At 47.9% G+C, this 144,179-nt stretch overlaps 2 protein-coding genes across 2 annotated transcripts; both read right to left on the bottom strand.

The window, feature by feature from the left end:
* Window positions 1-14,874: 14,874 nt before the first annotated feature.
* LOC149345001 (steroid 17-alpha-hydroxylase/17,20 lyase-like) lies at window positions 14,875-17,243 on the bottom strand. The gene is made up of 2 exons (XM_089542711.1): window positions 17,117-17,243; window positions 14,875-15,561 (listed from the first exon to the last, which is right to left on the bottom strand). The coding sequence occupies exons 1-2, from the start codon at window positions 17,187-17,189 to the stop codon at window positions 15,209-15,211; spliced, it is 426 nt and encodes a 141-aa protein (XP_089398837.1). The 5' UTR covers window positions 17,190-17,243; the 3' UTR covers window positions 14,875-15,208.
* A 5,477-nt stretch (window positions 17,244-22,720) lies between these two features.
* On the bottom strand, window positions 22,721-97,314 carry LOC149345002 (cytochrome P450 2B4-like). Its single transcript, XM_089546421.1, has 10 exons — window positions 97,160-97,314; window positions 96,823-96,990; window positions 77,506-77,685; window positions 66,513-66,606; window positions 64,096-64,261; window positions 58,031-58,232; window positions 46,372-46,497; window positions 43,335-43,439; window positions 25,028-25,159; window positions 22,721-23,410 (listed from the first exon to the last, which is right to left on the bottom strand). The coding sequence occupies exons 2-10, from the start codon at window positions 96,980-96,982 to the stop codon at window positions 23,058-23,060; spliced, it is 1,518 nt and encodes a 505-aa protein (XP_089402547.1). The 5' UTR covers window positions 96,983-96,990; window positions 97,160-97,314; the 3' UTR covers window positions 22,721-23,057.
* Between the last annotated feature and the right edge of the window lie 46,865 nt (window positions 97,315-144,179).

Below are 144,179 nucleotides of genomic sequence, written 5' to 3' on the forward strand. Positions count from 1 at the left end.
GTAGTGCCGCATCCAGCGACAGTGATTCTGAGTCCCATATGGAGTGACTTATAGATCAGTTTTCATGTTCCCTTTCTCGGCGCAATAGAACAAGAAGTTCGTTTCACAAATATGGTATTTATACTTCCATATTCGCATGAAGTGCAAATCATTATTTATCTTCTCGGTGCAATAGAACCAGAAGTTCGTTTCACAATATGACATCTATAACTGCATATTCGACTGAACTTCGATGCATTATTACTGATTGTTGTGCTATTGCAAATAAATCTGTTTTTGTCATGTTTTGCAAAATTTCCAATTTTTCATGAAAAAAACCCTGAAAAAAAAACGGTTTTTTTCATGCCATTCAAATTTTCCTGAAATTTTACATCTCTAGTATACATCTGCCTGCCAAAGGGGGAAACGTCATGAGCTGAACGCCCAGCGGCCGGTCTTTTACATGCGTGAGTGTGGGACCGCGGCGCCATCCTTGGGGACGGCGCGGAAGCAGTTTTTCCGCCCAAAGCCCTTCTGGCCCTGGAGCTCCCCGCTTGCTCTAAGGGGCCCTCTCTCTTAAGGTCTCGTTAAATCTTGTACGGTGGCCGGATTCTCTCGTTTCAGCTCCCGGATGTGTAGAATTCAGTGCCCGGATGAGTGGAATTCAGTGCCCGGATGTTGGCTGTCGGTCTCGGCGTGACGTCACCACACTGCCGACAACGGGAGCTAAAAGCATTTCATGCTTAATACAGCGGCGGACGTTCAGAGTGGCGCGTCCACTAAAGGTGGAGATGGCACCTTAATGCCAAACATATCAGTGGTGTTTTCAGCGCTATTTGTTTCGGGCAAGTGCGGTACGAAATGGGTTTATTGCTTACAGGTGTGCAAACCTATGCTTCTACAAGGAGAACGTTGGATGACTCAAGCGCTAAGTTTTGATCATAAAAATAGCCTATGGAAATGCGCTTCTAATGAAGAGTGGCTGGCTGAGCAATGAAGACCCGCAGATGATCGCAAAGAAGAGCCAACCACGCTGAGCCGCTGCCGACAAACACAGCGCGCTATGATCAGTGCTCAAAGTCAGGGACTTAGGCCCTCGGAGGTACTTAGGCCCTCTAGCAATATTGAGAACGGATCAGAGAGCCCCATGCTAGAACATAGACTCCATGAGTCTGAAGCAAGAAACCATTTTTTCTGCTTCTTTTCAGCGGTGGCCTGAACATTTCTTCTCTATCGTTTGGAAAATTTTGCTGCGGTATTTAGCGTAAATCAATAACGTTTCGTCTAAAACCCCAGACGGAGAAAAATACGAAGTGGCAGCACTACACAACACGAGATGAAAAAGAAAAACCGATACCCTCACACCACGGCTGAGTTCAGAGCTGTCCGCTCAGCTCCAAGGCTACAAAACAATAATCAGCACATTGGTGGAGCGTGGAGATAGTTTGTTCCAGGTTTCTGACATGAACTCAGCAAACAACGACCTTTAAAAATGATTTAACCTCTTTCTAAAAACCATGTGTAAAACAGGCCGCAAGCTCCTATCTCTCTCTCCCTCTCCACCCGTGCTCAGACCACTCCAGGCCCCTTTAATGGAGCCAGACTGAAACCACTGCCTATGATGGCAGCAGCCATGGGCTGCAGCTTCTGGACATGTTAATTGTACAACGGTGCCAATGTGCACGCTGGCCATCTAAAAGCCACGTTCAATGCCGGAAATGTCAATTTTTTCCTCTGCCTGTCGTCACAGGTCAAGAAGTGGAGAATCATTCTCTGAAGCGTATACAGTGAGAGGTAAACACTTTTTCATGTCTAACAATCACTTACAAAAGTAAGCATAAGTTGCAGTTTTTATGTTCATAGCGCAGCTTTGAGGTTTCAGGACCACATATGTGGAACATATGTGGAACGAATAACGTAGGCTCAAATATAAGTATTTTTTGAAATTATGCACATGACTTATACTGGGTGTACTGATCTAGATTTATGCAAAAAAAAGATTTATCCTGCCAGTAGATTTATTTCGTGCCTCGAGGGGATATTAAGACTCACCGGGGAGGGCTACTACTCGATGGTCTCCGTGAAGGTCCACGCGGGTGAATCTGAAACACCTCACGTTAAATAATTTTTGACGCCGCCAGCGGCTTATGGGCGAACTGTTCGACGTTGTCGCATGCGCCGAAGCTTGCAGGAGCCCAAAAACGCTTAATATAAAAACATGCATCTTAAGAACGTACGCTTCGCAGACGGCCAACTTTGTTTTTGAAAACAAAATCTTCAGAGATGAGCTGAACTACGTTATCGCAAGCAGCCAATGGGCTGCGGCTGCTCCGGTGTGCGATTCCGCTCTTCGTCGAGATAACAACTTTCCACAGAAGCCGGTTTAAGCGATGCTGAATACCAGTTTTTTTTTTCATTTCATTTATTTTATTACCTTAAAGGCCCCTTAAAAGTGGTGTTACATAAGGGGTGGCACGAACAAAAGTACAAATTCACAATAACAGGAAAGTTTCTACATTATCAGTGAAAAGACTTGGCCAAGTGATGATGGGAACGTTGTTTGGATGGTCGTTCCAGTCTGCGGCTGCACGAGGAAAGAAGGAATTAGAAAAAGTGACGGTGCGTGACTGTGGACGGGCAAATTGTAGGTGATGGCGGATGCGGTGAGATATGCGTGCGGGTGGAAGAATATAAGGTGCGATGTGCATAGGGCTGTGGAAGAATTTGTGAAATAAAGACATGCTGGCAGTGGGACGGCGGAGCGTTAAGGTTTATAATCCGGATGCTGTTTTAAGGACGAAACACTGATGTCATAAGAGTAGGATGAATGAAAGAAACGAGCAGCGCGATTCTGAACAGATTCGAGGGTATTGATGAGATATGCTTGATGGGAGACGCAAATTCTAGTTTGGACCTGACGAACGATTTATAAGCTAATAACTTGACATGATGGGGAGCATGACGAAGATGGGGCTTTAGGAAACCTAACGTCTGGTTTGCAGACGATATTATATTAGTAACATGCCGGCTCCAAGAAAGATCACTAGAAATAGTTCTACCTAGATACTTGTTTGACTGAACTAGTTGTACGGGAACTTCGGATATTACGTAAGAGAAGGTTAGAGGATTACGGTGACGGCTAATGGGCAAAAGATTACACTTACATCGGTTAAGTTCCATTAGCCATTTATTACACCACTCCTGAACAGCATTAAGATGATTCCGGAGAGAAGATTGCTCAGCTGTGGAGAAAATAGCAAGATAAAGTACACAGTCGTCAGCGAACATGCGCATGTTAGTTGTTATGTTTGAAGGCAGGTCATTAATGTATATGAGAAACAGTAGTGGGTCAAGCACAGATCCTTGTGGGACGACCGACGTTACTAAGAGTGAGTTAGAGTTCTTATTGTTAACGGAGACAAACTGCGAATGATTAGTCAAAAATTCTTCACTCCACTTCAAAATATGAGGGTGCAAATTTAATCTTGAATGTTTTATCAGCAGGCGTTTATGGAGTACTTTATCAAGGGCTTTGGCCAAATCTAGAAAAATGATGACAGTCTGTAGATTAGAACCAAGGTTAGCATGCAGATCATGAAGGATTGTGGCAAGTTGGGCCTCGAAGGAGTAACCCCGGCGAAACCCGTGCTGAGCAGGATGGAAAAAGTTATTCGAATCAAGGAATGTCACGATGAGGGTATAGATGACGTGTTCCATGATTTTGCAGGGAATACTAGTTAGAGAGATGGGGCGATAAATAGGCGGGGGGTTCTTGTTACCTGATTTGTAGACTGGAACGACCTTCCCGTTTTTCCAGTCTATGGGCAGTTGACCTGTGAAGAGTGACTGAGCGAATAACAAGCACAATAGAGATGAACCTACACCTTTGGTATTAATCAGTATTTTAGCGTTGATATTGTCAATTCCAACAGAGGATGATATTTTAATGTTTTCTGTCAGTGACACAATTCCTGCAGAAGAAGATATAAGATGAGGCATAGTATCTTGAATAACGGGGGTTTTGGAAGAAATTTCGGATTTGTTTCATTAGTAAACACAGATGAAAAGGCTGTGTTGAACAAGTTGGCGCATTCAGTTTCACAGACAGTTGCACCCGAAGCATCGGTGAGGGAAACAGTGTGTGTGCTGGGGGTTAATGACGTGCCAGAACCTACGGGGGTTAGTTGACAACATTTTAGGCAGATCGGAGTTAAAAAAAGTTCGTTTGGCTTCTCGAATGCTTGATAAATGAGTTTTTTCGGCTGTATAATATTTGTTCCAAGCGTTCTGACCAGGAAGAAACTTGGCCGATCGGAAAAGACGCTTCTTTTTATTTTCACGACGTTTGAGCGTATTTGTGAACCTTGGGTTTTGATGGTTATTCCGTATATTTATGTTCGGAATGAACCTGTCAACCAATTATTCAATTTTCCTCTTAAACAAGGACCAGTTATCATGGATGGATCTTTGATGAAAGCTGGATTGAAATCTTGGTGAAAATGCGCGAAATTCATTATTTATCTGTATAGTTTCCTTTATCGTACAGTCGGGTAGTTCGTTTAGTTGTTGCACGTAACGGTGGTTTAATCATGAAGCCGACATTTATGACGTGGTGATCGCTGAAGCCTGGTAGATGCATGATGGAATGAACGCATTCGGGATTATCCGTTAATATTAGGTCAATGATATTAGCGCAGTCTTCGGTTACACGGTTTGTTCGGATATAGTTTGAACGAGGTTAAAATTAAGGCAGATGTCTAGAAATTCATTAGCATCCTTATTACCTGTAGCGGTTAGATTGTGCCAGTCAATACTCGGAAAATTGAAATCTCCGAATAGGAGACTGCAGGTGTTAGGGTGCTTAGTTTTAATTTCATTTAATGCGTTATTAAGTTTTCGAGGCAAGTCTGGGCTGCTAGGGGGCCTGTAACAAACGCCAATCACAATTGATTTAGGTGAAGAGTGGCATAAAACCCATAATATTTCTATATATGATGCAGGGTCAACGACTGAGCATGATAGATCCCGAGCTGTTGCAATCATTACTCCTCCTCCCCTTCGATCTGGGCGATTTTTACGAAATACACTGAAATTAGGCAAATCAGCAAGGACTTCACTAACAGAAATACCACTGTTTAGCCACGTTTCCGTCAAGACTGATATGTTGCTAGCAGATGAAGTGACAATATGGGAAACAATGTCGCGATTTAAAATGAAACTCCGCTCATTAGTAAAGATTGGTTCATCGAATATGTAGCGTTTAGAACCAAATGTTTTGAAGCGCAAAGATAACTTATCGGATACTGCTTTGTCAAAGGCTACAAGATGTGTGCGGGCGTTACGAACGGGAAGGGAGATGTCTTCGCCAATACTGTAGTTGGTACCTTTAAGCTTAGTTCCTAAAGGAAGGATGCTTTCTTTAGTTTTCGATGAGGTGAATTTAACGATGATTGGCCTAGTGCGATCAGTTGAGTGGCGCCCGAGGCGGTGAGCACGCTCTATTAGACTGCGTTCGATGGCAAAATATAGTTAAGTGGAGCAATGACGAATGACTGTTTCTTCCGAGTCTGCGTACGTTTCAGTGGGGCTAGGGTCAAGAATATTGTAAAATATGATATTGTTACGGAGAGAGCGATTATCTGCATCGTCCATACGTTTTTTCAAGTGTGTCGTTCTTGCCGGTAAGTTTGGTGTTCAAAGTTTTCAGGGCGTCTATTTCAGAATGAAGAGTAGAAAGTGTGGCGTAGTGTGATTCTAGGGTGTCCATGCGCTTGTTTAAGTCGGTCAAGGTTGTTTGGGTAGTTTTAAGTTGATCTTTAGTGTGCTGTAGATCGGAAATTATTGTAGCTTGCCCGGTAGTTAGTTTCTGGAGCTCGGAAAGTATGCAGTCGTAACGGTCGGGGACTGGCTTAGTTTCGACATCGCCTGACAACAGTAAAAGAAAACGGAGAACTCATGGAGACTCGGAAACAATACTACAGCAGCGATGAGGGCTCGGCAGCTGCATTAAAAAGTAGTTATTGATTTTTTTAGCAAATAGGGAAAACTTGTTACTAACCTGCATTCTGAAAAGCAGAGGACTAATAGTTTGTGCTGACACACAGCTACCGAGCCCACAGAGCGGCGGCGATGACAGCACGGGCTTTATATGCCTGATAGAATTATCGGATGTTCATGTTCCTGGCGATGGGGCTGGCCACTGATGGTCCAGGATGACGTACTCTGGCGGCCATGAGGGCAGTTGATGGGGTAGCAATGGTGATGGGGCAGGCGGATCAAAATAGCCTTTTTCATTATTCTTCAGGGCGGCCGTAGACACTGATGAACAGGAGGCAGACGGTAGATCGGCGAAAAGCAGTTTCAGGGCAAGGGCAAACACCTGTATTGCGAAAAGCAGAGGATTAGTAGTCTGTGCTGACACACAGCTACCGAGCCCAACTACATTTTTAAGTACCTAAGAGAATGCTCTGGAAAAGGCAAAAAATTTATCGTAGAGAGGCCTTCACAACGCTGTTTTTTGCTACGACCGCGGGGACTTGGTTGCATTGGAAAGATTATGCTGCAGCATGCTAAGACCACGTTGAACTGTTAGAATAGTGACGTCGTAGTCGTGGTGCTGCTGTAGCATCATGATTTTAGCAAAGTTGCGTGTTTGTATGCACAGTGGAACCATCGCTCTCACCGGTGGCTTGTTCATATATGCGGCCTTGAGCCACTACGTTCTGTGCATAGGGTCGCGTGTGAAGGTGCTCAGGTCACTACACGAAAGCGTACATTTATGTCACACTTTTGCGATCTTGGAGGCTTCACTTTAATCTTGCGAAAAAAAGAAAGAACTTGTAATTGTGATAAAGCTGTGATGTGAAAAGGATACTTCTCAGCACAGTAAAAAAATCTGCAACAAGAATGTTTTCCCAAAATAATCTGCTAGTTACTAACTCGGGCGCATTTAAAAATGTTCTCACCTGGCATAGGTGACTGCCTACGGATGTGCATTAGTCTCATCTTCCTACAGCGTTTTGCTGGTTTTCACAGCTTGACAGAGCTTCGATGCCACCCCTATATAGCTTTGACACTTTGTAGATCTTAGATGAATGTGAGAGAAAGTTCTCCACCTCGTGAATCAGAACTTAGAATATCGGCACTATGCAAAATCTTTAGTTAACAAAACAGTGCCAGGAAACCTTCTGCATTGCACCCGGTTATTGATGCATAAAATGCCTCACAATTGTCTTGGATCGATTCTGTTGTCGACAGCCCTACTGCAGCGTTGATATTGTCACGTAGTGGTGACTGCACTCCGGTGAACAGGAAAACAACGAGCATGTCTTCGAAACGAAACTCTTTATTTGGGCTGATTTGCGGCCGCAAAGATCTGAATCACTCGGCTGCGGCGTTGCAACAAGCGTGCTCGGCGGTCGTCAAACAGAATACCCACCGCTGTGGGCCGTGCTCTTTTTAAAACTGATGGCGGACTTTCCAAATAAAGCTTTGAATTTACTGGGACATTCTGGCGCAAAGTAGAATCGGCTCCGCCTGGATGCGATCAATCGAGATAAATCCAGGCGCGTCCTGCGTCACAAACGAAGCCATAAAGCGACCTGTCGGCAGCTTTGAAGCATGAACAAACAAACACTACTAACAAACGCTACAAATATTTGCGGCATTACTCCCCTCTCAAAGAAGCATCGACTCGATGCTTTACAACATAATGCGGCTATAAACAATCAAAAACGTATTGTGCAAAAATAAACGCCAAATGTGGAAACACGGCCTCTGTTAGCGTGCATGATAGGGCTTCTTGAGGACGAGGTTCGGAGTCGCGGCCGATGGAACGACGGTCAGCACGACGCCCGTTTCCACCTCCAGGCCAGGGACATGAGTGTCGCTGAGCGACGGAGTTAGACGGCGGCGAAAGAAGACTGAGTTTATTTAAATATTCACACGAATGAAGATCGGAAAGTGTGTCTGCTTCGACCACATTCGTCGTCGAGTTTTATAGCGTCAGTCTTCCGTAGTTTCCCTAGGTTGATGACGCCGTCTTCAAAGTGGGAGTGGCCTAAAACTTTCACACGGGCCCACAAACTCACACTCTCGCACTTGTGGATGCGCCTCCGTCACGTGTTGAGCCCGGAAGAGGAGAACGCTTTAGAGGAAAGTCGAGAGCGGAAAGCGACGTCAAGTAAAGGACGGAAGTGGTCCTTTGTCCATGGGGCATCCGTGAAGGTTGTGGAAGTCTCCCGCCAGTCCGCCGTGATGCTTGGTACGCAGAAGAACCACAGTGACGAGGGCCCTTGACATCCACCATGTTTACTGCGAAATGGGAAAGGCAAGGTCCACCTGCTGATGTCTACGCACGTGGGCCGACTCCCGAGAATTGGGCGCTTTTGTGTCCAGTAGTTCTTGTGAGCACTGCTCGGAGACGCAGGGAAGTACGTTTTCCCTCGCCTAACGGTCAATTCGGCACGCCTTGAGGCAAACGTCGTCAAGTGGACAGGGGTTTCTCAGAATCATCCTGGAGAAACGTGGGTGCTGGCGGCTTCCTGTTGACGCCGATCTTAACAGGCTTTAGGCGTACGACATGGACTACTTCTGGTCGTACGCGGCGTCGCTGGGATGCAGTCATTTGGTCAGGAATGACTTCATAGTCCAATTCAACTAGCCGCCGAAGAACCTTGTATACGGGCCGAAACAGCGGCGCAAAAGCTTTTCACTCAATCGTCGGTGGCGAATGGGCTTCCAAACCCACACTCGGTCTCCTGGCTTGTATTCCGCGTTGCGTCTTCGTAGGTTGTAGTGTCTGGCGTCGGTTCACTGCTGGTCTTTGATCCGTGATCTGGCAAGTCCTCGGGCTTCCTTTGTGCTTTGAAGGTAGGCGGCGACGTCGACGTTATCTGCTTCGGTAACATTGGGCATCATGGCGTCTAGCGTGGTCGTGGCCTCCCTGTGATGGACGAGCCTAAAAGGCGTCATCTGGTTGTTGTATGCGAATACGTTGTAAGGCAGGATAACGTCTCAGGTATTGTGTTCGGCATCGACATACATGGCAAACAAATCGGCGATCGTTTTGTTCTGGCGCTCGGTCCGTCTGTTTGTCTGCGGATTGTATGCAGTTTTCCTCCGGTGGCTGGTTTGGCTGTAACGGAGGATGGCTTGCGTAAGCTCCACCGTGAATGCTCTCCCTCTGTCCGTGATAAGCATATCGGGGGCGCCGTGTCGCAGAAGAATGCACTCCAGGAAACATGTGGCGACTTCGGCTGCTGTTCGGTTCGGTAGGGCTTTTGCCTCGGCGTAGCGGGTGAGGTAGTCGGTGGCTATAATGATTTACTTACTTCCAGACGTTGATTTCGGGAAAGGGCCAAGCAGGTCCATGCCGATCTGCTGAAAGGGCCTTGAGGGGGGTTCAATTGGGCTCAGAAATCCTGCTGGTCGGGTTGGAGGGGTCTTTCGTCGCTGGCAATCTCGGCAGGTTTTCACATATTGTGCGATATCGGCAGACAGTCGGGGCCAGTAATACTTGTCTTGAATGCGGTGGAGGGCGCGAGAAAATCCGATATGCCCAGCTATCGGGTCGTCGTGTGAGGACTGAAGAAGTTCTCCGCGCAGACTTGCAGGTACAACAAGGAGGTAGGCTGTCCTGTTCGCTGCAAAGTTTTTCTTCACGAGGACATCGTTCTGTAAACAGAACAAAGACAATTCTCGCTTGAACGAGGCGGGCGGTGAAGAAACCTTGCCTTCCAAGTATTCGATGAGGCATTTTATGTCGCGGTCCGCGTGTTGCTGTTTTACTAAAGAGCTGGCGCTGGTGGGTCTCAGGAAGGCGTCCTCATCGTCGTGCGGCGGTGGTGCATTTGACGCCGAAAGACAGTCGGCGTAAGAATGCTTGCGTCCAGACTTGTAAACGACGGTTACATCAAAATCCTGGAGCCGCAGGCTCCATCGAGCGAAGTGGCCGGAGGGGTCCTTCAAACTGGCGAGCCAGCACAGTGCGTGATGATCGCTGACCACCTTGAACGGTCGTCCGTACAGGTAGGGGCAGAATTTCGACGTAGCCCAGATGATGGCAAGGCACTCCTTCTCAGTTGTCGGTTAATTAGTTTCGGCTTTGGAGAGGGAGCGGCTAGCGTACGCGATGACCTTCTCCACTCCGTCAGTTTTCTTAACAAGGACAGCGCCTAGGCCCACACTACTTGCGTCGGTATAAATTTCAGTCTCGGCATTTTCATCGAAGCGTTCGAGGATCGGCGGGGACTGTAAACGACGCTGAAGTTCCTTGAAGGCTTCCACTTGTGGAGCTTCCCATTTAAATGGCACGTCTGCCTTTGTCAGGTGGGTCAGTGGCTCGGCGATGCGTGAAAAGGTCTTGACAAATCGTCGGTAATACGCGCAGAGTGCGAGGAATCTGCGCACAGCATTCTTATCAGCCGGTGGCGGAAACATTGCGATAGCAGCTGTTTTCTGCGGGTCTAGGCGTACTCCCTCCTTGCTAACAATGTGGCCTAGAAAAGCAGCTCTTCATAGGCAAAGTGGCACTTTCAACGTTAGGCCGGTCGATTAGATTGTGTCTAGTACTGTTCAAAGCCTTTTTAGTTGTTCCTCAAAGTTCGAGGCTAAGAAAACGATGTCATCTAAGTATACCAGACAAATCTGCCACTTCAGGCCTGCCAGCACTGTATCCATTACTCATTGAAATGTCGCTGGTGCAGAACAGAGACCAAAAGGCATCACCTTGAACTCGAAGAGGCCCTCTGGAGTGATGAATGCGGTCTTCTCGCCATCTCGCTCATCGACCTCAATTTGCCAGTAGCCGCTCTTGAGGTCCATCGATGAGAAATACTTAGCGTTTGCAGAGCCGGTCCAGTGTGTCGTCGATGCGGGGGGGGGGGGGGGGGGGGGGGGGGGGTAGGTGTGTCCTTCTTCGTGATGTTGTTCAAGCGGCGGTTATCAACGCAGAATCGAAGTGTGACGTCTTTCTTTCTCACTAAAACAACCGGTGTGGCCCAGCGGCTCTTTGAAGCTTGGATGACGTCGTCGCGAAGCATTTCTTCCATTGCGTCCCGGATAGCTTACAGTTCTGTCGGAGACACTCGGAAAGGGCTTTGGCGGAGTGGTCGGGTGTGCTGGTTGGCTATAATGCGATGCTTGGCAATCGGCGTTTGTCGAGCCTTCGGCGATGACGAAAAGCACTCGCTCTAACTTCGAAGGAAATTGCGGATCTGGTCTTGTCTGTTCCGGGGCAAGGCTGGGTTTATGTCGAAAGAGGGCGAGTTCTCTTGGCCAGGCGAATCTTCTTCGGGTGGGTCGGAGAGGGGGAAGAAGTCTCGTATGTCGGGTATTTCGTCGAGTAAAGCAATCGTCGTTCCTCTGTTAACGTGCCGGTATTCTTCGCTTAAGTTAGTCAGCAGTACATCGGCTTGTCCTTCGCAGAAATGTGCGATGCCTCTTGCGATGCCGATTCCTCGGTCGAGAAGCAACTGCATGTTCCCCTCGATAACGGCTTCAGTGTGGAGCCTACGGTGACAATGACACTTGAGCAGGGTGGGACACTCACTTGTTCCTCCAGGATACTTAGTGCAACGTGATGTTCCGGAGTCCTCATCGACGAGATGGCCTCGTCCGTGGAAAGTGTGATTATCTTGGATCGCAGGTCGATGATCTCCTGATGCTCATTGAGGAAATCCATGCCCAAGATCACTTCGCGGGAACATTGCTGTCCCTTGAGAGTCACTTGCGCTGTGCATCGTCCTAATAGCGCAATGAGGTGGCCCCCTGCGGTGCGAATTTGCGGGCCCTCCCACGCGGTCGTTACTTTTTTTAGCCGCGCAGCGAATGGTACATTACTCATCGAATAATCGGCTCCTGTTTCGGCTAGTGTGGTAACATTCCGGCCGTCCAAAAACCACTTTCAATTCGGATGTCCTGGCTCTGGATGCACGTCGTCCTCGCTGTCGGGTGACGGCTTTGTCGGGTAAGTAAATTGTGGGTGGGGAGTGTGGTAGCAGCGTTTCTTGATGACGACGTTGTTTTGAAGACGGTTCGCGTCGTGGTCGAGGTTGTCATTGTGTGCGGCATCGGCGTAGTGTGCGCGACGTCTTCATACGGCGTGATCGCTGGAGGATCTTTGTCTTTTCCTCGGCAAGCAACCTGATCTCCACAGGCTGCTTTGTTTAGTTTCCCCTACGGGGGCTAGGAGACCGGTGTTACAAAACGTGCGGTGGACGCCGACGGCGAGTGGGAAAGACGGTTTGACGACACTTACTCCCCTATGCGCAGGTAGTCGTCGATTTCCCGTGGTCGCTGGCCGGGGAGCGGTCGCGGGGTGTCGATGGCGAAACCTCGCAGGCCGATGCGCCTGTACGGGCAGTGGCGAAGTATATGACCGGCTTCGCTGCAATGGAGGCACAGCGGGCGTTTGTCGGAAGTTCTCCAGGCGTCGCCCTTCTTGGGGCTTGGGCGTCGTACGTAGGCTAGGCGGGCGAGGGAAGGGGGTGGCGTTCGGGAACAGCTGGTTCACGTCGAACAGGCGGACTTCTGCTGCCTCGTTGGGTCTGAGGTCTCCGTACTGCAGCGGCGTGGTTTGAGGCTGGAGCTTGAGCTGGAGGCGAAGATGACGGGGTGGCAAGCGCATGTTGCACTTCTTCGCGTACGATTTCTTCAAGGGTTGCAACTTGAGGCAGGTTTGAAGGTGGTAATAGGCGACGGAACTCTTCCCCTACAATTTCGCGGATGACATCCCGCAGCTTGCCTCCGAATGCTGCACCATCCGAGAAAGTTGCTGAGGTCACTTGGAGCTGTCTTGGTAAATGGCGTGCTCGTGTTTCCAAAGTTGTCTCAATGGTGGCTGCTGCGCTGGTGAATTCAGCAACGGTCTTGGGTGGATTGCGGGTCAAACCAACAAAAAGGGCCTCTTTAGCACCGCGCATCAGAAGCTTCACCTTCTTATCTTCTGTCATGTCAGAATCGACTCGTCGACAAAGGCGCTTCATGTCTTCTACGTATGCGGTCACTGACTCGTTCTGGTGTTGGATGCGTGACTGTAAAAGCAGCTGAGCTCTTTCTTTCCTGATAATGCTCGTGAAGGCCTTCAGGAACTCCCGCTTAAATAATTCCCACGTCGCTGGAGAAGCTTCGTGGTTTTCGAACCAAATTCTCGCTGGTCCTTTTAAGGTGAAAAAAACATGGCTCACTTTAGTCTCGTTTTCCCGACTGTTGAACATGGCGACACGCTCAAACTGTTACAGCCATTCTTCAGAATCCTCGCTCGGTGAAGCGTTGAACGTGGGCGGCAGTCGGGGCTGGTGTAAAATAATAGGAGCTGGTGTTGTAGCCATGGCTGAAGTAGAAATTTAGGATTCCTTCTTCGCTCGCGTGCGGTCTGGTAGCAGTCCGAATTCTGGTGGACCCCTCTGGAGACGACGGCTGGTTCGCCCTACGCCTTCGAATGGGACGGCTTCTACGGCTTTTATGTGATCTTCTACGAGACGGCTCGGGCTGCTCTGACGGCTCCCAGGGGGTGAGGGCGACAGGGACATCCGTTAGCACCTCCACCAGATGTCACGTAGTGGTGACTGCAGTCCGGCGAACAGGAACACAGCGAGAATGTCTTCGAAACGAAACTCTTTATCCGGCTGACTTGCGCCCGCAAAGAACTGAATCACTCGGCGGCAGCGTAGCAACAAGCGTGCTCGGCGGACGTCGTACACAATGCCCGCCGCTGTCGGCCGTGCTCTTTTTAAAGCTAATGGCGAGCATTCGAGGTAAAGCTTGGAAAGTTACTAGAACATTCTGGCGCAAAGTAGAATCGGCTCCGCCTGGATGCGATCAATCGAGACAAATCTAGGCGCGTCCTGCGTCACAAACGAAGCGATAAAGCGGCGCGTCGGCAGCCTAACACTACACACAAACGCTAACACTAAAACTAACACTACAAACAAACGCTACAAAGATTCGCGGCAATATGAGCACCGTTGTTCAGCGTTACATAACACTCAAAAAATTTTATTGCTTCGGATTTGGTGAGCATGCGGCTGTGTGTGCTGGTTACATGATACTGTAGTTAAAATGTGTTTTCTGCCATATGCATGGAAGGCTACAACTTCATACATAAGTCAAGCTTTGGGAAGGTGTTGCTTTTGACGCATTTACAAGTCGCAAGAAATATTCAAACCATCGTTCGCATTCGGTGTTTATGAGTTGTGATGAAAATCCCGCATACGGCATTCGCCAATGTTTAATAGTATACGTAACTATCGCAGCTGACAGATCACGCCTAAACTCCCCTCATACGTAATCCTTGGTCATGGTCTCAGTGTTTTGTCATTAAAAATAAAAGTGGTCGTTATTCCTGTGCAGCTAACCTTGCACTTCCACTTTTATCAAGATGAGCTCTACAACGGAAAATGCGCACGTCCTGAAGAACGAATGTGCAGATGAAAAAGTGGGCAAAAAATTGAACATAATGAGGCGCACACTGCCGCAGACATCCCAGACGATCTTTGAGGATGTGCCGGACCTCAGCCAGTGCGCATGGGCATATCCTCGGGAGGTGGCGCTATATAGTTCCGAATGCCAGCACTGAGAGCATTCCATAGAGCGGGCAACTGTCGTTTTAATGAGCCAGGATAATCACACTCATCATCCGTGCGCACCGTGTAAAAAACTATTACCGCGTCAAATTGATTCTAGTCGCTATTTGTTCCGTATCATCTATACAAATGAGATGTCGCTTTTCTAAATAAAAGATATGAGGTAGCCTTCTCCTTAGAAACATAATTGCAACTTTTGATGTCGTTTTGCTGAGTAGCTGCTGTTTCAGGAACTAGAGTCAGTGTTATGGACTAGACCGACAATGATAGCTGAAAAACGTACACTTTATTGCGGACTGGAGGAGGAGGAGTTTGCTACCCTGCACTCTGGGAAAGGAATGAGGGGAAATAAAGGTGAGGGAGAAATGGGAGAGACAAGAAAAAGCAGAAGGCGAAAATTCTTCGGAAGAGAGAGCCTGTCGCGCAGGCCCACCGCTTTCAAGAACCGCAGGGGAGCTTGGCAGGGCCTCATCGCCGATGTCCGCCGCGGCCATTGTCCACGAATCGAACTCTGAAGATTTGAGGAGCAGGGGAAGATAGGCACCTGCCATTCTATTTTAGTGCGCTCGGTGGTCGTTCACCTGATACAAGCAGAAAACTATTCAGTTCCCTCTTCGAACGAACATAGAACCGTGGTACATTTTCTAATTCCTCCTGTGGAGCACAATATTCTGCTTGACGGGCAACATGAGGACCTTTGAAACGATGTCATTAACGTTGACATCTGTGGTCTTCCCTGGCGCGCTGCAGCTCAGCCTCTGCATTAGTCGAACCAGGATGTAGAACATGTCCACGTGTGCCAACTTCTCTCCAGGACAAGTGCGCGGGCCCGTGCTGAAGGTGAGCACCGCCTTGGCTTCCTGGCGTAGCATTCCTGTGGTTGGATCAAGGAAGCGCTCAGGCCGAAATTCCTCTGGATCCTCCCCGATCTCGGCGTCATGGTTCACGCCATATATGTTAAACATGATGCCTGTGTCCTTGGGTATGAGCAGGTCACCTGCGGAAGGGTACATGGATGCGTCCTCGAAATCTTATGCTGATCACACTGCTGACCAAGAGAGCTTTCTTTAAACCAATGAGCCGGCTAGTAACAGGATAACGTTTTTAGCTTAATGATTTGTCTTCTATTTCTAAGATAGAGGCAAAACTGACGTACAAGCAGAGAAGTACAAAAATTGCAATGTTGTGCATATCGCGATCTCAGAATGTGGGCGTAAACTATGGTCAGCAAAAAAAAAAAATTGAATAAACACTTGATCCGCTTAGTTGCAAGGTCGCCCAGCGTTCCAAGCATTTGCAAGCGTCTCACGGCTAACTCGTGGAGCGTTAGATACGGCGAGTGCAATCAGCCGGACGCAATTCGGAGGGTAGCACTGACAATTTTTCACAACCTTCCCTATTACTTGGTCTCTCTTACGCACACTTTCTTAATCACCGCAACCGACACCATGTGCCTGTGACATACAACCACTGTATAATATCCTCCTATGACCTACTGTTTACTTGCTATTGATGACTTCTTAGTCTGCGTCAAATGCCTTCGATCCCATTCGTATTGTCCTTATCCTTCTCCTACTTTCTAGATTGGCTGTCACTACTTGTCCTTGATAGATGCATTCCCTTACCTCGCGTCCACTCTGCCTATTGCGAACCCACCAGTCTTCAAAATTTCTAAATATTATGTTTTTATTCACCTTGCTGCCTACCAAAAGTAGAAACTGAATATTAATATTTAGACTGACTACTTTCCTGTGCATTCTCAGGTCCGGAATCACGCGTTGGAATTCCTCCTTTGAGTCACTTAGCAACAAAGTTTCACCTGGAATTAAAGGTTAATAAAGTGGCCCCGATTGACTAGTGATACCGCTGCTCCAAATCTATACGAATGCCTCCTGAAGCAGCGATTAATTGAAGGATTTTGCGCCCCTTTTGATGTCGTGCTCTTATTCTTTGTTTTTAAATATTCAATCACTTATTCTATAGGCTGTGGTCGCTATAACCTAACACACCGTACTTAGGCAGGTGTGTCACACTTAAGCGGCTCCATTTATCGAACCACATGAAATTAATTTCGAACTTGAATCAATTCATTTGTTCATATGCAGGTCCACGCAGTCAGTACGATGTCTTGTTCTGAAATATGAATTGCAAAAAAATAGGTAAAACTTTGTTTACCTTCATAATTTTTACCCACGCTCATTGCTGAGTGCCGCGAGTCCAAGTTTCTTCTAGGCGACCTTAGAGGAAGACGGGGCTGAGTATGCCTGCAGTTTTTTATAGCTTAACGTGCACATTGACGACGTTTCGGTGTCAGCAATAACCAGCTATCACATTCTGAAACCGCATGGACGCATTGGGGGAGTTTTTTCTACATCGCTTCAACTGTAACTGAGGTTGCGGTATAGCTGAGTTCTGTAAGTGAGTTGTGCTGTTCATCAGCACTGCCATTGTTCGCCTTCCTGGCCAGAGTCCAGCCACAGACTTTTTACTTTGCGAACAACACATCTGAGCGCTTTTCTTTTCTGATAATACGATGGTTAGTGCATTCTCACCGACTCTGGTGTCAGTAGACGTGTTGTGGGGCAACCCCAGCGGGGATATAGGGTGGCAGCGAAGTGTCTCCATCAGGCAGGCCACCGTGTAAGGCAGCTTGGCTCGGTCTTTGTATGCGGGAGGAACGCTTCCTGGAAACGATACAGAATAACAATTTCCTTTGCACAATGGGATACTTACAGACAGTGGACATTTGCTCTACATATCTGGACGTGTTCTATATGCTGCGAAGTCTCGCAGGCACACGCGCAGTTCGTGCTTTTAACGATGTAAAATATTATTTGTTCTAAGAAAACTGGCTTTGACATTGCGACATATCCTGACGCATCTCATCTAAAGCTAGCACTCACCAAAAGCAAGCAGAATAATGAATATATTTTTTAATTTTGTAGTTCTTATAAATGGGAGAATAATAAAAGCAGAAGAAAAACAACCAGTGCCACAGGTGGGACCCGAACCCATGGCCTCCGAATTACCAGTACGGTGCACTACCAACTGGGCTACGGCGGCAGTTGTCCAATATTTCTCTTTCGGGGTAATTATGTGTGGTGTAAGCGAAACTTGAGATTGTTTGCCAGTGCCACCCTCGTATATAGCGGCGGACGCAGTACGCCGTGGATTACCGCGAGGCCACGTAGGAACGTGGTCGAACGGTGAGAGCGGGAGCTATGTGAGAACCCTTTCATGCTACCTGCGGCAACAATGGACCGGAAAGGGGTGCTCGTTTTGACATAAATGACGGAATCCAACACTCATCGAAACCAAAGGGTGCAAGGGATGTCTTTTTTCTTTAGATTTTTTATTTTTGTTGTACTTTTTGGACGCCGGCTCGGTTCTCCTCCACCTTTCTTCCCAGATGTTGCTGGGACTATGCGTTGTCTGCTGTATCATGTTTCAAGTGTACCCAGCCGGGGCCGGTCAGAGGATCAGTTTTATCAGTTGTTCAGTTTCGTTTTGTAGGGAAAAGCTACACTGCGTGGGATAGTGAACAAGGGAGCCGTAGCGCTCCCGAAACGTCTTTCCATCTTTGTTGACTTTGGCCAGTGACCAGCAATCCTCATCACTGCGTGTGTCAGAGCCTAGATTCGCGTGAGCGGGAGCCGCCTGTTCTGCGCATGTGTGAAAACCAAGTGACGTCACGAGAGGCGCAGGTGCGTCGCCTCTTCGCCGCAGCCGTCGCCGACTCCGCCGCCTGACCCACAGATGTGCCGCGCGCTACTGTGCATGTGCGTCGCCTCCTCGCCATGGACGCCGCCGCCGCCTGACCTTAGCAGTTCCGCGTGTTTACGACAGATGAGCCGCGCGCTACTGCGCATGCGCGAGGAGGGTGCGCCGCGTGTATATAACGCGCTCGGCGGAGAACTAACGGACGCGTTCGACATGGAAGACAAGGAAAGTGCGGCTGCTGCTAAACGACTCAGAAGAGCGGAGAAATAGAGTTCTTCCGATCCAGAGGTAGTCACCTGGGAGCTGGCCGACGAACAACGGAGGAAAGACCGAGCCAAGGCGAAACGTGCATCTGAAACACCGGGAAAACGCGAGGCCTTGCGAAAAGACGTCGCCAAGAAGCCGAACGTTGCGCTATGGCCACCGCTGTGGCCACTGCTAGTCAACAAAGTGAGGAGGAGGAGCAGCAGAAGGAGGAAAACATGAAAGAAGATTCAAAGACTCACCGCTACACTGAACACGTGTTAAGACTGAGTGAAAGCCAGTGCGTCCAGGGTGTTTACGTCGGATTTTGTGAACAACTCGTTTGGCCATGTTTGTGATGTGTGTGAGAGACTATGGTACTTTTCGCTACGTATATCCAGGCTTAACCTTAGCTAAGCAACAGCCAATTTTTATAGATCTTTTTGCGCTTTGTGTGTGTGCAGTTATTCAGCTACGGAGGCAGTTCATTTTAGATCTTTTGAGATTTTAGTAAGCTAGGCCTGGGATCCGATTTTTATTTATTCGTACTGCAAGCCTGAGCCAAGACAGGAGATCCAGGATATGTACATTAACAAGTATTGCACGATTGAAAAAAGAAAAACAGTAAGACAAATCAATGAAACTACAATGCGCTGGTGCTTGAGGGCTTAACATACAAGAGGCGCAATACGCATTGCCTTATACGGAAATAACAATGCATTTTTAATAAGCCTAGAACAAAAAGAAATCAAATTTAACATCTCTTGGGTCCATTGCTTGGAGCCATTTACGGAACAAGCTGGCTTCGCCCAGCAGAAGTCTGTGCTACCTGTGCTTTGAAAGGTGAAAAAAAAAAGAAAAAAGTTTTTTTTTTTATATTGAGAACTCAGCACTCTCTGGCTGTGCGCACGCAGGAAATTTGTCGTAGGTGTCTCGGAGACACTCAGCTTTTAAAAGCGCGATGCTTCGACAAGCGGAACTTATGTTAACCGTTTTTGCTGAACATTATGTTCGCTTCAGTTCGAATACTGGCGGTTCCCGCACATTGCATGCAGTAACGACTTCCACTACAAGAATTCACTCATGCAAATATCCGAATGTTGCACTTGTGAGCATGAACATGGCCGTCACTTACGGGTAGAACAGGTTTTCGCTCTCTAATTCAAGCTTTTCTTGGCAAAATATGTAACCGACGCTCCCGGACATGGTGAGAACTGGCACCTGCCACGTGTAAAATGTTTCCTTATAGAAAGGCTGGCAAGTTTCCCATGGCACAAACCATAGCCTGTGCACGAATATCGGTTGCAAACCCGCAGTAACAGAAGCCACCAATGAAACGTCCCTGCTGTTCAGATTGCGAGAACAGTACTTTCTATTGTGTACTATTAACAAGACAGCGTTAAGGTCCCCGTGTCGCAGAAATGCCGATGTCGTCGTCGGTGGCGTTGGCCGTGAGCGAAAAATCCCGGAAGCATTAATAAATAAAAGAGAGTAGGAAATTTGTCGAGTACAGGAATCGTACCAGGGCTTCAGCAGTGCGAGACGAGCACACTATCCACTCCGCCATGCCAGCTCGATGGTTCGGAAAAAACAAAGGCGCGTCTAGTGAATAAGGTGTGGTCTTAGAAGGGTTTTTTAGAGACATGTGCTGTGTTGTACATTAGTAATTATGAGCATAGAAATTACAGAAGTCGCAGTTAAGCACGTAGCAAAGTACGTTCCCGCTACTTTTCCTCTTCGCTTGGCGCGCATGTAGCGCCATTTCGCGGCACACACTACAACCTCCTCCTCGCAATGTACGCCACTGCCCGAGCAAATGGCGCGCGCGGCGGCCGCGCCTCTTAAAGCTCGCTCGTCTCGTTCGGGCGCAGTGGGGCCGTGCGGGGGCTGATCCAAACATACCTCCTGTCCCTTCTTAATAAATACTTTCGCCACCAACACCACCACGCAGGAATCACGCGGTGAGCGGCGAACAACGCACCGCACATCCAAGGCGCGTTCACCACGAACGGAATTGCTGCCCGTTCGTTTGGCGCGGAAGCTATGCTGGCGTTCGTGGCATCCGGTTTGTTGAGAAGCCTCCTATAGAGACTGCGAGCGGTTTGTCCAACGGGCAAGGCGTCTTGCCGAGCGGGCAATGGCGTTCCGCAGACTCCCTGGCAGGCTGCGACACGCTGTCGCGTTCCACTCCTAAAGGCGAAGCTTAAGCACCCTCCATTTTTTTAAAAGCTAACAAGTTTAACAAATTTTTTTGAAGGATGTTCGGTCAGAAAAGGGTGTGTATAAATTGAAAAAAATACTTTTCATAATTAGCTGTATTTCGTGGCTCCATAACCTCCTGCCCCTCCTATACCTACGAAAGTCGCTGCGGTTCCTGGCCAGCCAATGACAACTTCTCCCGTCTGATATCACGTCAGCCAAATGACGATAAGGCGCCAGCCTGAAGTGAAGCCGAAAGTAGACGACGGAGTTGTGAGGCGCGTCAAACTTATTTAGATGATGGCGTCGCTTTTGGCATTATACCTATGTATAATTATGTATTATTTATGTATTATTATTATGTATTATTATGTCATTATGCATTATGTCATTTGTATTATGTATTATGTCACATGTCATTATGTATGTCATTATGTCATTATGTATTATTTTGTCATCTCTGTCCAATCCAACCATTTCCTTGACACCTGCTTGCCCGATACTGTCCGCATATCCACCAACTTGACTACTACCGCGCCTGCCTCTACAGCAACTTGAAAACGCTAAGGAGACTCCTACCCTTTGGCTTCGCCAGAGAGAGAACGCAAACGCCTACAGCAGTGCTACCAGCCATTTATATATGTGACCCACTGTGTGTACTTTCGGGTACTGTTTTATTTCCAATATATTTTTTTTCTCTTTCTCACTGTTTTAATTCTAGTACACTTTAAGCGTATATCCACTGTGTATACTTCCTTGTAATATTGCCCTCTGGGCGCTGGATATAAGTGAAAAAATAAAAACAAGCGTCAACAACGCGCAAACACGATACTGCTGCTGATCGCCTTTTTTTACGCAGCGTGGCATAGTCGCCAACTTTCGTTTGCAAAATGTGTCGGCACAGCCTTGGCGATGTCTCAGGTAACAGAAAGCGCTATAGTAACGTCATTTATTTGCAATTAATTTAAGCGTAATGTTTAGTAGAGAAATGCCAGCATAACGTCTTTATCAAATAACTGTTTCTTAAGTTCAAAATTCTTATGTACCAGTACACATAAATTTAAATACTAAGTTCAGAAGTCGAGCTTTATTATAACACATTGTGACTCGGCATTTGTCTTTCAGTGTTCGAAATATTTATGCAATGGCTGAATAGAACTAGAAATTAAGATTTAAAACAAGTGCCAGCGTAACTTCCAAATCTGGAGCAAATGGACTTTGTTGCATTCGAGTTCGAGATTAAGAACAGCGACCGGATGTATGGAAGTCAAACCGATATTCCCCGTTTGCACTACAGCCTAGTTTCAGTGATTTTAGAAAACAAGCACTTATTATGTTAATGAAGATATTGCAATGCTAATAGCTAATTCCAAAGCATCAAAAGCTTACTTCAAGAACCTAATTAAGGCACTGTTCTAATGCTTATTTCCAGACCTCTGCCAGTAATAAAAAACTTCCACTTGCACTTCCACTGTTATCAAGAGGAGCTCTACAACGGAAACGCGCACGTCCTGTAGAACGAATGTGTAGATGAAAAAGTGGGCCAAAAATTGAAGATAATGAGGCACACACTTTCGCAGACATCCCAGACGGTATTTGAGGATGTGCCGGAACTCAGCCATTGCGCATGGGCATATCCTCGGTAGGCGGCGTGATATAGTTCCGAATGCCAGCACTGAGAGCATTGCATCGGCGGGGAACTGTCGTTTTAATGAGCCAGGATAACCACACTAATCATCCGCACGCACCGTGTAAAAAACTATTACCGCGTCAAACTGATTCTAGTCGCTATTTGTTCCGTATCATCTATACAAATGAGATGTCGCTTTTCTAAATAAAAGAAATCAGGTAGCGTTCTCCTTAGAAACATAATTTCAACTTTTCATGTCGTTTTGCTGAGTAGCCGCTGTTTTAGGAACTAGAGTCAGAGTCAGGAACTAGACCGACAATGATAGCTGAGAAACGTACGCTTTATTGCGGACTAGAGGAGGAGGAGTTTGCTGCCGTGCACAGGGGGAAAGTAATGAGAGGATATAAAGGTGAGGGAGAAAAGGGAGAGAGAAGAAAAAGCAGAAGGCGAAAATTCTTCGGAAGACAGAGCCGGTCGCGCAGGCTCAACGCTTTCAAGAACCACAGAAGGGCTTGGCGGGCCCTCACCGCCGATGACCGCCGCGGCCAATCTCCAAGAATCTTGAACTCAGAAGATGTGAGGAGCAGGGGAGGATATACACCTGCCATTCTATTTTAGTGCACTCTGTGGTCGTTCACCTGATACAAGCAGAAAATTGTTCAGTTCCCTCTTCGAACGAACATAGAACCGTGGTACATTTTCTAATTCCTCCTGTGGAGCACAATATTCTGCTTGACAGGCAACATGAGGACCTTTGCAACGATGTCATTAACGTTGACATCTGTGGTCTTCCCTGGCGCGCTGCAGCTCAGCCTCTGCATTAGTCGAACCAGGATGTAGAACATGTCCACGTGTGCCAACTTCTCTCCAGGACAAGTGCGCGGGCCCGTGCTGAAGGTGACCACCTGCTTGGCTTCCTGGCGTAGCATTCCTGTGGCTGGATCAAGGAAGCGCTCAGGCCGAAATTCCTCAGGATCATCCCAGATCTCGGGGTCATGGTTCACGCCATATATGTTAAACATGATGCCTGTGTCCTTGGGTATGAGCAGTTCACCTGCGGAAAGGTACATGGATGCGTACTCGAAATCTTATGCTGATCACATTGCTGGCCGAGAGAGCTTTCTTTAAACCAATGCGCCGTCTAGTAACAGAATAACATTTTTAGCTTAATGATTTGTCTTCTATTCCGAAGATAGAGGCAAAACTGACATACAAGCAGAGAAGTACAAAAATTGCAATGTTGTGCATATCGCGATTTCAGAATGTTGGCGTAAACTACGGTCAGCAAAAAAAATTAATAAACACTTGATCCGCTTAGTTGCAAGGTCGCCCAGCGTTCAAGCATTTGCAAGCGTGTCACGGCTAACTCGCGGAGCGTTAGATGCGGCGAGTGCAATCAGCCGGACGCAATTCGGAGGGTAGCACTGACAATTTTTCACGGCCTTCCCTATTACTTGGTCTCTCTCACGCACACTTTCTTAATCACCGCAACCGACACCATGTGCCTGTGACATACAACCACTGTATACTATCCTCCTATGTCTAAACTGTTTACTTGCTACTGATGACTTCCTTGTCTGCGTCAAATGCCTTCGATCCCAAAAGAATTCTCCTTCTTATCCCTCTCCTACTTTTTAGATTTGCGGTCACTACTTGTCCTTTATAGATGCATTCCCTCACCTCGCGCCCACGCTGCCTATTGCGAACCCAGCAGTCTTCAAAATTTCTCAATATTATGTTTTTATCCACCTTGATGCCTACCATAGGTAGAAGCTGAATATAAATATTTGGACTGACTGCTTTCCTTTACATTCTCAGGTCCGGAATCACGCGTTGGAATTCCTCCTTTGAGTCACTTAGCAACAAAGTTTCATCTGGAAGTAAAGGTTAATTAGGCGGCCTCGATTAATTTGGCCTCGATTAATTAACTGGTAATACTTCTGCTCCAATTCTATTCGAATGCTTCCTGAAGCAGCGATTAACTGAAGGATTTTGCGCCCCTTTTGATGCCGTGCTCTTATTCCTTGTTTTTAAATATTCAATCACTTTTTCTATAGGCTGTGGTCGCTACAACATAACAGTACTTAGGCAGGTGTGTCACCCTCACGCGGCTCCATTTATCGAGCCACTTGCAATTAATTCCGAACTTGAATCAATTCATTTGTTCATATGCAGGCCCACGCAGTCAGCACGACGTCTTGTTCTGAAATATGAATGCCACAAAAAAATGTAAAACTTTGTTTTCCTTCATAATTTTTACCCAGGCTCACTGCTGAGTGCCGCGTGTCCAAATTTAAAAAAGCCTTGTGGACGACCTTAGAGGCAGACGGGGCTGAGTATGCTTCTGAGTATGCTTTGCAGTTGTTTATTGCTTAACGTGCACATTGAAGACGTTTCGGTGTCAGCAATAACCAGTTATCCCATTCTGAAACCGCATGGACGCATTGGGGGTGTTTTTTCTACATCGCTTCAACTGTAACTGAGATTGTGGCGTAACTGACTTCTGTAAGTGAGTTGAGCTGTACATCAGCACTGCCATTCTTCGCCTTCCTGGCCGCAGTCCAGCCAGACTTTTTACCTTGCGAACAACACACCTGAACGCTTTTCTTTTTTGTAGAGTCTTGGTTTTTTTTTCGTAGTTTTGATAATACGAAGTTCAATTCATTCTCACCGACTCTGGTGTCAGTACAGGTGTTGTGGGGCAACCCGAGCGGGGATATAGGGTGGCAGCGAAGTGTCTCCATCAGGCAGGCCACCGTGTAAGGCAGCTTGGCTCGGTCTTTGTATGCGGGAGGAGCGCTTCCTGGAAACGATACAGAATAAAAATTTCCTTTGCACAATGGCATACTTGCAGACAGTGGACATTTGCTCTACATACCTGGACGTGTTCTATATGCTGCGAAGCCTCGCAGGCACACGCGCAATTCCTGCTTTTAACGATGTAAAATATTATTTGTTCAAAAAAACTGGCTTTGACATTGCGACATATCCTGACGCATGTCATCTAAAGCCAGCACTCACCAAAACCAAGGAGAATAATGAATATATATTTTTTTAATTTTGTGGTTTTTATAACTGGGAGATTAATAAAACCAGAAGAAAAACAATCCGTGCCATAGGTGGGACCCGAACCCATGGCCTCCGAATTACGCGTACGGTGCTCTACCAACTGTGCTACGGCGGCAGTTGTCCAATATTTTTCTTTCGGGGTAATTATGTGTGGTGTAAGCGAAACTTGAGAATGTTCGCCAGTGCCACCCTCGTTTATAGCGGCGGACGCAGTAAGCCGTGGATTGCCGCGAGGCCACGTAGGAGCGTGTTCGAACGGTGAGAGCGGCAGCTATGCGAGAACCCTTTCACGCTACCTACGGCATCAATGGACCGCCAAGGGGTGCTCGTTTTGACATAAATGACGGAAGGCAACAGTCACAGAAACCAAAGCGCGCAAGGGATGTCCTTTTTGTGTAGATTTTTTTATTTTTGTTGTACGTTTTGGACGCCGGCTCGGTTCTCCTCCACCTTTTGTTCCCTGCTGTTGCTGAGACTATGCGTTGTCTGCTGTGTCATGCTTCAAGTGCACCCAGCCCAGGCCGGTCAGGGGATCAGTTTGATTGGTTGTTCAGTTTCGTTTTGTAGGGAAAAGCTACACTACGCGGGTCAGAGCCGAGTTTCGCGTGAGTGGGAGCCGCCAGTTCTGCGCATGTGTGAAAACCAAGTGACGTCACGAGAGGCGCAGGTGCGTCGCCTCCTCGCCGCAGCCGTCGCCGACTCCGCTGCGTGATCCACAGATGCTCCGAGCGCTACTGCGCATGTGCGTCGCCTCCTCGCCACGGACGCCGCCGACGCCTGACCTTAGCCGATCCGCATGTTTACGACAGATGAGGCACGCTACTGCGCACGCGCTCGGCGGAGAATTGACGGACGCGTTCGACATGGAAGAGAAGGAGAGTGTGGCTGCTGCTAAACGACGCAGAAGAGCGGAGAAATAGAGTTCTTACGATCCAGAGGTCTGTCGAGCCTTGGACTAACACAAAATTTGTTATCAAAGATTGAGCTCTTCGTGAAAGGGCGCATAAATTCCACATGTGCTAACAATTGTAACTCTCCTCTCTCGAGTTTAACATCGGGTGTTCCTCAGGACGCCGGGCTGTCTTTATTGTTCCCAATCTACATCAATGACCTGCCTTCTATGGCATCATATCTAAACTGAGATTGGTCGAACATGATTGCCTCGTATAACTCCTCATAATGAACCAAGTTGACACCCGTGCTCTCCAGCAAGAACTAAACATTACCACAGTTTTGTCCAAAACTCGGCTCGTGTCTTTCAACTACGTCAACTGCAAGGTCATAAAATTTTCTCGCCTTCATAGCCCGACTAACAATACCTACTATGTCAACTTAGACACTGTTACCCCAACCACAAAATACAAATATGTTGATCTGCACACCAGACCATCGCTACCATGATTAACGCATATAGAAACCATCTGCTGCGAAGCCTCGCGCAACCTGGGCTAGACGCGACGTAATTTAAGCAACTCATCGCTAGAATTATAAGCTGGCATATTAAACGTTCATGGGGCCAAAGGATGAATATGCGCCAGGCATCTGGAATCCGCCACAAGTACACCTCGCCGATAGCTTTGAATCTATTCAAAACCGCGCTCAATGGTTTATCACCTCAACCTGTTCAAACAATTCAGCCTCACTTCATTAAAAAAAAAAAGAATTTTTAACTCTGATTACTAGCATCATGCCGGCTGACATCTCGTTTGTGCCTTCTTCATACGTTCTATTTCCACCACAGACACGAACTTCAGACACGAACTTCTAACACCACGTCTAAGAAGGCCATCTAGTTTAATTCACAGCAAACCTTTGATACGCATTTCTACCAGAACCCTAGCAATTAATAGGTAACTTCTCCCTCATGCAATAATATCATGGAATTCCCTGCCCGAAAACGTAGTAACGTGGACAGACAGAACAAAATTCTGCGATAAGCTGAAAAGTCATATTAGCTAATACCTCCTTCCGCACGATCAAATGGCACCACCTGCCTTATATCCGCTCTGAACGCTTTTTTATTGACTGTTTGCTGCGATTTCTGCGTCTTGCTCTAACTTTCTTCTTTTGTCTTTTTGTCTTGCTTGTTTGCGTTGTATTTTGCTTTTCTCTTTCTTTTTTTCGAGCTTGTTTAAGTAATTTTAACATGTTAACCTATGTAGTGCGTTCGGTCTCTAAAGGAGAAAACAAATGAAATTATAGTGCTAGTCATACTGCGGCTGGCCTGGATTGAGAAAAAAAAACAGAGCTTCTCACCAATACTTGGTTAAATTTTTTATGGAGTTTAACGGCCTAAAGCGAGACAGGCTATGAGGGACGCCGTAGTGGAGGGCTGAGGATAATTTCGGCCACCTGGGGTTCTTTGACTTGCCCTGACATCACACAGTATGCTAATCTCTTGTATTTCCCCTTCACCGAAATGCGACCGCCGCGTTCGAGATCGAAACTGCGTCTACAGGGTCAGCAGCAAACCGATATAACAAGTGAGTCTCCGAGGCAGTTTCTCAGGAATGTGTCCAACTTCAAATCGCTGGAGCTTGAGTGACGATTTCTGGAATGAAGTTCGTAGCATGCGCACTCATCTGTGGCAATATGTACAGGATCAATCACACTTAGAGGGAACACGGCTCCGCGTGGTCACGTACCTGCGGATCGCCATTTCATCTAATCCGTTCATGAATCGATACAGAGTGCCGCACGAGAAGAGGGACCTACACGTTGTGCTTGGTGTCATCTGCTCCTTTGTGTAAGTTTGCTACTGGCTTGGTCGCAATGGTGCTCCGCGTAGCCACGCGGAACTGTGTTCCCTCACAGTGTGATTGATCCTGTACAAGCGCAGCAATATCGTAGGGCTCGCTCAGTAAAACATATTTCAGACAAGCTAATTATCTACAAGAAAGCGTACACCTTAGACGCACAGCTACAGCGGGTAGTGTCTGCCAGATCTTCCTGGCGTACAGTGGTGAGCAGCCTTGTCTAGAGCGCTCGGGTGGTGCACTTCCTTGCAAAGAAATCCAGATTTTGTGGCAGCGTCTAGGGTCCAGCTGCAACGCTTGCACGGAAGTAGCGCCAGATAGCCTCATACACAAAGCAAGCACGAAAACTTTGCCCTGTAATGAGGGGCTGCTGTCTAATTTCGGTTTTTGTTACCAAGTGCGCACTGCTCAAGCGCTCTAGACAAGGCTGCTCACCACTGTACTTCCAAACCATGAACTGTTCGCAACAATGTTGTTTTAAGCGTTAACTGTTTTAGTGTCAAGAATAAAGTTGATGGGTTGGCTTGCTTGATAAAGCCTGTTGCCGCTGATATTATCGTGGCTATTTACAACCACTGAGCGTCTCTCATAGCCTTAGTCGCTTTGGGACGTTAAACCCCATAAACCAACCTACAACCACTGAGGAATGCGAGATGTTTCCTAGTTGATTAAATGTCTATCGTGATGGTCGGCACCAACGGAGCATTTAAATGAAGGATTTAATTAAGAGCAAAGGGCTTAGTACAGTCATTCAATCGAGTCTGCTTGTTGCCGTGTAAGGCGAAGTAAAGTGTCTATCATTGTTGTGGGCGCCTTCTTTCGCCCTTCGGCCTCCTAGCCGTATGTAGTGCGTCGGTTGCTTATCATTGCTGCACTTTTTATTCCGACTGTGTTCTTTTTCGAGGTGGTTTTAACTTGATGATGTTACATCGGATGATCACGTTTATGTCATCAAAGCCAATACCACTGATTATTGCGAAATGAAAGCGATGTTTGAAACACTTGGTTTTTCCAACACATCGCATAGCCAACTCGTGGACATAATAGTATTGACCTGCTCTTCTGCAACACTTCTGATATTCTTTCTGATACTTGCTGCGTACCAGAGTTTGGTTATCACCACGCTCTGGTTACTAACCTTGTCACTCCGGCTTAAAACCTAAAAGTAATGTACTAGCAAAATTGCTTTGAATAAAGGACAATATGCACCATTTTAGAAGCTCTCGAAAACAAATTTTTTTCGTTTGAATCTATGGCTGGAAATTTACATGTGAACAAGCTGTATTTTATATTTAAAGAAAAAGTTCATCACCTTGCCTACCTTCATGTTCGAAGCGCATTGCACAGTAAGCTGAGAGAAGGGTGAAGTCGCGGATAACAGGCCTGAGCATTCGCTTGAATCGCTACAGACAGCGAGCTCATTCACTATAATTGAAAGGCGAATCTATCATTACGTTTAATAAACTGAAACAACTAACGCCATTATTTAAAAAAGCCTACCCGAGTGTCGCAATATTGTCACTGACAACTGAGTATCGAGTTTCAAAAGGAGAAGCGAAAGACGTTCTGGACGTTCATGAAACCGTGTTGGAAAGATAAAGCAAGCCCGCCATGTCTAGAGCTTGAAATTTTTTATGAGGAGTGATCTTGATAAAGCGGCACTATTTAATCAAATCTTCCAGGCAACATCCGGCGTCTTAGAACTGGTTGTGCACGTATAGAATATTCCTAAACTTTAAAAAAATGATTCCACGTAACGTTCACCAGGATAAATAAAAACAAATTGCAAATTAAGTATTCCTGCAACGGAGAAATAATTAAAACACAAACTACTTGTAGGTATCAAAATGCAATTAATGCGATAGCTTTAAGAGTCTTGTTCAGTGGAAAACCCAGCGTGGTCCGTCAGGGTTTCGTCGAGAAACACCGGGCTCATAGAAAATGTGTGGCTACGTCACACGTTGAGCGGCGCAATTGAAAAGAGAGATAAATATATAAAAAAACTGCTGATTAGAAGCTTTAACATGACTAAAACTTCGTAAGGACATGTAAGTGTATGAAGCAAACGAATTGCGCTGAAGAGAATATTTGGGTAACAAGTCGTGAACCGAACCCGTAACGTTTTGGTTGCGACTCGGACACGCCACGCCAAGGCCACATAAGCGCATTTTTTATGCATAAGAACCGTCTAGAAAAGCACACCTCGAGCACGCTAATGCTTTAAACCACAGAGCTACATAATACGAGCCTGCCATACCATCCGCCTTTCACTTCCATCATAAACGTAAAATTTATGGGTTGCACAGAGATGCATCTATATAGGATAGCCAACTAGGAGAATCTTACAGCGCATCAAATACTCTCCGCACCGGAGTGCCCCACTTTTTTGACACCTACTTTATGAACGTGGTGATTCGCATGGCGGGCCAACATACCACTCTTCCAAACACTGAATAACCCCACAAACACTAAGAGATCAGAAGGCACAAAAGTTCTTCTCGACAGGCAAAAACATTTTGCTGTACGGATTCATTTGGGTGCCTTTCATAACAGTTCGTTAGGATATGTCAGAGAAGAACACACGACCAAGGCACTTGTATTAACACCATTTCCGAATGGTGTCAGCGTTGGGCTATGAAGCTCTCTCACATTAACAAGTGTAAGCATATATTTGTCTCTCGCGTCAGAACAACTGCTCGTACCTACTACATCAAAAATACTCCTCTGGAATTTGCCTCTTCGTACAAATATCTAAATGTTCACGTAAGGAGTAACTTGTAATGGTAACTGCATGCGAATCACGTAGTTAATCGTGCTAATGATACACTTGGCTACCTTAGAAGAACCTTTTCACACTGTCCTAGCGGACTAAGGCTTTTCCTTTACAAAAAAAAATTGTTTGTCCAAAACTGGAATATGCAGCTCCTCTTTCAGACCAAGGCGTCGTTTCACTCATCACTGAACTAGAGAATGTGCAGAATCGCGCATCGCGCTTTATATTGTCTAACTGCTATCATCCTTCTAGCGTGACTGCAATAAAAGCTTGACTATCACGGCCTCTTCTAACGGAACGTAGAAAAATATTTTGACTATGTTTATTTCGTAAGATTTTTCATTGCCATGTATATCTCAAGCAGAAACTTGTAGTGCAATTATCCTGACTTCATCAGGCATTGATGACCGTCACAAAATAGGAATTCCTTCATGTTGCACCAAACACTGCCACGACTCCTTCATTACCAACACTTGTAATAGTTGGAACCGCCCTCCTCGTGAAATTTCTGAATTTCTGAAATTGCGGATGTCATTGCTTTTCGTGCAGCTGTCATTAACCTTTTTGCGTCGAGGCGGCGGCTCAGTGTATGGCGCTTGGTTGCTGATCCCAAATATGGGGTTCGATCCCGGCCGTGGCAGTCGCATTCTGATGGAGGCGAAGTGCTAGAGGCCCGTGTACTGTTCGACGTTAGGACATGTTCAAAAGCATGAGGTGGTCAAAATGTCCGGCTCTGTTCACTATAGTGTCCCTCATCGCCTTAGTGGCATTGGAATGCTAAACCCCAGTAAAACATAAAAAACTAGTCTATTTTTTTTTCAATCCTTAACCATCTATATTTGCTGTCGTCTTTTCTTATTTTCTGTTTTTCGTTGAAGCACATGTACTGCGTTCTTGTGTTGCTGCTGATTTTGTACTTTGTTATCTTCTCGAACAGTCCTGAATATTTATTGTACAAGAACCATTTAGTTTTGAGTTATCTTTTTGCTGCTTTGAGTCTCTTGTTATTTAGATTCACCCAATCCCCTCAGTAATGCTTATGTCCTGTGCTTTGTGTCTCTTGTTATTTCGATTCACCCAATCCCCTCAGTAATGCCTGTGGGCTGTGAGGGTCAATAAATAAATAAAACAATAATCCATGGTTTCTGGAGTATTACACCAGCAGCAGTTCTCTGGCCATGGCACAAATAGCTCCTCAGCCGGAAGCCGTGCCTAGACAGGCCGCATCGGTGTGTGTGCTTTCAAAAAAAACATCTTATGACCAGACTGAATGCAGATTCGCTTAACACTCATTGAAGCACTGGCATAAAGAAACCGCCCCCCCCCCCCCGGTATGGCTGCAAATACAAATGTATAGGGAACAAGGAATGAGTAAGAGCCTCAGTCTTCTGCCTGATAGAGAGCCTATCTGACGTCTTATCTCTTATCTTATCTCACTAACTTATCTTACATTTGTTGAACCTGACCTAGAATAAGCATGCTCAGTCTAGGACCCTCATCAGTCTAACCATTGCAACATCATTGAATCAATGATAGTCGCGCAGCCATATTTATTTTTTTTTTCAGAGTTGTACTACTACTCCAGTGTAACTGCTCGTATCTCTCAAGCACTCTTTGCTAATCTCGAATTGAGACGTTGCATCTTCCCGCTTTGCTTTTTTCACAAATTTTATCATTCATCACTTCATGTTTCAGTAACCTCCCTCTTATCAAGCAGCATCAGCCATCACAATGCCGTCTACTCTCCTTCAGCACAGACTACACCTAATCTTCACTCCTTCTTCGTCAAAATTTATCCGGACTAGAAAAATCTGCTAATCCACTCTGTGCGCAACAGCAATCCGTCTCAATTCAAGGCTGCTATCGACTTATTCTTCAAATGATCAATCAGCCATCCCTGATGTCATATTGTCAAGTTGGTAATCAGCGGCTGAGGGCCCACAGCGGGTCAACAGACGTGCGCTTCCAGGTCACTTTCACTTTTACACACACACTTCCTCTTCTTGAGAGGCGCTTCCGTCTGCACGAGCGCTGGCGTCATTAGCCCCCTTCCTGCGAAGGTATCGACCCGATGCCGCCATGAACGCAGGGATGGTCTCGAGAAGAGTTAGTGCGCCCTTTCGCAGTAGGGCTTCAGGCGAACGACATGGACCACCTCGGGGCGGGGGTGGCGTCGAGATTTTTGAGGCTCGTGAGTACGACTTCATAATTCAGGGCTCCAAGGAGTCGCACAATTCGGTAAGGACCAAAATAGCGGCGCAAGAGCTTTTCACTTAGGCTGCGTCGTCGGATTGGGGACCAAACCCAGACGAGGTCACCCGGGAGGTATTCAACAAGCCGTCTCCGTAGGTTGTAGCGTTGCGCGTCCTGGCCCTGTTGATCTTGAATGCGAAGCCGTGCGAGTTGGCGGGCAGCTTCGGCGCGTTGTAAGAAGGATGCAACGTCGTCATTTGGGTGGTCTTCGTCATGGGGCAGCATGGCATCGAGTGTTGTCGTCACCTGATGGCCATAAACGAGGCTAAAGGGTGTCATGTTGGTGGTTTCTTGTACGGCTGTATTATACGCGAACGTGACATAGGGCAGGACGTCGTCCCAGGTTTTATGTTCTACGTCCACGTACATCGAAAGCATGTCTGTAAGCGTCTTGTTTAGATGTTCCGTCAGTCCGTTAGTTTGGGGATGATAAGAAGTCGTCCTACGGTGACTGGTGTGACTAAAAACTACAATATGGTGCAAGAGCTCAGAGGAGAAGGCAGCCCCTCTGTCCGTAATCAAAACTTGTGGAGCTCCATGACGTAAGACGATTTGATGCACAAAGAACTGGGCTACTTCGAGGGCGGTGCTACTCGGAAGGGATGCTGTCTTTGCATAACGCGTGAGATAATCAGTGGCTACTATTATCCACCTTTTCCCGGAGCCGGATGTAGAGAAAGGTCCCAGCAAGTCCATGCCGACTTGTTGAAATGCTTGCGAAGGCGGCTCAACGGGCTTGAGGAATCCGGCTGGCTTCACGGGCGGGACCTTACGACGCTGGCAATCCCGGCAAGTGCGGACGTAGTGTGCAACGTCATGACTCAGGCGCGGCCAGTAGTACTTCTCTTGAATTCTGGCTTGTGTTCTAGTAATCCCAAGGTGGCCGGAAGCTGGTTCGTCATGGCAGGCGTGAAGAATTTCATTGTGTAGGGACACGGGGACGACCAGCAAGTACGGCCTAGTGTTGGCAGCGAAGTTCTTCTTAAAGAGAACACCGTTACGTATGCAGAGAGACGACAAAGAGCGCCTGAAGGCTTTAGGAACTGTGCAGCTGGCTCTTTCAAGATAACGAATGACGTCGCGAAGATCGGGGACGGCGCGGTGATGCTCGGCGAAATCGTTGGTATGAACGGCACTCAGGAATATTTCTTCGTCGTCAGCAGCATCATCCGGAGCTGGTTGCACGGGAGCACGAGATAAACAGTCTGCGTCTGCGTGTGTGTGACCGGATTTGTAAATGACGGTGATATCGAATTCTTGAAGTCGAAGGCTCCATCTAGCTAGGCGACCGGAAGGATCCTTGGGATTGGTCAGCCAGCATAGGGCGTGATGATCGGTCACTACTTTGAAGGATCGGCCATAAAGGTATGGTCTGAACTTGGAAACGGCCCACACGATGGCGAGGCACTCTTTTTCAGACGCAGAATAGTTGGCCTCTGTCTTGGAGAGTGCACGGCTGGCATAAGCGATGACACGTTCTTGGTCCCGCTGAAATTGAACAAGGACAGCACCCAAACTAGCGTTGCTCGCATCTGTGTGGACCCGTGTGTCAGCAAGCTCATCAAAGTGCGCCAGCACGGGGGGTGACTGCAGGCGGCGTTGAAGCTCTTGAAACGCCTTCTGCTGCGGAGGTTCCCACTTGAACGGTACATGCGCTTTTGTAAGATCAGTAAGGGGTGAAGCAATTTTAGAGAAATTCTCCACGAAGCGGCGGTAATATGCGCATAGCCCGAGGAAGCGACGAACTTGCTTTTGGTCACGCGGCGGTGGAAAATTGGCAATGGCAGATTTTTTTTCAGGATCCGGAAGAACCCCTTCTTGGTTGACGACATGGCCTGCAAACTTTAGCTCTACATAAGCAAAATGGCATTTTTCGGCTTTGAGAGTAAGGCCTGATGATGTTATGGCCTGCAAGACCTCCTCGAGGCGACGAAGGTGCTCCTCGAAAGACGGGGCAAAAATGATGACGTCGTCCAGGTAGACCAGACAAGTTTGCCACTTCAAATCCGCAAGGATGGTATCCATGAGCCTTTGGAAAGTCGCGGGTGCCGAGCAAAGACCAAATGGCATCACCTTAAACTCGTACAACCCGTCTGGAGTGATGAATGCCGTCTTTCGCGGTCTCTTTCGTCTACCTCAATTTGCCAATATCCAGACTTCAAATCCATGGAAGAAAAATATCTGGTGTTGCATAAGCGATCCAAGGCGTCGTCAATTCTGGGCAGCGGATACACATCATTTTTAGTGACGTTGTTAACCGACGGTAGTCAACGCAGAATCGTAAGGTGCCGTCCTTCTTCTTCACAAGCACTACAGGTGCCGCCCACGGGCTCCTAGAAGGGCGAATAACGTCGTTTGCGAGCATTTCTTTCACCTGTGTGGTAATAGCCTCACGTTCTTTGGTAGACACTCGATAAGGTGACTGTCGGAGTGGCGGAACATTTTCGTCTGTAATAATGCGATATTTCGCAAGATGCGTCCGCCCGACGCGTGGCGAGGACGCGAAGGCACCACTGTAGCGACTGAGCAGTTCCCGTACTTTGTCTCGCTGGTCGGGCGGCAAGGTTGGGTTAATATCGTACTTAACACCAGCAAGTCCATCGGGCTCAGTTGTTGAAGCAGATGTTAAACTGTGCACACACCTATTTTCACTAAGAGCGTCAATATACGCCACAGTCGTTCCCTTGTTAAGGTGTTGGTGTTCGTTGCTGAAGTTGGTGAGAAGAACGTTGACTTTGCTATCTTCAAGGAAGACAACCGCCCTGGCGACGGAAATTCTTCTGTCCAGTAGAAACAGCTGCTTGCTTTCGACGACACCCTCAAGTTCCCGTATGTGCTTTGAGCCGACGGTTACCATCTGTCACAAAATTCGGCGCATTTTTGAAGCAAACAAAGAATAACAGCGCCGCCGAACTGCGGCGTGTTTTGGAGTGCAATCTGTCCATTGCACTGTATTATGTATGTGAAAACATTATGGTATGGATGTATGTATTTTGGCATTCACCCTTGACTTTGTGAGCGCATGCCTGTGCGCACAAATTTTGTCTTTTGTGAATATTGTTACACAATATTCTTAAAGGAAGGTGCAGTGTCACAAAATTCGGCGCATTTTTGAAGCAAAGAAAAACAGTGCCGCGCGGACGCGTCTCGCTGGCGCGAGACGAACAGGGGAGGAGGAAACCCCCGCGGAGCGCCTAGCCTGTGTGCGTGTGCTCTCTCTCTCTCCTCCACCACCGCTCACCGCCACGGCGTGCGCCGAGGGAATGAGTCATGCACGAAGATTTCTCTGGAACATCCGAGTCGCTTCTACAGCTGACGGGGGGAAGAGGGGGAAGCCTTGAGTGCGCTAAGACATGTCCCCCTCCTCTGCACTCGGACGTCGGCTACGCCGCCACGACGGCGCCACGCTAGAACACGCTGGAACCTTCGCGAAACGACTCCTGACTTTAACCAATGAGGACGCGCGGCCGGCGAGAGAAAGGAAGGGAAACTACACGGGAGATGCTGCGTGTATGTGCGCGCCTACTCTGGCGCGTAGAACAAACAGACGTGCAAGCGCGGTTATAAATAGGGCGTTGACTGCTGTCAAGTCGGTCCGGACCGCCGTTTAAGCTTCATCGAGGCGCGCCCGTTCGACTCCCGGGGAAAACACCACTCGGCCAGCATCGGACCAACGGGGCAACGGTCGCCAGTCTGCGGGACGGCATCGTCGTGGAACTTTTGTCGTCGGACTGCCTCAGTGCCCGGTGAACAAATTGTGTTTTGTTTGTTTACCTCTCTCTCATGTGTTAGTGCACTTTAGGTGCAATATTGCCATTGTATTGTATTCTCTCTCGAGTTTAACTTTGCACGAGTTGCATTGTGTTGCTAATCACTTTGTCTTTGTACTAGTGTTTGTGAAATCCTCTGTATAGTCTCAATTGCTGTATAAACTTTGTTTTGTTTTGTGAACCTTTGGCTCCGACCCTCTCTGGCTTGCGACCAGCGAAAGCTGGGCACCGAACGCCCAAAAACCTCTTGTAACTTGGTGGCTGGTCTCCGCTGAGTTCGCCACGCTGAGTCGAGGGCATCTCCTTCGAGTCCAAGACCGCTACCCCCACAAGCTCTAAGGGTGTCTGGGAGCTTCCCGCGAAAAGTGCGCGAAGTGTGGGTGACAATATATTCTGGCGTCCACGACAGGACGTTTGGTGTTTGTAAGCACAGAGAACGGAGAAAGAGTCGGAAGGAGTTTACGAAAAGGTCGTAAACGACTGTGAGCAGCAGAGCGATATTGTGAGGTGCCGCGCCGAAGCGGTTAGGGAAGTTCACCGTGTACAGGTATTCATTGCCTTGAATGTAGAGTTCGGTCTCCAATAATGAGCTTTAAGGAGCTAAAGGAGCTAATAGAGGTCGGCCTCCAGATGGGGATGACCGGCGCCGAACTGCGAGAATGGGTGTACCAGGAAAGAGACAGAGCTCGAGAAGAGAAAGAAAGAGAATGGCAGAAGAGACAAGAATTGGCGGAGAAGCTTTCTTTGGAGCGAGAGAGAGAATGGCAGAGAAAACAAGAAGAGAGAGAGAAAGATAGACAGCGCGCTAGAGAAGCCGCTGAGAAAGAGAGGCAAATGAAACGTGAAGGAGAAGGGAGAGAACGGAAAAGGCTCGAAGAAGCGGCCGAAAGAGCTTTTGAAATAGAAATGGCAATCATTCAGAGGAAGCTTGCTGAAATTCGGCGTTCGAGTAACGTGAGGGAGCCAGTGGAGCTTACACTCGGAGAGGCCGGGTGGAAGACTAACGAGTCTTTGTTGACAACCAAGGAAAAGGTTGTAACTAGCTCCTCTAGTGAGGGTGAGGTTGTGGAACAGCCTGTTCCTGCAACTGAAACCACAGAGAGTGAAGCACTGACCGGAGTGTCGCTTCCTCAGGAAGTCGAAAGTGTAGCTACTGCTGAGGTAGTAGGCACTGAAGTAAAGGCCGACCTGACGCTTCAGTCAGAGGGAACTCTAGGGCAGCCGCCTGAGGACGAAGAAGCAGTTCGGGTCTTTATGGAGGAGTCCGAGTGCAACACGTGCGAGTCTTGCAGTGCAGACCACGAGAAAGAGTGATTAAGGGGCATTGAGGAGAGCGCACTCAGAGAAAACACGGAAACCGTTCCCAGTGAACCCTCGAGCAGCGAAGAAGGCTTTCCCGATGAGGAAGGCGAGGAAATTTCTGCCTATGAGGAAGACGAGGAAATTCTTCCCGCTGAGGAAGAGACTGCAGTACAAGGAATGGAGCACCACTGCACTGAAACTGACGAGCTCAGGAAAGTATCGGAGAAAGCTGAGGAAGCAATACTGAGCGAAAGTGAGGAGAAAGAGCCATCAATGGCTATTGAGCCATGCTCAGAATGCCCCTCACAAAGAAGGCTCCGAAAGAACAAAAATGACTTGGTAAGAGAGGATAGTTCAGTCCTCGAAGAAGAAGAGAGAGCTGAACCAATGGCTTCATCGCGAGATAAGAACTCGGATGACGCAATTGACAGTGAACCGGGCTTGACCCGAAGGAGAATTCGGAAGAAAGTAAAAAGAAATGAATCGGACACCACCAAAGCAGGTGAAGCCGAAAAACAGAAGCCATGGAGAAAATTCAGGAAGAAAATGAAGAGACAGAACTAAGCTGAAGACAGCTGAGTCGAGTCCAAGTGAACTGCGGGAACATCACAGCTAAGTGAGAAAAAAGTGCAGACGAACGAGCGCAGCATTCAACAAGGACTCAGTCTGGAGGCACAAACGCAAACAGAAAAGCGCGCGCCGAGAAGGAGAACACGAGGAGCGGAGCCGTCATGAGCGAACTGGCGTTAAATTTGTTCGCAACAGACGCGCTAGCCGCAGGAAAGGAAGAAGGGCTCGAAGTCTGGGCACAAAACCAGACAGGAGTACGAGTAGGAAGCGGAGCCAAAACCGCGTTCGGAAGAGAAGCCTCAACACAAGGCGAAAGTGAGCAGAGCTCGCGACAGAAAGAAAAGTCTGAGTCGCGTGCGTAAGAGAACTAAAAGCGCGACTCAAACCTTGAGCGAAACAATCCTGTTCCGAGCCCGCTGTGTAGGCCAAACGTGGAAGTACCGGCGAAAGTGTACCTTGTATTTGCGTGCTCCATGTTTGTAGCCTTGTGTTAATGTACTGCCCAATCGAGGCGTGTATTTATGTGCATTGTGAACATTGCACTGTGTTGTGTAGGTGAAAACATCATGGTATTGATGTATGTATTTTCAAATGTACTTTGCGCGCGAATTGTACCGCCGAACTGCGGCGTGTTTTGGAGTGCAATCTGTCCATTGCACTGTATTATGTATGTGAAAACATTATGGTATGGATGTATGTATTTTGGCATTCACCCTTGACTTTGTGAGCGCATGCCTGTGCGCACAAATTTTGTCTTTTGTGAATATTGTTACACAATATTCTTAAAGGAAGGTGCAGTGTCACAAAATTCGGCGCATTTTTGAAGCAAAGAAAAACAGTGCCGCGCGGACGCGTCTCGCTAGCGCGAGACGAACAGGGGAGGAGGAAACCCCCGCGGAGCGCCTAGCCTGTGTGCGTGTGCTCTCTCTCTCTCCTCCACCACCGCTCACCGCCACGGCGTGCGCCGAGGGAATGAGTCATGCACGAAGATTTCTCTGGAACATCCGAGTCGCTTCTACAGCTGACGGGGGGAAGAGGGGGAAGCCTTGAGTGCGCTAAGACATGTCCCCCTCCTCTGCACTCGGACGTCGGCTACGCCGCCACGACGGCGCCACGCTAGAACACGCTGGAACCTTCGCGAAACGACTCCTGACTTTAACCAATGAGGACGCGCGGCCGGCGAGAGAAAGGAAGGGAAACTACACGGGAGATGCTGCGTGTATGTGCGCGCCTACTCAGCGCGTAGAACAATCAGACGTGCAAGCGCGGTTATAAAAAGGGCGTTGACTGCTGTCAAGTCAGTCCGGACCGCCGTTTAAGCTTCATCGAAGCGCGCCCGTTCGACTCCCGGGGAAAACACCACTCGGCCAGCATCGGACCAACGAGGCAACGGTCGCCAGTCTGCGGGACGGCATCGTCGTGGAACTCTGGTCGTCGGACTGCCGCAGTGCCCGGTGAACAAATTGTGTTTTGTTTGTTTACCTCTCTCTCATGTGTTAGTGCACGTTAGGTGCAATATTGCCATTGTATTGTATTCTCTCTCGAGTTTAACTTTGCACGGGTTGCATTGTGTTGCTAATCACTTTGTATTTGTACTAGTGTTTGTGAAATCCTCTGTATCGTCTCAATTGCTGTATAAACTTTGTTTTGTTTTGTGAACCTTTGGCTTCGACCCATTCTCTGGCTTGCGACCAGCGAAAGCTGGGCACCGAACGCCCAAAAACCTCTTGTCACTTGGTGGCTGGTCTCCGCTGAGTTTGCCACGCTGAGTCGAGGGCATCTCCTTCGAGTCCGAGACCGCTACCGCCACACGCTCTAAGGGTGTCTGGGAGCTTCCCGCGAAAAGTGCGCGAAGTGTGGGTGACACCATCACACTGGAACGTGGAGGCACGGTCACGTGTTCGTCCAGAATGTGCAGCGCCGCTGGAAGAAAACTATCCACGGATATGACCTTCTCGGTCGAGAACTTGACGGACTGCGATTGCAGATGAATAACTGCACCGTTTTCGGTCAGAAAGTCCATACCGAGTATGACGTCTCGGGAGCACTCGGCTAACACTACGAACGTCGCCAAGAATGTTTGGCCTTGCACGGTTACCCTCGACGTGCACGTTCCCGTAGGTGTAATTAAATGTTCTCCTGCAGTACGCATCTGTGGGCCATCCCAAGCGGTTGTGACCTTTTTTAGTGCCGCGGTGAATTGTCCACTAAGTACTGAATAATCGGCTCCAGTGTCCACCAGCGCGGTTACATCGGCGCCGTCAACCAAAATCTCCAAGTCGGCAGTTGGTGGTGTCTTACTTTGGGGACGTCGAGGCGTTCGGTCTCGGCTGCGGTGCGTCGAAGGAGTTCGGCATCGAGGAAAGGCGTCGTGGCCATGGAGGGGTGCGTCAGGACATCGGCTAGTTTTGAGGTACGTGGGCTCAAGAATCGTCGGTACGGCTACGGAATTCGGCGTTGGTTGAGAACTGTCTTTTGGCGATGGAGGATCTTGTATACTTTGTCGTTGAGCAGCCGCACCTCCAGAGGCTGCTGCATCTAGTTTCCCCTGCGGGGACTCTGAGACTGGCCTCGCCCTGGGGAACTGTAGCGACGCGGCGATGGAGATCGAGAGAAACGGCGCTGTACGGAGTCCGCTTGCGAGATGTAGTCCGCGATCTCCTGCGGTCGTTCTCCATACATCGGACGATGACAACCGACGGGGAATCCTCGAAGGCCCATCTCCCTGTATGGGCAGCGACGATAAACATGTCCAGCCTCACCGCAGTGGTAGCACAGCGGCTGATTGTCTGGCGCTCTCCAGATATCCGTTCTGCGGCGTCCTAGCCGCTATGGAGAATTCGGCTGGGGAGGTGGAGTTCGTGCAGCGGCGGAGGCAGGTATGTCGTAACGTCGGTTCGGCTGCGATGGAATAAAACGGCGTGTGACGGCGGCGTAGCTGCGATTCGGGGGCTGAGGCTGCACAGGGCCGGCAACAGGTAGTGCTGTACAAGTGCCTAGAGCTTGCTGCACCTCCTCACGGACAACGTCAGCAAGAGTGCTAGGCGGAGGTTTTTCCTTGTCCGGAAAGAGCTTTGCCAGTCCCCTCCCTCACAATACATCGTATCAACTTACGTAAGGAGTCTGCCGACTTCACCGTGGCGTCCTCCACAGTGGCCGTGAGCATCGACGGTGTTGTACAATCGTACTGCCGGGCCCTCATGTCCAAAGACTTTTCGATGGTGCTCGCCTCCTTTACGAAGTCAGCTACCGTGACTGGAGGACTTCGAACCAGGCCGGCGAACAGCTGCTCCTTAACACCTTTCATAAGGAAGCTCACCTTCCTCTCCTCCGACATGTTTGGGTCGGCACGCCGGAACAGCCTCTTCATTTCCTCAGCATACACCGTCACACTCTCGCTGGGGAGTTGATGTCTGGCTTTTAAAAGCAGGTCGGCCTTCTCCCTGCGCGACGTGCTGTCCTTGAAGGTTTGGAGGAACTCTGTCTTGAACGTATCCCATGTTCCAAGGCCAGATTCATTGTTCAGAAACCAGGTCCTCGCGTAGTCTTCAAGGGCGAAATAAACATGCCGCATCTTGCAGTCAGCGCCCCAACCATTGTAGATGGCCACCCGGTCATACTGGTCCAGCCAGTCTTCGGCGTCCTCGTGTGGTTGACCGCGAAAATGGGGTGGCTCTCGCTGGTGGTGGAGCAGGACCGGCGACACTGTAGCTGGAGGATTCATCGTTGTAGGACCTGCCCTCCGTGAACAATGGGAAACAGGGAGCAGTCCAAATTCGGGAGGTAGGCCCTGTAATCGGCGACTGCCCTGGTGGACTGGCGTGTCAACCTTCGGTATTTGTACGGGGCTCGAATTGCGGCTTGAAGGGGGCGTACGGTGCATTAACGACGTACCCAGCGCCTGTACCAGATGTCACGTTGGTAATCAGCGGCTGAGGGCCCACAGCGGGTCAACAGACGTGCGCTTCCAGGTCACTTTCACTTTCACACACACACTTCCTCTTCTTCTTGAGAGGCGCTTCCGTCTGCACGAGCGCTGGCGTCAATATTTCATTCCAGGAGGCATTTGAGGTAATGGTAATAAATAAATAAACATGAAAAGGAAATAAGGCATAATTTCATTGAGTGAATGCCGCAGTACTCTTCGCCTCAAGCTATTTTATTCCGTCTATCTTGAGGATCTTCATCCTCATCATATTTGCGCCCACTCCTACTGTATCTTTACGAATTAATTGCCGTTAGGAACTGCGACCTTACAGCCCAAGAACAAATTTGTCGCAGCATTCTGTTTCTGCATGAACAGATAAAGAACGTATTCACTGCGAAGTGAGATTGCGAAACGAATCACTGCAGATTTGTTTTATAAACCCTTACATCGCCTGCAGATATGCAACCTACGGTACGTCGGTTTGCTCTGAATATGGAATGAAGCAGAATTTGGAAACCACTTTTGGCGAAATTACTACAGATAATATCGGAGCTTACCGATCTTGTCCTGAATTTCCTTTTGGATCTTCTCCTGGATTCTCGGCTCTTTGGCCATCCTTAGGAACAGCCACTGGAGTATGCCAGCGGAGGTGTCTGTACCACCTGTGAAGTGGTGACACTTGGCATGAAGAGGGGCTAGCGCAGCAGTGGGCATGTGTATGCACGCTTTCACAGACGAAACGAGAGAGGTATTCAGAAATTCTAATTTAATGAGGCTTGCTAAGCTATTTGTCTGACGTAAAGTTCTGCATCGCAGCAATGAAATAAGAAATGACACCGAGGCAGAGACACAGACCCAGATGTGTGATTTTTGTGTGTATGTGCACTCGTAGCTCGAAATCTGTCTTCGCGCATGGTGTTTCTTTCTCTCACTGCATAGTTAATGCCTTAGCATGAAAATCTTGCCAAGAAGTTGTAAAATGTCCATGGGTAATCGTATAGTACAGACTCGAAAATGCTGACTGAACATCCTTAAAGCAAAATCTCTTTTTTTGCACATGTTGCCAGGTTTGGAAGTATCATTATGCTTACGCTAGTTGCCGTGTTATTGTGAGTAGCTAGGGCTATACTCGGTTAAAGAAAAAAGAAAACACAACAAAAAGAACAAAAGGGATAATCTATGAGTGACAAAAAAAATGACAAGCCGGTTATCACTGTGCAACACAACATTCAGCATGAGCTTTAAACGCATTCATATTTCTTGATATGTTAAGGTAGGAAATATCTGCGATGTTTCATGTCTCTGCAGCTCTAGAACGTTATTTTTAGTTCCCTACATACGAGGTCGGTTAGAAAAGTATCCGTCTTTATTTTTTTTTTGCGAACACCTGATGGATATGAGACAAGCGCGCTTGCATCACGCGACCTTGCACCTTCATGCGCATGCATGAATATTTTCCCGCCTGCCGATAGCGTCAGTCGCTGGGAAGCAGCGTTTGAGTGAGGCAGTGTGCAGTGCTCTCTTCGGTTTTTTATTGCAAGGAAAATGGCGGAGTGAAAGGAGCAGCGCTACTGCAACAAATTTTGCCATAAACTTGGCGACAGCCGAGTGGAAACCATTCGAAGTATTCAGACGGCTTTCGGTGAAGATGCTATGAGCAGCACACAGTTTAAGCAGTGTTACAATTGTTTTAAAGATGGCCGCACATCGGTGGAGAACGAGCCACGCTCCAATCGGCCATCAACATGCCAAAATGACCAGGTCATTGCCGAACTGAACGCTATGGTGATGCGGGACTGTCGCGTGACTATCCGAGAAATTGAGGAAGAGGTGGACATGAGCATATTCCATTATCACCGAAGATTTGGCCATGGAGAGAGTTGCGGCGAAATTCGTGCCGAAGCTGCTCACGGTGGAGCAAAGCAGCTTCGTGTTGAAGTCTCACAGGACATGCTGGATTCCGCAAACAGTGACCCCGACTTCATCAACATCATAATCACTAGTGACGAGTCTTGGGTGTACAGGTACGACCCGGAAACCAGATCCCAGTCGTCAGAGTGGAAGCATTCCACGTCACCAAGACTAAAGAAGGCCCGCCAATTGCGCAGCAATGTGAAAGTGATGCTGACTGCTTTCTTTGACACCCTCTGTGTGGCAGACCACGAGTACGCACTCTACAGGGTCAAACAATGACCGAAGAGTACTACAGGGATGTCCTCCGTTGCCTACGTGATGCTGTCCGGCGCAAGAACCCGGAGCTGAGGTCAACAGGAAATTGGCGCACCCGTCGCGCCAATGCTCCGGCACATTCCTCGCACTCGAATCAGATTTTTTGGTGAAAAACCAGACTCCTGTAGTTCAACAGACTCCTTACTGTCCTGATATGGCCCCTGCGATTTCTGGCTGGTTCCCAAATTCAAAACGCCATTGAAAGGAGCGCGATTTCAGACAAGGAAGAACATTATGGCTGCAACGACAGCTGAGCTAAACTCCATTCCGAAAAGGGCCTTTTCGGAATACTTCCCACAGTGGCAGCACCGCTGGGAGAAGTGTGTGGAGTCCCAAGTAGACTACTTTAAAGATGACTAGGTTTGCAACGCTCCAGTTATGCAAGTTTTTTTTTAACGGCCAAAGGTCGGATACTTTTCTAACAGACCTCGTATAGTACTCATTTTTCGACTACATCTCCTCTGCAGCCCACCGCTATAGGCGCGGGGTGCCACCGTTCACCCTCTCCTGGGGCGGCCCACTTCGCAGCAGCTTCCACGGATGAAGATCGCCACATTCGTCCGCTGTCACCATTCCCTTCGTTCTCCTTGCACAGTAACCACCACCCGTGTTTTTCTGGTGGTAATGACCCTACTGTCCATCATTATAACCGTCAGCCTGGTTATGCCCACTGAAGAAAAAAAGGTCGATAATGTATCTGTAAAATTAAACCTGACTGGTTGCGCATTCTTAAGCTATCGCTACACCACCCTCCTTTAAGGGTAAGCCTCTACAGTCTAGGTTAAATACCCTCGGGGTGGTTCCTGTTGCAAGCACCGCTGCACTTTTACCTTCTAATAAGCAAAAAGTTACTCATTGGCATCTACCCAAGGGCAGCCATACGGCTACAAAGTAAAGGTATCCAGCTTTTTCAGATTGCTATACAAGTTTCGACCAACTCCGCTTACACCTTACGCTCTCGCCATAACTTCCACCTTCCATGCTAACCATCCTCTGGATGGCAATTCCTCCGCTCTCACCATAACCTCCTATTTGCTACGTGATTGCTCCAGTGTGGTGCTCGCGGCAACCACCCACTGATCCTGCCTTCTTATGCTCTAGCGATACCCTGCTCCTTAAAGGGTCATTACCCTACGGGTGGTTTCCGTGTTAACCAACCACTGGTTACTCATTCCTCCGCTCATTTCATGCACTCCTTCATTCACGGTAGTGAACCTTGAGTGCTTCCCATGGCAACGCAAATATCGGTTACGCCGACGACTATTAGACCATACTACTACTACTACGACGACTCGAAACCCATAAACGGGTGCATATCAACTATCGCTGTAAAACAGCAGAATGTCCGATTCTGCTGTTACCTACCGACAAAGCTGCTCCGCACAAGCAGAATCATGTTTCCTTCGGTCAGGTATTCAGCGTCACCTTTTTCATCACGGATGGCTTCTTCTCGTGCGGCAAGCATGGCATGCGTAAAGTTGTCCGTCTTGCCTGCGAGAAAGAAATGTGCGACATCTTTATATAGTCTGAGAGACAACCTGCGAGTTGAGAAATCGGCGCTTGATGCAAGTTTATTCGTAGTTTTCCCCAAGCAATCAATAGTTTGCGTTGCTCTTGATGTTACCAGGCACTTGGTAGGTACGGTTTGGCAGCAGCATCCGACACGCGCGCCAATCGTAGAGACAATTCCTAACCGTCAAGAAGGCCGAACGTAAGTGCAGGGCCTGGGGAACATCGGTAACAAGAGGAGCGGTCGTTTACTTGGAGCAGAGTAACTGCGTCGAACTGTTTTCAAAAAAAGAGGGTGAATTCGAGCTGGTTGGTAAATTTTTGAAGAACTCGATATAACAACCGAACGAAAGACGAGACAGGAGAAGGACAAACACCAGCGCTACTAAAGACCAAATTATTTATTGCTACAGGTGAGGCAGCATATAAATGGAATGGCACAAAACACAAGAAAAACAAGAGAAAAAGATACCGCAAAACCACATAACCTGACTGAAAAAATGCACGTCACTGATTAAGATACGCGTGCTCATTAGGTAGTATATATTTATCGATGGGCTGCTGATACAGGTGTTACCTAGCTTTTTAATAAGGCAGGCCTCCGAAATGAACCTCGGTGTCTCAACTATATCGGGCGATGATAGTGGTCCTATTGAGATGCGCTTCGCAATATTTATGCTCTGCGCAGTGCAAAGCAAGGTGGCTTCTGCTTGACTTGCTCTCTATATCTTTCGCGTGTTCATGTAGTCGATCGTTTATGCAGCGTCCCGTCTGATCGATGTAGTACTTGCCACATGAGGTCGGGATCTTCTAAACAACACCAACACGACAATGGCTAAAATTCTGCTTATTCTTCTTCTGGCAGCCTCTTTTTAAATGTTGCACCCGAAGGATTGGCACCAGGGGTCCTGGAGTATTTGGGTGCCGCTTGCTTGAAATTCCGCAATAAAACTTTAGTACAGTGCACCTTTGTGTGTATATCTGACAGTGCATGTTTTATACCGGGTGCACTAGGGAAGACTTACCGAAAATAGGATTTTTTTAGGTAAGAATATGCCTTTTGGGACGCAGTATTGCTAGTATTGGTGGACACCAGAAAAGAGATGAATCATCTTAACTAGTAAGCTGGTTGACTACTTTATTTAGTTATATGGGGTTTTATGGCGCATAAGCAACTATGGCTATCACGCGCCAAACACACTATTCACTATGACTACTATAAAGAATTAAACTTTTAAGCTATTAGAGTTAAGCGCCTAGTTGCAATGAGAGATTTGTAGCCAGCCGTTAGTAACCGCCGTAAAAGTTTGAGTTTCGAAACCGCGATTACTATCGGCGCTGTGGCCCAACATATTTTGTTTACCTCGCGCCAAAATACATGCCCATTCGAGCAGCATGAAGGCTAAACAACTCCACCAATGCGCATAACTTGTCGAAATAGCCGGAATTTGACGAGCCACAGCGCCCTGGGTATTCGCATTTTCGAAATTTTAAAATTGGTATGGCGGTTACTAACGACCTGCAACAAATCTCTAATTCCAACCAGTCGCCTCTGTGTATTGGTTAGAAACTCAACTGGAAATTAGTTAATCAGCTACCTGTGAAGATGATTCAGTGGTTTACTGGTGTTCCCCAACCTCGACAATACGGTGCCGCGAAAGCCGTATTTTTATCTCAAAAATCCTATCTTTGAAAATTATTCAGTTAGCCCTGAAACAATCGGTATATTTTTCCTCTGTCGTTTTTATTAACGGCCCTTTGTTAGTTCAAGGCTTCTGCATATAATTTTTTTTTCGGTCATGCATATATAGTTATGGAAGGTTCTACCTGACTGCTATTTCTTTTCTCACTGTGATTTGTGATGTTATGCTATTTGCTTCTGTGCGTTTTATTGTACTCAATACTGAGTAAAAATCTATTTTATCTTTGCTACCTTCTGAGACTTCAGTTTATTTATTCCAAGACCTACTGGTAGGAAGGTGCTTATTACAACCTAGTTCTCTATGTATTATGAACGTAATAGTATTGTTACGTACTCAGCAGGCATTGAGCCCTTCTGAGGCGTCATTTAGGCCGTTCTGTGACGGGAGCGCTCAACTCAGCCAGGCAGATCAGCTTTTTTACTGCAAGACTCCCATTTCCTCTGCTTCGTCGTCGACACAAAGCACGTTGCACGTCGCCCTTCGCAGACGAAGCCTCCCAAGGCGTGTTAAGCAGTGTTCTAAGGGCTGAATCATTTTAGGCGACAAATATGCGTCACCAGCGTCTTGCGTGAGTGGCGATCAATGTCAGTAAGGCACGAGACCATGTAGTTCAAATCACTGATGCGCTCAAAAAGAAAAAAAGGGCCAGTGTAGTGGGACAAGAGCTTCCGACACGAAGCATGCTTGCGGAGTGGCGTCTACGAACACACTAAATCACCAGGCTCACTAGAGATGGGCTCGCGGCGGATATCGTAGCAGTGGTTAGAGCGCCCCTGTCAGTACAAAATGCGGAGGAGGGCAAGTAGACGTGCTCTTCAGCTCGGCAGTGTGGCGGCGATGGAAGGCTCGCCGTGGAGAAAAAAAGGAAAGATGGTGTCGATACAGCTACCGGGAATGCGGGTGTAAAGGCGAAATGGGAGGTAGCCAGTTGTTTCATTTTGGGCGCAGTGTTGTACGCATACGCAGTCAAAGGGAGCATGTCCTCCCAGTTCTTATGGTCTGAAACGACTCGCATTGCCAGCATAGGGGTGAGCGTGGGGTTTGTGCGATCGAGGAGGCTATTCGTTTGCTTGTGACACGGTGTCGAGTGACCAAAAATGCATTCGCTGAGACGAAGTTCGTCGAAAACATCCGCAGTAAACTTGCGCCCACGATCAGTGATGAAAACTCGATGAGGGCCACATCGAAGAATGAGAAAATGCAGGAGAAAAAGAGACACATCGGAGGCAGTGGCAAATGATATGGCGGCTGTCTCACAGCACTGTGTTAGGTCTCGAACACACACGATGACCCTGCGGTTACCGTTCGCATACCGAGGAAAAAGGCTTAACAGGTCAATGCCCTTCTTCTCAAATGGGGTGGCCGGAGGTTTCATAGGATGCAGCTGGCCTTGAGAACACGATGTACGGGGCTTAAAAAGTGTCCACTGCACAGAGCACGCTACGTATCGTGATTCGTTTGACGCATTTTGGACCAATAAAAAGCTTTTGTGCGCGGATTCGGACAACTCCCTAGTGACCAGACTTTGCATCGTCGTGCATCGAATGAAGAATAGCAGTGCGAAGACTTTCCGGCACGACGAGAAAAAACCGTGCACCGCCGGGCGTGAAATTCTTCTTGTAAAGTAAACCGGAGCGAATACAGAAGCGGCTTGCAGGGCAATCACAGGCGGCGTCGAAGATTGACGCTAATGTAGTGTCCTTGCGTTGTTCAATCTTAAAAAAGTAGGGATCAGAAATTGTGGGTAGTACAGAAGCGAGGTAGTCGTCGAAGTTGACGTCATCGCAAACAGACGTCGGAAGCGACAAGCGCGAGAGACAGACAAAAGCGTGAGAGCGCCTTTGTACACGACAGTGAAGCTAACTGCTTTAGGCGCAGTGTCCAGCGGGAAAGCTGGCTGCATGGGTCACATATGTTCACGAGCCAGCATAGCGAACGATGGTCGGTTACGATGGTAAAAGTATTGCGATAGAGGTCCGAGCGAAAGCGTCGCACAGCAAAAAGTGCCGCGAGACACTCTTGTTCGGTAACTGTCTTGTTGCGTTCCGACTTGCTCGACGACCGGCTGGCATAAGCCATTACATGCTTATCTCCGCCGTGGCAGTTGATGAGCACGGCGCCAACTCCGACACCGCTATCATCGGTGTGGACTTCGAAGGGAGCGGAAAGGCAGACAAGGCGCAGGATAGGGCCCGACGTCTGGAGGAATTTGAGATGGCGTAATGTAGTCACGCTCAGAGGTTCACTTGAGTGGCACGCCTTTGTGCAGGAGGCCACGTGAGAGGGAAGGCAACGTCGGCAAAACCTTGGAAAGAAACAGCGAAAATAAGAGCATGGCCCTAAAGAGATGGGAACCTGCTTCACTAATTACGGCACTGTGAAGTTGGTGACAGCATCAATGTTCTAAGGATCCGGGCGGACACCCTCCTTATCAAACACGTGGCCGAAAACAATGATTTGGCATTCGCCAAAGTGACACTTGTAAGAGTTAAGCACTAGGGCCGCTCTGTCCATGCTGTCAAATACGATAGAGAGGCGGCTTTTATGTTGGCTAAATTTTTTGTCAAAAATCACTACATCATCCAAAAAATACGATCAAAAGTGCGAGTTTAGGCGGCGCAAAATATTGTCCATAAATCCTTCAAACGTGGCAAGCGCATCACATTGCTCCACAGCCATAACGTCGAACTCATAAAGTACGCCAGTCATGGCGTCTTTTCTTTGTGATTTAGGTGTATTGGCATTTGCCAGTACCCTGATGTCAAATCAACCAAGGAAAAGTATGAGCCGATGTCACGACAGTCGGTGGCATCGTCTATTCGTGGGAGCGAATACAATTTTTTTTTCTCGCATTTGGGTAACGATAGCCTGTGTATACAGAGTCGCCACGTACTATCTTTCTTTTTCACGAGGATAACTGGAGCCTCCGAATGGCTTGATGATTCCTGGGTGACTCCTTCGGTTTAAGATCTCACAAACTTGTTGGTCTATTAACCTACGTTTGGTTGGTGGCGCGCGGTAAGGATTCTGTTGTTAACGTAAGAAGTTGGGCTAGTTATTACGTGTTCATTGTTAAGCATTCACGCTTAAAGAGCGCAAGAAAGACGAAGAGAAGAAGACGACCACACAAAAAGCGCTCATCGAGCGCTTGTGGTGTCGTGTTCTTCTCTTCGTCTTTCTTGCGCTCCTTAACCGTGAATGCTTCAGTCGTATCGGAAGTGCGGAGCCACTATCGATCACATGATGAATGTAAGAACGTTGAAGGGGCGCTGGATTGCCTCGGGAGAAATCAAACACCCTCACAAGCTGCGAAATGAGTCCCACCGAATTGAATCGCTCCTGTGCGAGAAGAGAGTAATCACAGGCCGAACTTGTGACTCTGCACTGGGGCGGTCCGGCTCACCAAAAACGCAGTTACTAAGGGCCGCGACTGAAACAGACAAGCCTTGCTCTAAACGGGCGAGTTTTATGACGCGAGGTAATACGGCGGGTCGGTGGCGCGCTTGGTCGGTGGACCTTGGACGTTGGACGTTTGGTCGGTGGCGCGCGGTAAGGACTCTGTCGTTAACGTAAGAAGTTGGGCTAGTTAGCACGTGTTCATGGTTAACGAGCGCAAAGAAGGCAAAAACGAAGAGAAGAAGACGAGACAACACAAAAAGCGCTCAACGAGCGCTTGTGGTGTCGTGTTCTTCTCTTCGTCTTTCTTGCGCTCCTAAACCGTGAATGCTTCAGTCGTATCGGAGGTGCGGAGCCACTATCGATCACATGATGAATGTAAGAACGTTGAAGGGGTGCTGGATTGCCTCCGGAGAAATCAAACACCCTCACAAGCTGCGAAATGAGTCCCACCGAATTGAATCGCTCCTGTGCGAGAAGGGAGTAATCACAGGCCGAACTTGTGACTCTGCACAGGGGTGGTCCGGCTCACCAAAAACGCAGTTACTAAGGGCCGCGACTGAAACAGACAAGCCTTGCTCTAAACGGGCGAGTTTTATGACGCGAGGTAATACGGCGGGCTCTTCCGAATAGTTCACTGTCCACAGCACGGTGTGACCACTAGTCACGGTGACTATACAACGGGGCACGAGGGCACTCTAATTTGCGCACGTCAGTGCAGTGGGCTCTACCACGTCGCCGAAGGCGTCGTACAATATTTCAGATGAAACAACCAGAGAAAATTCGGCGGAAATCGCCGGGAAAAGTGTCTTCTGACAGAGAAAAAGCTCCAAATCAAGATAGTATAGTTTTCAATTACAGCGACATCAGAGTTCTGTTCAATCAAATCGCTCCAGAATGACAGTCTATTTGAGGCACCGCACTTGTGCAAAAACTCAATTCCATGTAATACGTCATGAGTAGAAAGTGACAGGGCAGTAAATTCGGTCTGAAACATTTGCCCACCGAAACTAACTTTCGCGTTCCATTCACCAAGCGGAGCTAGTATTTCGCAACCAACGACTCTAAAAGCTCACTCAGCGTGACCCCTGCCGAAGATTAGTTTGCATCCCATACCTTCCTTAAAGCTCAAACTCATAACGGACACTGCAACACTAGTGTCTACTAACTCCATAGGCTGCTTGCTTGGATCGAATGCTTTCTTTTTAACCGTTCGCAATTTGTTTCTGCTAATGACTCAACCTCGCAGCCAAGTAAAGTACAGTCCGGCGTACCTCAAGGGTCGGTACTTGGTCCTCTACTTTTTTTAATTTACATTAATGATCTACCCTCTTGTGTTTCCTCTAACATTCATTTATTCGCAGATGATTGCGTCATCTACAGGGAAATAATTTGCGACGATGACATATCTTCTCTTCAATCAGACCTTAACGCTATCTGTATTTGGTGCCAATCATGGTCAATGGAATTAAACATCAAAAAATGTAAATTTCTGCGTGTATCAAGAACATCCGGCCAGCTACCTTCCTATCACCTTAATAATGTCCCTCTAGATCCTGTTTCTTCTTACAAATATCTTGGTATCCATATTACTAGCAACCTCACTTGGTCCATTCACACATCTTACGTAATTAATAATGCTAATCGCATGCTGGGATATCTAAAACGTAATTTCTCTAAGGCACCTTCTTCCCTAAAACTACTTCTATATAAGACACTGGTCCGCTCAAAGCTAGAGTATGCTGCAGCAGTGTGGGATCCCTTTCAACAAAACCTAATTCACTCATTAGAAATGGTCCAGAATAATTCTGCTCGTTTTATTGTATGTAATTATAACCGAACTGCCAGCATCTCTGCAATGAAATTAAATCTCAGCCTGCCATCTTTAGCATCTCGCCGTACAGCCCTTAGACTATCACTTTTTCACAAGATATTTTATCATCCTTCACTTTCCCACGAACTGATCTCCCCTCCCCAATACATTTCATCAAGGCTAGATCACAATAACAAAGTCGGAATTCCATTTTGCAAAACCAATGCCATGTTTCAGTCATTTCTTCCGCGCACAGCTGCTGAGTGGAATCACCTTCCTGCATCTACCGCTACCATTACTGACAACCAACGCTTCAAAACAACATTAGAAAACTTTGTATAAGTAGGAGCATCATCTTCTTTTTTTTTAATTCTATATTCTTGTTGTTTTTTGTACGAGCGTTTTGTTTGTTTGTTTTTCACTGTATTGCTGCGCTGTATTCTGTGTATTATATACTATTAACCAGCACACCAAGAACCCAACAGCTAATAATGTATAACTAGGAGCAATCATTTTTGTATTAGTAATTAGTTTGCTGCACTGTACATTTTTTTTCTTAAATTTTTGTAACCACTCCCCTCTATAATGCCTCTGGCCCTGAGGGTACACGAAATAAATAAATAAATAAATACCGTCGATAATCACATTTGGTATGTTTAGCATAAACACAGGCATAGTTATTATGACATTGACTAGCAGGCGACCTCACCTCCATCGGCCACGCCACCTAGTTTCCCGAAGGGGAGAAACGGCGTCGAAGGGACAGTGAGGATACCTGACTTGAAGATGGTGGCGTCAGGCTGCGGTCAGAGGCAGGCAAGGCATTTCGCAGCAATGTCGCGAGGTAGCTGCCCCAAGAGGATGTTGCCTTTGGGTGCTCAACTTCGGCTTCGGCGCTGACAGAAGGGTTCGGCCACGGGCGGTGGTCTTGTGACATCAGTCCTCGCAGGCGGCAATACGGGATATGTGTCCGCTCATGCCACCGCGGTAACACACAGTTGAAGGGCGCCCGCTGTCAATGTATAGTGCCTAGCAAACGGGTCAGTGCTGTGATTCGACATCAGATTGTACTCAGGTCTGCACTGCTGGCGCGCCAAGTCGCCTGTGTAGATGCGGCTTCTTCTCACATGCTTGTAGGTGGACCGCAAATTATAGGGTGTCCTATGGGCAGATTTTGGTGCACCGCCACCTGGAACCCAAGATGCAGTTAGAGTTGTGGGGTCTGCCAGCTGTGCGCAGCCGTGCTAGGGGGCATCATCATGGCGCACAATGTCCTGATGCCAGAGGAGCTTCTCGCGCACAATAGACGCATCATGTCAGCCATGGACACAGGAGCAGCGACGTCAACGCTGGCGACGGAGGTGACTTTGGCCAAGGGCCCCAATTTCGGGAAAATACGACAAAGCTTCAAGGCCACGAACGCTCTGCAGTGCCCGATGACGTCGGCAGTTGAGTTCAAACTGTATTTACTGATAAGGAAGTGATAGACATCCTCAGCGATCCCTTTAAGCAGGTGTCCAAAATTATCTTCTTCAGACATCCGTGTATTCACTACCTTGAACAAATTTACGATGGCTTAGGAGTACGCGGCGCAAGTCTAACCTGGTAATTGGGCCCGTTGTAGCAGTTTTTCTCACGCGTTTTTTTTTTTCAGATCTGTCCCCAAAACATTTGATTTCTTCTGAAAAACGGTCCCACATGGTGATGGAGTCCACATCATTGTAGAACAAGATCACCACCGTAGCTTCCAAAAAGAATATAGCGTTGGCTAGCTAATCGAAAGCATCCCGTTGGTTTTTCGACTTATCAGCTCGTGCTTCGTGAGCCAATCATTGGCGTCTTCGTAGCAAAGGTGCACAGTTCGCCGTGATACTGCAAGTGGTTCGCCGAGGGTGCCGCTTGCTCGGCGTCATCGTCTTAAGGCATATTCAGTGGAAGGAGGGAGGAGTGTAATCAAGAAAGTATGCGGCTCCGTCGAAGGCCAGAGGGATCCGTGTTGATGCCCAGCAACAACCACCACCACTGCTACGTGCTGAGCAGGCACTGAACAGGTCTGGCGCATCTATTTAGGGCGTGGCGTTCTGTGACGGGGACGGTGAAAACCCGGCCAGGCCGACGAGCATTTACCTGTGCGCTCCCCATTTCCTCCACTCCGTCGTCGACGCAAAATACGTAAAAATATCATGCAAAGAAATATGCTTGACAATTGCATTACTATTGGGTTCCTTGCCCAGCTGCGTTGGCTGTGACCGCTATCGACATCAGACACCATCTTTGATATCAAATTCAGAGGTGAACAATTTAACAGAGACGAAATATTGAATGAAGAAAAGAGATTGCCAATAATTTCATTCCGGAGGCAGGAAAAATAATTTTCTCATTGCGCATACTTTATTAGAGAAATGATGGCCCAGGCACACTGTAAGAATAACCGTCTGCTTGGATTCTTAAAGATGGATTTAGTAGCCCACTTACGAATCGAAAACTTTTGGGGTAGCGTTTAAATGAACATTCAAAAAAGGTGGTTGCCAGTCGGCTTCGGATTTCAGAAGATTCACGCGTGCAGAACATAATGCGAAAAAATCCAAACTAAATCCAATTAAATTTAAGTAGAACTGCTAAATTGGATTTCAAAAAAATGCCTGCGTTTTAGCATTGCTAAGCACAAAATACTGAGCGAGAGCAAAGTGGTTTGCAGGAGGATGTCACCGCCGCCTACCTGCAACCGCCACTGAGGTGTCCAGTGGCCCAGGGAGCCAGTTATGCGCGTCTTCAAATTTTTCTTCGTCAATGCTAATTTACCCAACGTACGCCTGTGGCTTGTCTCCAGAGCCGCATTTCTGCAGCAATATTGTCAACGCCCACACATACTGCTCTAGTGCCGTGTCTGTGGCACAGCGTGGTCCACGCCAATGCATATACAGCGCACATTTCTCAGTCTCTAGCTCCACAGAACTCAAAGCTCAAAATTAGTTTCATAGCAATATTAGTTGATAAAAAAAGACGACGTGCAATGTACAGTGCGAGTGTGTTGCAGTGTAACTGGGGACGTGTTCGACTGCGGCGAATGCCCAGTGCTCTCGCGCAGTGTCCAGTGAAGCTGATCGGTTGCTGTCGCCGCGGGTTAGAAACCAAGTCGCGGATATTTATTTGTTTTATTTTCATTTACTTCGTTCACTTCCCCAAAACCCACAAACATCGCGAGATTTTGCTGAGTGTTTACCAACGAGAATAGTGCTTTCGTAATAAAATGACGAAGTGTTGCTTTTATTTTTTCTGGAGAACTTTCTCTGCGCAGCAGTTCCACGGATTTATTCGCCGTTAGAGGAGCGCGATGCGCTTTCTCAGTCTCTTTTTAGGTGACAAAGAGCACTTCCTTGAAGTCGAACACATTCAATACAGGCTAGGTTCTGCCATGGTCTCCTTTCACTGGATGTAAAGTCTTTGTCAAAAGTATACAGCCCAAGAGGTCTGCTTCTGAGCCCTGCACAGCGGTCCCTTTTGCACACACAGGAACCATAGTCTCACAAGTGCCGGAACAACTTATGTCCTCAACCTTCCCAAGCTTTGGACTCTCAAATGTGCTAAATATATACGCGACTTGGAAGCAAACCCCTCGGGCTGTATATTTCTGACAAAGACTGCACATAACCACTCCATCGTTGGCAGCGGTGTTTGCCTTGTCTACGTAGTCAAACATCTGTTTCCGCCCAATCGGTTATCGTATTGAGGCTTTCAAGGTGACTACAGCTTTCACCTGGCGTCTTTTAATGTCATTCGTAAGGGCATTGCTAAGCATGGAACGTTCAACTTCAAAGTTATATTGCAAACCCTAACACCAAAACTATCCGGAAAAGTTTCAGCAGGATGTGCCTTTAACTTTCTGATTTAGGAGCAATTCTCGATAACTGCTTAATGCGATGAAAGCGGCTGTACTAATATCTCGGTCCAGCATCACCTTGTGAACTTGCTGTTTGGCACTGGACAGCGGAGTTCACTCTGTATGTATAGGTGCACAAAAGCAATAAGCATCGTTCCCAGATGGAGTTCGCAAGTCTAATTTTGTGTGCAGGTTGTTCAGAGCTTTTGAAATAGGTTTACACGGAGGGAAAAAAATTTTGGTTCATTTTGCTGCGCATATAACCTAGTATAGCTTACGCTTCTTCCCAAGGGAATATCTTTCAGACAGCCACGGGCCTTGTAGCCACCTCCCTGGATTCAGGATCGGTTAATTTCGTAGGTTACATTGTGACACTAGCCACCTTAATTACTTAAATTATTGTCCGATCCGCGTGTTGCTCGCGTTAATTACGATGGTTGGTGTCACTAGTGAACAAGAATAATTTATTACATTGAGAGTAGCTACAGGCTGCTTCGAGAAATCCACCTTCTGTTCCTGGTGTTTTATTCCTTATTACAAAACTACACACGCAAGGACCCACATTTGTCCACCTTTCAATTTATGTTGGTTTGATACTCTGAAAGTCGCGGAATGTGCACACATTCCCCGAGTTCAGCGACAGTAGTGTGGCTGTGAACCCAAACCGAGCGCCGCCAGGGAACTTATGGAATTCAAAATGAGAGCTGGGATTGCTGAGCATACCTGAAACGTAAGTGGCTTCGGCCTTTGCGAACAAGCGACAAAATATCTCTCTGCTCTCCCGTAGAAGTGACTCGACCTTCTTCTCGGTTCCACGGTACAGGATCGCAAGCCATGGCGCTGTGTCGCTGGGGAGGCCGTTAGGAGCGAGGGCTCGAAACGCTTGGTTGTTCTCTTCCAACCGTCGGATCTCCTCACTGTCACCGTCAAGCCTGCGCAATGAACTCTATCAAATAACGAAATCTTGGGCCGACGAGATGCAGTTTATTTATTTATTTCAGGTTCCTTCATGGCCCTTGGAGGGCATTAGAGAAGGCAGTTCGAGAGCCAAGGCAACTGCGCCCAGATGCGGAAGCTTCCAGCCCTTTACCACTGGTGTTAACTTTTAGCAAGCATCTGTGTGCCTCGAAAGCAGCAATTTTTGCTACATTGCCGAAATAATCTCCGAGCGCTCAGAGAACCCGTACCCAAGGGTTCATTCCGACAGCATGATGTCGGTTGTTCAGCACCGGTTAATGCAATGATTCTTTCAATGATTTCAAATCATTGCCTTATTTGTGCTAGCGTACCGCAGCGGTGGCCTAGTGGCTGACATCCGTTTAGCATGCTGGAGATGCGGGGTTCAGTCCCCTGTGCCGCCGGTTCCCAACCGATGATACAATGGGTGCAAGCTTCCCCTGGCCTGGTGTTCGGCTTAATCTGGGTAAAATGCTCTACAAATTGGTCTTTGAGTCCACCTTCAGCAAATGAAAATATCTTCTGCCATGGCGTTGTTAGGCCACAGATGGCCTTTTGCCATAAAAATTATCATCTTTGTGCTAGCGTTTCTTGTGAGTTACTCAAGAACATCTCTTAATACCTTTGCTGCTCCTGAATCGCAGTATGCCTATTGCGCTCGCAGAGCGCTTTCAGAGAGAAAGATAAAAGCAGAGAGTTTTCATGGTTTTGCAGGTATTAAAGTAAAAAGTGGTAATTTTTTAACGTTCTTACACTCTGATCGCAGGCCTGAATGTTGTACTGATTGTAGAATTATTAAGTTTACACTAAACTTAGGCACATAGTACTGAGTGGCTCAGTATCTATAATCGTTACAGTGTAATTTATTTATTTACAGTACCCTTAATCTCCAAACTATTGCAGACGGGAGTGGGGTTGAAACAACGATATTACAGGCAAGAAACTGAAATGGATATGTGGCAGGATTTCATAAAAAATTGTAAATTTTCTAAACAACTTGATAGAAGACTAGCACAGCTTCGACAAACTACTTTAAAAGCAGTAAAAATAACCGAGTGCAACAATGTTAAGTTCGATAATAACGAACTATTGGAAAGTGGAATGTATATCAGCGGGAAATACACAATGCAAATTATGCACGAAATTAAGGAATAAAACAACACGTTCAAATGTGATTGTTAAAGGATAATGAAATGTGAAGAGCCACATCATGGAAAGGAAAATATGAGACCACGGATTAAAGCATGTATATATCTTAAGACACAGCAAAATAAGTAAAGTGCAGAAAATACAAGTTGTGACGGTCCCGTTTAAGAAATAGTAAGCAAATAAAAACTTACTAAATCCCTTAGATGACGTCACCGAAGAGAATAAAAGCGGGTAGAGCTTTTCAAAAAAGAGCACTGTCCTTTACGCATGGGATATTGGCCGGGCGGGGGGGGGGGGTTCGGTCGCTGTTAGTCGTCGGTTAGGTGGAGTTATAGAAGGTGCCCCTTTTGCAAAATATGTACCCAATTTTATTTTTATGCTTGACTCGTGGTGCGCGATATGCAGATTCTAGTTGAGCTGTCTTCTTAAAGATGAATTATGGTAGATTTTGTGAAGGGACATGAAGAAAAGAAATTTCTGCGGAGAGACAAACAGGGTAATTGCGGGCTGTTTATCGTGGATGTTAAGCTATACTCCGTTTCATACATAGCAGTCAACGCCGCGAAGGCTGCGGCGCTTGTTCGCGCTCCTCGTCCGCATCGTAATGTAGTGCGTAGAAAGTGAAAAGTGTAATGAACTTATAATTAAAGTAAATGTTTCTCAATATTGTAGCATAATAATAAAAGTGTTTTATTTCGCAAAAAGATTGCTTTTTCTTTTAGGTTCTTCAAAACAGGGTGCTTAGTTTTCTGGTGATTTTGCGGCTCCTCCTGTATCAGGTTTTTTTCTTAGCTAGGCCGGCCGGTGATGTCGTCTGATTTCGTCTTTCGGTTTCTGAGTCTGCGAAAATGGCACCACAACCTCCTACTCGCTTGTTTTCTTCGCCCACTGTGGCTTCAAAAACATCTCCTGCTCGCCTATTCTCCAAACTGAAGCCTCCGAAAATTTCGAAAGACTGCAAGCAGGTGATTGTCAACGTTTACTCTAGCGTAAGGAAGCGCTTCCCGGAGAAGACTGTGCGTGAAGTTCTCGAAATTGTGGGCGAGATGACCAGGGTGAGCCCTCGGACAGTTCCGAGGTTCAAGAAAGAAGGTCTCTCTACTGGAAGAAGATCACCGTAAAAACGACCTAGCCAGGTGACAATATCTAGCTCTCGAAGTGTTAAATATGACAGCTTTGCACTCAACTCCATCAGACTCAAGTTACATCCGTACACTACACTGCCTTTCCCTTCGAAAGAAGTACACTGCGCTGTGTCTTTTAAAGTGGGTATTAGACTTTGACAGTTTCGAGTTTCTACCTAATGAATTTTTCAGAAAAATAAAAAATACATAAAAACAAACATCCAAGCCGCGAGTCGAACCTTGGCCCCTTATAAAATGAACAGACAGGCGCGCGCTTCGTACCACTGACGCGATTTTGTTTTGGGATGTGTTGCAAAGGACGCTACAGAAAGATTTTCTCCTAAATTCCTACAGTGTGCGCTACCTTGTTGTTTCCCAACCTGACTCGAATCCTTATGATATGATTCTTCTGATTGGACTTCATAGTCTTTGGAAAACACGCATGCAAGATCGCAACGTTGAACCTGTTGTTTCGCCCAGAATTCACTTTAGCCGAATGTTGCTGCAGGTAACGGACATTTACAAAAAATCGGACTTTGTACCGGATTGGTTTCCTCTCCTGATGCGCTGTATATCTTTACCGGCCTTTTAGCTATAATATGTTACTATTATGTTTCTGCCACCTAGCGCCTACCTAGGTGCTCTGTAAATAGTTGTTTTTGTGTGTGTATATGCACACACACATATGTATATATATGCTTTGTATACAAAACCACTCAGCCACGGCGCGAGGCGAACGGATACGTTTCGCTTGTTTTTTTGCAGCGGACTACTTTCGTACCTTTGGCAGCGTTGACTGCTATGTATGAAACGGAGTATAGCTGCTTGATAATGGAATGAAACTTGCGGCGTTATTCTTGGACAAGAAGTGACTGACGCAAGTTGGCATTGCTAGGGTGTCATAAGGAAGGAGCATATCCTAGTTTGGAGGAAAGAGTGTCTTGTAAATGAGCGTTTTTCACGAGAACGGTTGAAACAGAGCGAAACATAATACAAATGATAAAAATGGACATATTTGGCAAACCGGCGGAGAAAGCTGTGAGCACTTCCCCCTTCTTTTCAATCAGTTGACCCTAACGTACTTTTTTAGTGCAGGATCATAGTGCGCATTCAAAACAAAGACCATAACTCTCACTGGCCCGCTACTGAAGCCAAAAAGAGCGGAACATGCGCAGCGCGACTAATTTCTCTGCCCCGGCACTGCCGAGCGCGTGGCGAGATGTGCCCCGACGAACAGGAACTGCAACTGATACAGCCAAGCCTTTTAGCTAAAAGCAGGCGGGGGGGGGGGGGGGGTGCAACTGACAGCAAAGATGACAGTTACATAGTTTATGAGCGACGATATATTGAAGCGTAAGGCGTAAACGGTAAAATGTGTGCGTTACACTGTAAATCACAGAAAACACGGTGCATAAGTTTTCGGAAGTGTACACCTATATTAAAGTGCACACTTATACCCGAAATTCAGAGGTGGCGGGTTCGGATCCCACCGGCGGCATGTGGTTGTTTTCATTTCTGCTATTATTAATCTCCCATTGATTAAGAACTACAACTGAACGAAAACATCCCCTACGTTCATTTTTTTCCGGTGGCTGTTTGCTTCCGTCATGTACGCCGTAACGAGTACTCCTTTTCTCTTCGCTTGTGTGCTTAATTTTTTAACTAGGGCCTCGAATCTGGCAGCCTTGATGCCTTAGGTAGCATAAGAGGGTTCTCGTACTGCTTCGCCCCTCACCGTTCGACAGCATTCCTAGATGGCGCTCGCGTAATACAGGACGTAGTACGTCGGACGCTATGGACGGGAGCTGCGCTGGTGAACACTGAAGGTTCGCTTACACTACACGTATATACCCCTGAAAGCAGCAGATTGGACAGCCGTCGCCGTAGCTGGTAGAGCACAGGGCGCAAAATTCTGAGTTCTTGGGTTCGGATCCGGCCGGCGCTATGTGGTTGTTTCTTCTTCTGCTTTTATTAACCTCCCTTTGATGAAAATCCACAAATTAAAAAAAGACATCCCTGTTAAAAAAAAACACATGGCAGTTGGCTTCCGTCACATATGTCATAATGAGCACATCTTTTTCCTTTACTTGTATGCTGTACACAAATCCTAAGGTTTGCCAGGATTAGCGTGTACTCGTTTTAATCCCGTTAGTACTATTTTTTTTCTGTGGTCCGCATCGGTGGTCTCTGTTTGCCCAAGATAGTTTTAGTGTCCGAAGGTAGATTTTTATATGTAGGTGTATGGGAAACATTATTTAGGCGACTGCCAAGAATCACGTCATCTGTGAGCCGAGTGCATGCTGTGTATGAGCATAGTGCACGCCCGATCCGCTGGTTATGGTACCTGCCGAATGGGTTACGACGCAGCGCTACAATTAACTTAAGACTGAGCGCATCCTGTGTACATTTTCTGCGGATAGCACACATTTACTTCCTTCACTTCCTCATCAAATATTTTCCGCTCAATTACTTTTCCAAAAGCCGTGAACATCAAACTAGTTTTCTTCACATAGATTTGTGTCATTTTCGTTGCATTTTGCGACATAACTGGAGAACAGAATTTACCAGTGCCAGAAGCATTGAGCCGGACTTCCCATTACAAAGGCACACGTTCATGTGTTCCGGTGTGCATGCAATCCCCAAAACATCTTTTATTTTTGTTTTAAGTTATGCACGAAATCAGGGTCGCCGTGGACGATCTATCGCGAGCTGCTTCAGTGTAACTTATGGAAGAATATTCATAAGTAAAAATTTCCCCATTTCACCAACCTCTGTCACCGGAGAACTTGTTAGCGCCTTCGTGTGCAAGGCATTCGCCTGCTGGCAATATGACGCAGCGAATGCTTTAAAGAAGAAATTTAATGGCGGCGGGGGAAGAGGGTGCCGGCGCTCAGCAGCCGCAGTTACTACACCTGCGGTGGTTTCCTTGACTTGATCGCGGCAGGAAAGGCAAAAGGGGATGTATTAGTGCATCTGTTAGACTCGTTTACTGTTTGATGAGCAACAACACTGTTGTTTTACAGTACTCCAGCGTTATATTCCCTCTAGCAGCAAAAATCGAAAGAGAAGTTATCGAAAAGCAATGCTATGATACGTTAATCATTGCCAATCAATACATAAACATTCTGTTTTAGTATGGCTCAATCGGTGACAAGAGGAACTCCACAAACAAACGTGATCGATCCTTAAGCCCGATGCATCTGATTCGTTATAGTCCCGAACAGATCACTGCAGCTCGTTCCTTCAGTTACTTATTAGAGCGTTACTACAGGCGGAGCAGCGATCACCCTGTTCTCATAAATTCATCCCTTCGAATGTCTTTCATATAAACATGTGAGAAACTGGGCTAGGTGTTACGTATTCGCGGTTAACGAGCGCGAAAAGGCTATCTGGGAAAGAACACACTGCGAATTAAAGGATAATTATTGAAAATGAAAAATAAACGTGGAAGTATAGTTGTCATCGCCGAAAGGCCAATGGCTCACACAGTTAGGAGATTAGTGAAACTCGTTAACAAAGTGCGAATATTACACTCTGGTGCTGCCTTAGAATTAAGATTGGTTCGTTCCTTGTGCCGTAGACAGAGACTCCTATCAACGTGTAGAGAATGTGGAAAAATGGCTTCCTTGAATCGACGAGCTGTGGTCCGTATGGCAACGAATCAACGTAGGTGTCAACAACCTCTGCGCACAATTTCTCCAGGGCTTCGCTGACGGCGTACTTCCTGCACCCATGAGTACAAGATTTAAGCTGACAACATACTCCTAAAAGAAAGAGGTGCGGTCAGGTCATTATTGACAACAAACGCTGTGTAGCCCCTTCGGACAGATGGAATGCTTCGGCCTCATCAGATTTCCAGTTTCTTCATATTCTCTTTATTCTATACAAACCTTCCCAGCGTGGAATATAATAGAAAATGCTAGTTATGGGCACCTTCCCCTAGAAAGCGTTTCGGCGGAAGTGTCGGTCAATTTTGTTTCATGCTGACACTTCCGGATAATCTTGATACATGTATTTTCTCATTCAATATGCAACTGCGAACTTTAGGACTGTTAGCCACCTTTTGTAAGACGTGAGTATAGGCTATGTGTTCTGGCCATAAAAAACATAAATCCGAACTACTCCTATCCATAGCGGTAGATTGAATACTATCGAACGATCATGTACAGAATATATGGGGGAATTGTTACTGTGCTATGTCCTCTGAAAAGTGTTGACATCAAGTGCCGTACTTGTTCTTGAGTGTAGTGCTGCGGGCCAGCCGTAAGAAATTGCTGTCAGTTCCTGCGAATAAAAACCGACCGACCGACCGACCGACCGACCGACCGACCGACCGACCGACCGACCGACCGACCGACCGACCGACCGACCGACCGACCGACCGACCGACCGACCGACCGACCGACCGACCGACCGACCGACCGACCGACCGACCGACCGACCGACCGACCGACCGACCGACCGACCGACCGACCGACCGACCGACCGACCGACCGACCGACCGACCGACCGACCGACCGACCGACCGACCGACCGACCGACCGACCGACCGACCGACCGACCGACCGACCGACCGACCGACCGACCGACCGACCGACCGACCGACCGACCGACCGACCGACCGACCGACCGACCGACCGACCGACCGACCGACCGACCGACCGACCGACGAACCGACCGACCGACTGTGGACCGAATCTCTGACTGACCGACTGATTGACTTACTGTGACTTCCTGACTGCCTGGCTGACTGCCTGGCTGACTGCCTGGCTGACTGCCTGGCTGACTGACTGGCTGACCGACCGACCGACCGACCGACCGACCGACCGACCGACCGACCGACCGACCGACCGACCGACCGACCGACCGACCGACTGTGGACCGAATCTCTGACTGACTGACTGATTGACTTACTGTGACTTCCTGACTGCCTGGCTGACTGACTGGCTGACTGATCGACTGGCTGACCAACCGACCGACCGACTGACTAACTGACTGACTGTGGACCGAATCACTGACTGTCTGACTGACTGATTGACTTACTCTGACTTCCAGACTGCCTGGCTGACTGACTGGCTGACTGATCGACTGGCTGACCAACCGACCGACCGACTGACTGACTGAAAAGATAAACACGAAGGATAAACAGAAGAGCGTCACGAAATTGGTTTCAACCTTTCGTCTTTTGCTGCAAAGCAAGCATCGCCTTTGAACAGGATGATAAATGTGTTCGCTCTAATTCGTGGCCATTAAGCAAAAATTTCTGAGAGCGGAATATAAAGAAAGATATATGAGCGCGATAATTTTTCTACGCGCCACCAAGGAGTAAAGGCCATCCAAATGCCACTGCCACATCATCTAAGCAGACTTCGTAGCCTTATCCTTCCACATAAACCTCGTCCGCAATCTATGATATCTCCCTTCTATTCAGACCACTTTGTTAATCGGGGCCATATCTCTGTTATATGCCTATCATATGCCTATCATTACCATTCCCCGTCCATAACAAGAGGTGAACTGCTGCTGCTGACCTAGACCGGGAATGTCAATCTTATTTTTTTGTTTGTTTTTTGCACACATGTTCGTACACTGACCACCCGGATATATTTGCCGCTTCCTAGTTACTCTTGTCAAGGGGTGGTGAAAAAAGTGCAGCCGGAGAAGTAGCATTGTGCCCAATAAAATATTACGTGGATGTGACAGCTTGAATTTTCCAATCGGGTTTCCGTTTGTTTGGCGCTGCCGACTTAGCCACTTTTAATTCAGTTCCTGTGCGCCTTTGTGGAATCTGTCGCACTTTTGACTTTTAATCGTGTTCTGTAACTTCGGCTATCCATTTACAGCTCTGAGAACGGTTAGGAGCTGAAAGCAAGACTACCCCAAGCTGCATATGTAATACAAAAACCGAGAAGATGTTTTGTTATATTAGTGCTTTCACGGAGTAGAGACACCATACTCTGGCAGGAATTACTCGCCTCACAGCAAGTAGAAGAACCTTCCGAAGCGCCTTCCACCGTGGGTTGTAGTCTTCGAAAAAGACATCATGGTCTCCCTGATTGATAAGAGCCCCTGCAAAGTGGAATAGGACCCTTAGTTCGGACTATGTTAGTATGAATCTACGGTCACTTCGCCCCCGGCAACACAAAGGGAGATAAAGAAATGAAATTCTTCGCTGCTCAGGTGTAGTAGCGAGCTAGACTGGAAAGTTTGCAGATAAATCAAGTATATGATAAAAGTACCGTATTTACTAGCAGATTTGGTTTATACGTTATATAGGTAGGACACCCAATTTCGGGCCCCAGAAAAATGAAGAAAGCAGGAATTTCCTGTGAGTCGACCATCGGAAGCTCCATGCCGTCAACATGCAAATTAGCCGTCAGGAGATCTGCATAAAAATGAGAGCTACGGTGACCCTGGAAAGACGCCGGAGGTGACGCACTTGTGCACCTAGCCCGGTATAGACACCTCATCCGCTGCAACGCGCCGTAAACCATCTGAGGCGTAAGTGCCTTCATGTGCCCACTATTCGGCAACATAAATTGGGCATTCTGCCGCACAATCTTGCGCCACATTATGAACGACTGGATTACCCTTAGCAAAAACTAATACGTTTGGAATATACGGTGGGCTGTTTAAATTGTATTTTAAACATATTTTGTATTCATGAATGCACTAAAAATATGTAGGAAATACGTTCCTGAAATTTCATGCTTGGTATTCGAAATATATTTTTAAAATGTGCCAAAAATACCTCACAAAAAGCATACTTCGAGCACTTTTCAAATACGTGAAAAAATATATATGCAGTTTTAGCATCTTGTCAGTGTATTAAAAGTGTATTTTCGGAAATATGAAATTAATTCATCGAAAGTATACTTCAATTGTAAAAAACGGGCAGTCCTTGTAAACGTATATGTATGCAGTTTTAGCATCTTGTCAATGTATTAAAAGTGAACTTTCATAAAAATGAAATTAATTCATCCGAAATATACTTCAATTCTAACAAAAGGCGGCTTTAAACGTCTTTGCAGCACACTTCTAGCTGCCGTTGAACAGTCGAGTGCTCGAAATCGCGTTTTGGGAAATGGCATTTGCGTGTCGTCAATGTATTTGAAGTGTACTTCCGTAAATACGCAATTAATTCGTCCAAAGAACACTGAAATTCTAGAAAATTGGCAGTCCGCATTAGCATGTTTGCAGCACACTACAAGCTGTCGTTGACCAATCAATGCCCAAAATCGGGTTTCGGGAAATCGCATTTTGGTGCTGGCCATGTATTTAAAGTGTACTTTCGTAAATACGCAATTAATCCGTCTGAATTACTTAAATTCTAACAAATGGGTTGTCCGCGTAAACATATTTGCATTCCACTTCAAGCTACCGCGGAACTATCTAGGGCTCGAAATGACGTTTCAGCGAAGAGTGAAAACTTTCCCTCTCTTGTCATCCTTTCGATTATGGTAACTTCTAGCAGGAAGGGGTTCTTACTAGAACGTTGCCTTCACGCCTCTGCAGTTTTTTTGCAATTTGTGCTATAACCTGGGAGGCGCCGTTCCCTTTCACATACGGCGATGGAAATGGAGGCTGATGGGCCTCCCTTGGAACCCGGCGGGTCGGCAGCGGCCGCCCAGAGGAAGCGTCTCTACCATCTCAGTGACGCAAGTAGCCAGGCCACCGAGGTGTACTCGGCGGCCAGTGAAGACTCTTCGACGGACGATCGGTTCGTACCAGTCCTCAGCAAGAAGGCCAAGCGAAGACTGCGCCGACGTGAGGAGTCGTCCTCATCAAGCACGTCTACAGTCATCAAGACGCGAGGTCCCCCGACGCATACCATCTTGTTTGTGCCTCAAACGCCAACCGGAAACCTCAACCACCTGAACAGGCAAGTCACGTCTATGTTCCTTGAGGGCCTCGTGCCTGGGGGGATTAAAGACGTGCGAGTCAACCCTTACAAAAACATTATCGCCATTGATGTCACGGAGCGCAGCGCACTGCAAAGTCAATCCGCCGTTACCAAACTCGGCGACATCAGCGTACGCTCCCATGTCCTCCAAGACAGCGGCACTACAGCAGGCGTCATTTACAACGTCGACATTTCCATCGCTGACGCCGATTTGCCTATTTTAATCAAGCCAGCGTCCAACAGCATCTCTATAATGGCAGTTCAGCGCCTTGGAAGATCTCAGTGCATCAAGCTCACTTTACAGGGCGACTGCATACCGTCGTATGTGAAAGTTGGGCATTTTCGCCACCCAGTTCGACCTTTCGTGCCCAAGCCACTGCAATGTAGAAAGTGCATGAAGATCGGACACGTGAGTGGCGTCTGCAAGAACAACATCGTGTGCTCTAGATGCTCTGATTCACATTGCGGCGACGTTTGCCGCGCGACTACCCTGAAGTGTGCCAACTGCCATGGCCCTCACGATTCCTCTTCGAAAGACTGCCCACGCCTCAAGAATGAACGAGCAGTGTTGAAACAAATGGTTCGAGACCATTCCACGCACAGAGAGGCCGCTGCTAAGGTGCGACGACGTCGTTCGCGTCGTCGAAGGTGCTCTAAGAAAGCCGTCACTTTTGACAGAGAGGCCTCTAGCACTGCTGCATCTTGTCCTCCTCCTCCGCCTGCCGTACTAAACCAAGGGAGCCCGACAGTTCATGAGGCCGGACTTGCTGCATCGGCCATTACCTGGCCGTCACTCCCGAAACCTCCCACATCCACTGGGTCAGGAAAGTCAATGCCATCTCCAAGTTCGGCGCCTACTGCTGATCCGGAGAAAGGCCAAGATCTCAGCCATGGCCAAGAACTACAGGTTATGGCAGTGCTGAAGTCCATCCTGAGTGCCATCCGCGCTGTGCTGGCAGGCCTGCGTACGCTAGCGGCACAGAATACGCTGCAAGTACTAGACGCGCTAACACCAGTCCTAGCGGCGTTACAGTAGCAGGAAAAATGGCTCCCCCAGCATTAACATTTCAAAAGCAGCTGAGGCAAGCCTCTATTTTTCAGTGGAATGCCCGCGGACTTCAGCCCCGAATTTCAGATATTCGGCAGTATGTTTACGTAAACAATTTCCCCCTCCTTATCATTTGTGAGCCTAATGTGCCGAAGATATTGCGACTGTCAGGTTACGAGGCGTTTGCATCTCCCACGCACCGAGGGAACAATAAAGTCATCATCTACATTCGGCGTGAACTTACATATGTGCTTCATCCAGTTCCCCCTAATAACGACAACCAGTACGTTTGTCTAACAGTGAAGAGGCGTAATCTCACGTTTACGCTTGTGGGTGCGTATATGTCTCCATCAAGTCGACTTGACGCCGCACGGCTGAGTGACCTGATCGCGGTTACATCCGGGCCTTGGATCGTCATGGGTGACTTTAACGGTCACCACACGATGTGGGGAGGCGTTAGAATGAACATCAGGGGACGGAAATTTGTGTCCTTCGCTTCTGACCATGATCTTCAGTGTTTAAATGACGGCTCCCCAACTTATATTCGAGGGAGAACTTACAGCAGCTGCCTTGGCTTGGCATTCGTTTCTCGATGCCTTATCAGCAATGTACGGTAGTTTTCGGATATTGAAACCCGCGGCAGTGACCATATCCCAACATATCCGACCATTACTGGCCTTTCCACATGCACCTCTGCCACACGCATGCGACGCATCGATTGGTCAGTGTTTCAAGCACTTATGGAAGATGCATCCAGAGAAGGTTCATCCGCAAGTTTTGAAGGGAAAGTCAAGGAGGCCATGGAGAACGCGACACGGTTATTCACCCCAATTAAAAAGTACACGGAATTCGATATGGAATTGCAGCGCCTGTGATCACTGCGGCGTAGGGCCGAACGTAGGTACCGACGCACAAAGTCGAGCCTTGACCTCAGAGATGCGAGGCGCATGCAAAAGGAAATTCAGCGCAGAATTTAAGCAGTACAGGCACAACGTTGGAGGTCATTCTGTGAAACGCTTGATCCACGGAAACCGTTGTCACGCATCTGGAATGTAGTTCGTGGTCTTCGAACATCCTCACACCAGCTGCACCCTTTCAAGTCTCTTGTACTCTTCCAACGACGTGGCGAGGTCGAGGTAGCTGAGGATTTCTGCGCTAGGGTAGCAGGACCATCTGCCCCATCTGCGACGCTGCATTGCAGCGATGTTCCTGCTTCTCGGGATTCTCGGATGGAACTTCCCTTCTCCGTGGAGGAACTTGACGCCGCGATGGCTTGTTGCAGACGATCATCATCGCCGGTACCCGACGGTGTGCCATACACTGCACTTGCAAACCTTGGACAAGAAGCTAGGCGTGTCCTTCTGGAGCATTACAACAAATCGTGGAATGAGGGCACAGTTCCAGACGATTGGAAGTCCAGCCGTCTAGTTCCGCTCCTGGAACCAGGGAAATCGCCTCTTGACCTGACATCATACCGTCCAATCGCTCTGGCTAGTTGTGTTGGCAAAGTACTGGAAAGGATGGTACTTATACGCATTGAGTGGTACCTGGAGCGCTACCGCATATATCCGGATATATTGTCCGGGTTTCGACGTGGACGCTCTTCAATCGACAACGTGGTCGACCTAGTGTCATCCGTCCAGCGCCAAAAACATTTGAAGCGCTTGACCACGGCATTGTTCCTGGATCTAAAGGGCGCATACGAAAATGTAACCCACCAGGCTATTTTGGACGCTCTGAAAGCTGCCGAGCTTGGTGGCCGCGTATTCTGCTGGATACGTAGTTATTTATCCAACAGATCTCTCTTTGTGCAGACAGAGGACGGCCCAACATCTCATTTCACTTCCCGTGGAGTCCCGCAGGGTGGAGTGCTCAGCCCAACGCTGTTCAACCTTACATTTGTCGGGCTTGTCGATATATTACCACAGTCGGCGCAACTCTCAATATATGCGGAAGACACCTGTATCTGGGCATCCGGAGTTACGCGCCCACAAGCTCGAGCGAGACTTCAAAAGTCGTCAAGTATTCTTGCGGCCTACCTTCGCCAGCAAGGCCTACAGATTTCAACCGAAAAGTGCTCGCTGGTTGCCTTTACACGAAAGAACATGTCTCCTTATGCCGTATGCATAAACGGCACAACAATACCCTACGTAAAGAGCCATCGGTTTCTGGGAGTAATCATCGACCGAAATCTATCATGGACCCCTAGTATCTCATACATGAAAAAGAGACTGACAGCGATTTCTCACGTTCTCGCCTTTCTTGGGGGAAAGTCGTGGGGAGCGTCGGTGCGGTCGATGATGCAGCTCTACAACGCCTTATTCATGGGATTTCTTCGCTACAGCCTCCCTGTACTTGGAAATATTCGAAAAACAAACATACGAAGTCTGCAAAGCGCTCAAGCTCTCCGGACTTGCCTAGGATTGCCGAAATGTGCCTCTACGGCCGCATCTGTACTTATCGCCCAGGAGCATCCAATCTCTACCTACTTAACAGTTGACGCACTGAGGGCACATTTCCGTCACATTCCCCGGGTTTCCTCTCACCATCTTGCCAGTCTTCCTATTACCAGGCCGCGCACATCGTTTACAGACATCATTGACGCACATCCCGCCATTCTGCCGTCCCAGTTTACACCCGCCTCTAGACCGTCCTCGCCACTTTGGAGCCTGCACAATCCCCGTGTGCTTCTTTCGATACCAGGCATCAGGAGATAGACTTATCGCCGACAGAACTACATCAAGTCACCCTTGAATATTTACATGAGAACCATGCAAACCGGGTGCACGTTTACACCGACGGCTCAGTGAACCGTATCTCTTCTTCTGGCTCCGTCGTCATACCCGCAAGCACTACAGAGTTAGGACAGGTCACCGCACTTCTTCGACGGGTGCAGAACTCACCGCTCTTCGTGTCGCCATTGAATACATCAGTGAGCAGCGCCCTCAGCGGGGGTCTATTTTCAACGATTCGAAAGCTGCCCTCCAAGGCTTACAAGCTGCTCTTCGCCGTGGAGCCCATGAACAACTGGTCGCAGAAATTCGACAGCTACATCACTCTGCCATCAACAAAGGACACGACATTATCTACCAATGGCTACCGGGGCACAGCGGCATAGAAGGTAATCACCGCGCGGATGAGGTCGCGCGAACTGCTCACGACGACCGCGATTTTGTGTCGATCCCCATTTCGAGATCGGATGCAGCGAGCAGGCTTCGTGCACTTGCGCGGGACATCACGCTTGCCGCGTGGAATTCCGGCCAATTTTGCAATTCCCGTTTACAATCCTTGGACGCAGATATGAAGCTCCGGCTACCATCAGGCCTACCACGACGAGAAGAAACTTTGCTGTGTCGCCTCTGGCTTGGTGTAGCTTTCACCAACCACTACTCATTCTTAATCGGTATGGCTGATAGTCCTGCATGTTCCATCTGCGGGCATGACGAGACCATAACCCACAATCTTTGTGACTGCCCTGCCTACACCACCGAAAGGCAGTCTCTCAGCCGTGCGCTGGAGCGCCTAGATCCGCGCACTTTCACGGAAATGAAGATTCTCGGAAACTGGCCGCGGCGGTCGTCGGCGGAGAAGGCCTGCAAGGCACTGCTCCGCTTCTTGAGAACTTCTGGCCTGCACGATAGGCTGTGACTTTAACGAACAGTGACGTTTTATAGTGACTTCAATTTTCTGTTACTCTCCTTTCTCTTTCTTTTTTTTTATCCCCTCACCCCCTTCCCCCCGTGTAGGGTAGCAAACCGATTATTCTTTCGGTTAACCTCCCTGCCTTTCCTCTTCTATATCCTCCTCCTCTATCGGGAAGGTGATCACCACTTACACCGCTGCTACACGAGTGCTTCGAATGCCTTCCAACCGAATGTCATCTAACGATGCTACACGTGTTCTGTCTAAGGGTGTGCTTGAAGATAATATTACGCCAATGAATATTAACCGCGTCAGCATGAAATTTTCCGGGAGTGCGCCGATGAGGACGACTGCACCCATACTGTTGTTTACATCGCTTGTTTTCATATCATAAAACGCAATCTGCGCTTTCGTTCTATTCAACAATCTGTTTTCTTTTTTACTGGTTGTACTCGTACTTGTTTACGCAGTGCGACAATGTGTGGGAAGCGATGATGCGATCGCACGCCTGAGAAACACTTGGCAGCCGGGTTGTTGGCATCGCGCAGGACTGGCGCTTCTCGCTTCTTGTCCCGGCTTTCTCCGACATGACCAGTACTTTTTTTTAAACTACTTTATCCAGAAGTATGTCTGGTGACTGTTCGCTTTAACTGAAACGGCCTAACTTGTTATCCACAAGCTAGCGACGGCGACAACTGCTGCTGGCCGTAAAGCACGGCTCGGCAGTCTGGGTCACACCGACGATTCCTGTTCATCGTACGCGTGCCCTGCGATGTAAGCAATAGTTGATTTCAGGTCACTGTTGCCAAAACTACACCTGGTGACCATTTGCATTCGCTAAAGCTTATGATTCGTTCTTCACAACCGCCGCAATCACAGATCCAACCCTGCGAACTCGCTGGGCGCTGGGCCTAGTCGTCGCGGAAGGGAACAGAGCCGTCGTCGACTGAAATTGATTTGGCAAGCGCCTATCGCTGTTGAGTGTTCAGGTGTGCACATGTGAAATAAAGCCGTTCGTTTCGCTCATTTAGAAGCGCGAGCATATTCACACCGCCGCCTCATCACCGTGCTCTCGCTCAGCCGCCGAGAAGGCTGACCGTCCGCCGACCGGATTCGTGGGTGTCGCTGGCATGAAAAACGTGTCCCTCTAGAATCATATTATAGTAAACTAGATATTTCACTATAATTACATGCTGTTGTTCAGCGTGATATATGCTGTCGTTGTCGGAGTAGTGTGACCGCCGTCGTCGTCGTCGCTGTACACTGAAAACGAGCTGAGGCTTTCGAATGCGTTTGGAAAGTGTCGTGCAGCACCGCGGCAGTACGTCGAGTCCGAATGTCATTCCTATTCTCGAATGTCATTCCACTCAATGTCATTCGAACATTTCCGTGCGAGAACGTGATAGCATTATACGAGCAAAAGCGCCTTGGGTACTTCTGGGCCCGAATAAGCCAGCGGAAGGACCCCGTCTGGCAGGGCACACCGGCTCCCTTACACGCCCATGTATCTGTCGGTTGACAGTTCGACTCCTGACCTGTGCCTGACGCAAGTTTCAACTAGCAATTCCGTTCTCAATTAACCCCAAATTCGAACGCGACCAGTAGGGTACTTCTGCGATAATTTGGCAGCCCACAATCTTTGCGCAAAAAAGGCCTCACCGGACAAAATAGTGCGTCGCACTCGGTGAGTATATATAGGGCAAGCCACGTAGAGCGCTTGTCGTAGGAGTAGTTGTTTGCTGTGTCACTGTCGTCTTGGTATGCTGCGTGTAGGTACCTGCCGTACCCATTCAGTTACGTGACCTTATAATCTCAGACTTCTGTTCATTGATGATAAACACCCGTGTACAATTTCTTCTGCACTTGAAGCATTAACCTGTGTCATGGCATGGAGCCGCCCAGTAGACCTTTTTTAAACCCGAGTAACATATTTTTAATGTATTAAATGTATATTTTTACTATATTTCTAATGCGTATTTTTATTATATTTTTAATGCATTATAAATATGCTAAGCGGGCAAAAATGTACTTTTCACGTATGTTTAAGAACATTCAAAATATTATTTCTAGTATACTTAGAAAGCATTCGTATTGCAGTTTAAGCATAGGGACAAAAAATGCGAAATAAATATGAAATTAATACACGTTTGAAATGCATTTATAGCACATCCTCTTTTTCGCTAAGGGAATTAGCTTCCCAATGACGCAGGGCAAGTTTACAGTTTTCAAGACAAACGGCTCAGACGACCTCCGATACCTAGAGAAAGTCGGTTGATGGGGGTGTGTACTCACCCAGAGGCACATAGATGTGAACGTACAGAGGGCAAAACGCATGCCTATAGAACAACCAAACTGTGTGTTACGGAGCTCCCAAAGCCGCTGCGACCAAGAAAGCAAAAAATGACGATAAAATTCTATGAGTTTAACAGCGCATGTTTACATCCAGACCATTTTTAACGAAATCTTATGTCTAGTTATCGCGTGCTACGCCCGAAACACGCTCAGAGCGTGTTATAGACATGCGTTTTGCCCTCTGTACAGGTATATGATATGAGTACATATGCATACATGTATAGGCCACGTATGGCTTAGCGATGCTCTCCACAAATCTTAGAGTGGCGCTGGAAGAGCCATTAAGATTTATTCCAGCTATCAGCGTCTCGCTGGAAGCTTTTCACTGTTTTTATTAGTCCTGAGATCAGCACTACAGAGTGAAGAGCAGGACTCCGTTTGCAGAGACAGGAACCGTGCAAAGAGAGGAAGATGATGATGAACGACACAGGCGCTTTCGTAGCTTCTGTGCCGCGATTATCAGGACATTATGTAGGTTTCTCCACAAAGAGCAGCTTTGATTTTGATGTATGGAGTCTAAGCGAAGCTTCAAGACTGCTGACTTTGTAATGGAAACGATGTCGATGCCCTCTTCTTTGGCAGCTGTGTTGACTGGCTTTTAAGCATGGTCGGAAAAACAGTTTTTGTTCGTCATTTGACTTTTGATGTTTTGTAAAACTTGGCTTATTTCCTTTTGCGTGCAGTCTAGTCATCGCGCCAACAGGGATATATACAGCTCGGGGTACCGCGCCGCTGGCATCTATGAAATAATAAAGCGGTCCTAAGATATCTTTTCCGAGAGCACAGCAAGAGAGAAGGGAGGTGGGAGTTATAGTTTGGATCTGAACCTTAGATTGTTGCCTGGAATTAGTGCTAATGATTGTGTGGACGTGGCTAGTACCATTAGTATTTTTTACGGTACCCTCAAAGTAACACGGAGGAAGCGTCTGTAAACAAACTGGGCTGCTTTAACCTCAACTAATATAAGGAGAACATCCAAAGTGGTTGTCACCTTCGCAGCCACTGCTAGAGCTCTTCATAATTCCTTTTATTCCTCTCTCGTGTTCCGTTTTATTTTTTTGCAAACTGTGCGTGCAGACTCGGTCACAATTCCCAAGAGAGGTCCAGCGGTCACTCTGAGTGGAGTAAAGGTACAGGCTAGTTGGTGATTCATTCCTGAAGCACTACAGTGTAACACTGAAACAATTTACACAGATACGCACAGTGCTCTGTGTCGGTTGTTTCCGTATTGCGCTGTGCTACTTTAGTGTAGCCCTTATTTGCGCGTGCAGCTACTGGCGATAGGCGCAGATCTTCGAAATGGTTAGCCCTGAGTGCTACTTGTGGGATCCTCCATATATTGTTCGCTGATGGAGATACAGACTGGCGAAATTTGCGGGTCACAAGAGGCGACGCCAAATCATTACACAAGCAATGTCGCTGAGCCGGCACCATGTCTCGCTGCAGCGACACTGTTGGCTTGCGCAACAGGCCGGTGCGATGCGATACCTCCAAGAACAAGCTCGCGTGTATCGTCAGTCGAGTGACCCGCCGAATCCTGGCGGAACGTTTAACAATTATCTGCACGCCAGCAAAACCTTCAGTCAAAGGAGACGCATCGCTTGATTAAGTCGAAGTGCGCGGCCCGCAAATTACGCAGGTCTGCATCTAGATTGGTCACAAATGCACGGCACGTCCAAGCTGCTGGCGCAAAATCGATTTCGAATCCAGTGGCTGCCGCCAGATGTCACACACGGTTAAAACAGTCCCATTGAACCACTCCAGACAAGTGTGATGGGTTCTCTACATATATGCACGCTTGTTCAGGGTCTGAGCGGGAGCGCACTTGAGACATCTATATGGTTTTTCCAGTGTGAAGCTTGAATTGCTTTACCAAGAGTGCAACACATCCGCTAGCCCCCTTTGAATATTTCTCACTTAAATCTTTCCCTCCAGCGTAGGGCTCGAGTTAAGTTCGTGGACGACTGCCTAATCATGCACAAAGCACGTAAGCGTCCGCTTGTACTCAGTAGTTCTCACTCACCCATTGTCGTCGGAAAGCGTCCGGCGAAGTCATGCCTTCGATCGAGGAACGCCTCTCGAATGGCCTTGTTGCTGTTCAGGACCACCATTGGAAAGTGAGACATCCAGAGTGTGAAAACGTCGCCGTACATCTTAGACCACTCAGTTGCTGCAGAGTGCAGATCCTTGGCTTTTCGAAGTGCTACGAGCGGCAACATAGAGGGTGATAAGGCTATGCGCACTACCTGTATGGAGAAAATCACAGTGTATTGCATGCCGTGCATTTTGTTATAGACTGAAATGGGTATACTCAGGCTAGAACCACACCAAAAATACTGCGAGCCACGTTATTGGTTCAATACTGAGCCTCTCGGTTTCAGCGATTGTGACACAAGTTCCGGGAGTCCGTGTTTATACCTAAACTGCATACTAAAACATACCGAACTAATTAATTTAATCCATTATCCAAAATAATCTCATCGAACGGAACAAGGGCACGATATTGGCAAACCGCCTCCGTTTAGGAAGCTGACATTCCTGGTGCCTTTATCCTTTCTACTTTATTCCTTCAAAACAGCACTCTCGTAGACGCTCGCCATATACGCGTGAGGTGAGTTCGAGACCGTTCCTTGGTTGGCACTATTTACCCGTGCCGCACTCATGAGAGTATATACTTAGTGACTTAAGTTTGTAAATTACGTTATTTTAAGAGTTTGTGCTACGCGTCCAGATTTAATGTTATTATATTTATGTCACAGTGATGTTAACGTTTGAAAGTCAGTCATTATTCATTTATCTCATGCTGCAGACCATATTACAGCTCGAAGCAAGAAAAATACAAAAGTACACATCACAGCTCCAAGTGCAAGAAGCAAAATGAACAACTAAAAAAGACGCATGCAGAACCACTATGCGCTGTCAGTCATTGTGTCTATGAAATCCACTGTCTTATGGCAATCGGGAAAGAGAAAAAATTTAATGTACCAGTTCGAGCAAAGTACGGGCTAAGTGAACCGGGATGATAGTGGCGTTTGAGGCATGTCGCTAAGTATGATACACAGGGTGCAGGATCAAGCGCTTTTTGTTATTTAAGAGCAAGAAAGGAATTATCTAAATATTGGTTGTCTTGCCTGAAGGGCTTGGATAATATTAGACTTCATTGGCTTAGACGGATAAGAAAACGGTGAAAATTCGAAATAGATACATCTTATGGCTTTCCGTTCCAATCCAAGTTTTTTTTTAATATTGGTTTAGGTATACAGATAATATACCAAGCATGCATACTCGAGCTTAGGCCTGACAGTGTTATAGGCGAATAGTTTAATCTGACTGGGGTTTTTCTAAAGTTGATTCAGTAAAAAACAGAGCTTACCAAAGGTGGACGAGCAGATATTGCCGTATGTGAATTCCGCGAAAGATTTTAAGTTAATGTTATACCACTGTACTTCAATCTGAAGACGTAAAGTTCTTTAATGTACTTAAAACTGGAGATGTAATCGTCATTGTCCAAGCTGATACCTGTGATGAACCACGTTTCTTTCACGTGTCACCCGAAGGCAATTTGTTTTTTTCTTTCTTTATAATGTCACGTAGTGGTGACCGCTGTCAGGAGAGCATGAAAACAGGAAAATTGGCTTCTAAGCAAAACACTTTACTTGGGCGGGCTTGCTCCCGCCAATGAACAAACAAACACTACAAATATTCGTGGTGTTACTCTCCTTTCAAAGAAGCATCGGCCCGATGCTTTTAACAATAAGGTGACTAGAAGCAGTTAAAAACGTAGTGTCAAAAAATATACACGAGTGTGGACACACAGCGTCCTTTAGCGCGCATAATACGGCTTTATACAGACGACATGGACTATTTAGAAGACGCTTTGCACTGCGCAACACACAATAGACGAAAAACTGACACCACGATCGCTGGCCGTACTCTTCTTCTGGTGGCACTTGTGGTCGTACGCGGCGTCGCTGGGACGCAGTCATTTGGCCAGGGAGGACTTCATAGTCCAGTTCACCCAGCCGACGATGAACCTTCTAAGGGCCGAAATAGCGATACAAAAGCTTTTTACTCAATCCACGGCGGCGGCGAATGGGTGTCCAAACTGAGACTCGGTCTCCTGGTGTGTGTTCCGCGTTTCGTCTTCGTAGGTTGTAGCGTGTGGCGTCGCTACGCTGCTGGTCTTTGATCCGTAATCGGGCAAGTCTTCGGGCTTCTTTCGCGCGCTGAAGGTAGGCGGTGGCGTCGAGGTCCCTTGCGTTCGGTAGGGCTTTTGCCCCTGCTAGCGGGTCAGGTAGTCGGCCGTTATTATGATTCACTTGTTTCCAGACGTTGACTTCGGGAAAGGGCAAAACAAGTCCATGCCGATCTCCTGAAACTGCCTCGAAGAGGGTGCAATGTGGTTCAGAAATCCAGCTGGTCGGGTGGAAGGGGTCTTTCGTCGCTGACAATTTCGGCAAGTTTTCTTGAATGCGGCGTAGGGCGCGAGAAAACCCGAGATATTAAGCTGTCAGCTCGTCGTGTGAAGCCTGAAGAACTTCTTCGCGCAGACTTCCAGGCACAACAAGGAGGTAGGCTCTTTTGCTCACTGCAACGTTCTTCTTCACGAGGACATCATTCCGTACACAGAACGAAGAGAATCATGGCTTGAACGGGGCTGGGGGTGAAGAAACCTTGCCTTCCAAGTACTCCGTGAGGCGTTTTTGGTCGAGGTCTGAGCGTTCGTCATCATCAGCCTGACTACGCCCACTGCAGGGCAGAGGCCTCTCCCATGTCTCTCCAATTAACCCTGTCCTTCGCCAGCCGCGGCCACCATATTCCCGCAAATTTCTTAATCTCATCCGCCCACCTAATTTACTGCCGCCCGCTGCTACGCTGGCCTTCTCTTGGAATCCACTCCGTTACCCTTATGGACCAGCGGTTATCTTGCCTTCGCATTACATGCCCTGCCCAGCCCACTTCTTCCTCTTGATTTCAACTAGGATATCATAAACGCGCGTTTGTTCTCTCACCCACTTCGCCCGCTTCCAATCTCTTAACGTTACACCTATCATTTTTCTTTCCATAGCTCGCTGCGTTGCCCTTAACTTAAGCTGAACCCTCTTTGTTAGCCTCCACGTTTCTGGCCCATAGGTGAGTACCCGTAAGATAACCTGTTGTATACTTTTCTCTTGAGGGATATTGATAAACTGCCATTCATGATCTGAGATAACCTGCCATATGCGCTCCACCCCATTCTTATTCTTCTAGTTATCTCCCTCTTCATGATATAGATAAGCTGTCACTACCTTCCCTAAATAGACGTATTTTCTTACTACTTCCAGCACCTGGCTACCAATTGCGAACTGCTGCACAGAAAAGCTAGAGCTGATGGGTCCCAAGAAGCCGCCCTCATTGTGGTCCGGCGGCGGTGCATCTACAGGGGCTCGTGGAAGGCAGTCGGCACCAGAGTGCTTGCGTCCGGCCTTGTAAACGACGGGGACGTCAAACTCCTGGAGGCGATGGAGTGCATATTGCAACCGCGCAAAACGACGCAGGACGAAGAGAGGAAAGCACAGGACAAGACGCGTAGGCTACGCGTAGGACTAGGCTCGATAGAGCAAGGCGGCCGGAGGAGTACTTCAAACTGGCAAGCCAGTACAGTGTGTGGTGACCACTGACCGCATTTAACGGTCGTCCATACGGGTAGGGGTGGAATTTCGACGTAACCCAAATGATGGCAAGGCGCTCCTTCCCACCTATCGAATAATTAGCCTCGGCCTTGGACAGGGAACGGCTAACGTATCCGATTATCTTCTCCAGACCGCCAGTTTTCTCAACAAGGACAGCGCCTAGCCCACGCCACTTGCGTCGGTATGAATTTCAGTCTCGGCGTGTTCATCAAAGTGCGTGCGGATCGGTGGAGACTAAACGACGCTAAAGTTCCTTGAAGGCTTCCACTTGCGGCGTTGCTCATCGAAATGGTAACACTGCTTTTGTCAGGTGAGTCAGTGGCTAGGCGATGCGCGAAAAGTTCTCGACAAATCGTCGGTAATTTGCGCACAGTTCGAGTAATCTGCGGACAGCTTTCTTATTGGCCGGGGGTGGAAACATTGCGATAGCAGCGGTTTTCTGCGGGTCTGGCCGTACTCCCTCCTTGCTAACGTTGTGGCCTAGAAACAGCAGCTCTTCATAGGCAAAGTGGCACTTCTCTGCTTTCAAAGTCAGGCCGGATGATTCTATTGGGTCTAGCACTGTTCGAAGCCTTTTTAGGTGTTCCTCAATGTTCGAGACGAAGACAACGACGTCATCTAAATATGGTTGGTTAGTTGGTTGGTTTATGGGGTTTAACGTCCCAAAGCGACTAAGGCTATGAGAGACGCCGTAGTGGAGGGCTCCGGAAATTTCGACCACCTGGGGTTCTTTAACGTGCACTGACATCGCACACTACACGGGCCTCTAGAATTTCTCCTCCAAAGAAATTCTAACCGCCGCGGCCGGGATCGAACCCGCGTATTTCGGGCCAGCAGCCGAGCACGATAGCCACTGAGCCACCGCGGCGGCTTTCATCTAAATATACCAGACAAATCTGGCACTTCGGGCCTGCCTGCACTGTATCCATTACTCGCTGAAATGTCGCTGGTGCGGGACAGAGACCAACCGGCATCATCTTTCACCCGAACAGGCCATCTGGAGTGATGAATGCGGTCTTCTTGAGATCTCTTTCATCGATCTCAATTTGCCAGTAGCCGCTCTTCAGGTCCATCGATGAGAAATATGAGCGTTGCAGAGCCCACCCTGTTGGTCGTCGATGCGGGGGAGGGCATAGACGTCCTTCACTGTGGTGTTGTTCAAGCGTCGGTAATCAAAGCAGAATCGATGGGCGCGATCTTTCTCACTGAAAATACCGGAACCGCCCAGGGACTCCTTGGAGTTTCGATGACGTTGTCGCGAAGCATTTCTTCCACTTGTCCCCAGATGGCTTGCCCTCGCTGTGACACTCGGAAGGGTCTTTAGCGGTGAAATCTCGCGTGCTGGTCGGTTATAATGCACGCTTGGAAATCGGCGTTCGTCGGACCTTCGGCGATGACGAAAAGCACTCGCTGTAACTTAGAAGGAGATTGCGGACCTGGTCTTGTCTGATCCGATGCAGGGCTGGGCTGATGTCGGAAGTGGGCTAGTTTTCACGGTCAGGCAATCTTCTACGGATGGGTCGGAGAGGGCGAAGAAATCTCGCACGTCGAGTATTTCGTCGAGGAATGCAATCGTCTTTCCTCTGTTAACGTACCGGCATTCTTCGTTGAAGTTGGCCCGCAGTACTTCAGGTTGGTCATTGCGGAAATGTGCAATGCCTCTTTCGATGGCAATTCCTCGGTCTCGAAACAACTGCATGTTCCCCTCGATGATGGCGTCAGCGTTATTGACTTTCCTGGCGCCTACGGAGTTGATGACGCTTGAGAGTTGTGGGACGCTTACTTGTTCCTCCAGGACACTGAGGGAAATGTGATGTTCCTCAGTTCTCGAGGAAGGGATAGCCTCCTCCGTCGAAAGCGCGATGAGTTTCGATTGCTACTCGGTGATCGCCTGATGCTCACTAAGGAAAACCATTCCCAAGATCACTTCGCGGGAACTGTACCGTGGCACTACGAAGTTCGCGGAATAGGAATATTCCTTGAGAGTCACTCGTGGTGTGCATCGTCCTGCTGGCATAATGAGGTGACCCACTGCGATGCGAATTTGTGGGCCGTCCCAAGCGGTCGTTGCTTTCCTCAGCTGCGCAGCGAATGGTCCATTCATCACCGAATAATCGTCTCCCGCGTCGACTAGAGCGGTAACTTTCCGGCCGTCGATAACAACTTCTAAGTCGGATGTACTGGCTCTGGAGTTGGACGTCGTCCTCGGCGTCGGGTCACGGCTTCGTCGGGTGTGTGAGTCGTGGGTGGGACGTGTGGTCGAAGCTTTTCTTGATAGCGGCGTCGTTTTCAAGGTGGTTGGCGTCGTGGTCGAGGTTGTCATTGTATGCGGCGTCGGCGCAATGGGTGCGGCGTCTTCATACGGCGTGGTCGCTGGAGCATCTTCATTGTTTCCTCGCCAAGCAACCTGACCGCCACAGGTTGCTTTCTTTAGTTTCCCCTACGGGGCTGGGGGACCTTCCTCGGACAGCCGCGGCGTAGCTACTGCTCGGTGATACAAAACGTGTGGTGGACGGTGACGGGGAGCGGCAGAGAGGGCTTGACGGCACGTACTCCCCTCTCTCTCCCCTTGTCCTTCCTTGGAAATGCCCCCCCCCCCCTTTCGTTCTCCTTCCAGTGCCAGCCTATTTTGTTTGCCTTGTTCTCATTTCCCTGTACCACGCTGACTAATCCTCTTATCTGAGTTTCTCAGGTCCATCCAGCGCCAACCCCCGGCGCAGCCCCTTCAAAGCCTTTGTTCATTACACACCCTCGGGATATAAGTTTTTCCACTATTGCAGCTTAACGAATCAAGATTCACCTCCCTCTCCTTCTTGACACGCATCCCCTCTCACACCACTTTCCTTCCCCACCCCCGGGGCCTTCCTCCTCGGAGCGAAGGCCCTATTTAATCCCGCCAATGATGAACGCTTTGCCCAGACGAAGACAAGTCCCCTTGTGGAAACGTTGGCTCAAGCAACCTGAGGTTTTCCCCTCCCTTGTTCATTTTGTGATCCCCTCTGCGTAGGTAGTCGTCGATGTCCCGTGGTCGCTGGCCGGGAAGCGGTCTTGGGGCGTCGATGGCGAAACCTCGCAGGCCGGTGCGTCTGTACGGACCGTGGCGAAGTATGTGCCCGGCATGGCCACAACGGAAACATAATGGGCGGTTGTCGCGAGTCCTCCACTGGTCGCATTTCCTAGTTTTATTGCACCGCTAGTAAGGTGGGCGGGTGGGAGCTAGAGACCGTCGTTCTTGTAGTGCTGGTGCCCATCGAAGAGGGCTTCTTGGGTCTCGTCGAGGCGCAGGACTGCGTAGTGCGACGGCGTAGGTCATGGCTTCAAATTTCGTTGGTGTCATCGGGGACGGGGAACCATGTGCATGCTGTACTTCTTCATAGATGATGCCGGTTAGCGACGCCACTTGAGTCTGCTGCGTCGATTATGTTGGAGATGACAGCAATTGGCGAAGTTCTTCGCGAACAATTTCGCGCATAAGATCTCGAACGTTATCCCCGCTTGCAGGGGTATCATCTCAGGGGTATCATCCCCGCTTGCAGGGGTATATTCAAGGAAAGTCAGTGGCTCACGGGGCTTGCGAAGCATGATTGGCGATGACTGTGCACCAGGTTTCATCGTGGGCGCATAGCAGGAACCAGGTCAGCACCTCCACCAGATGTCACGCAGTTGTTATTGCAGTCCGGAGAACAGGAACGCGGTGAAAACGGCTTCTAAACAAGACAGTATTTGGGCTCACTTGCGCCCGCAAACAACTGAATGAGTCGCTGATGGCATATCAACAAAAGTACTCGGTGGACATCGAACCGAATCCCCACCACTCTCGGCGGTACTCCTTTAACGTGAAAGCGTTAAGGGCCCCGTGTCGCAGAAAAGCCGGTGTCTTCGTCGGCGGCCTTGGCCGGGGGAAAAAAATCCCGGCAGCACTAATAAATAAAACGTAGCTGAAAATTGGTCGCGTTGAGGAATCAAACCAGGACCTCTGGAGTGCCAGACGAGCACGCTAACCACTCCGCCAAGCCAGCTCTATGCTTTGAAATGAACTAAGGCGCGTCTAGTGAATACGGCGTTGTCTTAAAAGGGTGGTTTCGATACTTGTACTGTGGTGTATATTAGTAATTATTAGCTTGTAAATGACGCAAGCCACAGTTAAGCGTGTAGCTAAGTACGTTTCCGCTACTTTTCCTCTTCGCCTGGCGCGCACGTAGCGCCATCAGTCGGCGCCCACTAAACCACTTCCTCCTCCTCCTCCTAGGAATGTACGCCATTGCCCCAACAGACAGCAAGCAATGGCAGCACCTGCTTAGCGCCTCCCGCTCATCTCGTTCGGTCGCAGTGGGGCCGTGTGGGGGAGCAGGAATCACGCGGTGAGCGGCTGACAACGTAGCGCACATCGAGGGCGCATTCAGCACGAAGCTTGCAGCTTACTGCTCGTTCGTTCGGCGCGGAAGCTATGCTGGTTGGTGTCATTGTGTTTGACGAGAACGATGTGCCGACTAAATACGACTGCAACTTGACTTTAGGTGAGAAATTTGAAAGAAAAGGAATGGGCAGAGGAAAAAGGAGGAGAAGGCGCTATCGCGACTATTCTTAAAGCGAAGCTTAAGCGTCCTCGTAATTTTTTAAAGCTGATAGCGAACTATCGAGATAAAGCTTGGGAAGTTACTAGAGCATTCTGGAACAACGTAGAATCGGCTCCGCCTGCATGCTATCAATCGAGATAAATCTAGGCGCACCTTGGAACACCAAAAAAAGAGAGAAACCGAAGAATGAAGAATGTACACATACTACAAATATTCGCGGCAATAGGATCATGTCCGATATCTGGCACCATTCAAAGTTGTTAGTATTGTTGGTCAATATGGTGATTAGAACATGTGGTGTCACGATAGAGCAAGCAGCCATTAGCAACAAAGGTATCTCAGCACCAGGAACTGCTCTGTCAACGACGTCATTAATATACAGCAGAAATCACAAAGGCCACGTAACTCCCCTGTGGCAGTCCAGAAATGACTGCAAGAGCTCCGATTCTTCTCCACCAACTTTGCCATATTGGTTACGGTTCATTAAATGTTCTGAAATCCAGATACTGAATATCTCAGGAAGGTCATATTCCAGCGTGAGAAATAATTTATTATGAGGGACTTTGTCAAAAACTTTACTAAAATCGAAGAATATCAGATAAACTTGGCCGTTATTGACTAAGGTAAATGCGACGGAGTGAACTATTGTTTTTAATTAGGTTGCTATTTAACATCCTATAAGAGAATCTTGGGGGATCTTCAAAAGAATGCAGTGCCGATTTGAGAAATTCAATTATGTGGTTAGCAATAAATAACATGGTCAAATAATTTACGGCATAACAAAATTAGGAAAATTGGGCACTTTTTTGATAACAGGAAACGATCAGTTTTCTTCAAACAAATTTCACTTATTTCTCATGAAACTGTGCGACTGTAGGTGTACGTGAACTGGAATTTGAAGAGCTGTTTTCAAAATTATTAATATTGTTACGAAGACGAAGAAGAGGGCAGTGGCGCGGGACGGAGCGCTCGCGCCAGGCCCTCGGCCATTAAACCAGATTATCATCTGCCATCACGTCGTCCCTTTCCTAGGCTTGCCACCTCGTAACATTTGGTGTGAGGTGCGGGGCACACGTCATCCTGGTCCCTGGAGCATCGCCACCTTCTGCTCGCCTTCGTCGTTGGCCGAGGGGACCTGGACTCCGCCGCCGGCTCAACCCGAGCCCCACCAGACCAGAACCGACCAGCCGCTTTCACCCCGCCCCGTCCCCAGCCCCGACCACAAGACACGACGACCAGGACCAGACGCAGCATGACCCGACGACGACCCGAATCAAGACGGCATCCCCGCCCAAGCTGTCCGGCGAGTCCTTAATCCCTGACCTTCGGCTGTGGCGACCGACCACTGGACCTGATGCTCCGGGGACAGCCGCTCACCAGATCATCTCGTTCATCTTGGTGGCAAGCCTTTCATCTTCTTATATCCTTTGTGATCATGGTCATCGCCACCTCATCATTGAGAATCTAAGCAATCGATCGGAACGATCACTCGGAGGACCCGGGTCATGTTATGAAGACGAAGAAGAGGGCAGTGGCGCGGGACGGAGCGCTCGCGCAGGCGCTCGGCCATTAAACCATATTATCATCCGTCAGCATGTCGTCCCTTTCCTAGGCTTGCCACCTCGTAACAATATAGTGCGCAATGGCTCACTGGTATAGAGCTGTTTATTATCCGTGACAAAATGGTCTTTTTCGCTTATGGCTTATGTATTTACAGAACTTTTCAGGCGCGCTCTTTATAAACATTTTCAAAGACGCACTAAAATGATGAATTTAGGAATTAAGCAAGGAATTGTGCGAGATTCTGCTGTAATTTCTGGATTACACCTGGTTTCACTCGTTGCTTTTTTAATCGTTTTTTCTGCGCTTCTGGTGCATGATGTCACGTGTTATCTTTGCTGTCTGTTAACTTTCGTTTGTGCGGCAAAGCTTATCAGTGCAGTAGTGGTACATGTGTTTAAAACGCTCCCACAGAGCGCAGGTGTCAGTTGTACTCAATTCAGACAGGCTTCGATATAATCTATTTTGCACGCGTTACTGGCATGTGAGCAATCATTGAAATATTTATTCCAGGTACTGTGAAAATTCTTAGGCGATAACAGGGGAAAGGAAGCATCTAGTAAGAAATGATCAGGAAGCCCGTGATTAAAGCGCAAAGAATAATCGGCGACATCATATTTTATGAATAACAAATCTATAGCAAAACTCTTGAAACCATGTACACGTGTTTGCTTACACACCACTTCAATCAAATCATGCGCTAGCTGTAAAACTTGACATCCATGTTTTGGTTATGAAGTAAGCATTTTTTAAGTAGCTCCCAGTTGACGCGAGATAATTTCCAATTAGAAGAATTCATCTGTTTTGAAATTGTGTCATATGGGTCTGCGGTAGGCTTAATTAGCTCAATGGGGAATCGGAAGCCTGTAGATTGCATACAGAACGAAGCTATAACCTCAGCACGTCAGTTCTAGGCACAAGCCCTCAAGGCCAGCGGCACTGTCCAGAATGAAAGAATCTATATTGTAAGACAGGCCTTCGGCTCCCGAACCTTGGGCGGCTGTCGTAAGGAAGAGCAGGACGAAGACAGCGGCGCCGATGCTCGAGCGTGTGCGCTGATCGCTGCCGCTGGGACTGATCGCTGCCTCTGGACTGAGCCGAGACGTACCGCTAGCCGTTCGCGACGCAGCGCCTTCGTAGACGTCCTACACTGCACTTGGTGGAGGTGCTGTCTGTTCTCACCATCGAGATACGCCGCTATGCCCAGGCTTCCAGGCTCTACCACGGTGCCCGACCCTCCGGCCCAACCTGCCCAGCCTGGTGGCCCTGCTGTCATCTGTTCTGGTGCCGTCCGTCAGCGCGACCCCACGATCTTCAGCGGCACGGATGAAACCGATGTGGAGAATTGGTTGGCCTCCTATGAACGCGTAAGCGCGTATAACAAGTGGGACGATAGCGTCAAGCTTACCAACGTTATATTTTATTTAAGCGACGTTGCCAACCTGTGGTTCCGCAACCACGAAGCGGACATCTCCAGCTGGGCGGATCTGAAAACCGGATCATGAATGCCTTTCAGATGCTCGTCGCGAAGAATCCCCAGTCTGTCTCCGACGTGATAAGCCACTGCCAAAGCTTCGATGAGCTGTTCAAACAACGCCTTTCGACCCGCCGAGCCGGCTTTCAAGAGGCAAATATTTCCAGCTTGGCTCTTCCCTGGGACGGTGCTCTGGACCATCAGTCGCTCCTCCAGCACATTCAGCAGTTCGTCCGTGAAGAAGTCGCCCGCCAGCTGTGCTTGTCTACCAACCCACCTACTCCTGCGCCGCCGCTCACTCCCAACATCCAGCGAGTCATACAGGAGCAGGTCGCCAAGGTACTGCCCTCTCCTCCTCCACCTCCTCAGCAGCCACTGATCACGGCTCCATTAACTTACGCGGATGCTGTGGCGCGACCGCGGCCTTCGCCTGCTGCTCCTGCCTACGGGCCTCCCCATCACCTGTTAGAGCCCCAGCGACCTGCACCAACCGCTTATCGTCCGGTTGCCCGCCCAAGACCACAGCCGCAGCCTCTCAACCTCTGGCGTACGCAAGACAACCGCCCTATTTGCTACGCCTGCTGAGTCGCTGGCCACGTGGCTCGCTTGTGCCGCAGTCGCGACTATCGTCCCTATATTTATAGCCGTGAGCCGACTTACGATCTATCCCCGACCTCCTCGCCTGTGTCACATGAGCCGCCTCCCGATCCGTCTTCGTCTAGCTACCGTTTCCGCTCTCACCGCTCGCCGTCCCCTGGCTAACGTTCCCGCTCTCCGATGCTCCGCCGCCCACCCGCTACGCAAGCGGAAAACTAACGGCCGCAGTTCCGGAGGCAAGAACTGCGCCGCCAGCGACTCGCTCAAGCCCTGTATCCGTGCCAGCCAACAAAATCTCCGTGTTCGTTGAGGGAGTCGCCGTCGAAGCACTTGTTGACACGGGCGCAGCCGTTTCTGTTCTTAGCCACACACTATGTCGCAGACTCAAAAAAGTGACGACACCTCTTCCCGCCGTTTCTCTCCGAACCGCCAGCGCTCAGGACATTCGACCATTAGCCGCCTGCACCGCCCGCCTGCTTATCGAGAACGTCCCCTACACAATAGAGTTCATCGTCCTCGCCCGCTCATCTCACGACGTCATCCTTGGTTGGGACTTCCTTTCCACTCATCACAATGTAATTGACTGCGCCCGTGCTCAGCTTGAGTTATCGCCCTTCAGTGGCGCTCCCTTGGACGTGCCCGACGCTGCTGCCGCTAGTGTGATCGTCTCACAGGACACTGACGTTCCGCCCTTTTCTTCAGTGCTCGTGCCTCTTTCTTGTGCTGCTCTCTCCGACGCAACTGTCGCATATACGCCCTCTTTACGATGCGCTGACCAGAAATCTGTTTTGCTGCCTCATGCCGCGCTGACAATTATTCGTGGCTCCAGCGCTATTTATGTGTCTAACCCGTTCTCCTGCCCTACCACTTTGCTCTGTGGCCAATCGCTTGGTAGTGTTGCCGTGCTAGATCCCGCCTCAGCGTACTCCCTGGTCGATAGCTCGGCCGACCTTCACGTCAGCGCCATTACACCTGTTTCCATCGCCAATCCGTCTCCTCTCGATGTTTTTCACCGCTCCGTCGACGCCGCTTTGACGCCTGCCCAAAGGGCCCAACTTGTCGCCGTCCTGCATCGTTTTGCAGCTTCGTTTGATTACCAGCAAACATCATTGGGCCGCGCCACCGCCGTTACCCACTGTATTGACACTGGCACACATGCCCCCTTGCGCCAACGTCCGTACCGCGTGTCAGCCGCTGAGCGCCGCATCATTGACGAACAGGTTACCGACATGCTCAAGCGCCACGTGATACAGCCGTCGCAAAGCCCGTGGGCATCGCCGGTGGTCCTTGTCAAGAAAAAAGACGGTTCCATCCGGTTCTGCGTTGACTACCGTCGTCTGAACAAGATTACACGCAAGGACGTTTACCCTCTCCCTCGTATCGACGACGCCCTCGACTGCCTGCAGGGCGCTGAGTTCTTCTCTTCATTGGACTTGCGCTCTGGTTACTGGCAGGTGCCGATGGCAGAGGCCGATCGCCCAAAAACTGCATTCGTCACACCCGACGGGCTCTACGAATTTAATGTCATGCCCTTCGGCCTCTGCAATGCCCCCGCCACATCCGAGCGCATGATGGACAACCTACTCCGCGGGCTTAAGTGGCACATATGCCTTTGTTGCTTAGATGACGTTGTGATATTTTCGCCGGATTTTTCGTCTCACCTACAGCGCCTTGAGACTGTTCTTCGCTGCCTGGCCGACGCTGGCCTTCAACTCAATTTAAAAAAGTGCCGCTTCGGAGCTCGGCAGCTCACCATTCTCGGACATGTAGTGTCCAAGGATGGCGTTCTCCCGGACCCGGCAAAGTTGCGAGCTGTAGCAGAATTTCCGAAACCGACTTCTGTAAAAGACCTCCGCAGCTTCGTGGGCCTCTGCTCCTATTTCCGCCGCTTTGTCCGCAACTTCGCCACTATCATCGACCCTCTGACCAAGCTCCTTTCCGGCCACGACCTTTCGGCCTGGTCGCCAGCCTGTGATGAAGCCTTTACGACACTCCGTCGCCTCTTGACCACTCCGCCAATTCTGCGCCATTTCGACCCTCGTTCTCCGACGGAACTCCACACCGATGCCAGCGGCGTCGGCCTCGGTGCAGTCCTCGCGCAGCGCAAGCCTGGCTTTGACGAATATGTTGTCGCTTACGCCAGTCGGACACTCACAAAAGCTGAAGCGAACTATTCTGTCACTGAGAAGGAGTGTTTAGCCATCCTGTGGGCGATAGTCAAATTCCGCCCTTACTTGTACGGGCGCCCGTTTGACGTTGTCACCGATCACCACGCAATCTGCTGGTTGTCGTCTTTGAAAGATCCCTCTGGTCGACTGGCGCGCCGGGCTCTGCGGCTTCAAGAGTACGACATCCGCGTGGTCTATCGTTACGGCCGTAAACATGCGGATGCCGATGCCCTCTCACGTTCCCCTCTGCCGTCTGAGGCAGCGTCTTCTATCTGCGCCCTGTATTCTTTGACGTTTGAGCCCGCTGATATGGCTACCGAGCAAAGCAAAGACCCATGGATCGCTTTCCTCTTGGATTTCTTATCTGGCCAATCACCTCGACCTCCTTCCCGTGCTCTGCGTCGTCAGTCCCACCATTTCGCCATCAGAGACAGGCTTCTTTACCGTCGGAACTACCTTCCGGATGGTCGCAAGTGGCTGCTTGTCATTCCGACCCATCTGGGCTCCTTCATTTGCTCTTCCTACCACGATGATCTCCAATGTGCTCATGCCGGCTTCTTGAAGACCTTCACCCGCCTACGACATCGGTACTACTGACGTGGGATGTACCGTTATGTGCGCAAGTTCGTTCAGTCGTGCACCGCATGCCAGCGCCGAAAAAACCCACCTCACCAACCCGCCGCTCCTTTGCAACCGCTGCCTTGCCCAGCGCAGCCCTTCGAGCGTGTTGGCATCGACCTCTACGGCCCTCTTCCCAGCACATCAGCCGGCAACCGCTGGATCATCGTCGCCATCGATCATCTTACCCGGTACGCCGAAACATCACCTTTGCCATCTGGTACAGCCCACGACATTGCATCCTTCATCCTCCATCGCATCGTTCTTCGCCATGGTGCTCCCAAAGAGTTGCTGAGTGATAGAGGTCCAGCCTTTCTGTCTGAAGTTGTCGAAGTTCTCCTTCGCTAATGCAACATCGTTCACCGCACCACCTCTGCCTACCATCCGCAGACAAATGGCCTGGTTGAGCGTTTTAACCGCACTCTTGGCGACATGCTGGCCATGTATGTGGCTTCCGATCACTGCAACTGGGATCGCGTTCTACCTTTCGTCACCTATGCTTATAACTCCGCTACTCAAGCCACTACCGGATTCTCTCCATACTTTCTCCTCTACGGTCGTGAGCCTTCTTGCACAATGGACACCATTCTCCCTTACCGCCCTGATGCTTCTGAATTTACGACTCTTTCTCAAGCCGCCACTTATGCCGAAGAATGCCGCCAGCTTGCCCGGTCTTTCACTTCACACTCCCAGCAGCAGCAGAAAAGCACCCGTGATCCCTCTGCACTTCTTCCCACTTATCTTCCTGACTCTTTGGTCTGGCTCTGGGTTCTTTCATCAAGTCCCGGCCTTTCCTCCAAACTTCTCAGCAAGTACCAGGGCCCCTACCGAATTCTTAAGCAGACATCCCCCGTCAATTACCTCATCCAACCCCTTACACCGTCTACTGATCATCGTCGCCGAGGCCGTGAAATCGTCCGCACCGACCGCCTCAAACCATACTACGACCCCGCCGTCGTCACATCTCCCTAGGCCGCCAGGATGGCGCCTTTTCGCCCGGGGGCAGTTGCAAGACAGGCCTTCGGCTCCCGAACCTTGGGCGGCTGTCGTAAAGAAGAGGAGGACGAAGACAGCGGCGCCGATGCTCGAGCGTGTGCGCTGATCGCTGCCGCTGGGACTGATCGCTGCCTCTGGACTGAGCCGAGACGTACCGCTAGCCGTTCGCGACGCAGCGCCTTCGTAGACGTCCTACACTACAATGTCATTTTTTTAAGCCCAGCCACACCCCCTCCATTAGGTGATTTGCGATTTCGGAATATCTGTAAGAGGAAGGAAAAATCTGGTCGTCATTCATTTCACTGCGAAGCGGAGGTTCTGTTATTACAGTGATGTAAGGTTCCTGTAGGACTAAAGCGATTTCAAGGCAGTCCGTTTTATTAATGAGGCTTCAAGCATTTATGTTGAGAAAAGGCACCCGTTTCTTTTCAATTTGAGAATAGCGTCGTGCTTGAGATTCCACAGTGGGAGATTCCTTAACCTTAGATTCCACAGCACGATTACCCTTAACGTGTGTGCGCCTGTTTTGCGTTTCCTCCCAAGCAAAACGATCGTTTTAGATCCTCAGCTAGCATCCACAAGAGAAACCTTCCTTTAAGCATCTATTTCTGCCTCTTGACTTTCCCATAGCAGCTTGCGTTGCATGGGAATAGTTGTTTTGAATGAAGACACCAGACCATTTTGTTTCTTTAAGTTTTCTTGTGTTTTCTTTACAGCAATATATTGGTAGATTTGATGACCCGCCTTTTCCCGCTTTGCTTTTCGAGCGCGTGGATGGGCCCAATAGACTCGACCTTGATATCAAGTCTGTCGTTGAAGACCCTAGCTGTTATTTTAATCTCTGTTCTGCATCATCACGGCTTTCAGCAATACCATACATCACTAGAGTATAGCGTCGTCTATGGCGCCCACATGAAACGATGAAGGCTATTTCGAACCTAGGAATGCCGGTTCTCGTTTGGCATCCTAGGTTTCTAATAGCCTTTATCTTTTCATGCGGGAGCCCACCACAGCAATTTTTCTTTTCTTTTACTAGTTTTATCTGTTTCTTTTTTTCTCCCCTTTTTGGAGTTATCGGTTGAATTCTGCGGCTTGCAAACCTTTGGCGCACGTTGTCGTCCATCGGCTGAGGTCTCGTTCGCCATGGTCTTGTGTGATTTCATTCCTTCATTCCGAAGTTAGCGCTCGTGGTGTGGGTTCTGTCTTCGTCCGTCGTCTTGTTTTCTCGCTCCTTTTGTCATGGGTCATCTTCCACTGGCTGGCCATACCAATTTGTGCTAATCAGACAAGCTAATCCCCCTCAATCAGACCACTAATTTCCACTAATCCACCTAAATATATTTTATTGAGCAGGCCACCCTTTAAAATTTTAGGCATACTTAGGTGGGCAAAAGTGCAAATACTCGCGTCCCCATATTTTCAAATTCGGAGGTGTCTTATGAATGCTTCACTGCTGGTCACGTGGTGTCGATGATCTTGCAACCCTCTCAATCGCACACATAGTTCGCGGGAAGCCCTCGTACGTCTACTGGCGCCGTGGTACAGCGGCGTTACAAACACAGCCACCAGTGCATCTTACGTCCCCTAGGTAAAGTGATTGGAAGGCTAAAAAAAAAAACAACAATCATTTTGGAAAGAAGCTGCTTTTCAGGTTTTTTCGCGAGGGATGGAAACAGAAAAGAGCCGGATATGTTCTAAACGGCCAGTAAATGAAGTACTGGGCAATTATTTCAGTGAACATTTAAACTGTATGAAGAGCTGCGCAAACAAAACTTAGGAACTGAAAAAAAATTTGCTCTATACTATAGTACGTTCCAGTTGTAAAATATTTCGGGTTAGAGCAATTGCATTACGCTTACTTTTTAGTCGGTAATGAGGCACTAAACGACAAACGTTGCGTGTTTATCGTCTGACTGGGAATGCGGCTACATATGGTTAAAATTTTAAAAACTGTTTTTTCTAGTCAGCGACCGCACACGTAGACATGAAAAATTGCTTTCTCAAGAAAAAATATCGCAATCCTTGTTATCGTCAATAATACCGTATATTTTATTTCTCATATCTGTAAAAACTTCTTAGGCGCTAAGTGATTACAAAGAAGCAAATTGCAATTAGATTTGAATATAGTCCTGTATTGAAACCTGGGCAGACACCACTTGAGGGTTCTCATTATTCTTTAACTATTTTTATACATACTGCTTGCTTTATTATGCTGTCGTATTCTACCGCCAAGAGTCGCCCCCTTAGCGGCTGCAATTCAGTGCATCTCGAATGCAAGCCTCAGAAGCTCGACGGCTTCAAGCCAGTATCGACAGGTGTGTATCGTTTGTGCCTGCACCTCATCAATTATCTTCTGGCACTCCGGTGAAATTTTGCTCCAGAGACGTTTCTAGAAAGTGGGCTGATCGGCTTGTCTGTAAGTTTCGTTCCTTTCCTTGGAGCAGTTAGCTTTGCAAAGCGTACCCCCGGATCTCATTGAGCTTTGGGCAGCATACTCCAACGCCTTATAACTGCACTAGAATCGGCTTCTGGGGAGATTGCAACCAGACGCTATCCTTGAAACACCGTCGTGTGGAGACCGAACACGTGGCCCCGCGGTGGCCACTTCTTGCACCTTTCAGTACTGCTTCGCCTCACCATGGTTGGGAGTGCAGATAAAAGTACCCCCTATCGATACTATACTCCAGCAAGTGGCACGCTTTGGAAAGCAAAGGCACGAGACAATAGTGCATATATGTAAACAAGAATTCATAAAATTGTCTTTTGTTGTGTCAGACGTAGGGCGCACGTAGAAATAAATTAGCTTATAATTCTCTTGTTTCAGTACATTCGAAATGTTTCCAGTAATTCCAGAAAAAAGTCTCTTTTTTTCAACATTAAAATTCCCGGAAATTTAAGCCTCTACCCAAGCTCCTCTTCCTCGCAACTTCAGTTGCAGTTCGCTCATGTCCTTTCAATTATTTTTTAAATATTTGTGTTCCCTTTCACGCTTTTTTCAGCTCAAGCTCAATCTTGCGTACATTGACCATATAATGGCGGCAAGAGATTCTTTAGAAAAGACCTTGATGTTGGGAAAGTTGGAAGGTAAGCAGATACGAGGAAGAGAGAGGTTAAGATGAAATTCCAGTGTTATGAAAACAACCAACATGAGCCTGATTAAGCCTTGAGTACTGTCGAACATACAGTAAAAAAAAGTAGCCTGGTGAATTTAGGTCCATGACGTCTTCATGACTCGGAGACAATTGCGTGACTGACAACAACCTCCTAGTACCAACGTTATCAGTTTTATTCAGGCAGGCTGCAGATAAGGCGCTTGAAAAAGAAACCGCAGTTTCCGTCGTAGGCAAGAGCCTTTACCTTCATTTTCTTTGCTGCTTCTCACAAAAATACTACAATACAACTCAACCGGCGCACCACCACTATTCCAGATGCGGCGCTATGCAACGTTGGAAGTGTGCCTTGCATTTTTAGCGCCGTAGATGGTTTTCGTTCTTTACGCTTTCCATACCTCGAGGACATACTAGACGCCCAAAGCTTATCTTAGCAAATGGCTGATACAACTCATTATGTGTAAACTAGAGAACTTTCAGAGAGCAGGCGGCGAGAGAAGCTAAGTGTGACCGACACCACGACATTCAACTACCACTTAGCTTATAAATATAAGCCGCATGGCCTTACCGAACAGATTTCCAACCAGCGGCAGTGGGAAGGGTCCTCTTGGATATCTGGACACCTTGTAATAGAAACGGCCGACCAGGTAAGTCATAGCAAAAACCAACGCTGTGGTGATCCATCGCCAGTCCCACATGGGGGAAACGAGCCTCTCAAGAACGCTCATAGTTGCTCCTGCGAAGTAAAGCGTTTGCGATGTTTCTGGTGTGCGGTGAAATAATATACAGTTTCCTTAGTGGAAAGTAAAGTACAGATGCAGTTAACCAACCAATATATCAACATTTTCTATTCCCTTTCTCCGCAAGCATTGGATACAATTCGTCCATTCTCGGACTCTACTTACCTGAGGTTCAAAATGGACAGGTCCTAAATTAGCCGCACCCACTTGTCTAAGCCTTGTGCCGTTGCTAAGCCTGTTCTTGTTCTGAATGTGAGCGTCGACCGTTATCAGTGTTTTTGAGTAGAAAGCTGATTCAATTTAGCGGGCAGTGCGCACGTACGCGCTTTTTCGAGCATGTGGCAACTGGAATTAGGTCAAACATGAAACCAAAGCAGACCTGTGTGACAGCTGTTGTTCTCTCTCGTCGCAGAAATGGACTTGCGGCAGATCCAATAGGACATCGCGCGCGGTGCCTCTTTCTCTTGCACGAGCAAACTGCGTTGTTCTTTCCTCCCGTGCTTGTCAAAAAATTCCCGGAGGGTCACGTCATATTCCGCGAGGTTGAAGGCTCCTTTAGTGTCCTAAATGGACACTAAAGAACTGATTGTTGCAAGGTCACTTTCACTGAAGTTATTTCAAGCGTTTGCATTTCTTGATTTGTCAGTGGTTCTCTGGTTCATTATCATTACGGAATATTCGTCTCGCTGGCTACCATGATAGGATATACGTTGTATTTTTACTAATCGTGGAGCGTTTCTTAATTCGAGAGCTTTTGTGCGTATATGCCTGCCAGTAATAACTGCATTGAGCTAGTTGACACATCATCTTGAAAAAAACAGAGCATATGGACGATGATGTCTATTCTTTCTGCGTTGGTATAATTATTTTTGCACTGTTTTCCAAGATAGTTCTCTATGACTGCTACAGTAGAACAGACGCAGCTTTCCAACCGTACATCACATAGCAGCTGGTCTGAAAAAAATTACTCTGTGAACAAGGTTTTTCACGGTGTTGTACGTCAGAGAGGACAAAGCCTCTATGGTCCTACGGACATAGAATATCATCCCCGGACTAGTTATAGTCTGCTATGCTTCACACTGCATAAAAGTCGTGTTTCGTAAACTGTCCTGCCAGATATTTCAAACACTCCGCACTCCATTAAACTGTTCAGAATACAAAGCACTATTTCTTCTCGCTTAAAGCACGTACAAAGCTCAGCAGTTCTAACTGATATTGAGCACGACATTGGCCATGCTCGGGCAATTTTTCGTTCAAAAGTAAACGCGCTTCCTGTTGAAGAAGGCTTTATTACGAGGAAAGGGTCATAGCTAAAAAATTACAGAACAAAATGTCATCTTAGATTTTCTTCAATCTTTCACAACTGAAAGTCCGCCGTGGTGGCCTATTGGTTATGGTGCTCGGTAGCTGACCCGAAGGACGCGGGTTCGATCCCGGCCGTGGCGGTCGAACTTCGATGGAGGCAAAATTCAAAAGGCCCGTGTGCTGTGCGATGACAGTGCACGTTCGAGAACCCCAGGTGGTCGAAATCTCCGGAGCGCTTCATTACGGCGTCCCTCATAGCCTTAATCGCTTTCGGACATTAAACCTACAGAAACTAAACCAAACAACCGAAGGTCCGCAAGATTCTCGAAGCTGTTCTTGGAAATGATGCAGCCATATTTTTGGACTTTATGAGTTACTAATTTCCAATGTGATCATGTCACCAGATTCGCAATTAGTGTTAACGGGGTAGTTAAGAAGTTTTAACCCTCAACGAAAAAGTGCCAAGCTGTCTGCAAATATAGAAAACGTTAAAGTGTGTTTGCAAGTTTGGTACCTTGATACAATTTTCGAAACAAGAAGCTCACTGCTTCAGAGGAAGGATTTAGAGCGCAGCTGCCTCCCTCGCACTTTTGTATCCTTAAGCAGCACACGCTTCATTTCAGGAATGCCGCGGTGTCTCAGTGGTTATGGCGCTCTGCTGCTAACCCTAAAGATGCGGGCTGGATCCCGGTCAAGATGGTCGAATTTCTATGGCGGCAAATTTCTAGAGGGCCGTGTACTCTGCTATGTCGGTCCACGTTAAATAATCCCATGTGGTCGAAATTTGCGGAACTTTTCACTTAGGCGTTCCTCTTAGTCCATGTCCCTTTGGTACTTTAAACCACCATAGAACACACCATCCTCATTTAGGTGCTTATCGCGTACGCTGAATAGTAAAAAAGAAAGCGTGGACCGAGGTTCGGAAGCCGAAACGAGAAAGTAGAGAGATCTCTTCATGAATGCGTGCGCGAAATGAACGCTCGTACTTTAACTTTTCACGAGCCAAGTGATTCGATGAGTGACTGGGACACTCGGATGATCACGAAGTGGCGTGGACCAGACGGCGTTGACTCTCCGAGCAGTAAGAGACAGGGAGACAAACGTGGCTCAGCTGCAGTGCTGCGCCTTAAGCAACGCCTTCAACGATTGACCAGTGCCTATTCCCCTCATTTCCTTTCAGAGCTTAGGTGTGTAAGGAAACATGCGAAAAAAAGTATTTTTCGTGGATATTTCGCACATAACTCCAAACATTACTAACTTGTGACAGGTTGAAATTACGGTAGGAGACGTTTCTAACGACGTGTGATAATCAGCGTCGAATAAAAAAAAACATTCTGAGGAGATCCTGAATCGTACAGATTTTTACAATACAAAGCGCACCTGCTAAAGTCGTCCTCGGGATAACGCTTTAGGACTCATCCTAAAAAATATCTTAAAAGGATCATGGAGTGACATTACTTTATTGTTTAGAGTAAAATTACGAAATGTAAATGAAGCACAACAAAAAATCCGTAAATGCACCCTTCGCTGGGCACTAGTGTCTGTATGCAAGAACTACGTGACAGCGAAAAAAATGCCAATAAACTACCTCAGGAATATAAAAAAGTAAGCAAGAGGAATAAGCTTCGCCTTAAGAATACACGCAATAGCGCCTTCACCTTGTTTTTATTTCCGTTTTTTTTTTATTTCTCGCAGATTAATAATCCATAATCACCTTACCGATCACGATTATCGATTACAATCAAAAGTACTTATCATATTACCATTTGACAACCACCATTCATAGTTATGGACGGCCAATCACTATCTAGGTTAGGCTGCACGATATCTATAACTGTATTACGTCATCAACACGGTGGGCAAGATGGGCGTGTGTAAAACCTGCCCCGCTTCTTCTCAAGCTAAACAGCAGTATACTGAGGGTAGAAGCGAGTGCACGACGCGCTTTCATCTCTAATGCGTGAATATCAATGCAAAAGAATATGAATTGCGAATGGAGCACGGGAAAAATACGTAAAAATTGCAATCCTGTACCCGTAGAAAAGACAATGAAGGCAGGCCTTTGACCCGCAGTTGTGCAACATTGGACGAAGACAACGCAGACAGCTCGAGAGCTGGGGAAAACGATGCTGTCCATTTAATCCGCCAACTAGAGCTCAAGACCGAGGTTCTGACTGCTATGGTTGATTCAGAAGGCATTGATATCACCGTGTTGCCAGAAAACTTCGTGACTTAGTTCGACAAAACGCCAACACTTCAGCTTGCATCGCCGCTTTGACTGAGTCCCAACCTCACAGGCCTCCCGCCATCCATCCGGCAACAACCAGCCTCCCAACAGTGCTTGAACAAACCAGCATTTCTACGGTGAACAAAAATCTAGCCTTCAAGTTGTGATGCGCCCACTGTTGGAAGTGCGACCACCTGTGAAAAACATTGCGTCACGGAATAGCACCGACGAAAACTGGTTTCAAGAAGTTCGCCGCAAACGCCCTGCAGCCAGGTTCGGCAACAACAAATCTTCGGCCATCGCAATTACACCCCCACTACAAAAGGCACGATTTCTTTCAAGTCTTTATCCATACACTGCGACAGACGAAGTGAGCGAACTGCTGCAAACTGCGCTCGATACAAGCAATTTTCTTGCGCAAAACCTAATACCAATTATGCTACTAATGAGTCTTTTTGTGCTCAAGTGGCCGCTGATAGGAATAAAGAAGTCAACAACCCCGAGATATGGCCTGAAGGATGCCTTTTATGCGAGATAGTGTGAAGCTGGCAGGACCGAGTGAGAGCAAATATAGGTAAAATGAATAAATGTTACAATGCATAAATGCTCACTACCAATACGTCCGCGGTTTAAGGGGCAAAGAAAAAGCATTGTTGGAAAATGTCACGGCTTGCGATTTAGACATTTAGGCGATTTAAACATTAAGACCTTTAGGCATGGCTGAAGGCTGACATCCAAAGCGGGGAATAGATTATGTATGAATATATTCATCGCAAAGTCAGAGATTATAAGGCCTGTAACCACATATAATAGACAAGTCTTCTTAGTGCCATTCATCGATCAATTAGATCAGTCAGAAGTCGCCGCCGTGGTGGCTCACTGGTTAGAGCACTCGACTGCGGACCCGAAAGGCGCGGGTTCGATCCCGGCCACGGCGCTAGAATTTCGATGCAGGCGAAATTGTAGAGGTCCGCGTACTGTCCTATGTCAGTGCATGTTGAAGAACTCCAGGCGGCCGAAGTTATCTGGAGCCCTTCGCTGCCGCGTCCTCCATAGCGTGAGTTGCTTTCGAACGTTAAACCCCGATAAAACAAACCTAGGTTAGTCAGGAGGACGCACCTCGGAATGTCAAGAGGAGTGTGTCTAGGTAGAAACTTTTATTCATGGCGGGAAAACCTGCCACTTAGGAAATGTTAATTTTCACCGACTTCAGCAGCTTTAGCCTTTAACACTGTCGAAACCACCTCTACGACAGTATCGATTTTAACAAATACCATGTACTTATGGTTGACGATTTTAACTTACCGATACTCGACTGCCCTTCAGGTAACTGCTCCTCTAGCGTTGCAGAAGTGCGGAAAAAAGTGAGAGATTAGCTGGAATTTGCTATCTCTGCACAGTTGGGGCAAAATAATTACTCATTGAATCCTAAGGGCGTAACCTCTTAGGTCTAGTGTTTACCAACTTCTCCGAATGCCTTGTTTTTAAGCGAAATCTACAGCTCTCGGGCGTTAACACCTAGCGTCATTCTTTTGAGGCAGAGATCGTGACATGTGTTGCTCTGCAGAGAAAAAAAGACTGCCATCGCACGCTGTGATTACAGCAAAGGCGACTACATAAGTCTCTATTGGTATGTTGAATACGTCGATTGAACGAGCCTAATTATGTCGGATACTTGCTCCAACAAGACAGCAAAAACCCGCACATACATTATAAAAAGTGGAAAGCAAAAATTTATGCCGAAAGCGATTCTCAAAACGGCTACCTATCCTCACTGGTTCTTGATGGAACTTAGAAAAGCGTTCCGTTAGAAACTGCGCTATCACAGACGATCTCGTACAACGCAGCTCTCCTCCTGGTACGAAAAATACCGCGCACGTAAGAGAAAATATAAATGCCTTTACCGCCGCAACGATATTGCTTACTCACACACTGTAGGAGAAAAGCTTCAGCACTACCCAAGTTTAGTGGCTCTTTGGGTGGTTTAACATTCCAAAGCGACTCAGGCTATTAAAGACGCCGCAGTGAAGGGCTCTAGAAATTTCAGCCGCCTGGGTCTTTTTTCTACTTAAAACAGTGCGCAGGGGCAGGACACAGTCGAGAAACACACAGACACAGCACTGACTGACAACTGAGGAATTTACTGCTTTGCTTGCAATAAATACAGAAAGTATCGTCTAAAAATACAAAGAAAGCCTTGAAATCGACATTTTCTCACTTCTGTCGTCATTGCTTGTCCAGATAACCCATTTCTTTTTTCGTCAACGTTAGTGATGGTGTGCTTACGCAGGTGGAACGATTCTTCTGAATGATGAACGCTTCGTGTATCTCTCGCATGAGCTTTCGGGGGCATCTTCTCAGAATCTTGCAGTGTCGAAAGTGTGGAATGCATTCGCAGCCCGACACGTGTCCCGCTAGCTTGCTGCCATATCCTTTTTCGATGTTGCCGACGGGTTCCATGAGACGTATGTTGACGCAGAGTCCTGACTGCACAACATATGACGCCCCGCATGACAAGGGGACATTATAAACTACATCACTGTCGCATTCGGTGAATTTGTCTTTGTGCTTTGTTTTACACCGTACTGTTTTTTCAGCGCCTTGGTTGACCATTTTGCACAACTTGGATAATTTGCTGGGCGCATTGAAAACTAAGTCCACACCAGCTCGCGCCACCACTTTCTTTAGTGCGTGGCTGACACCGTGGACATATGGCATGACGGCTACCTTCCGCTCCACTTTTGAGGGCTTTTTGGGGTTCGGTCGCCGGAACTCTTTCAGTAACTTGAAGCCAAGGCTACAGATGAGGTCGTCCGGGAAACCAGCTTCACGTAACCGTGTCAGCTGTGTCTGGACGCTTTGTTGCTGACGATGAATGCAGGATCTATTCACGGCACTCCTCAATGCGCCTGTGGCCACAGCTCTTTTTACCAGTTTCGAGTGCGCCGATGAATATGGTAGCAGGCCTTTTTTTGACCGCGGGGCATAACACCAGTACAGATGGGCTTCTTCGATGAATAGTCGTAGATCAAGGAACTGAAGCTGATTCCCCGTTGGTAATTCTTTTGTCAGTTCAAGGTCAGCAAGACTTTCACAGAAGATCTTGAAGATGCCGTCGACAACGTCCTTGTGCTGCTCCTGGTCTGGAAGCTTGTGGATAACAAGGAAGTCGTCCACATACCGGAATGTCCTCACGACAGTGGTATTAGCCAGAGTTTCTTGTAGCTGACGGTCCCGGCGAGCTAGCAGAAGGTCACTGAGGATTGGTGCAACGCACGAACCAATGCATACGCCTTGCCGTTGGATGTATAGGCCATCATTATGCTTTACAAATATCGAACGTAGATAGAAGGCCAGCAACTCAAGGAATCTATCCTAGTCCTAGTTTGTCAAGTTGTTGGCTTCACACAGTAAGGAACGAAGCCCTAAAACTGTGTGAAGACAACAACGTGACAAAACTAGGACTAGCTGTGAAGAAAAGTGAGGGCTTATGCCTGAATGCCTTCTTTACGGCAAAAACCCACAAAGATGACTGCCCTTTCAGAGTAATTGTGTCTGAAAGAGGAACGTGGCAGCAACCCTTGGGACGATACCTGCAAGAATCGCTCTCCTTCCTCGCCGTCAAAGACCCTTTCCTAGTCAAGAAGGCAGAAGAAGTTTCCGCATTTCTCATGAACGGCTGCCAGGAAAAAGTGAGTCTCTTCTCAATAGACATCAAAGATCTTTATTACACTCTGCCACATACTGCCTTGTTTGAGACAGTGAGAGAAGGAATCCATGCCATGGGAACTGTAAGGTTCCAGAACGAATGCGGAATCAATGCGGATAGATTCCTTGAGTGGCTGGCCTTCTATCTACGTTCGACATTTGTAAAGCATAATGATGACCTATACATCCAACGGCAAGGCGTATGCATTGGTTCGTGCGTTGCACCAATCCTCAGTGACCTTCTGCTAGCTCGCCGGGACCGTCAACTACAAGAAATTCTGGCTAATACCACTGTCGTGAGGACATTCCGGTATGTGGACGACTTCCTTGTTATCCACAAGCTTCCAGACCAGGAGCAGCACAAGGACGTTGTCGACGGCATCTTCAAGATCTTCTGTGAAAGTCTTGCTGACCTTGAACTGACAAAAGAATTACCAACGGGGAATCAGCTTCAGTTCCTTGATCTACGACTATTCATCGAAGAAGCCCATCTGTGCTGGTGTTATGCCCCGCGGTCAAAAAAAGGCCTGCTACCATATTCATCGGCGCACTCGAAACTGGAAAAAAGAGCTGTGGCCACAGGCGCATTGAGGAGTGCCGTGAATAGATCCTGCATTCATCGTCAGCAACAAAGCGTCCAGACACAGCTCACACTGTTACGTGAAGCTGGTTTCCCGGACGACCTCATCTGTAGCCTTGGCTTCAAGTTACTGAAAGAGTTCCGGCGACCGAACCCCAAGAAGCCCCCAAAAGTGGAGCGGAAGGTAGCCGTCATGCCATATGTCCACGGTGTCAGCCACGCACTAAAGAAAGTGGTGGCGCGAGCTGGTGTGGACTTAGTTTTCAATGCGCCCAGCAAATTATCCAAGTTGTGCAAAATGGTCAACCAAGGCGCTGAAAAAACAGTACGTTGAAAACAAAGCACGAAGACAAATTCACCGAATGCGACAGTGATGTAGTTTATAATGTCCCCTTGTCATGCGGGGCGTCATATGCTGTGCAGTCAGGACTCTGCGTCAACATACGTCTCATGGAACCCGTCGGCAACATCGAAAAAGGATATGGCAGCAAGCTAGCGCGACACGTGTCGGGCTGCGAATGCATTCCACACTTTCGACGCTGCAAGTTTCTGAGAAGATACCCCCGAAAGCTCATGCGAGAGATACACGAAGCGTTCGTCATTCAGAAGAATCGTTCCACCTGCGTAAGCACACCATCACTAACGTTGACGAAAAAAGAAATGGGTTATCTGGACAAGCAATGACGACAGAAGTGACAAAATGACGATTTCAAGGCTTTCTTTGTATTTTTAGACGATACTTTCTGTATTTATTGCAAGCAAAGCAGTAAATTCCACAGTTGTCAGTCAGTGCTGTGTCTGTGTGTTTCTCGACTGTGTCCTGTCCCTGCGCACTGTTTTAAGCAGAAAAATGAACCAACTGGCCCCGCTACTTCCCATGATGGGTCTTTTTAACAGGCACCGACATCACACAGTCCGCGGGCCTCTAGAATTTCGCCTTCATCGAAATTTGGCCGCCGCGGTCGGGATCGAACCCGCGTCTTTCGGCTAAGCAGCCGAGCGAGCAGGCGGGGCGCCGCTAACTTTAGTCAAATCAAATGTAATTTTATACCTTTTTTTGAAATGAAGAAAGGTAACCATGGAAAGAATTAGCGCATGAGCAGTTTGACAAAGCCCGGTCTCTTGAATCCACTTCAGCAGCATTAGGAAATATGTACAGGAAACACTCAATGAGGCGTCAAGTTTTGTACCGAAATTACCCATACAGATAGCAAAGTCAAGAAGTCATTTATATCATTCTTCAGGGTGAGCGGATAACAAAGTACAGTGCACATGAAAAATGGCGTAATCACTACAAATTATGTAATAAACGAAGATGGTTGGTTTAGGGGGTTTAACGTCTCAAAGGGACTCAGGCTATGATGGACGCCGTAGTGGAGGGCTCCGGAAATTTCGGTGGCATGGTGTTCTTTAACGTGCACTGACATCGCACAGTACATGGGCCTCTAAAATTTCGCCTTTATCGAAATTCGACCGTCGGGGCCAGGATCGAACATGCGTCTTTCGGGTCAGCAGCCGAGCGCCACTACCACTGAGCCACCTCGGCGGCCACTGCCCTATTTTCGTTTGGCGGTTTTCACCACTAGCACATCAGCGGATCAAAGAAGATATAGATTTATCCCAAGGTCCTGATGCAATCTTCGATCGCCAGGCAGTATGCAAAGCGTTCACCGAGCACTCCGCCTCAGCATGTTGAAGTGCTGCAACCACTGCCACTCTGTATGAAACGTTCGTCGCTTATAAGATTCTTTCCTGAACATGCCAACCTTTGAAGCTTCTGAGGTAACAGCAACTATTCAATGCACTACCGCCCTCAAAGAGCTGCTGTGCTGACGAAATTCCAATGTTCGTAATCAAGGGTTGTGGTAATTTACTCACCCCTGTTTTGACACACGCTTTTAACTTGTGGTTACGCATGAATACGTTTCCATCCTGCCGGAAACTATCCCTGATAGTAACAGTATACAAAAAGGTTTCAAAACTGCCGTCTGCAACTATTTGCCTATCTCGCTGCAATCATCCCTAACAGAAATTTTTCAATGCGTATTCTATGTAAATTTTCTCTTTTTTTTCTAAACAATCAACTTAACCCTGAACAACAAAACTTTTTTTCCGTGGAAATTTTGTCGAGACAAAGCTTGCTACCTTTTTGAACCTATGCCCGAAGGGTTACAGCGACAGAAAGAGGGCAGGTGGATGCCATATTTTTTGTCTGAAACAAAGCTTCTGACGTTGTCAGCAATGATCTGCTGTTGAGAAAAATGCGGCAATATGAATTCGCACCACCTCTGCGCGAATGGATATCAAGCTAGTTTTGCGACCACGTAAATATTGTCTCACCTGCGGTGGATTCCTCTCATCTGCATAACCGGCTAAAACTGGTGCGCCGCAAAGTTTTAGTTTATCACCTTTACTTTTCAGTCGGTTTATTAATGACATTGTGCACTTCGTCCAATACGCAGAGATACTGCAGTTTTGCTGATGACCTTAAGATTTTTCGGTCTCTGGGCGCTGTAACAGACTGTAACAAATTACAGATAGATGTGAATTCAGTATGAGAACGGAGCGCGAAATGGTCTAACGCTGAATTGTAAAAAAAATGGTAGCTATTTCCTTCACTAGAAGGAAGCAACCAACATTGTATAACTACAGTGTAGATGGCAATATTGTACGCCGTAATGACGTTGTCCGCGACTTCGGTGTTAGAAGCATGAGTTTCCGCACGTTAGGCATCATGACATGTATTACAAGGAATGTCAGGTCGAAACACAGCCTCTTGCTACTGTAAAAATCGCTTGTGTCGCCAAGGTTTGATTTCTGCAGCATGGTAAGAAACTCTCTGACAATTACGCAATGTGCCACGATTGAACGTTGAAAAAAGCGTTTCATTCGAGTTATTTCCTTTGTTCTTTCCTTCTTTTATATATGTCCATTTTTACAAAATGAAGAAGACCGAGGTAAAAGCGGCGACAGTGCAGCTTGAGAGGCCCTCGACCCCCTTTACATGTGGCAGCGCTGAGAAGCACACCATACAAAACATAACATACACAGGTCACCTGTTCCGGAAAAACAATCACCCAGATATACTTAGAAGATAAGATGTGAAAGAACTTTTACAACACACTACATAATCGGTCAAAACCACATGAACTCAAGAAAGTGTTAAAATTTGAGGAGCTCATTTTTTCGATACTGATGTCATTTTCATTAAGGGAATTTAATAGGCGCGGTAAATTGTTCTCAAGCATTTGTTTACTATAAGTTGAACGGTGTGTTTTAACCTCTCCCTTTTCAGAGAGACGTGTACTGTAAGCGGGCACGTTTAAACGCAAATTATAGATGTCAAGTACTATAGAATTATGTTTCTTTATACCAAAAAAGAATTCGCGCAGGAGTAGATATGTGTAAATATCTCGATTTTTTTTTACATTATATCTCTGGAACAGAGGGTCACTATGTTCAGTGTAGGATGCATTGACAATAATGCGTAAAGCCCTCCTCTGCATGGTGAAAATATTGTTAAGATTCGATTAAGTCCATGTACCCCATACCAAAAAGCCATATTTAATGTGCGAGGCAATCAGCGCATTTTAGAGTAGTAGTTTAACAGAAGTAGGAAATATATATCTATTGTGATCTAACATACCAACTGTAGTGCTGAGCTTCTTCAAGACTAAATCTGTGTGGGCGTCCCATTGTGAGTGGTTCGAGAAGGTTACACCGAGAATTTTAAATGTATTCACGACCTCAATATGCACAGGCTCGTACGTTATGCTATGGTTCTGTGGGATTTCTCTATCCTGGGTACGAAAAATTATTGATTTGGTTTTGCTGCAGTTTACCGGCAGACAGTTGTTTTTAGACCAAACAGAGAGCCTTTCAAGGTCATTTGCCCTTCTAATTAAATCTGTGTAACTGGAAGACGATAGCAAATACTAGTGTCATCAGCATATATTACAAATTTTGCTTCTTTCTAAATGCATACCAAGTCATTAATATAAAAGTTGAAAAGTAATGGCCCGAGAATACTTTCCCGTGGTACACCTGAAATTATTTCCCTGGTTTGAGACCTTACTTCATTTCTGAGACAAATTGGTGCCTGCGTTGGAGATAAGAGGATAGTAACGCAAGAGGTGTGCCCCTGATGCCATACCATTGCAGTTAACGGAGCAGGATACTGTGAATAATGTTGTTAAAAGCTTGCGTGTAATCGACAAGTATACCAAGAGTAAGCAATTTATTTTCGTAGTTTTTTAATAAGTACCCTATCTGAGCGGAAAGTGCTTCTTCTGTTGATTTATTTTTTTGATAGCCATACTGTGCTTCAGTTATGAGCTGATTTTTGCTGCCATATGATAGCATCCGAGAGAGGATGATTTTCTCTAGTACTTCTGAAAAAAAAAATTTGCGCCTCTCCCGTAACCGAGAGTGGAGTAAGCATGAAATGTTTACGGGCCTAACACAGGTTCCATTGCTGGGCTTAAGCAGCTGTGACGGTGGCGGCATTGAAATCCAGGACGATGCAGAAGCGTACGCGGACACGACGAGACGCAGGCCTGACAAGAATGTATATGCAGCGCGTTCGAATACTCCGCGAGCGTGTATACATCTGCCTGCCTGAGGGCGAAAGAGCTTGAAGGCCAAGCGGCCGGTCTTTTACATGCGTGAGTGTGGGACCGCAGCGCCATCCTTGGGGAGGGAGCGAAAGTTTTCCGCTGAAAGCCCTTCTCGCCCTCTTTCTCTAAGCGGCCTTCTCTCAAAGCCCCTAGCAGATCACGTATGACAACGAAGTGTATTGTGGCATGTATGTGCTTTTTCCACGCGTTATTAGAAATCGGAAATTATAATTCCGTGCATTATCAAATGCACAGCTCGACTGATATCTTGATAAACATTGAGAAGACACTGGCAGCAGCTATTTTTTGTGACTCGTTTGGAGAGCAACCGGCGCTTGTATGCCGGTCCCGTAGGAGGGCTTAGAGAGTCTCGTTGAGTCTCGTTAAGTCTCGTACGGTGCCCGGATGTTCTCGTTTCAGAGCCCGGATGAGTGGAATTCAGTTCCCGGATGATGGTTCCCGGTCTCGGCGTGACTTCACCACAATGCCGACAACGGGAGCTAAAAGCATTTCATGCTTAAAATGGGGGGGATCAGTATTGGGCGGTAGTTTTTTATGTTCTGCCTGTCACATTTTTAAAAATGGCTGTTACTCTTGCAGTTTTCATTCTATCGGAAAAAACACCACAAGATATGCACAAGTTGTAAATGTACACCAAAATGGGAGCGATTTCATGTACTGCATACTTAATAGGGCACATTTGCAGGTCATCCACGTCTTTAGTCACGCGATACTACTTTGGCTACAATCACCTGTTGTCGTCCCTAAAGCTTGTCTCACTCTGTGCACAACGGGAGCTGCGTGACGGTGGTTTCTTGCTGAAATATTTGCAAGGTTTACTTCATTGTCCCACGCTGAAAGCAGCACTTTATTTCAATGTGCTTAGACCAAACGCCCGAAGCTGTCGGCCATCCTACATGGCCGGCGCAAAGTGCTTGAGCCCAATGATGCGCTTCCAGCACACATTTAAGACGTCTACCATGCTTAAACGAACTGCAGGTGAAGTGTTTTTGAAAACTAGTTTTACTCTCAGGAAGATTGCGTCTATCTTTTCTTAGCTTCTTAACTCACTTTTTATTATTCTCCTCCTTGGACGGAGACACAATGTAACCTATGCATGCCGCATATATGCATTCTGTTTTGACATGTGTGTGAGCACCAATGGCAGCGCGACTTATACTAGATTAGTAAATGTTTTATGCACCGCGGTTCACTACTGTTCAGGCAGAAGTGTGGTTTGTGGGCACTTAAAGTTTTTAATAAATAAAACAGATACCTCTTTACTACATACTCATGCACTTACACGCCGTTTCTTTCAGTGCAATGAAGGGCATAACACTGCCTTTTCATTCCGAGTAACTTCTGACGCCTAATTAAGATAATCACATTTGTATTTTTTAATTACTTTAAGATCAGTACACATGCCAAACACTTGTTACTAAGTCAGACATACCACAACGCGTTCACATGCAGTGGGTGTAGTCAGGGTGATGATGATGGCATTAGCATTATTCTACGTATTTGCTCAGAAACCAAGTTCATTATATACGCCGATGATACCAATGCCTTGGTCTCATTACGTTCTGAAACTGAAGGATCGCCACAGAAAAATTATTTTTGTGCGAATGTGAATGCTGTAGGTGTAACGAGCAATTGAAAATGGAGAAGTATGACACCAAAGTCATAGTTTGATCCTTTAACAAAAGGAGAACGCCTATTTTTAATCGCTGCCTTAATCTTTAAAACGCCGCACTACGAGGCATGGTTTCAAAGACAAAAAATCCTATTGACAATTCACACGTGCTTCCTAGAATAACAATCAAAGAAATGTAGCCACATTTGCAATCATCAGCGTGTTTTTTTTCATGCGCAATTTTTTGAACGTTGTGACTGCCAATTTGCAGATTACTAATGTCGTTTGAAACAGCTTTTGTGGTCAGTGCGATGTGAACATTTTCTTGCTGCCGGAAACCAACATGAAGCTTCCTTCATCGAGAACAAATTACGGAATCAAAAGCTGTCGAACGTCATTCCAAGATTGTTAAGGAACCTTTTTACTACTGATGCGATGCATGAGTATATAAAAAATATTCACGCGTTGTGCACATATTTGTATTATCTGATATGCGATCTGATGGACCTAGATTTCGTTGTATACGCCCCATATATAGGTGTGTTGTAATTGTTAAACATCTTTTTTAACATCTCAGTGAAAGACGTAACGACTTTTTTGCTTAGCACACTTTCTATATTACTGTTGTATTTATAGAAGTGTCATGACTCTCAATATTTTTATCTCAGGCAGTTGTGTTCACAAATTGTGCTCTTTCTTCTGTTTTCCTTGCCGTTTGGACTGTCTCTCTTGCCCTTATGTATTTGGGGGTGCGAGATTGTCATGCTGCCAACAAAGCAACTTTTTACTCTCGCCCCCTCATGTACTTCAGCGCGTGGAATAAACGAAACGAAACGTCTAAAGCATATTATAAAGAAAACCAATACTTTTGATGAAATTCGCTGTCACCATGCGAAATATATGACAATCAGCCCCTTAGAAGCTGTGGTAGGAGGGGAATGTGGTTGTTACGGAAATGATTTGGAAGCATGGCTATGTTGCGCACCCTCCACGACGACCAACGTGTGGCTGAGTTCCGTGATCACGTAACAACCATCTCCACCTATCTCAAGCTTCCTTCGAACCCTTCAGGTTGGTGCGTACTTGGTGGACGAGAGTGCCTATAACCTAAATACACTCCGCCTCTCGCATCACTGAACTGCCGCAAGTAACCAAGAGGTGAGGGCCTGAAGATGTGCTGTGGGTCCAAGCACGGACGCGCGCGTAGCCCGACTCCATGGGCCCTTTTCGGGGCACATCTAGCGTGCTTGGGTGCCCACGCGCCGGCCACAGAAAGTTGCGCATGCGCAGTACGTCGGCAGCCGCCAAGCGCGTCCACAACGCTCGAATTCGACAGTGCCAGATATTCGGCGCGCGCGCTACTCAAGACAGCGCACTTGTTATTTCCAGCGCGCCAGAATCCACCTATCAATGGGCGTTTTGTCTTCTGGAGCGGAGCTGGTCTAGCGCGGCCGGGCGCGTACTCGCGACTTGGAGTTGTGTGCCGTGTTTATTGCGCGTGGGGTGCGGCGCTCGGCACGCAGGCGCGCACGGCGCATGGCGCGCAGAACGCAGAAATGTCTATGGAGTCGAGGCCTTAACTACAAACACACTTTCGCTGCTCGTGACTCCGCGCCAGGCGTCCCACGCATCGCCTACAACTAGTCTTCGCAAGCGCGCGGCATCAAACGCGAGGGAAGCGAGCCACAGCTGGCCCTGTCAGATATTTGGTGCGCGCTGCAGATGAGCACACAGTGAACGAGTGTCGATGGCGCTGGGGGTTTTGCAAGTGCTGAAATACACGATCAAAGTGAAAGGGCGTGCTTAATTATTAGTGCAACAAATACATTCAACACGTTTTCAAATCACTTAGGGTATTTACTACCTCTCACCATTTTTGGCAGTCGAACTGCTAAGGCAACGTCACCGTAGCGCATGACACTACGCGTGCCCGGACGCGAACCAGCTCCCAGAGAATGGAGATGCGTACCTTTCTCGACTCCCGGCCAGCGCGTGGTGCGCCACTTCACGGAAGTGTGACTGCAGTTACTCCAGTCACACTTCTGTGAACTGGCGCACCACGCGCTGACGCGTTGAGCGCCGCGCCACACCGGGAGTCGAGAGAGGTACGCATCTCCATTCTCTGGGAGCTGGGTTGCGTCCGGGAATGCTGAGTGCGACGCGCTACGGTGATGTTGCTAGAAGCAGTTCGACTGCTAAAAGTGGTGAGAGGTAGCAAGTAACGTATCGTAATTGCGTATCGTATCGTAATTCGAGTATCGTATCGCAGTAATTAACGTATCAAGGCATGAATTAGTGCAGTATCGAGCGTCGGAAGAGGTACTCATTTCCATTCTCCGTGAGCTTGCTCACGCCGCTCGCATCTGGGCATGCGTAGAGTCACGCGATACGCAGATGTTGCTATAAGCAGTTCAACTACCTAGTGGTGAGAGGTAGTAATTAGCATAAAAAAGGGATTTTAAAACGTGTGGACTGTGTTTTCTACACAAATAATTAGGCAAGCCTTTTCAATGTGATCTTGTATTTTAGAACTTGCATAAACAGCAGTGCCATCGACACTTCACTATGTGCTCGCATCCTCGTATCACATCCTATGGCTCGCCATCCATAGCGACGACCGCTTTTCCATTTCAGAAATGACTATTATTTGTCAAGGATCGCCTCGATATTCGCTAAACTGCGCTGGCGAACAACAACAAGCCTAATGAGCCGGCAGGTTGCGAGAAAATTGTGCTTGGTCTCGTTCCGGAGGTCGATGAATCCGTCGGTGCGCTGGAAGCAGCTTGCGCGCCTTATATCTGACAGGGACGGATCGAAGCGCCGGGGCGCGCTGCTCACGTCTGGCCCCAAGCGCATGCGCATACTGGTTCTGGCTGACGCGCGGGACGCCTGGTGCGTGGTGACACGCGGCGCACGGCGGTGCTCCAAAAGACCCTCTCTAATTCCTCTACACTGTGCTTCCGGGGAGGGGGGCTCTTGTTTAAAATGGAGAGGCGCTTCTGCGGGTGCAGGCATCCTGCAAAGGGCTGCAGCTGAAAATTAGCTGCGGCCTTACAAACACTCGAAATTTTTCCTTTCATATAATTTACGAAGATTGTGGACGGCATCGCAACTATAATATTTTTATGGAATAATTTAAACACTTTGAATTACTGATGTTCAAGGAACTTATTTTGGATCTCCTCACCATCAAGTGTTTGGGGAGCCGTTTCGGTGGGGAAAAAAATGTGGAAACGATGAAAAGAGAGTACAAATAATGCGAGACCCTTAGTAATTTCTTGAAAGGAAATAAAGACTAAAGGCGGTGTTTCTTTTACTGGCAGTGGGCTTAGTGCTATTGTTCCTTTTTTTTTGGAATGTTGGCGTTTCGCTGTAGCAAAATTCAAAGTGAGGCGTTACTGCTTACCGTCTCCCGCGTTACACCGGCTGGCGTACACGCTGTTCCTTCTGCGTGCCACACGGGGGGGTTCAAATATGTTGATGTTATCAAGCAGCGCGTTCTTCAGCCCAATCCGAAGCTCTTGCTCCTCATGAAGGATGCGCTTATGCTAACGTCGCAGGCGCAACCGATATCCCACAGCTGCCCGCCCTGCCGCTTGGCCTAAGAAAGGAGTCTGCCAAGCATAGCTGTGACGAGAACCGGTTAAAGCAATTACGGCGTCGCTTTGACATACTGACACAATGCGTGAGGAACACGACCGTTCCTTACCTTGTTCACCGAGGCGACAAAGGGAGCCCTAAAGGAGCATTACGGCGACAGTCGTCTGGCTCTTTGTGGGAACTAAGGCTGTTCCTTATTCTTGACCGCCAAGCCCCCCCCCCCGTTGTCTTGAGTATAACGGCTTCGCGGACCATTCCCTTCCTCTTTTGGCGCTGGCGAACGACAGGCACTGATGAAGGGGGGCAGCGCACCCGTGCCAAGAATTTGACTAGCAACGCGAGCGCAGAGGAGGGGTAGGGTGGTGTGCGGGAGGCGAGTTAGAAGAGAGCCCCCGCAGGAGAGGGTGCGGATATTATTACCGGATAGGGCGATGTCTTACTTTCATTTGTTTTTTTTTTGTTCCTAGCAGGATTCTCGGAGCAAGGCTGAACTCAACCCACAGGTTAGTGTCTTCCATGCGTGACATTATTTAATGGAGAATTAATGTTTGGGACAGGCCACTGAAAATAACCGCCCCTGGTTTTGGTTAGTTAACGATTTAAGAACGCACATGAAGTAATAAGAGTGCAGTCTGAGCTGGGGCTCCATGCTTAGCATATAACACAGTTACACTTATGCTCTAACCAGCTAGGTCGATAAGTAGTGCAAGGTTGGCGGTTTTTGTAAATTTATTACAGCTTCTTCCAGTTTTACTCTCTGAATACGTATGCCGTAAGTATATGCTCTTCTGCCTTCATCTACCCTTATAAAAATGGTCTATAGACTTTCTATAGACTTTTTATAGACTCTATAGCCATCCTATAGACTTTTCCTTTTGTCTATAGACAGTCTATAGAAAATCTATGGACGAAAGTCTATAGCTGCTTCAATTTCCTTTTGTCTATAGACGATCTATAGACTCTCTATAGACTAAGGTCTATAGCCGCCTCAATTTCCTTTCGTCTATAGACTGTCTAGACCCTCTATAGACTAAGGTCTATAGCTGCCTCAATTTCCTTTCGTCTATAGACTGTCTATAGACTCTCTATAGACTAAGGTCTATAGCTGCCTCAATTTCCTTTTGTCTATAGACTGTCTATAGACTGTCTATAGACACTTTATAGACTAATTTCTACAGCTAACTCAATTTCCTTTTGTCTATAGACGGTCTATAGACTCTCTATAGACTGAAATCTAAAACTACCTCCATTTCCTTTCGCCTATAGACGGTCTATAGATTCGCTATAGCCTAAGGTCTATAGGCGCCTCAATTTCCTTTTGTCTATAGACTGTCTATAGAATAAAGTCTATAATTGCTTCAATTTCCTTTCGTCTATAGACGGTCTATAGACTCGCTATAGACTAAGGTCTATAGCTGCCTCAATTTTCTTTTGTCTATAGACTCCATATAGATTAAAGTCTATAACTGCTTCAATTTCCTTTCGTCTATAGACGGTCTATAGACTAAGGTTTATAGCTGCCACAATTTCTTTTCGTCTATAGACGGTCTATAGACTCTCTATAGACTACGGTCTATAGCTGCTTCAATTTCCTTTCGTCTATAGACGGTCTATAGACTCTCTATAGACTACAGTCTACAACTACCTCAATTTCCTTTCGTCTATAGACTGTACACTATAGATAGTCTACTGCCTATAGGCCAGTCTATAACAATCGTAATTTTATCTAACAATGTTCGATACACTGACTTTCGACTCAGTCCAGAACAATGCCAATTTCTTTTTGCACTGCATGTTGAGGGGACCTGCATCTAGTGGCCGCCACTATGTCGGAAGTCCCCCACCTCCTTCGCTATTACGGAAATTAAAAAGTATTGCGTAAGGCCATTACAACACCCTCCTGTACATTGTTTTCAGGAGCATTGACAAGCTCCATTTCGTTATACCGTGATGTATATTGTCAATACAATTAGATATTTAATACTAACAAGTAAGCAGAGGAAAGGCAGCCGTTGTTGAAGTAAGGGCGCCCGCAAACTGTACTACATCGAACGAATACGCTGTCCCTTAAAGGAATCGCTCTACACAATTCCATTCCATCTTTCGATCGTTACTGTCCAACGCGCTGAAATCAGAAACATTTCATCAACAGTTCTATATTTCTCTTTAAAACGTCGTTAAAATAAAGGGGGAAATACGGATGTGAGAATTCAAGGAAGCGCCCATCCCTTAGAAACATCTTAGATTAATCTCAAAGAGCCTGGTCCTCTGTGCGATTAACATCTGCCATTTCTACCTTTGCAGTTTGTATTCACGTGAATGAGTGCTGCGACGCAACAATCACAAAGCCAGTATTTTTTCGTTCCTACCCTTGCACCTGTTGCTTCGGAGCCGATGACACGCTGATGTGGCGCATATAAGTTTTCTAAACACGAACACACGCAAAAAAGACGTTATGCTGTGCACACTTATAATTATTATTTGAGAATTGTACCACACACTATTCGGTGGGAGATGCGGCGCGTATACCGACAAGAAGTTAGATTTCGGTTCTGTTTTCACGAAAACAATAATATTTTTAGAGGGTAAGCGAAGAATTTAAGCTTATAAACCAATTGCCTTCTGTGGTCTTGGATATCAGATCAAGCTGCATACGGCAAGAGTGCGAGCGATAAAGATACGACCGTGAAATGGGTTTCTGTTTCAAGTTTCACCCATTTTACCGCGAGACGGCGGAAAATCATTCGGGCTGCAAACAACCCTGTGCGTGGCTGCATCAATGGCGTTGGCGTATTTTTCGCGAATTGCGTTTTCTTCAAAATCCAGCTTCATCGTCCGCTTACGGTAAGTCTACACGTTTAGATTTTATTCATTTGGTCTCCTAAACCACTCTAAGCAGAGCTGTGTGTGCAGAACAGATTATGTGCGCAGTTACAAACGTCCTGTCTTCGTTTCTAAGGCGGAAGCCATCGGGTTCTCGACTAATGCCGCTTATCTCTGTCCCGCTGTCTTTACTAACGCGCGGAAAGGCAGTCTGTGCGATGCCCTTGATAAGCCGCTCCTCGCGAGCTGTCTACTAGATTTTTCGTGTTTCAAGGTAGATGCGCGGCCAGAAATGTCGTTTAGCCTGTGAATGACGGCCGAAATGGAACTGTGTGTTAGCGCCGTGTGAGCTCAATTTACTTCGCACCTCCGAAAACGTACTTACATACAGTCTTGTTCAGTGGTGGATTACATTTTTTTTCTTATCTTTGTGTTATCGCCTGTCTGAACCATGGAGTGCTGTTCTTTTTGAGGTGTGCATTGCTTGCTACGAATGGACGCTCGCTCGGTGTGCGTCGTGGACGTCGACGTTTCAGTAAAGGTGTCTTGTAACGCTATAGACTGGAGCGCGAGACGTTTGTCAAAGTTGTATTCAAGCAGCGCTGGAGGATTGCTTGTAGTGTGATGAGTGAATAAAATTCGTTGCCGGCGCGAATGTCCGGCGTGCTCAAACACCGCGAAGAACCCACGAGCTCCATCCCATCTCCCCTCCGTTGCACACGTATGGATTCGTCCGTGTCTGTCATCAGAGCCGTTGGCCGCCGCCGCTGGCTTGCGGGCACTTCACTTTGAAAGCTGGGTAAAGGTCGGCTCGACAAGAGGTGGCTTACATTTCGTTCCGAGTGGTTCGTTCATGAATCCCGCTCACGCGTGAGAGATTTCTAGATTACCATTTGCGCGTGAGGCAAAGTATGTGTTTCTGATTTCAGACTGCTACGTTACGAAAGCGCCGATGTGACTCGCCGCTTATTTGCGCCTAAAATTAAATTAAGGTCTCGTGTTATTATAGTTGCGCCTGTTGAAGGCGTTAATTGTTTCATTGAAATACTTCCTACTTTGAGCACGTTCAATGCTTTCGCTGATTTTTCTAGCAGCGTTGGGTTAGGCTGCCTCCATGCAAGAAACACACCTCTTTACTGCGCTGTTGGAGCTGCACTTGAAGGGAAAACTAAGTGAATTTCAGACGGTATTTTATCGTGACAGTAATTTGCTGTCTCAACCTCGCGACTGCTTTTGAAACGGCGCAGCTTCAGCCTCTGTGTGCTGTATTAGTTTTCTGAATAATGAGCGCGGCATGGAAGCGCTGCAACCCGCTTGTTTCTAAGAGCGCGCGCAGATGTACGAGTATGCTGTTCCGTCTTTGTGCTTCAAGTTATAGTCGCAAATCTGTGGTGAACTGGTTGCTTCTGCCTGCTGGTTTTGTATAGCTTGTGCTCGTTTGAGTATCGGCTTACGTACACTCGGCCAAATCTTTAACTGGCTTAGGTGTTGAATCGCTAAATGCACCTTGTAAAAATGTGCCTTTTGGCTACACTGCTGGCATATTCATGTTGTAATTTGACGCGTGAGATGGCATTTCATAGTTTATTTTTGTTAATATAATGTTTGAGTGAAGTACTTGCATGTTTAGATCAAAGTTATCAGAAATATTCATCGTCTGCCGCTACGAAGAGCCGAAACAAGCGGAATACGCAGCAATGGTTCTGGTGGTGCATTTGCACTAATCTGGGTAAACGACTTGACCGCCATGAAAGGAAAGGTACTTTACCCAGAGGATGAGGCCATATGGACCAGTTCCATTGCTGCGTATGCCTCTAGTTTCAGCTGTTCGTAGTGGCAGACGAATGTTTCTGATAACGTTGATCTAAACACGCAAGTACTACACTCAAACATTATATGAACAAAAAGGACCCACGAAATGACATTTCACTCGTTAAATTACAGCATGAATATGCCAGCAGTGTAACCGAAAGGCACCTTCTTTACAAGGTGCATTTAGCGATGCAACACCCGAGCCAGTTAAAAATTTGGCCGGGTATACCAGGCTTAATTCACGCAGGGTATTCTGAAGCGCTTCTTCTATAGCGGTTATAAGAATAAATGGTGCAATGTTCTCCTTTTTGGATCCCTCTGTAAGGTGCACTGAATCTGTATTTTATGGAGGTGGCATTCTTAACAGCTACTTGCGAGTCAATGCAGATATGTGGCACAATTGTTCGAAGTCTTCTGTTACAAATAGTGTAAAAGGATTGCCATAAAGAGATCAGTATTGGCTGTAACAATATTGCCATACAGAAATCAATATCAGTACTGGATTCAGAGTAGAGTGCTCCAGGGATTAGGGGTCTTTGTTAAAATGTTTTATGACGACACTTATAATCTGTCGTGTATTTACTGAAATGATTCAGCCGGCGTGATAGCTCAGTGGCTATCATGTTCGTATGGCGACCTGAAAGATGCAGGTTCGATTCCGGCCTAGACGGTCGCATGTTAATGGAGGCAAAATGCGAAAGGCCTGTGTGCACAGGTGACCGAAATTATTCCCCAGCCTTTCACTTTAGCGTCTCGTAGCCTGTGTCGCCTTGGGTCTTTGAACCCCATAAAACCAAACCAAAAGATCAAGATTGCCTTTCTAGAATGGCATAGCCAGGATATGCCTTGGATTGTAAAGCACATGTGTAGAGATGGAATGGGTATTTTTTCAGGTCCTCTTATATTATTTTTTCCTTTGTGCTGTACAGGTGAACATGCCCGGATGATTTACTGCAGACAAGAGGCCACAAGAATGCTTCTGAGGAAACTAGCCGGACTGTTACTTTGAACTTTTATGTTACTGTGGTGCATTCTTATGGTGCATGTATTGCATATTCGCAGCCTGGATAGCTTGTAAATAAACTAAATTTGTAAGTATATTGATTGTTTCATGTGTGAGCTCTGTCTGGTGACCTTTTTCAATGATTGTGGACAGTCTATAGGCAGTCTATAGATAATGGTCTACTAATAGTTTAGTAGACAGAGGTCTATAGACTGTCTATAGACAAAGGTCTATAGCACTGCCAGGCCACACACCTATGGAATGTCTATAGACAGTCTATAGACATATGTCTACTGGACCAGTAGACTTTTGTCTGTAGACTGTCTATAGACAGTAGTCTACAGGAAGTCTATGGCCATAAGTCTATAGGTCGTCTATAGTCCGTCTATAGACAAGTGTCTATAGATGGTCTATAGAAAGCTCTATAGGAAATGTATGACCATAAGTCTATAGATCGTCTATAGACTGTCTATAGACCTGTGTCTATAGACTTCCTATAGACCTATAGACTTTCATTAGACATTTGTCTATAGACTGTCTATAGACAAAAGTCTACTAAAAGTGTATGGCCATAAATCTATTGACTGTCTATAGACCAGTCTAAAGGATTTGTCTATAGACAGTCTATAGACTTAATAGACTAAAGTCTATAGACAGTCTATGGACTATCTATAGAGATTTTTATAAGGGTATAAGCACTCCTCCTGGTTTTCTACGCCGAAATGCACTGCAGGAAGGGTTTGGAGACCCTCCGCGAAGAAACGAAGAGTTTTAAATTTTACTAATGTATTTTAGACAGCTATATCCAGGGTTACTATTTAGATAAGAAGCGATTATAACAGCTGACAGCAATCAGGCACTTGGAATATATTTTACTGCCGCCATACAGATAGTAGATCAGTCCTTTAGAGAGTACTCCCCGCTCCACATAAGTACCGCGGGTACTCCCGCCATACAGTTGAATAACAACTTATACATTTTAATAGGTTTGCTTTGGTTTATAGAGTTTAACGTGCTAAACCGACGCAGGCTATGAGGGACGCCGTGGTGAAGGGCTCCGGAAATTTCAACCCCGTGGGGTTCTTTTAAAGTGCACTGACATCGCAGAGTGCACGAGCTTCTATAATTTTGCCTCCAGCGAAATTCGACCTCCGCGGGCGGGATCGAACCCGCATCTTTTGGGTCAGCAGCCGAGCGCCATAACCAGTAGCCACCGCTTCGCCAGAAAAAAAAAGAACATTTTAATGAGTAAACTTCTTGCATGGAGGAAATTTTGAATCGCAATCGCTACTACTACAAAACCGACTAAAATTAATGGTCTAGAATGCCTTCACAAAACTTCTGTTTGGGCTCGATATAGCTTTTTTTCTATAGGGCCTGTCCTGCGTGTTTCCTCTTCTTGTGTGCGTGCTTTTTGTGCACTTAAATTCATTTTAAAAAATAGAATGCCTTCATTGCCTCGGGCCTAAACTACTCTTATTTATTCAAGGGAACACCAGAACAAAATGCACTGCAGCTCCTAAGATAGCCGAAGAAAATATTACGGATTGTCGAAAATATAACGTATACGCCACGTACTTGACATATTTTTTTTCATTGGTTATTGCTTTAAAGGAAGAAATATGTACAGGTACAAATTATGCCGCGACTACCGTTAATGCATCCAACGCTAGACTCCGATTTTTCATTGAGTTGCAACTTTATGCCCTAAGGATTCATTTAAAACACTCGAACACTAAAACGGTAGAAAATTCTTTAATGCCGCCCAATTTACGCAAAGCAGACACTTAGAAACGACCAGCCAAAATACTGAACGAGATAGAGAAGGCAGATACGGATATTTTAACTTGCTTTTGTGAGCTTTTTATAAAGTTGTTGCTGATTCGGCTTTCTGCCAGCTCACGAAAACAGGCCTGCTTCCAATCTGGCGGGAAGTAAATTGTGTGTGTGTGTGTGTGTGTGTGTGTGGGCGTGTGCGGGCGCGTGTGTGAGTGTGTGCGCGCGCGTGTGTGTGTGTGTGCGCGCGCGCGTGTGTGTGTGTGCGCGCGTGTGTGTGCGCGCGTATGTGTGCGCGCGTGTGTGTGTGTGCGCGCGTGCGTGTGTTTGAGCACAGAGGCAGGAAGTTAAGTGGGCGCGTGAAATTAACAAACGTAGCAGCTGTTCGGGAGAGTTAATATACCATGACGAAAAATCTTGCGCTCGAAACACAGGACTACCACATGCCACATGCAGAGGATACCACTTGCGCTGCGGTATCCCCTTCGCTTAATCAGGGATTTCCAGCGCTACATTTTTCGTCATGAGGTTAAAAAGTTTGCAGGGATAGCGGGCTGCAGCGGGCGCAGGACAGGATTAATTGGAGAGACATGGGAGAGGTCTTTGTATTGCAGTGGAAGTAGTCGTGCTGGTGATTATGGTGATGTATATGCTGGTGCCCACAGAACAATTCGGAGTGCCGCACAGGCGGCCGGTTTTCCTCCACCCCTCACCTCCCGGCGCAGATTCGAATGGACGCCTAGCGTTTGCCTTTTGGAGAAGCGCAGTGCTAATCTTGAAGCACAAGAGAACGAGGTTCGCCCACGCATGCGCAGACCGTCACTGTGTTCTTCCTCCGGTCATCATCATCATCATCAGCCTGACTACGCCCACTGCAGGGCAAAGGGCTTTCCCATGTCTCTCTAATTAACCTTCTCCTTCGCCAGTAGTAGCCACCGTATCCCCGCAAACTTCTTAATCTCATCCGCCCACCTAGCTTTCTGCCGCCCCCTGCTACGCTTGCCTTCTCTTGGAGTCCACTCCATTACCATTAAGGACAAGCGGTTACCGTGCCTTCACATTGCATGCCCTGTCCAAGTCCATTTCTTCCTCTTGATGTAAACCAGGATGTCATTAACCAGCATTCGTTCTCTCACTCACTCCTCCCGCTTCCGATCTCTTAACGTTACACCCATCATTTGTCTTTCCATAGCTCGCTGCGTTGTCCTTAACTTAAGCTGTGTACCTGTAGCTGTGTACCTGTATACTATTGACGGAACACTCGAGCAATGGTATGAGCACTCTGCGTGAAAAAGTTTCGCTTTTCTAAGGAAAACTCCCATATACGCACAGGTTATCTCCTATATGTGCTGAGCAGTGTTTAAGGGAAATTATTTAAAAAGAACAAAATAGACGAAAAAGGAAAAGGTAAAAAGCCCAGCTGGAGCTCTGACATTCCATTCTAGAACAGCGCAAACAGGACAAAGACGACAGAAGGAAACGTCCAACACGAGCGCTGAATTACAATTGAACTTTATTGAGCAAAACGTGCACAATATATACGGAGGAAGTGGCAGACGTAATAAGAAGCAGTCGACTTCATAAAGTGTCAATGGCCATTACAGCTATAGAAAGCGTAAGAAGGTGGTAAGGATAAAATATTATGAAATCTCGAAAGAGATGGAAAAGGTGAACAAAGCACAATGGTTGACTCCGTAGCAAATATTGTCGCATGGTGTAAAGCGCCATTAAAGCGATAAAATACATCTATAACACACAAAACAAATAAAATATAAAAAGTGAAGGTGACAAGATTTTTCAGACAACTGCAATACCCTTTACATGAAAATCAATAAAACGATGACATGATTGAATTTGGCAAGCGCGAACAACAAAATGAACAATTTTTTCTATGAAGGCAAAGTCACTCCCATCAACGGTTTGGCTAGTCACGCACACACTGACGCAACGTTACTAGAACAAACTCACTTTCACAGCTCTGCCCGGAGAGCTGTCCCAAGTGGCGGTCGCGCGAACTAGTGCGCTCCGATCGAGTCTTGCTCCCTCGTCGCCGCTCGGTGCGGCTCGCTGGCCCTGTTGCGCCCTTTTTAAGGTGGCGGTTCCACTGCCGCCATCTTGCGAGTAGTTCATATTCTTCCACCAGGCTACGACACTGATCCATCACTGAGAAAGTGTCTACCCGTCTTGCCCCCAGCGACCCGAGACTGGTTTTGGTTGAGATGTTGAGATACGTGTCCGGTCCTTTCTTGACCCGTGCACCTGTGCTGCGTGAGGGTTCTTTTGTTGCTGCGCCTGCCTTCAGAGGATTACAAACGAACCATGGCAAGCCCGGCTGCTAGTCCTCGTCGTGCGTGGGGGGAGGTGTTGGCTGGGGTGGTTCCGCATGCTTCTTTCTCTGCCGGTCCCTTGCCAAAGCCAAAGAGAGTGGGGCGAGCCGGGGCAAAGAGGGTACCGTCTTTGTCCAAACGGCGTCAGAGGTGAGGTGATCCTTGTTCGGGATAAGGATTGCAGCACGGGAACAGAGGACCGTTTCCTTCTCTCTCTTGTTTAGCCTTGGCTAAATAGCCGCAGAAAGCTGTACCGTCGATGTTACTATCTGGAGGGCCTCCTTTGAGGGAATGTGCCGTTTCGTTCTTGAGTTTTACGCGACTACAGACTTTCCTGTTTTCAATGTCGTGACGTATATTAGTGGGAGCAAAGAAAAAGAAAAAATAATGCTGCCCAGCCCGCATCGCAAAAGGCACAACGTCGACACAGCGGAAACTTGGGAGAGTTAGTGATAACTGTCGACATAATTGCACAGAGCAAATTAGTAAGTAAGCGAAAAGAGGAAGCGGACGCCAAAAATAAGGAAGGTGTGAAATAAAGAAAATTAATTATGTTTATGTCCCATGTATATATTTCTAGCGTTTTTTTTTTTTTTTTCAATGAACCTTATAGTTGAAATCGGTGCCTTTCTTGTGTCCTTCCTTCTGCCCTCGTCTTTTGCGCGTTCAATCACTTCGTCACTGTTGATGCATAGTAATATTAGTAGTAGTCGGAACACTCCTGGTCTAGAGTGTAACCTGCTAACTATAGCGCCGAAAAAAAATATATTTTTTTATCAAATGATATTGCATCTATGATAAGAAAACTATAACAAAGACAGCTATACAATTTAGTCAACGCTCAGCGTATGCCTGTCCAACCTTATAAACTATGGTTGGTAAAGAAAAAGGCAGAGAGAAGTGGGCAATTGTCAATTTCTGTTTACCCTTGAGATGAATCGACATTGCGCAAGAGACGTGAAATTGCTATTGAGAGGGTTAGCACCGCAGGGTGTCGGAATGTGTTTACCTCAGAAGCAAATATTCGTCGTACATGCGGCGGCACCTTGCAACCAATTCCGATCAACTTCGACGGAATTTTGCCCAGGCTCACAAAAATGCAGTATACAGATGCATACCATTCACGAGGCGGACTCGAGACTTTTTTATAGACATAGTACGAAGAAGAACGGGAGGGGGGGGGGGCGAGGTGTGCAGGAATGCTGCCAAAAAAAAAGGGGTCGGCTACAAAGCAATAGTTCTGTAGGCACTTAGGGCGACCCCCTCCCCTCTCTCGTTTGGACCCTCAACTGCGTGCTCTTATTCATTTTAGACGTACGTCTTTCTTGTATCCAGTTTGCATCATTAGGTTGCTTATTCCCTCCAGAATTTTCCATCGCGTGTTGAAATGCATATCTTTCTAACCTTGCGTCGATTTGCCTCGATTTGGTTGGGTCAAAGATTGAAAAAGTGCGACCGCGTATGTGTGTGTGTATGCGTGCGTGTCCACGCGCGCGTACCTGGAAACTGTAGGAACAGCTGCTATTTTCACACCGTCTATTGTCAGGAAACTATAGCCTCGTTTACATGAACCCGACTTCGGCGGGTCGAGCCAGGAGATCGAGTTGAGCAAGGTCAGCCCAACTTGACTGCATGTTTACATGAACTCGATTTTAGCGAGTCGCGACCGGTTCAACAGCAGCGGCACCAAGCGTCGAACGGCGCAGCGGGAAAGGGCAGTGGCAGCCGGGAAGATTGCGGCATGCACGGCTGCCTCGCAGGCGCTACGGCGCAAGCGAATAACAGGTTCGCATTTATCACCCCTCCTTCCACTAACCCGACTCAGACCGGTTTACGTGCTGTCTGCTGTTGGGGTCGAGTGAGTCAACCCACCCCCTGCAGCGGAGTTGACTGGACTCGCTCCCTCGACTCCCGGACCCGACTCGTTTACATGAACCCAGTAACCGGTTTTCAGCTCAAATCCTCCATTCAACCCGTCATGTAAACACCGCTTATAACGTGCTTGTAATCATTTTCCGAGAATTCCTTTTCCTGCGGCGCTAGTCTACCCCGCCTGCAGGAGGGGCGCGCAGCAAGGGGAGGGGGCGGTCCTTTGTGCCAGTTCCCGAAAAGGGGACTTCTCAGCACTATAGTCGGTTACAACAAAAGAACGAAGCGGCACACGCAACTCAGACGGAGCTCTCCAGCCAATCACGTCGATTTGTGTGGCTGTGCATGCAGCCAAGTCTGCGAAAGAGAACGAAAGAGTCGGCGCTTTGTCCCCGTGTCGCCGACGGTGGATGTCCTTTGTTCGGGATAAGGCTAAAAGAATAATAACGCAAAAAGAAAGGAAGAGATTTTGCTGCCCCGGCATCCGCCATCGTCTCTAGGAGCACCTGAGCAGGAGCAGGGGAAAAGACAGGGAGAAAGGCGAAGGTACTAGTAGGTGTGGTGCCCCCGTTAATTGTCTCAGCTGCACTGGCCACTAAAGGGGGAGGGGGGGGGAGAGGGCTGGGCTGCTCACCTTTCGCATAGATCCGCGCGAGAGCGTCTTTTTCGCAAAAGCGCTGAATGCTACAGGTGGGGTCATATTCGGCAACAGACGGTCGTGGCAGCTTCAGTCTCCACTGCTGTCGCGGCGCACCTGTGGTGACCGAACAGAAAACTGTTCGGTCGACGCGCTCGGCTGGGCGGTCTCCTTTGATGGACATGTGCTGCTTCGTTCTTGAGTTCTACCCGACTTATATACCACATGGATTCATTTCAGCGGTGGAACATGGCGCCCTCTGAACCACGGCATTCGTTTGAAAGAAGTGCGAGTCTAGTTCAGGAAAACTGCACCTGCTCCATGGTTAGTGCTGAAATAGTGCAGCTGCAGCCGCCATGGAAGCAGATGATGGTTTGCGGGTTGTGATAAACGGCGGAGACTCAAGTAACTTTCACTCGTCGACAAGCTAGAGCGCTGCTCGAGTTCTCCAAAGAAACGGATCGAGGCTGGTTCATGGCAACATGTTATTGTGATGTGCGGTTTGCACATTTCTTCATGAGATACGAGAGGTTGGCTGCCGCTGATGTAGGCTGTAAACAGCTGGCTGCAATTCATTGGCATCGCAAAGGCTAGCGACGACCAGGCCTGCACTCGACCATCCGTTTTGGAAGCAGACAGTGCCAAACTGCGCTCAAAGTGCCGGAACTAGCGGTACACACCCGCCGCACCGCCGCTGCCGCAGAACTTTGCCGAACTGGTGCATTGAGTGCAGGCGAATCGAGCGCTCTCCAACTTCCCCTCCACAGCGCTAGCCGGAACAACGAACAACCTTCAGCACGAAGCGAAAGCCTGTCTCTTCCCTTTCCTGTCGCTTTAGCAATGCCAAAGCTGTCCTCGAAAAATAATACGACGCCCAGAATGCGTTTCGTAGCGTCAGGTGAAAAAAATTGGCAGTGGCTTAGCTCTGCTATGCCTGGATATACGTAGCGTCAAGTGATCCGGTGTTTCGGCCGCACGTTTCGCCTTGGCTGCTCGACGGCAAACTGCCAGGCGACAACCTCGGGATCGGAAGAATTTACATTTTCCAGTCTTCTGCGCCGTTTGGCAGCGGCTCGACTCTCCTTAGCTTACCAGAGCTTACATGTTGAGCGCCGTCATTTCTCCGCGCACCCTCCTCGCGCATGCGCAGTAGCGCGCGGCGCAACTGTCGTAAACACGAGGTCACGCGTCGGAGAGGAGCGCACGCCGGCGACGCCGACAGCGAGGAGCTCGCACCGGCGGACCTGCGCCTCTCGTGACGTCACGCGGTTCTCGCGCTGCGCATAACAGGCGGCGCACACTCGTGCAAAACTCGGCTCTGACCCGCGTAGTGTGGCTTTACTAGCTTTACGCTACAAAACAATCCAGCAAAGCAATATGGCGGAAATCTGCTTGGAAGTTCGACACACACTACATAGGGCAAAATCGAGGGAAACGTGCGAACATCGTAGAGGTATCGTTCCCTCTCGTGAACACCTCCTGAATGTAAATGTTTAGCAGCGCCACACTCGTTATTTTTTTGAACTGTGATTATTTAGTACACGTGCATGTGTGTAGATGGCGCTACTTACTAAATTTATCTTCATTTATCGCATGTCGCTGCGTTATTGCTATTATTGTTTGTATTCTGCGGACTTTGTTCATGGCAATTGTTACAAGTTGATTAAAGGAATGAGAGACCGACATTTTAAGAGTATATTTGCCAGAAAAAAAGAAGCCGCGGAACGTTTCAAGAGCTTGTGTCCTTCATGAGGAGAACAAAAAAGGTAGCTAAAATCAACTAGACATTGCGCATTCCCCAAAAGCCGTAGAGTAAAGGCGATGCTTAGCCGCGTAGAACGAAGTATTAAGTTTCTTCACGCAAAATCTCAAAACTGCCACGCGCTGGTTACCTGAACAATTTTGCATTCCGTTTTTAACTATTTCGAAAAAACGCTAATTTTGATCAGGAATAACTTTTAAACTAAACAAGGCAGACGGATGAAATTTTCAGAATGGAAGGGCGATTAGACGATCTCAAACTGTACAAAAAGGCGCCGCAATGCAATGCATATCCCAAAAGTTATTGCAGATTACATTGTTCTGTTTTCCATGCTTTTCAAACATGTGTGGCTAATAAACTAATCTATACACGTACTTCTAAATGCTTAAATATGTTGATTAGCATCCGATCTCAAAGTATCTCGAAAGATATTTCTCTAGGTGCAAGAGGTTTTTCACAATTTTGCATTTCCTGAGACAAGTTGAGCTCAACTGCCAGTTTTCATCTTTGCGTTTTCTTTTACAGTTGAAACAAATTTGCAGCTACCGTTAAACAAAATGCATCTTTTGAAAGCAGAGAAAAGTAGCTTTTCGGAGACATCTGAACCATATTTATGAAGCGAACGAGCGAGGTACAGTCGACGTACAAATATCACCAAAAATGGTTCCCGCTCACCGTCAGAGTGGGACCGCCACCTTAAAGAGAGCGCTCGCGACAGCCGTTTTGTACGTGTCGTCTGCTTTTCGGTTAATTTTAAGGCAAAAGCCTTTAAATTCATTAACTAGTCATGACTGGTTAGTCATTAGTCATGACTGGTTAGCCATGACTAACCATGACTAATGACGCATTGGTCATGACTGGTTAGTCATTAAGCAGTCGACTAGTTATGAGTGGTTATAACTAGTCATGATTGATTAATTACGAACTAGTCATGTCCGGTTAATGACTGGCTAGTCATCACAAATCAGTCATGACTAGTCATGACTAACCAGTCAACTACTAATGGCTGGTTAATAACTAACTTGTCATGACTGCTTAATAACTAACCAGTCATGACAATTAGTAATTGGTCATGGTTAGTCATGAGTAATCTGTCATGACTAACCATGACTAATGGCTAACCAGTCATGACTAGCCATGACTGGATAATTACTAACTAGTCATGACAAACTATTAATGACTATTTGGGTCATGACTTGACCCATGACTTACTAGTCATGATTGGTTATTGACTAACTAGTCATGATTGCTTATTGAATAACTAGTCATGTCTGGTTAATGATTGGTTAGTCATGACTGTTTTGTCATGACCAACATTACTAAAACCAAGTTCTAGTAATGTTGGTCATGACTAGCTAGTCATTAGCCAGACATGACTAGTTCGTCATTAACCAATCATGACTAGTTAGTCAATAACCGATCATGAGTAGTAAGTCATGGGTGATGACTAATTAGTCTTGACCCAGTTAGTCAAGATTGGTTAGTCATGACTAGATAGTCATTAAGCAGTCATGACTGGTTAGCCATTAAGCAGTCATGACTGGTTAGCCATTAGTCATGGCTAGTCATGACTAATGACTGATTAGTCATGACTGGTTAGTCATTAAGCAATCATGACTAGTTAGTCATTAACCAGTTATGACTGGTTAGTCATGACTGTTTTGTCATGACCAACATTACTAGAACCAAGTTCTAGTAATGTTGGTCATGACTAGCTAGTCATTAGCCAGACATGACTAGTTGGTCATGACTAGCTAGTCATTAACCAACTATTCATGACTAGTTAGTCAATAACCAATCATGACTAGAAAGTCATGGGTCAAGTCATGACCCAATTAGTCATGATTGGTTAGTCATGACTAGTTAGTCATTAAGCAGTCATGACTTGTTGCCATTAGTCATGGTTAGTCATTACTAACCATGACTAATGACAACAAGTCATGACTGCTTAATGACTAACTAGTCATGACTAACCAACTAACCATGACTAATGACTGATTAGTCATGGCTGGTTAGTCATTAAGCAATCATGACTAGTTAGTCATTAACCAGTCATGACTAGTTATGACTGGTTAGTCATGACTAGTCATGACTGGTTTGCCATCGCTGGTTAGTCATAACTAGCTAGTCATTAACCAGACATGACTAGTTAGTCAATAAGCAATCATGACTAGTTAGTCAATAACCAATCATGACTAGTAAGTCAAGGGTCAAGTCATGACCCAATTACTCATTAATGGTTAGTCATGACTAGTTGGTAATTAACCAGTCATGGCTAGTCATGACTGGTTATTAGTCATGGTTAGTCATGACGGATTAATCATGACTAACCATGACCAATTACTAATTGTCATGGCTGGTTAGTTATTAAGCAGTCATGACAAGCTAGTCATTAACCAGCCGTTAGTAGCTGACTGGTTAGTCATGACTAGTCATGACTGATTTGTCATGACTAGCCAGTCATTAACCGGACATAACTAGTTCGTAATTAATCAATCATGACTAGTTATTCATGGGTCATGGCTAATTAGTCTCGACCCAATTTGTCATGGCTAGCCAAACCAAGCCGCCCCATAGCCGCCTCGTGTGTGTCAACGGCCGTGCGGCCAAAGTTGCGTGGAAAGGCTTTCGCCTCGCGCAATTTAGATCATCAAAGTGGCCCCTGAATTTTGTCTTAGTATTTTGTGACATCGGGCATCTTCATGCTGACCTGCTTTGCACCGACATGCAATAGCGGGTATCCCAACGATGACTCCACGGACAGTCATTTCAGCGTTTTTACAATTTTTTCACAATATTAACAGCCTAATTTCGCATCACACAAACGTTTTCTCCAAGATAACACGCAGCTTCGAAGCAAAAGCTGCCGTAATGGAAGTATTACTTTACTGCAGCCATGTAGAGCGCGAATGCAGCTCGCCAAAACCTCATATGTGCCGGCCTCTCCACGCTTCCGCGCTGCGTGTAGCAGACGACGCGCACGGCAGGCAGCAAGACTCGACTGCAGCGCCGTTAGTTCTCGTGACCGCCGTTTGGGACACTCTCCTCCGCTGGGCGGCATGGGGAGCTGCGAAACTGAGTAGGTTCTAGTAACGTTGCACTGACGCACTTAGACAAAGGGAAGAAGTAATCAAAGAGCGCATATATATCCTGAAGAAGTTATCATTTTTTCTTTCTTTCGCGAACGGAACGTCCTTTCTTTATATGATAAAACAGAGACGGCGCACTGTCACAGGGGTATTTATTAGATTTAATGCTAAGGGTGGAATAACTACCCTAGATAGTTGATCAGCGCGGGATCCTACGACTCTGCTTTGTTTGAATTCTGGCTGACAGGCGTTGTAGTTCTCTGTGTGGGCTGCTATATGTCCTTTTTCTCCATTTTTGCACATATCTGCTATGTTCATGCAACCGATCATTAATGCATTTGCCCGTCTGTCCAATTTTTTTGTCAACGCATGTTAAGGGCATTGAATAGAGAGAGAGAGAGAGAGAGAGAGAGAGAGAGAGAGAGACTCTTTAATGAAGAGCAGAGAATTTAGCCGGCGTTTTAAAAATCGCTGGCATGCTACTCTGCGTAGGGAGGGGAATTTGGGAGATAAAGACAGAAGGAGAGCAGAGTGGAAGAGGTAAAAAAAAAAACGAAGATAAAATGCGGCCATGAAATGGGTACTAAGGATGCAATGGCGAGTATTGATGTAACCTATGGAGTGATGGAGTGCATAGTCCGTCAAATGGGCTGACGAAGTTCACTGCATGAAGAATGCATGAAGGTGACGTGCAAGTGAATTTAAAGCTTATCGAGATGTCCAATGTCTTTTAAATATGTGAATAGAAAAGTCATTGCAAGTCTCTGTTGCCGAAAGCAGGCTAAGGGACCTAAAACTTTGTCCATTGTAAGGGGCACTGAGCAGAGCTTCTGCATGCAATGTCCATAGTACGCACGCTCGTTAGCATATGCAGGGTACTCAAGCAAGATATGCTCCACAGTTTCTATCGCGGCACAGTTGTCACAGTGCGGACTGTCCATTTGTCTAAAACGGTATCGTAAGCCGTTTGTATATGCAGCATTAAGACGAAGTCGATGATAAAGTGTTTCCAGATGTCGAGGAATTCTGGGTGAGAGTCTTGATCTAAGATGTGGGTCGATTGAGTGAAGAAATTGGTACTGATATGTCGGCAAACTCCAAAGCCGATACATTTCTTCGGAAGCAAAACTTTTGGCCACCTGGGACGCATCAGATTTCGTAAAAAAAGTTCTAATGTATCTCCGATGTTGATGGCCCTTACGGGCCGCTTCATCTGCTTTTTCATTAGCCTGAATGCCACAGTGAGCAGGCACCCACTGAAATGTTATGCAGTGGCCTGCGGCAATAGCTAAATGATGTAGATATCCGATGTCCAGGGAAACTGGCTGATGATTCGTTTTCTTCAGCAGGTTGGCCAGGATCTGCAGAGATGCTTTCGAATCGGTGAAGATAACCCAACGGCCGGCGGTTCGGCGCAGGATGTAAGAAACAGCTTCCTTAATGCCGTGAAGCTCAGCTGTCGTAGAGGATGTCCTCCGCTGCAGCCGGTAAGAAAGGGCATGGCCTGTTGAGGGCACATAAAGGCCACATGAAGCGGTTTCTTTAGTAGTTGAACCATCGGTGAAGATATGGGTGTGCTGCCTATATTTCTCCGTTAAGTAGGCGACAGTAGTTTGCAGAAGCGCTGCCTGTGGCATGCGGCTCTTTGCATTCACACCTGGAACAAACTTCATCACCTTTAGAGGAGAGAGTGTCCATGGAGGAAAGGCCCGAGGTAGTAGTTTCTGTGGCTGATTAATAGTAGGGATGGGCAGGAGCTGCACTGCCTGGCCAAAGCTAGAGTTGCTGTGAGTTAGGTGGACACAGTGCAGGAAGTGCTTCTTCCCTTGAAGAACATGGCGAAGAAGGGCATTGAATAAATCACTTCCTTTCACATGGGACGAACGGTTTTTGATGGTTGCTCGTGCATGTTCTTGCTATCTAGGGAGAAGGGTTAATACGATTGCAGAAATTGGCCAACTCTTCAGTTGCTTAGGACACCACCTTTACTTTTGCACGACTGATAATCTTTTTGAGGTCATGGGACGGAGCGTGGCCGTATGAAATGACACCGCGACTTTTTGTTTCTTTATATCTTTATTCTCATGAGCGGCCTAAATGTGCCTTCCATGTTCTTTCATATGCTTTTGAAGCATCTAAGAGACGGAAATTAAAAGATGTGCAGGGTAGCCTGCTTCTGATAAGCTATTGCACTGTGTTTCAAAGACGGAAAGCATGCTGTGTGGACATGATTTTTTGAGCGCATTGGACATACAAAGACTAGCTTCACCATTTTGGAATGAGCTGAATGGTACGGAACCTCCGGCCTCTTATTGCGCGGTTCATATGTCCAACAAATGTGGTGGCCGTGGAATTTCGACCTTGTTGTACAGAAATCTGATCGTCCGATCTTCTGGCACCGCACGTGTTGAGACTAGGGGAGACATGGTCGACACGTCGACTGCTTCTGATTACATCTGCCACTTCCTTCCTATGTATTGTGTACGTTTTGCTCAATAAAGTTGAGATGTAAGTCAGCGCTCTTGTACGTTTCCTGCACTCATCTTTGTTTTGTTTGCGCTGTTTTAGAATTAGTACCTACCAAATTTACGAGGCTTCTTGACATTTTCATTGGCTGCAGACCAAATTGTTTCTACAAGCATCCAGATTTGTAAAAGCAAATATATCCCTGCTTCGGAGCGCCCTGACGTTGTAAATATCGTAAAAATATTTCTGCAGCGGCTGTCATAGTACGGGTTCGAATCACGTGACCTGTAGTGATATTTGTTGCTAAATTAACGCACCCTCTATTCTTTCCTGGCAGTAATGGTTCGCTACTAAGTGGTTTTGTCCCAATAGATGGCAGCGGGCCGCCGCGGTGGCTCAGTGGTTATGGTGCTCGGCTGCTGACCCGAAAGACGCGGGTTCGATCCCGGCCGCGGCGGTTGAATTTCTTTGGGGGAAAAATTCTAGAGGCTCGTGTACTGTGCGAAGTCAGTGCACGTTAAAGAACCCCAGGTGGCCGAAATTTCCGGAGCCCTCCACTAAGGCGTCCCCAGTAGCACAAACGGGGCTCGGAATTGCGGACCCTCGTTGGCCCCACACGGGCAGCCCATGGGGGCCCGATGTGGGATATGTGCGGGATTTGCAACTCGGCATCGCGCGGGACCCACAGGGGCAGCCCAGTGGGCTTGCTACATAGGACCAGCAGGGGACCCCTATGGTCTGCATGCATAAAAACGATACAGGGGGCTTTACTCGGCCCTTTGTGGGACCCATAGGGGCTGTAACGACCAGGTCAAGCAAGAACAGAATGAACGTTTATTGATAGCAGCTGCTCGGTTTTATAGGGGCAGGTCGATGTAGGCACGTGTGTAGGCGACAACGGCAGCGGTCGGTTCGGGATGGGCTGGCACGCACAGCGCATGCGTATCATGTACGATACATCTTCCCTTGTTTATTGAATCTTGGGAATGCGTCACGAATTAAACTGAATTAAACTTACTTCCTATCCCGGACATGTACGATGCTAACTTGTTCAGGCGCTATGAAGCTGGCATAAAAAAGAATAATACCGCATTAGTTAAGATTGCAAACCTAAAGCTAAAAACTAGTATTCGTACTACACGACAAGCTGAAACCTGGGAAATTCCATACTCACGAACAAATTATGGACTTCAAATGTTGCGTCATCTCCTTCCCTCATACTTAAACAAATGTAGGTAGAAGTTTCTTTTTTTTCGGTTTTCTTTTTGTTACGAATTTTATATTTCTTTAGTCATTGTTTAGTTTTTATTGCAGTCATTCTCTTGTTGACATTTCATGCAATATTTCTATGCTATTAAGAACTGCCTTCATAGTAGATTTGTTTCATACATGCCTGTATTTATATTCCTAACAACTGTACCAAGTCGCTTACCTTCTGTGAACTTCCATTTGTGTTCCTTTTCTTTCTTTTTTTCTCTTTTTTTTCTGAGAGCTGTGTACAATTAACTTAGAACAATTTTCTCTTGCTGTATGCCATGCTGCCATGTAGAAAAGGGCCGTGGGCCTAGTCAAGCCCATAAAGAGGCTTTTTGTCCACGACCCTCAGCAATTTTTCCGGTGCTGAAATAAAGATTTGATTTGATTTGATTTGATTTGAATTCACTTGGTTGAAGTTGTGATCGTAGTAAAGCCTGTTTGGCGGCCTCCTGTTTCTGGTGGACCGCCTCACCGCTGGTGTAGAGTGTCCGTCCGTAGATGGCGCAGCAGCGACACTTCTTGGACTGGGCCCCTGCTCGTCGACGAGCTCGCACTCACTCTCGGACTCGTCACTTCCGAGTGCGTTGCTCTCGAAGGGTTCCAACGTCGCACTTAGATGCTTGCGGTTGCGGCGAAGCAGCTTGTTATCTTCGGTAAGCACCCGGTATGACCGCGGCGCTACCGGCCCCAGTACTTGCGCTTTGCGAGTCCACTGTTTGTGACGGATCCTAACAACTTCTCCTTTCCGGAGGGCCGGTAGGGATTTTGCGCCGGTGTCGAGCGGCTTGCGTTTGAAGACTGTTGTTTTTGGCTGTTGGCTGAAGTCGGGAAGTCGCGTACGCAGTCTTCTGCCTTGCAGGAGCTCACCCGGCGAACGACCGTCCTCCAACGGAGTCGAACGGTAGGAAAGCAGTCCAAGCCAGAAGTCTTCCCGTGTCTCTTGCGTTTTTTTCAGGATTTTCTTTACGATTTGAACACCCTTCTCGGCAAGTCCATTAGACTGTGGAAATGCAGGGCTCGACGTAATGTGCTTGAACTCGTACCTGGATGCAAAAACAGCAATTTCGTGAGAGGAGAACTGGGGACCGTGGTCGCTGCAAACTTCCACAGGGATCCCGTAACGGGCGAAGATCCCACTCAATTTGTCAATGACAGTGCGGGCTGTTGTGTCGCTTAGTCGTTCAACCTCTGGGAAGTTCGATAGGGCATCATACACGCACAAGTAGGAACTACCGCCGTGCTGGAAGATGTCGACGCCGACTCTGTACCACGCGTAATGTGGTGTTGGGCGCATCAGAAATGGCTCGCGTTGAAGTTGGTAGGCATATTTCCGGCAGACTGTGCAACCTTTCAACATCGTTTCGATATCGGAGTTGAGTCCGGACCAGAACACTAGCTGTCGAGCTCTTGCTTTACACTTATTCAGGCCCAAATGTCCCTCATATATTCGTTGAAGCATTTCCGCCCTCATACACTTTGGGATGACTACTTTAGTGCCTTTAAACACAATGCCTTCAATCAGGGACAATTCCGCCGCAAATGGTTTCATGCTGCCACTCAGGTTACCGCCGGCTGTTATGTACCGTATAACCGACTGTAGATCCGGATCGTTTGCCGTGGCCTCCACAAGTCGATTAAGTGTTTTTCTGCTCACCATGTCCGTGACCGCTCCAACCGCATGAACTTCTACTTCGTCTTCAGAGGCTGTGATGTCCAGTGGCTTCTTGGGTGACGCCCTTGACAGCATATTGGCCAGCAGCAGCTCTTTCCCTGGTACGAATTGAAGGGAATAATCGTACTTGCACAAGCGCAAGAAAAACCGCTGAAGCCGTGGTGGCATATCGCCGCTTCCTTTCGACGCAATTGCTAGGAGGGGGCGGTGGTCCGTCTCGATAACAATTCTTCGGCCGTAAACGAAATAGTGAAATTTTTCACATCCAAAAGTTATTCCCATTGTTTCTTTCTCTATTTGTGAGTACCTTTGCTCAGTCTCACTCATGACGCGTGATGCGTAGGCGACAGGTCGCCACGCATAACGCCAAAAAGTTGTCGCGAACGTGCAAATGGTGGATGTGGCCTGATCCAATTGAATCTGATGGAACCCGGAATTTGCATCTTGGCGCGAGAAGTATTTAGCGCCTGCCAGCTCTGCCTCAATATCGTCACGCTTAGGCATCTGATAGTGCTCCCGTTTCAGGCATTCGTTAATGTTTCTAGGATCAATGCAGACCCGAAGTTTGCCATCCTTTTTCCTGACAATGACCAGTGGACTCACCCATTCTGTTGGTTCATTGACCCTTTCAATGATATGGGCCTCTTCCATGCGCTGCAGCTCCTCTCGCAGTGGTTCTCGCAGTGCCAAGGGGACGCGTCGCGCCGGCTGTATCACTGGTATGGCGTCTTCGCGCAGGACCATCCGGTATGGGCGGGCTACACAGCCGGTACCTTGAAAAAGCGGCGAGAATTCTTGCAGTATTTTGTCAGACTCTGCTGTATCCACTGCGTTGACTGAACGAACTACGAGTCCCAGCGCCTCCGTTGCATGTAGTCCAAGTATCGCCTGTTTGCTTTTCTTCACTATGAAGAAGGTGAAGGTGCCGGACTTGTCGTTAATGACCACTGGTAGGGTCACCACGCCGAAGTGCTTAATTATGTCACCACTGTAAGACCTGTAATAAAGAGAATTGGGGTTTGCTGCCTCAGCGGCTAGCGCTGCCGAAGGAGAGGAAGATGACAGAAGAAGACAGAAGACGAAGCTGACGAAGCTCGGGTGCGCTCTTGCGAACGCCGGCCTGCTGAGCAGCACTGCTGGGACAAGGACTGTGCCCGACCACAATAACTGTGCGAGTTTCCGCATTACACTTGGTGGAGGTGCTCCTTGTTCTCCCCGTGGAACTACGCCACGATGCCCAGGATCCCAGGCTCTACCACGACGTCCGACACCTCGGTCCAACCTGCCCAGGCTGTCATCTGTTCCGGTGCCGTCCGTCAGCGCGACCCGACAGTCTTCAGCGGCACTGACGACACCGACGTAGAAGATTGGCTGGCCTCTTACGAACGCGTGAGCGCCTACAACAAATGGGATGACGTCGTTAAGCTCACGAACGTCATCTTCTACTTGACTGACGTCGCCAACTTGTGGTTCCGCAACCACGAGGCGGATTTTCCTACCTGGGCGGCTCTCAAAGCCAGCCTGACTGACGTCTTCGGACGCCCCGCTGTCCGAAAACTTCGCGCCGAACAACGTCTGCGCAGTCGTGCCCAGCAAAATGGCGAGAATTTCACCAGCTACATCGAGGACGTTGTTGACTTGTGTAAACGGCTCAATCCATCTATGAGCGAGGGTGACAAAATCAAGCACATTCTGAAAGGGATTGAGGACGACGCATTTCAAATGCTCGTGTCTAAAGATCCTCAAACCGTCTCAGACGTCGTCTCTTTGTGTCAGAGCTACGACGAGCTCCGAAAACAGCGTCATGCCACCCGGCGTGTCATTTGCACGGACGACAACCTTTCGAGCTTGGCGGTAGGCGGTCCTGCTAACGATCAGCCGACCCTTCTTCAGCACATCAAGCAGTTTGTGCGAGAGGAGGTCGCCCGTCAGTTATCGATGGTTACCTCCCAACCCGCCACAACGCCATCACTATCGCCTTCGATTCAGCGTGTAATCCAGGAGCAGGTAGCTGAGGTCCTGCCGCCCACTAATTCACCTCCTCTGGTCACTGCACCGTTGACATATGCAGAAGCAGTCGTCCGGCCACGACCTCAGCCGGTTCTTCCAACTTATGCGCCGCCTGTCAACGTCTACCCTCAGCAGCAGCTCGCCCCTGCACTGCCACGCACTCACCATCCTTTGCCTCGCGCCGGTCCCCGCCCTGTGAATCCGTGGCGCACCCCTGATAACCGCCCCATATGCTATGCCTGCGGTCTCGCTGGTCATGTGGCCCGCTGGTGCCGCACGCGAGGATCCGGTCCTTACGACTACGGGCGCTCGCCAACGTACGACGCTTCATTTCCCTCCGTCCCTGTCTCTTCTTCTCTGCCGCCTCCGAATCCCTCTCCGCCTCGCTCCGACTCTTACAACCGAAGCCATCGGTCACCGTCTCCTCGACGCCGTTCGCTCTCTCCTATGCGCCGCCGGTCCCCACCTCTTCAAGCGGAAAACTAGGCGCCGCAGTTCCGGAGGCAAGAACTGCGCCGTCAACGACCGTCTCAAGCCCTATGAACGTTATTGAAGTTATCGTTGAAGGTGTTCCTGTTGACGCGCTTATTGACACTGGTGCTGCCGTGTCCATCATTAGTCGTAACTTGTGCCGCAAATTAAAAAAAGTGATGACGCCGCTTTCTGACCTTTCGCTTCGCACCGCCAGCGCTGACCCCATTCGCCCTATCGCAGCGTGCACTGCCCGCCTCGTCATCCAAGGCCTCCCATACACCATTGAGTTCTTCGTTCTTGCCCGCTCCTCTCATGACATCATCCTCGGGTGGGATTTTCTGTCCGCGCATCACGCCATCATTGACTGTGCACGTGCGGAAATTGATTTGTCACCGCTTTGTGATGCTCTTGTGGACGCCTCCCCTGTTACCGCCGCGCCTATTCTCGCCGCTGACGACGTCGATGTGCCACCTTTCTCTTCTGTTCTCGTGCCGCTGACTTGTGCTGCCCTCTCTGACGCTACTGTCCTTTATTCACCCTCACCTCTTTGTGCGCACCGCAAGTCTGTCTTGCTCCCTCATGCCGTGCTCACACTTGCTGGTGGTTGTGGCGCTCTGTACGTCGCGAACCCGTTGCCTTTCACCACTACTTTACTTCGGGGAGAATCGCTTGGCACGGTTGATGTCATCGATCTCGACGACGCTTCTCCTGTCCTTGATGCCGCTGACGCCCATGACATCAACGCCCTCACTCCTCCCGCCGACGTCGCCGACCCGTCCTCCCCGGATATGTTTTCCCGTTCTGTCGATGCCGCTCTACCACCTCACCAACGCGCCCAGCTCATTGCTTTGCTGCAGCGCTTCCGCGCATCCTTCGACTCTCCTCAAGCACCGTTGGGTCGTGCCGCAGCGGTTCGCCACCATATCGACACTGGCACCCATGGGCCCTTGCGCCAACGCCCTTACCGCGTCTCCTCCGCCGAGCGCCGCATCATTGATGAACAGGTGAACGACATGCTACATCGCGGCGTGATCCAGCCCTCTCACAGCCCGTGGGCTTCTCCGGTCGTGCTCGTCAAGAAAAAGGACGGATCCATTAGATTCTGCGTCGACTACCGCCGGCTAAACAAAATTACTCGGAAGGACGTCTACCCCCTGCCTCGTATAGACGACGCGCTGGATTGCCTGCAGGGAGCGGAGTACTTTTCTTCGTTGGATCTGCGCTCTGGGTACTGGCAGGTGCCGATGGCCGACGTCGATCGCCCGAAAACAGCTTTCATCACGCCTGATGGACTGTATGAATTTAATGTGATGCCCTTTGGTCTCTGCAACGTGCCTGCCACTTTTGAGCGTATGATGGACAACATCCTCCGTGGCCTTAAATGGCAGACATGCCTCTGCTACTTGGACGACGTTGTCATCTTCTCCCAAAATTTTGCGTCTCATCTTCTTCGCCTCGAGAGTGTTCTTCGCTGTCTCAGTGACGCTGGCCTGCAGCTTAACTTGAAAAAGTGTCGCTTCGGCGCTCGACAGCTGACTATCCTAGGCCACGTCGTGTCCAAGGATGGTGTACTCCCGGATCCTGCCGAGCTCCGCGCAGTTGCTGATTTCCCCAAGCCCACATCTCTGAAAGAACTCAGAAGCTTTCTTGGCCTTTGCTCCTACTTTCGCCGTTTCATCAAGAATTTTGCTGCCGTTATCGCCCCGCTGACGCAACTTCTCGCTGGTAGCCACGACTTGTCGGCTTGGTCCCCTGCATGCGACGAGGCTTTTGGAACGCTGCGCCAGCTCCTCAGCTCTCCTCCGATCTTGCGCCATTTCGACCCTTCCGCGCCAACAGAACTGCACACAGACGCCAGCGGCATTGGTCTCGGTGCCGTTCTCGCTCAGCGGAAACCCGGTTTCAATGACTACGTCGTTGCTTACGCCAGCCGTGCGCTCACCAAAGCGGAGACTAATTATTCCGTCACAGAAAAAGAATGTTTGGCGATTATTTGGGCGATCACAAAATTTCGTCCTTACTTATACGGGCGCCCGTTCGATGTCATTACCGATCACCATGCCCTTTGTTGGCTGTCGTCACTCAAAGATCCATCTGGCCGCCTCGCTCGTTGGGCTCTGCGTTTACAAGATTACGACATTCGGGTCATTTATCGTTCCGGTCGTAAACACTCCGACGCCGACGCTCTCTCGCGCTCCCCTGTGACCTCTGAGCCTGACCCACCATCTATTTCCGGCCTCATACCTTCTCTCGACACTATTGATATGGCTTCTGAGCAGCGCAAGGATCCTTGGATTACTTCTCTTCTGGATTTCCTAGCCAACAGCTCAGCGCGCCTCCCTTCTCGAGCGCTCCGACGTCAAGCCCATCACTTTGCCGTGCGCGACCAGCTGCTGTACCGTCGGAACTACCTCTCCGATGGTCGCAAATGGCTGCTCGTGATTCCAAGGCATCTCCGCTCCGCCATTTGTGCCGGTTACCACGATGACCCGCAATGCGCTCATGCCGGTCTCCTGAAAACTTTTACTGCCGCGGGGCACCCATCACTGCCGCGGGGCACCGCTGGATCATCGTCGCCATGGATCATCTCACGCGCTATGCCGAAACTGCCTCGTTGCCAGCTGCGACGGCCTCTGACGTCGCCGGTTTCATACTTCAGAACCTCATTCTTCGTCACGGTGCGCCTCAGGAATTGCTCAGCGACCGGGGTCGCGTCTTCTTGTCCGGCGTCGTGGAAGCCCTCCTTCGGGAGTGTCATATCGTTCACCGCACGACGTCTTCGTACCATCCGCAGACCAACGGCATGACCGAGCGCTTTAACCGGACCCTCGGAGACATGATGGCCAAGTACATTTCTGCCGATCACTCAGACTGGGACCGCGTTCTACCTTTCGTTACATACGCCTACAACTCTGCAACGCAAGCCACTACTGGTTTTTCCCCGTATTTTCTTCTGTACGGACGCGAGCCTTCCTCCATCATGGACACCATACTCCCTTACCGCCCCGATTCGTCCGAATTCACAACCGTCTCTCAGGCCGCTGCGCATGCCGAAGAATGCCGCCAACTCGCGCGTTCCTTTACTTCACACGACCAGCACCGTCAGAACAGCTCCCGCGCCGCTTCTCCCGGTCTGCCGCCGCATTATCTTCCGGACTCCTTGGTTTGGCTTTGGGTGCCCTCCTCCAGCCCAGGACAGTCTACAAAACTGCTGAGCAAATACCAGGGCCCCTATCGCGTTGTTCAGCAGACATCGCCAGTTAATTATCTTGTGGAGCCCATCACGCCTTCGTCGGACCATCGCCGCCGCGGCCGTGAAATCGTGCACTCAGACCGCCTGAAGCCTTACTACGACCCAGCTCTCGTCTCGTGCCCTTAGGCCGCCAGGATGGCGCCTTTTCACCCCGGGGGTATTGTAATAAAGAGAATTGGGGTTTGCTGCCTCAGCGGCTAGCGCTGCCGAAGGAGAGGAAGATGACAGAAGAAGACAGAAGACGAAGCTGACGAAGCTCGGGTGCGCTCTTGCGAACGCCGGCCTGCTGAGCAGCACTGCTGGGACAAGGACTGTGCCCGACCACAATAACTGTGCGAGTTTCCGCATTACAGACCGAAGAACGGAGCTGCTTGGAGTCAGGCATGGCGTAGCTTTGAACTTGCGAAAGACTGAATAAGGCAGCAAGTTTGCCTGGGACTCAGTGTCTACTTTAAAAACAACATTCTGGTTCGACACCTTGGCTTCAACTGTCCAGTCAGCGGTCCTATCAACTGTGCATACCCTTACATTGAGGATGTCGAAGTTGTCCTCGTCGTGAACGACTGCACTGACTGCAGGCTCTCTCTGGCAGCAGGCCGCGAAATGATTGGCCCCTTTGCACGCAAAACATGTCTTCCCGAACGCCGGACACTTGTTCCGCTCGTGCAATCGGTTGCATCGGCTGCATCTGAACCATTCACGCCGTTTTACCGACGCCACTTGCCTTTCCATTTGGCCCCAGGTCTCATTTTGGTGAGCAGACACTTCGGCAGCTTTGCAGCTCTGTTCTGCTTTAAGCAGCGTTAGGTCTTTAACTTTGAGCAGTTTCTCCCGTAGCTTCGGATTATTTGTGCCGAACACAATCTGGTCACGGATCATTCCGTCGCTCAGTGTTGAGAAGTTGCAACTCTGGGCTAGCTTTCGCAGGTCGCGTAGAAATTGTTCAAAAGGTTCGCCTTCCGCTTGAATCCTTGAGCGAAACACGTACCTCTCGTAGACCTCATTCTGCTGCTCCTTACAGTACGCTTCAAACTTGCTCACAACCGTTGCATAGTCATTCTTGCTTTCTTCCGCCGAAAAAGTGAAGTTATTAAATACCTCAAGAGCGTCATCGCCGGCAACACTTAGCAGCAGCGCAGTCTTAGCAGCTTCCGTCCTTGGCTCCTTGGTCGATGCTGTTGCTTCCAAAAAGAGCTCGAACTTCTGCTTAAACAACGCCCACTTCTTTGCGATGTTCCCGGTCAGAAGTAGCTGGTCGGGCGGCTTGAGTAGCTCCATTTTTCCTG

This window comes from Amblyomma mixtum, chromosome 5 (assembly GCF_055824585.1).
Source record: "Amblyomma mixtum isolate Tamu chromosome 5, ASM5582458v1, whole genome shotgun sequence".
NCBI classification, from domain to species: domain Eukaryota; kingdom Metazoa; phylum Arthropoda; class Arachnida; order Ixodida; family Ixodidae; genus Amblyomma; species Amblyomma mixtum.

Coding starts and splice junctions, on each gene's coding strand:
- LOC149345001 (XM_089542711.1), bottom strand. CDS start 17,189: ATGGAGACACTTCGCTGCCACCCTATATCCCCGCTGGGGTTGCCCCAC. Junction 15,562..17,116: donor GTCTACTGACACCAGAGTCG/GTGAGAATGCAC, acceptor ACCCTTCCGCAG/GTGACCTGCTCATACCCAAG.
- LOC149345002 (XM_089546421.1), bottom strand. CDS start 96,982: ATGAGCGTTCTTGAGAGGCTCGTTTCCCCCATGTGGGACTGGCGATGG. Junction 66,607..77,505: donor ACGCTTTCCGACGACAATGG/GTGAGTGAGAAC, acceptor TCCACTTTGCAG/GGGCTCTTATCAATCAGGGA. Junction 64,262..66,512: donor GTTCTTCTACTTGCTGTGAG/GCGAGTAATTCC, acceptor TCATGGGTGCAG/GAAGTACGCCGTCAGCGAAG.